The sequence below is a fragment of the Esox lucius genome, chromosome 16 (assembly GCF_011004845.1).
Source record: "Esox lucius isolate fEsoLuc1 chromosome 16, fEsoLuc1.pri, whole genome shotgun sequence".
In the NCBI taxonomy this organism is placed as follows: Eukaryota; Metazoa; Chordata; class Actinopteri; order Esociformes; family Esocidae; genus Esox; species Esox lucius.
The window spans coordinates 23,138,721-23,279,085 of NC_047584.1; the positions used below are offsets into that span (position 1 = coordinate 23,138,721).

The window sequence follows — 140,365 nt, forward strand, 5'->3', positions numbered from 1 at the left end:
CAGTGAAATGGTTTTGGTCATCACTCTGTGTCTTACTGCGGTGCATCCATCCGTCGCCCAGCTGTTGTTCTCTATGTCTTTGACACGTCGGACCAAGGGAGGAGTTACCTCACTGTTACTGGAGCGCACAGCAGTGAGATACACTCAAAGACATTCTTTCACACACTCTCTCACACCCACTGTAACGCGTGCACTTCGTCGCATCATGCCGATAACAGTGCATTCATGTATTTACTCATATTTACCGATGAACAAGTGTGCTGCCATCGAACAGAGGAGCAATGAGTTAAGTGCTGTAAGCCCTCGCAGCTGCGTAGCGCTCAAAAGCCATTCAGTATAATGCATACGTAGAGTGTCATGCATATGGAGAGGTGGTAATCAACAGAAAAAAGCAGGAAACTAGTGAAGAGGCCGTTTAAGGGCGTTTGGTCAGGCCACTGTGCTGTTCTGAGGCTCATTTCGTGGGACATGGTGTCCCTCTTTAGAACTCTTCAGTTCCTGAGGTAGCCTCAGCACTGCCCATACAAAACAAGGTTCAGCCTTGATGGAGAATTTGAGCATAGGCTATCAGGCGGCCCTTACTGGCATTTCTTTCTTTGTCTCTCATTTACCTCTCTCTCTCTCTCCCTTTACTCTTATTTTTGGCTTTAGCTTTATGTATGAAATCTCAGGAGTCACGTTGCCCCCGGGAACAGTGGGAGCCATCAACATAGTTGAACAGGAAAGGCTGGCCAACAGTGATTAGAATAGATAGTGCTAATTGGTTCAATGCAGGTGGCAGATCAATGCTGAGGGTAAAATCATCTCATTACAGTACACCCTTTTTTGTTTGTGCATGAAAGGGTTTGCTTGTGTATACTATTGTGTTTGTATATTAGAGTCTGTGTGTGTGTGTGTGTGTGTGTGTGTGTGTGTGCGTGCCGTTTGGATGACTTGAGATTTGGGTCGATGAGAGCTGTCTCCTAAGCTTTTGTGTGACGTTTTTTTTTCTTATTGTCATGGTGATTCGGTGATTGGGAAAGAATCTGATTGTTGATTGCAAGTTTTCATTAAGGAACACAAGAACTAAAATAAAATAAGAACGTATTCCTCCCTCGTCAAATCAGGTAAAAACAGAGGAAACCTGGACTCACACACACGTCACATACCCACGTCACACACACATCATGCACGCATCCATCCAAAGTAAAGCATCTGGGTTGGCTGTATTTTGTGCCTGAGTCCAGATTCCAGTGTGGGCAGGTCAATACAAGGGCTTATTAATGTATAAATCTACTCCAGCTGTCTTTGAGGTGTCCTTTCCATTGTGGTTGATATAGCATGGAATCACCACTCAGGGAACAATATAACATTGAGACAAACATATAGTAGGAACCTCCCCAAATGCAATGATCGATATATGTTGAAATCAAGAGTATCTGCAAAAGCATTTATTTTTCTATCGGAATTCTGTCATAGAGCACAGTGACTCGGCCGGAAGAAGGACGCAAACAGACACAGAATGGAGAACGTGGCTGTGTTTTACATGTTGTAGGAGGGAGTTTGGGTCTCCTTGAGTGTTCTGTCCTATTATTTATCCATGTTCCACCAGAATGGTACAGCTAAGCCACACCCTCTCTGCAATATTGTCTCAAGATTATTACAGATGAAACCATCTGGTTTTCGTTATCATTACATTTATATAGGGATACTATATATTTCTAAATCCTAAATTATAAATGGAATGCATGCATTTATGACATACTTATTTAATTTTTTTAGTACCGGCCCATTTCTTTAATAATGCTTTGCCTCTTGACAAAATAATACTTTTTTTTCATTTAAAACAATTGATAGTTTCAAATGTTTGAAACATGTAACTACAAAACATGCAGTTACCGGTGAAATAAGTTGGGGCAGGTGTTATGTTTTTGGCCATGTGTCACATTCTTCAGGTAGAAAAACGATGCAAATACAAAATATGACGACTTTAAGTTTAAGTAAACTTATTCAAAAGGCAAGGGTTGGTAGTTTATGGATGTAAATATCCTAACATTCAAGTGGACTGCATTTCTAATATCTTAAAACTCTTAGCCAATAAACAAATACAATGTGCAGTAGCCCTGGTCAAATCAACAAAGGGTGTGTCACTGTCCATATATTCACGGAGAGCACTGTAAGCCCTTTACTTATAAATAGTAATGCAGTTTAGAAACTACTGGAAACTAGCAAACTGTCTAGTCACACTGGTTATAGATAACTTGTGCCAGTACCCTTTTCTCTCCACATTTATTCTGTTTTTGATGAATTCCTTTTATTTAGGTTCAATTAGTAGTCATATTTTAAAACCGACGTGTGGAGGAGGGTGTCGCACATACTCAGATGACGACCAAAAGGACCGGTGGGACGTTGATTGGTCACTTCTGCATGGGATTATGCTTCTCCCATTGAAGTTATAGCCTATATAATTCTCTCGTTTGACTTCAGTCAGTATTCCATTCTGAAACATTACGTGGCGATCTACCAGGAATTATTACGGCAGCACCAAGCCACACAGAGGAATCGCCGCCAAAAGCGCATCAGAATCTGAACGCTCAGAATGAGTGCAACGTATCTGCGCCAACTTTTGCTCCTTCAATTAGTCTGGTGTCTTGGATGTTGGTACGCGACAGGTAGGGAAATGGTTTATATTATTACTACTTTTATATTATTTGAATTAACTTCAATATTTCTATATATGTCTTCTAAGAAAACGTCTGAACATTCAATAGAATAGTGTATGGATTTCGCTGTCACTTATCGTTTAATGTAAATCTTGGATTGATAATATTATCTACTTAAACATTGTGTATCTTTCTTTAGAGGCTTATCCCAGCAAAGAATGTGAACAAGAAAATGCTTTGTCAAAGGTATGGGTCTGATTTTTTTTTAGCGCCGATAAATGGCAATTGTAAAAGTATTTTGAAAACAATTAAGTAATAGTTATTATTCGTTATCAAATAAATTATTATTGAATATCAACTATGCATCACTTTCTCATCTGATACCAAAGTATAAAGGCAGTGTTAACATTTTAAAAGGTGTAATAGACACAAACAATATGCTTTGAATGATTACGCAATCAGAAGATATAACCATCCAATTGGATACATATTTTCATGTGAATTTTTCGAAAATCTGCATAAAGACTTACATGAAAATATTTCGATTGTTCCCACAAAACTGTCTTGTTGCTAATAAAAACTACTGTGTACTGTCTTGGCTTGATGACAGCGCACAAAAATATCTCGGATTTTTTGCCACTGGTTGTAATAATGTTGCTGTCATGGCAAAACGGCTCTCAGAAAATTGTGTACCGTCTTAAATGTGCCATACGTGCCCCGTGTAATCAAATGTATACCACACCTCATGCTTTGCCTAGTACACATTTTCAACACTTCCATACAGGACACAACAGTGTTTTAGCAGAAAGGCACCGATTTTTCTGTGTCCATTCATGCACACCTGCACCAATTTCTTACTGGGCCATGGCTTGGGTTTAGTGCCTTTTAACGTGACCTACTGGACTTTTGTTTGATCACTGATCATCTGGTTTGTGTGCTGCAGGGTTCTGGAATCCAGACTGATGTGGGTGATATGATGTGGAGAGATCAGAATGAGGTAAGGTTACTGCATGACTCAATCTTAGCCCAGATAATACAATATTACATTCTGACCTCAGTGTGCTTCTCTGTCTGTCCTTATGCCCTCAAAGGAGCAAGTTCCGAATATATTCAAAAGAGTAAGTTCTTTAAAAATATCAGATCTTTATTTCTACCTTGAAAACATGTAGATATGCATAATTACTGTCAAAATGAAGGAAACAGCAACATCAGGCACATGAGCAGACCATTTTTTCTTTCTTTCTTTTAAATCATTGTTCTGAAAACAAACCACTTTTTAGTCATTGTGAATTTCCTGGCCCTGGTCTGAATTTTAAACATAATCCTGGAATGACAATGTATATTTTATTCCTTAATTTACTCAAACGTTTCCTTCAATTGTCAGTCATCATTAAATAAAGCAATAAACTCTTTGGAGCAGAGTGTTTACTTTGTTTATTCTTCTCGTCAGTTCCTGTTTCACTACTCAAAGGCAAACTCCATAGGCTCTGTACAACATGTGGTAAGTAGAGAAAGACTGCTCAGGAGTACAAAAAGTTCAGATTAAAATTATGTTTCAGCATTATCATTGAACTAACTATTTAATACAATTTGATGGCCTTTCCTTTTCTAGTCCCATTCTGTACACCCGTTGATGCGTCTGTCACCCAAGCTGTCTCAGAGGAGGAAGAAGCAGCTGCTGCTGTTGGTAAGAATCCTGTCCCCTTTCAACTTCAATTGATTGTGCTTTTATTTAAGCCGTAGTTTAGGAAAAAAATCTAATTTTAGAGGGTTATTCCCCATCTTTCTAATGGCCAGTCAGCAATGTCCAATCAATGTATGAATTACAATTTTAGTTCAGTACAGCGGGGTGATGTCAGTAATGTATGACTTTAATCTTCTAGTTTATTAGTGCTAGAATAGAAAGGTAGGCAATTCAAAGACTGTGTCCAAAACTAATAATGATGCTCCCTTCTATACAGAGGCTCCGGGATCTCCCTGAAGGTGTGATGTAAATAAAAAAAACAGGGGAAAATGTTTGGCCAACAACAGCATCCTGAGCTGATATTTGAGAAATAAACAGAGATAAATGTAACTTAACTGCAACAGGTTTCTTCCTGATTTCCATTGGTAAAAGTAGTGTATAGGTTGTGATTTAAGACAAGGTGGTGATTGCACATACACAAATACAGACATTAAAGGTATCGCCATTGGTGAAACCGCACCTCAAAACATACACAGGAGTCAAATACTGTACACCAAAAGAGTCTTTATGTGATGGATACATAAACAAGGGCAAACACCTTATACAAAACTCAACTGTTTTTGCATGGGTGAATTATAACAATTACAAATGTATACATTTATATTGTCATATATTATGAAATGTATATGCAGAATAAAAAGTATATCTTCAACCAACTGTTGACGAGTTCAGATCTAATTTAGAAGACAGATCCCAAGTTCAGATCTAATTTAGAAGACAGATCCCAAGTTCAGATCTAATTTAGAAGAAAGATCCCAAGTTCAGATCTAATTTAGAAGACACATGAGATTGAACCGGAGAGTCTTAGTGCTCTGATTGAACCTCTCTGCTGGCTGCATTGTGTTGAACATTCGTTTTCACACCTCTCCTCTGGGACCCTCTGCCCTCCCTTGTCTTTGGACTCTTCCAGAACTTGCGCTTATGACTCAACTTGTCAAATAATCTTCAAGGCCTTGGTTCTGTGAATCAGGTTGGTTCAGGGCCACAACAAAATAGTGAAAGACCTGGGTTCCCAGGGGAGGGGTTTGAAAACCACTGGCACAGAGAGCGAGGAGGGCACTCGCCCACATCATCACAGGCCTGGCATCTCCACCACACAGTGAGAGTGGAGCAGTAGATTATTATTTGGCGGTTTGGGAGCTAGTTCTCATCTTCAGAGTCACTATCTTTCCGTGTGGTGGGGAGAGTGGATCGGATTGACGACATCAGCTTGTCTTCAATCTGCTTCTTTGGGTTTTCTTCCAGGTCGGACTTGACAGCACCAGATTCTGATAACCTCCACTCTAGCTCTGAGGATGATAAGATAAAATATATTTTAAAGTCCCGGGCAATTTATACTTTAAGTTTGTTTTATTTTTTAACTCCAAATATATTAATAAGGCCTAGTGCAGTCAACAACCTTTTTGGAGGACATTTTCATACTAGAAAAGGGGAAAATAACCTGACAATAGCTTATTGGACCAATTGATGACATAATTCCAATTACAAAGACTCCATAGGGCATTTTTTAGTTAATATGCTCCCTTTCCCATTAAAATGCTCAGTTTGACTGAGATTTAGACATACACTCAATGGCCAGTTTGTTTTTAAGCCCTGTTCATGAAGATCGATGGCGGCTACAGACAGTGAGTCTCATGGCCACGGCAGGCATCAAGGCATTCAGTTACTGCTTTGACTGAACATTAGTGGCTGTTGATGCCAGGAACTTCGATTCCAGTATCTGAGAAACCATCACCCTCCTGGGCTTTTCAAGTACTGTACCACTGTGTCTATCATCAACAGAGTATGACGCACCAAACAAAAAAGAACGTCAGCAGTGCTCCTGGAACACGTTCAGCAATGACTGCTGAAGTTTGACACCTTGAATCCATGCCCCTAAGATTTCACAATGTTATAGACCCAGCATTAGATGGATGTACCTAATAAACTGGCCACTGAATGTTAATATTAATTGGCATGAACAGCTGACTGGCGGATGGGACCATCTAAAAGGAAAGTAACTACTTTTTAGTACCTTCAACTTTGAGGTTCATGCCTCCAAAGACCAGCGGCCCGATGTACTGTGCCTTCATCTCCCCCTCGTAGTAGACGAAGATGGTGGGTAGGTTGCGATCAGGGTAGTTGGGAATGCAGGTGGTGGAGATGGACTTGAGGAACTTGGTCTGGGGGAACTTTCTGGCCAGCTCGGTTAGGTGCTGGTTTATCAGGGTACACAGGGGAACTCTGGGGGGACCGCGGATTACAGAAATAGGTTACAAGTTGTAATATTCTGATTGTATTATTACTGAATTAATGTATGTTTTGTAACAACTGAGCTCATCTAGATGAGCTGAGGAACAAGAGAACATCCATGTTTAGATTCCCTTTCAGGAAGTCAAGCTCGGTGAACCTCAGGAATGTGTTGTGTGATTGACCATTTGGGTTTGGGGCTTGTCATGATAGTGGCCTCGTATTGTAGAATGAATGCATTGTTCTAGTCGACACACCCCTCTTGAACATATTGGTGAGAACAACAATCTAATGATGAGATTGATGTATGGAATATTCATGAAGACACCTATGCTGCAATAACGGAATATATCTTTATATATACACCTTTACTCAACTAGGTAAGCTATTGACTTAATATAATATTTAATATCAGAGGTTAATACATATGAACTTTGTTCCATTTGTCTTATTTAACTGACAAAAATATATGGTGTTGCACAAGCAATGGAACATTTTTGTCCATTAAAATAACATTAAATTGATCAGAAATACAGTGTAAACATTTTTAAAGTTGCAAATGACTACTGTAGCTGGAAACGGCTGATTGATTTTCAATAGAATATCTACATGTGCGTACAGAGTCCCATTATCAGTAACCATCAGTCCTGTGTTCCAATGGCACGTTCGGTTTGCTAATCCAAGTTTATCATTTTAAAAGTCTAATTGATCATTAGAAAAATTATGTCAGCTGAAAACTGCTGTGCTGATTAAAGAAGCAATAAAACTGTCCTTCCTTAAGCTAGTTCAGTATCTGTAAAAAATTAAGAGACCACTGCACCTTTTTCTGTGAGGAACAGAAGGGTTAAAATTAAGAGACCACTGCAAACTGAACGCTTCTGTTCCACACTCAACTTTTTTGGAAAGGAAAGAAAAAGGTGCAGTTGTCTATATATTTTTTCCAGAGCTGTATATTAGAGTGTCTAGTTTGAAAAACAGATGCCTCACAGGGTCTCAACTGCCAGCTTCAATGAATAGCACCCGCAAAATACCAGCCTGAATGTCAAGAGTGAAGAGGTGACTCCGGGATGCTGGCCTTCTAGGCAGAGTTCTTCCTCTGTCCAGTGTCTGTGTTCTTTTGCTCATCTTAATCTTTTCTTATTATTGGCCAGTCTAAGATATGGCTCTCTTTGCAACTCTGAGAAGGCGACTGGGCGTTTCGTCCAACATCAGCGCCTGACCATCAATGATGTCCATGTTACACATTTTTTTTAATCTAATACTCCACACTGCTGCCAGCTACACGGTTTGGCAATTTTACCCCCAAAAAGTAAGGTTTTGTTCCATAAGGTTGACCATCTTTGCCTGGTTATCATCAGAGTTAGGGTTTAAGGCCGGGTGTCTCTGTAAAGCACTTTGTGACAACTGCTGTTGTAAAAAGGGCTTTATAAATAACTTTGATTGATTGATTGAGTTAGAAACAGCTAAATTCCACTGCTGCTGTCTTTTCTACATTGGGAGGGTAGTGAACAGCAAATAACTCACCCCTGTTTGTAGAGATGCAGGACTACCCAGATTCCCTCTCCAGCTTTGTTCACCTCCTTGATGTAGTCACACCCAGAGATTTCCACCACCTCCCCAAAGCAATTCTTTATCTGGGTGGCTTTCCATTCAGCAAGCCTCTTTTGTCTATTTTAGGCAGACAAACAGAGAGCAAAAATGTTTTTTGAAAGTTCAGGTTCATGCTACCAGAAGAACCGCGCTACTACTACAGATTACAGGTTAATTTAGAGAGATTTAGAGAAATATATGCAGACAATAAGGAAGAGCTTCATGTCAATCCTTGTTGTAGTGATGCTTTAAAGACAGTCCTGACCTATACATCTCAATGGCTGCCTCATCCTCTTCACTGAAGTCGTCCTCGTTCTCATTCAGCTCATCCAGAGTCATGCTCTCATAGGTTTTCACTGGTCACAAAACACCAAAGGCATAAAGTCAGAAAAGGTTTCATTTAAGCTATAAGACTGGCCAAGTGAGGAGGTTATTCTAAAATGCTGGTCAAGGATCAATCTTCCCAGATCACGTATATTGTTAGTTAAGAAACAAGGTAAAAGTAGATGAATGTCCAGTACCAGTTATGTTTCTATAGGTCTACTAGGTCCATTGGCAGCACAGTAAAAATTTGTCATCTAACTTTTAGCAGGTATTGCCTTGTATTGTGGCATGAATAAAGACTTGTGTTGACTATTTACTCACATTTTGTCCACTCACAAAATAATGTGCGCATGCAAACCTACAAATCCCTTTTCAGTTTTCGGTTTTGTCATTCAACCAACTGCAATGTTTAGGAGACAACACTGTACAAAATCCACTAGTATTTGTATTGACCAACAAACAGATAAATTGAATGAGTTAAATAAATGAAAAAATACATTTTGAAAATGGTGTAATGACATACAGAAATTAGGATCACTACACTTCATCTGAATGAATCCACATAATCACAGTTGAAGTTGTTGAAATGAAAATGAAGTAGGCCTATCAGAGTAAAACAAAACAAATGGACCAAATCCCATTATATGTTTTACCTCATAATATATGTTGGTTTATATAATATAGCCCAGAGTATATCAAACATGTTTGTGCCAGGGACCAGCAAGGCCTGAATATATTATACAATGTTTTTTTTTAATATTAAAAATCTCTCCATGGTTTCTGCTACACTAATGGTTTTAAAAGTGAAAACATTTTTATTTTCCATTTTAGGACATATTGGTGCCCTTTAAAAAAGTATTACTCCTACAATGTTAATAAAACACACCTAAACAACACTTTTTAAAGGAGGTAAACCAAAGTTTTATCTGAGAGACTGAGGAGCCTGTAGTGACTCAAATACAACAAAATGGTATTGGGAAGTGAAAACATCAAAGATCATCACGTAACAATTACGAGTAGAAAAGCAGACATTGCACATGCATTGCCTCCATTTGCAATTCAACACGTTGTGATGAGTCTTACGCAGGCTGCAGGCATCCCAGAGGGAGGAAAACAGAAGATGTGTTCCTGAGAGTTAGGGCTGTCAAAATGTTCCTGAACTAATATTGTATAATGTTAACATATCAGACGATCCCAGACGATTCCAGCTGCCAGTCTGCTGACCCCCCCATGGTGCTGACCTGGATTAGGTTTTATAGACTCTGGACACAGCCCAAATGCATTTATCAATTATTACAACTTGTACTCTTAAAATGGTCACCCCGGCACAGCCAGAATAGGACAGGTTACCCCTCAGAGCCTGGTTCCTCTCTAGGTTTCTTCCTTAATTTCTGGATTTTTTCCTAGCCACTGTGCTTCAACAATGTTGTTGCTTGCTCCGTGGGTTTTCACACTGGTTGTTTTGTAAAAGCACTTTGTGACAACTGCTGATGTAAAAAGGGCTTTATAAATAAATCTGACTGATGATCTAGATATTTTTATTTTATTTCTAACTGTTCAATGCTGTGCCCATTGTGTCCAGTAGAGGGCAATGTTACACGACAATGGAAAGCCCAGTAAAAAACAGTAAACACTGTTAGTTTTAACATTGTGGCACTTATTTGACAAATTATATGTAGGCCTACATGATGCCATTCTGACGTTTTATCGGTAAACCGGAGGTAGAAATGTACAGTACTAAGTCTTTTGCACAGTATTGTATTTGCTATACCTAACTGAATATTACAGGATATTTTGTCAGACTTTGGGTTTGTTTGGAAATTGAGATGCAATATATCATGTTACTTGGTACTAGAAATACGTGGGTTCTTTAGCAAACATTACACAAACTATGCATTTGTTTCTTCAGGCTAAGTTAGTTTGTAAAATCACTTTTTTTAATTGAACATTCTATTTGTTCAATTAAAACATCCAAATGGCACCTTTTAGCCCAAGAGGTCCCCTCAACACTGTTCATCTGAACAAATAAAAGCACGAAAATGTAAGCAGATCTTAACAATAGAGTTTTTTGCAATGTATTTCCATATGTATTTGACAATGTATTTACATATGTGTAAGACTATTAATTAATTGGGAAAAGCGAACTGCAGTACTCACAATACTGAGTATTTTGCAAAACATAAACTGCAATATTATCATATGGTGACCCAGGGATTTCTGAGGCCCCAGGAAATTCACAGCCTTAGTTGTCAGTGTAGGACTGCCCTCCAGGAGACTTTACTGTAAATTGTATTTGGTTAAAGGAAACATTTTACGAAATAAAATCCATTATTATTTGAATAGGGCTTACAGAGAATTACACAGTGTAGGCAACCAAGTGCCAATTATTATTCAAGACCCTCTCACTATACACTGCACCTTTTAAGGCATGAACAAGCTTTTCACCCGAATAGTGTCTCAAAGACAGCTTGTAATGTAGGCTACACATTTTTCACACTTCTATGAATGCACCCATCGTTGAACAATTCTTTAACTGGGCTACTCATTTTGAGCTGAATATTAAAAAATGAGCGGCACAGGGATTAGCACTGTGACCAGATCTCCTGTCTGAGATTTTCATATACTACTCACAGCGAGGCTCATTGCATACTTTGAGTGGGATTCTTACTGGCTCTGCCTGACAAATAACATATTTATTCTGGACTAGTTGGACTTCTTTTAGTTTGTTACATTGAAACAGGACCAATATTACGTTGATTCAATCACACTGACATCTGTGGTCTGTTATTAAGTGCAAACTAATAGGGGGAACCCAGTGAAACTGAAGGTTGTGTGACATCCGCACTGGCTGGCATTTCTTCTGCACAGCTGTCTGGGAACATGGCTTTGATGAAATTCTGAGCGGATCTGGGTGATGACACTAAACACTGCTTACCAACAGATTCCTGCTGAAGAAGGATCTGTTGCTCTAGAGCTTCCTCATCGACCTGGTCTTGGGTTTTCTCTTTGGGAGGAAGGATACCCTTTTTCCTCAGGATGTCATTCCACTCGGTATCTGCATTGGGGTCCTGAAGAACACCAGATCATATGGGAGATTTTAAAGATACTCAAACAGTGTTGTTTGTAGGCCACATTTTTATGTGTGTGTAATTTTTAACACACATGCATACTCATTCAGCTGATTCACTTATAATCTAATAGACAACACTGAATGTAGCGGTCTGTGCATGGGCTTCACACTGTATGAGTGACAGAAAAAGATCATATCTAGGCAGCCTTCAAGCAGTCATTAAACAGTTTTTCATTGATACTGGAGCCAGAGAGGCGGGGTGCAACCTGTCTCACTCCAAACAATTTACCCAGCCCCAAAACTAATATTTATTAACAACCCCTAGGGGTCCTTCTGTCCTCACCCCAGAGACAGCGTGCCTCAAAGACCAACATCACACAAAAATATTTTTATCTGGCCAAACATCAACCATGTCCTATTCTGGATCAAAAGTGTTCTTCACCATAGCAGAAAGAAATGCCAAGGTTAGAGAAGACACGATTTATAATTCTACATATGAGAGAAACTTGTATTTTCCTAAAGAACAGTTCGATCTGAACGTCAGTAATCACTGACCAATCAAATCACTCAATGAACAGACAAGGTTGTATCTATCTATAACCACACACACACACACACACACACACACACACACACACACACACACACACACACACACACACACACACACACACACACACACACACACACACACACACACACACACACACACACACACACACACACACACACACACACACACACACACACACACACACACACACACATCTGAACACTATTTTTTTAACTAAAGTTTACTGTAAATGTACACATTTCAGCAACCCTGTACAAGGCAAACATGTACTTGCATTATTCACGAACTATTGACTGATTGACTTAATGTTGTCGCTAGTAAATCGTGCGAATATTTATAACTAAAATCTGCCTCGATATAGTCGAACGGGTTAAAATGCTAACATTTAGCCAGCTTGCTAGTTCTCCCAATAAATGTTGTGTAATCTACCAGATAATCATATTGTTCCTACGTCCTTTATTCACTCTAAAAATGATTACAGAACGATTTGTTGTTGCGTAGTTAGAAAAAAATGAAAAGCAACAAACCTGCATTATTTTAACCGTTCAAAGGAGCTGATATCACACCGCTTCTTCCCAGACACGGACATAGAAGGACCTCCCCAAAACTTCTTCCGTAGTACAACAAGTTCTTCAAATTTGACAACACGTAAATACTTGTCAGTTACATCAAATAGAAAACTTTCTTTACTTTATTTAATTAAAAAAATATGAGGGTAAATCATGTTGTGTCATGTTGTTTTTTAAAATTATTATAATAAAATTATTATCACAATAAAACTGTCCCTGTCAAGAAATTCAAGGGACAATAATAATAGATGCACTAATATCCGGTTTGGGTCTCCAATATGTCTATATAAGGAGTGGGAAATCTACATTCCGTTTGTAGCAGCTGCGAAAGACAGCTGCAGCTGAGAAATTACCGTGCTGTCAATCCCATGTGGTGTGGTCCAATTGACCCTCTGTAGATTTTTGTACGTCTGGATTTGCTTCTGTATATACCGAAGCAAATCCAGACGTACAAAAATCTACAGATTACATACAATATACACAATATAATATTCTTATATTGTGTATGTTTAAAAGTTTACGTGTAGAAATGTATTAACCGCATGCACAGCATATTTCTAAACAGTACTGTAATCATAGTTAAGCCAGAACAAAAGTATGTCTTAATTTCTGTAGCCTGTCCTTTGTGTAGAGGGATAACTTAAGTCATCAATCTTGATGTATTTGTATTTACCTATTTAAAGTGACATGTTGACATGCTGCTCAATTTTTTTTTACATTTTATAATTATGATTAAATGTCATAGATCATCTTATCAGGGTCCTTTAACAGTTCTAATCTCGTCCACCGGCTAAGCACATTTTGGTGTTTGCGAGGCAGAACATGACAACTCTGACCATTCCTGACTTGTTTATTCTCAAATGATTTATTTTTAAGGCATGTTACCAACTTAGCATTATTGTTCATCAATATGATTTTTAGAAAATTGTGAAACAAAGCGTATAGGCCTACTAAAAAAAACTACACATTTGCTTTCAACAATAGTTCACACGGTCACCTCACTGGAAATTGCCTATTAGTTGTTGATGACTGATGATAATAAAGGAAACATATAGTGGATTTGGTAAAACAGATCATCATATAACATCGTCAGATGCATTTTTATGTTAACTATGTTTACAATCAACTATATTTGGGAATATACTTTTTTATAACGAATAATTTCTTGTTTTTCCAATAATACTTGAGAACCAATCACAAAGGGCCAGGGATATTCGCTTTAGCCGGAACTGTGGGAAGGAAAGGTTGGGTTAAATGCGGAAATAAGACGCTCGCTTTAGTAGCAATCGGGAGAGAGAAATATGAATAGGAGACGCCTGCGATCTGGTGCGGCGCTTGAGATGAGTCATAAAGGATTTTGTAAATCACCTATTCGCTCGGGCTTGGATCTGTTGAAGCAATGTGCCTTCTATCAATAGCAAAAAAAACGGCAATCTCTTTTTTTCTGTGTTCGTCCCATGCTATTTGCCAATCTCTTGTTTTGAAAGAATGTGGCTGAATCCAGAGGAAGTTTTGCTGAAAAACGCGCTGAAGCTTTGGGTTACCGAAAAATCGAACGATTTCTTTCTTTTGCAGCGTAGAAGAGGGCATGGGGATTCAGGGGGAAAATTCACAGGTAATAATACGCCCCCTCCCATTTTTATCTAATGTTTGTCTATTTTTAACGGCTTTAACATGTTAATACCTGGACAAATCCCTATGCATGATACAATTGCAGTACAGTAAAAAAAAACTATTGTTCTCCAAATTTTGGGTTAAACAAAATCAGTGATTAATTTGCAATTATCGGTGCCTAGTTTATCGTAATAACTTTTAAAAATATTGTATTGAGTATTTTGTTTGTTTCTTTCATGTCTTCGTTGCTTTAATTCCCAATGTTTCTGATTATAAACCGTGATAAGGTGCCCAACCTGGTCTTGTTTTGTCTTTATTGGGAAATTTCAACAGAAGGGAATGGAGGATAGTGAGAACACAACTAAAAAGAACACAATGAAAAGTTTACAGTAGGCCTATTCGTTACCATGGTTTACAATGTGGGGTGAAAGGTCAGTCATAAAGCCCTAATGGGATTAGTTCTTAATAAACCAAACCACATCATTTAAAAAATATATATATAACTATGAGAGGAAAACAAGGACTTAAAAATAAATAATAATATTACTATCAAAATTAAAAGATCAGTGAGACTTGTGCAATGTCTTTCATTGGGGCAGTAGCTAAAATAACCTCTCCTTCCCATTTTACAAAGAACACTTTCCTGTCATGGGAAGATCATGTCAGGCTTCTTTTCTCTTTTAGCACAATGACCTTTTGGCACAATGTACTTCTCCATTGTCTGCAACCATACAAACTCAGTAAACCATATAGGTAGAGAATAGATGATTTATAGTAGTTTACATTGGGACTTACAATTTAAGCCCTGTGAATTAAGCGGTTAGGTGATAAATGGTGCTTCAGCAGAGGGTTATTTGCTGGCAGTTCAGTTTGTGTTCCATCTCTTCTCTTGTGGTTGGGTGGGAGTGGGAATGCCAAACATTGGATACTGATCTCACACAGCAGACACTGAATTCAGTACAGCCTAATTATGCTTTGTTTTGCCTGCTGAGGGCTACTTACACATTTAATTGGCCAAATCATTAACAGGCTGTTCTTGCTAATTCAATTGTTTTTGTAGTTAAGGGATGTCATGTGCTGCAGTTAGACCCTTTAGACACACTGATCGCTTGTTCTCTGGCTAAATGCTACATTCCGTCAAATTGCTGTGTACAACTGAGGAACATCAGAGTTAAAATGAGCTGAGGGACAGAGGTTATGGTAGAAAAGTATGACCCTGATTAGCATTGTAGTTAAAGAGATGTGACATGTAGAGAGTGTAGGCTCTGTTATGTCACTTTAGGGTATTTTTGAGCTAATCCTTTTCTGTTAGGCAGTTGACTGGATGTTTAAGTGGTCCCTCAATGCCAGTTTTGTGGTCAATGAAGCCTCTCAAAACGTAATAGTTTGGCAATTTCAGTGTTATGGACTTATGATTGCATGCATATTCACAGCTTCGATGTCTCCGTGTGGAAAAACTACATCAAACGTTTGATGAGTACCTCCAAAGGGGAGTGTATACCCCGACAAGTGGACTATATATTAGCATGTTGGGGAAATAAAGAGCATTTGATGTTTTATGGAGGTTGCATTTAATGGACGAGCTGTTTTTGGTGAACTGACTATACAGTGCTTTTCAAAAGTAGTCAGACAATGACAGATACTCACATATTACTGTACATATTTTTTTGGTATTTAACACAAACTCAAAATTAGTAAATCATTTGGGAAATATTTGTAAGAAAAAAAATACATGTGTTGCTTGTAAATGTATTCAACCCCCAAACATTAGTATTTGAACTAACTATATTGAACAAACTTTTGAGCTACTTGATAGCACACCATAGCACTCTCAGTTCTTGATCTAATATGACAACAAAGACTCTAACTGCGTACATTCACTAAATTGAAATGACCTGCTCTGCATTTTCCTAAATGCACTGGTAAAATGAAGCCCACAAGATTTCATTTTCGGATGCTCTGGTTAACCTTTGAGTGGAATTTCCAGTTAAAAATTCGTTTGGTGTTGATGGGCATTGAAAGCTGAGGGTAGAGTTGACTATAAAATCAGACTGTAATCCAGCTTTTTGGAATCCTTTCTGATTTAACGCACCACAAATGTTTTTTCTTTTTTTTTTTTTAAACACTTTTTTGTTTAAAAAATTGTGGTCATTATTTGACAAATGGAAAGTATAATTTCTTTCCTGAACTTGTTACAGAGCCACTACTGCTGTTGAGATCCGCTGTCGAAACCATGTAAACACTTGCATGAGACCTCCGCTAAACAGCTGGTCACACAGAGGCCTCAGTTTCAAGTGAGCCCTGCAATACAGGCATCACAAGCAAGAAATATGGAAACAAATAGAAAATGACATACATGCAAACAAAATACAAAAAAATATAGATATAATACACGTTAACAAAAATATTAGCTTTATCATCATAAAGGTTGCAAATCAACCAGTTAAAAAGCCCTAATGGCACCAGCACATCCATTTGTAAAGTAGCCTGCTATTTCTTCCACCAATAAGGATCAAAGAAACCGAAGGCTACTGCCCAACTCAGTGGGAACATCAATTTAGAATAATTTTATAACATCAGTGTTATTTATGTCAATTGTGATCAATAGATAATACATATATTTTATTCAACATTTGGTCTGTTTTGAATTCATTACTGTATTTAAGTTACACTCAAGTGAGAAAATGTCAAATTTGTATTTGAAAGAGGCAAGGGATAGTGTAGTGCTGTTTATTTAAAATGTCAACTTGGGTGTGACTGTCAACCATGTTGTTAGGACTTGTTGGTGAGGGGTTTCATATCCGACATTCAATACTATTAGCCCATTGTTCTTGGGGACCAATTTACAGCAATGAACAGCAGTTGTTTGGAGATATTCACCAACTTGTATGTTTCTGTTATGTGTTCAGATAAAGTGGCCATAATGAGATTGTTATTCAGTTAGTTTTGCACAATTATGTTCAATGCCTTTTGCACTGCCTTGAGTCTGCATTGCCTGTAGTCTTCAGTGCGTGTCTTTTTCTGCTTGGCACCTCACTGTGAAATCAGTGAGTTTATATTAGATATGGTAATGAGCTTAGCCTTCTGGTGTAATGAGCAGTAGGGTCCTTTGGGTCCCAGATGCTTAAAGGCACAATTTGCCAACCATCCTGTTCAAAGGTCATTTAAAAAATGAAAACTATTGAGCGTTGTAGAATAAAACGTATAACTTACTGCCTTGTGGGTGTAGTATCGTCTCACCCTAAATATGTCTAACATATTTCAAAACACGGAGTAAGGGTTAGAGTAATGCTGCCTCTCTCACCCCCATATTTCATTGAAGTCTGTGTCGTTATCAGTTGGTCTTTCTCAGTCATTTCCAGTCTGTTTCAGTGTGTAATTGGGCTGTCTGGTTTGTTTAGGTCTTCTGGTTGGAGCTCTGGACACTGTGTTGGACTCCAATGCTCGTGTCACACCATTCCGTATCCTGCTACAGGTGCCTGGCTCTCAGGTTAGCTGGGCCATAGCTTGTGGTAAGCTCTCTGACAACACTCATTTACTTTCTCTCTCTCTCTTATTCTAATTGGCCTGTTTCTAGGTCCTAGCTTCTGCACTCTCTCTGCCTCTCTTCTTTTCTCTCTACATTTCTCAGGTGTGTGTGTGTGTGTGTTATTCAGGTGCTGCTGTTGAGGAAATGAACAGACATTGGGACTGGCTGGTCCAGAACCTACTTCACTCTCTTTCAGTGTTTGAGAACAAGGAGGATGTCGCCAGCTTTGTCAAGGGGAAAGTTAAGGTAATGTACTGTTAGCATAAGACAGATTACTATACACTGTAAACAGTACGTATTCAAGTCTAACAAGAAACACAGTATACATCTCTCTCTCACATGTTGCTCACCCTCGGTCTCTCTCGCTGTCTCTTCCCTCTTTGCTATTCCTTTTTCACTTGCTGTCAACCACCTTTCTTATTTTCTCTTCCTCTTTTCAATTTCCTTTTCCATTTATGTCTCCTTCACCAGGGTCTGATAGCAGAGGAGGTGAGGGGAAGGCAGGCAGCTCAGGAGGAGGACCCAGAGAAGTTCCGGGGGTCGCTGCTGAAGTTTGAGTTGCGTTTTGGCCTGCCTTCCTCTGAGAAACTAGTCACCACCTACTCCTGCTGCTGCTGGAAGGGCCGGGTTCCTCGGCAGGGCTGGCTCTACCTCAGCATCAACCATATGGCCTTTTACTCTTTCCTGCTGGGCAAGGAAGGTCCTTCCCTTTAAAATGTTCCCTTAATTTCCAGCAGAGAACGCCTGCCTGGCGTGAAATGGTTTTCTGTTCATTTGCAACCTCTGTTTTACAGTTATTCACATTACCTTTTAATGTCCGTTGAACTGTGACAAACTTTCAGCAGTTAACATTGTGACTCTTCTGTTCACCCTTCAAATCCCCCCAATGACTTTGAAAACCTGACTCTGACCTTTGACCAACTCTCCCTCCCTCAGTGAAGTTTGTGATCCCGTGGGCGGAGGTGACGAGGCTGGAGCGGATCTCCACGGGCCTCATGACTGACATGGTGCGTGTGACGACGCGACAGCGGCAGCGCGACTTCTCCATGTTCCTGAGCATGGACGAGGCTTTCAGGTTTATGTGTCAACTGGCTGACATTGCTCTGCGACGCCTCCTGGACAGCGGAGGCTTAGAGCTGGACAGAGAACTCCAGCAGACCTCCAACGTCACTAAGAGGTCAGAGGGGGAACAATTAATATGTTGAAGTTAAATCGGACAGTATTGTATTGGAGGGCAGGGGATTTACATTCCCATAGTTCAGCTGATCGACCTTTAAGCCGGTAGGTAATTTCAGTAATGTATTTTAGACAGAAGCTGTGCTGATGATCTCACTCTAAGCCAGAAGCTAGCTTTGTCACAACTGAACTTTGCCCATATGTTTTACAGGCATTGCATCAAAAAAGTGTATTGTGTTACAGCCTTTGGGAAAAGTGGAGTGTTCCTTTTCCTGTGTTCCTTTACACCGCCAGTGTTAATGGTATGCCTGGCCACTGAACAGTTGGGGCCCCTGGTGAGGTCCCAAGGGGAGGCAGGTGTGTAGGGACGGCTCTGCTGGTAGCTTCCTGACTCTTCCGGAAGCTAACAGCGTTGTCTTTTGAGGGCGTTGGTGCCACAGTCCCTGAACTCTATCCTGTGGTAATGCACCTGTAGTTTCTTAGCGTTGATTTCGTATTATAAAACTGTCGGACATCTGTGTCAGCTTTGGAACTCAAATGGCAAGGAGAAATCATGGTGCTATTTTTTAATACATACATGTATTATTTTCAAGTTCCTTTTTATGATTGTCCCCCATAATTTTTTTTTCATCACTCAATGTTTCTTTCACTGTTGAAAAACCTGTATTCTCACCTGTAACATTGAAATCAAATCAGCTGTCTGCACTGAGCTTGTATGCCACTTTGAATGATGAAATACCCCATCATTTGTTGTTGTTGTTGTTATTATTATTATTATTATCATTCTTTATTAAAAATTAGGAGCCAGGTGCTGCTCTTGCACTCTTTATTGCAAGCTTTATTGCTGCCTTAAATTGAAAGATGAATGTCTATTCCTAGCTATGAAACAAAACATATTGAAAAAATAGCTGTAACTTAAAACAAAAACAAATCTTCAAGACAATCACTGGGTTATAGGCTGGCTTATAAAAACAAATTGCTGCTTCCACATGTCGATGTAACAGCTGATTTATGGAAAATACCTTGTCAGTAGTTCTATTGGCGGTATAAAATGCTACTGAACATGTCATTTGTGCTTCAAGTTATCACTGTTTCGACATCTCTCTGTTCCATCTGTGTTGGTTGGTACATCTACATGAGTTGGAGTGTAATACTGTATGCTGCGGTAAAAAGGTTTCTTAAACGCTGAACCGAAGCATTCAGTTCTGGTGTAAAACAGTTATCTATTTGCCAACTCCCTCACATTCAACCCTTGCAAATGTTGCCCCCGTACCACTAATCATTCGGACTAGTGAATTAATCCAGATATCACGTCACCGTTACTGGAAGTGAAAAATTCCTACATAAATCACACTGACCAAAATAGACTGCCTGAAGATGTACTGTATTCCAGTAGATCTAGTGGAGTTTAATTTATAACTGGCTGTCAGTCTCTCTTGGAGGGTAATTCCTATTTACTACAGAACAGTTCACTGTCGTCGTCGTCGTCCCCAGCTGAGAATATCCTACTATTCCCTCCTCAGGGTTCTGGAGCAGCAGGCGCTGAGGGCGTATGTCCTGGCTCTCTTCAGGCTGCCACGAGGCGAACGTCTTCAGGAGGCGGCACTGTGTTCGATGTGGACGCCGCACGCCCGCTGCCACACGCCTGGGACACTTTACACCACAGACCGTTACCTGGGTTTCTCCAGCCGAGACGAGGGCCGCTGTAGCGTGCTCATCCCTCTCTCAGAGGTAGGTACAGTACCACACTGCTATGCCTTGTTTTTGGATTGTGGGACGTCTCTAACAAAATGTCCCCCTACTGTAGCTTAGATACGACAGATCATTTAGCCGTTATCAGTTTAGTGCTGTATGTTTTGTGGTAGAGGTAGTGTATTTTACGGACGTATTTTTAGACATGGCTTTTCAAACACTCTGTGTTGACTCTGAAACTCTGTTGGTTAAAGAGTAACGCTGGTGGAATGGGGCTATTTGAAACTTCAGTGCTTTATGTGTTACCTGGGGAACTACAGTAAAAAAGTGTGCATTTGTGTCTGTGTGTATATATAGCACTTATGCTACTAAAAGCTATTAATCCGTGTTATTACTGTCATATTTTGTGTGTTTGACTTCTAACACCAGTTTCCTGTTATGACATCAGGTGATCTCTGTAGAGAAGGCAGAGAGCACTAGTGTACTGCCCAGCCCAGTGATCATCAGTGTGAGGAGTAAGAAGGCCTTCCAGCTGATCGAGCTGCAGGACAGAGACAGCCTGGTGGACAGCCTGACGACACGCCTCAGGTCCTTGCAGTGGAGACACTCCACATTCCGCAGCAGGAAATCTCTGGTATGTTACAGTACCGCACCCTACAAGTCTGTTTCCAATCACACACACAATACTTCATTGTGATGCCTAACAGAAGATTAAAAAGTATCGGTACATCTCCAGGCCTCCTCGTCTCCTTACTACACCTTCTGCTATGACACAAAGTACTGTGATGGAGAGGAGATTGAGGAGAGACCACTACGTCACACTGTGAACCCAGATGCACTGATGGCATGCTATCAGCACTCTGAACCTGACCCAAATAACTGTACCTCAGTGAGTATAGAAACTACTGCTCTACCTGGTTATTAACTGTGTTTGGATAGTAGATGCCATCATGTGGATGGCTGCAGTCATTTTATGACTGCAATGGACAGTGTGTTTGAAAGCTTGATGTTTGGCATTGTGAATTAGGGCTGGTTTAGGGTTTAACTGCGCAGCCAGTTTGTAGTTGAAGCAACTGCTTTGAATAGGCTGACTCTCGGACCGAAAACCAGGGTATTGTAAATGTGAGACTTCTGAGGTGAGTTTGGGACAACAAATAACTACATTTGTTGATTATTTACACATCCCTGTTCTGCGCCTGGGGAATTTTAACCTGGGGAGTCTCCTTTGTAAAGATGTAGTTATTTGTTTAGAAAGTTATGTCTTAAGATAATTTTTTCATTTTATCTGTCCCCTTAAGTTCAGTGCTGTCATGTGAACTGGACTCTCATTTAAGTGAAAATATGACTCTGTTGACCTTGGGTGTTACATCAACCGTGTTACTTTGTTTTGCACTTAATAGTGTTACAGTCTTTACATTTAAATCACATGTTTTTAATCACCTGATGTATTCTTTTTATTTTTATGGAGTTGAATGTGGGAGATGTATTACAGAAGTAACAGATTTGGTGATTCAAGTTCAACTTCCCAGTAGGCAGCAAATTTGTGAAACAGCCCATGGGTGCTGAGAATGTGCTTAGTACAGTACTCTGCTAGTTGAAGGGAACAGTGCCGCTTACCAGAGGTGTGTCTGTGTGTTCATTGTGTAGACCATGGAGCAAATGAAAGAGCGCCTGTGGGAGGAACACTTCTCGGAGTATGGTCGAGGCATCCATATGTTCCGCACAGAGAAAATCCAGAAGCTGGTTGCGATGGGGATACCAGAGTCTTTAAGGGGAGAGCTATGGATGACCTTCTCTGGTAAGGCTGGTTACTATAACAACGGACCATATCTTCAGTGTTGTGGTTATGTTTATGGTAGCGATAGAGAGCCTTGTTCTTGGTTGTGCTCAAGGGCCTTTCAGTTCCTTGTCTAGTATGTGCCTAGAAATCGTGGTTTGCGCCATTTTGTCTTAGGGTCTGGGGAGTGTTTTTTAACAGGCAAGCATTTCCCTTTTGTTAAAAATAGAAGTACTCATGCAATGTTGTAGTCTATTCTCGTAATTGTTAACCATCAGTTTTATGTAATGTGGAATCCAGACCAGTAGGATTTAATGGGCATACGAATAGCTTATGACCTCATCTCCAATGAAAACAAGCGAGTAGCTTGCACACACTACACAAGAAACACACAGTGACTCCACCACTTACTGGGATAGAACAGAACAGGCTATTTTATTTGGCCCCATATCAAACCATCCTAGGTCCCTTTTTTCCCCTAGCAAGGATCTGAAGACGCTCTTTGATATCCTTGAGGAGGAGTCAACAAAATGCAAGAGCTATTTTCTTTTTCTCCGAACAAGCCTTGTTGTATTGTAACCCCTACCTTTTTTGTTTGCATATCTGAAGGAACTTGATAGGTAACATCTATTACTTATAGATCCACAAATGCAGGAGATGAAAGGCTACAGAATAATGTCCAACCAGGCCTTGATGTACAGTGGTGTGCTAAGTATACGAAAACATTCAGATTTTCTATATTTCTGCATGCTCGATGACAGAATTTCAGATCTGCAACCACTTCGTTAGATGAGTGGGGAAAAAAATATACAGGGACAACAGACAATGGCTGAAAAAAATAAATAATTTAAAACATGATCTAGTGAATGTTCACACACCTAAATTACTTTCTCATCAGAGAGGGCAGACATACATTTTATTTTGATGACACTACTGGTTATCAAGCTTTTCAATTTGAACAGCTACAATATGTAGTGAATTGAAAAGAAAAGTTTCTCAAAATATACAGCTTCTCAATTCATAGGTATGTGTTTGAGTTAAAATTAACAGTTTTGCTTTATTCTATAAACTACTGACAACATTACTCCCAAATTCAAATATTGAGTATTTATTTGTAAAAAATAACTGGTAAAATAACTAAAAAAGATGCATTGTTTTCAGACCTCACCAATTCTTCAACAACAAAATACTAATGTTTTAACTTAGGCAGAGTTCAGAAATCAATCAATAACCCAGATTTTTTTATCACAGCTTAATCACTCTCCACCAGTCTGTCACATTGCTGTTGGGTGACTTTATGCCACTCCTTGATCAAATTCCAGAGGTTTTTACTGGGGTTCAGGTCTGGAGATTAGGGCTGGCCATGACAGGGTCTTGATCTGGTGGTCCTCCATCCACACCTTGATTGACCTGGCTGTGTGGCATGGAGCACTGTCCTGCTGGAAAAAACAATTCTCAGAGTTGGGGAACATTGTCAGAGCAGAAGGAAGCAGGTGTTCTTCCAGGATAACCTTGTATTTGGCTTGATTCATGTGTCCTTCACAAAGACATCTGCCAGATTCCAGCCTTGCTGAAGCATCCCCAGATCATCAGCAATCCTCCACCAAATTTCACAGTGGGTGCGAGACACTGTGGCTTGTTGGCCTCTCCAGGTCTCCGTCTAACCATTAGATGACCAGGTGTTGGGCAAAGCTGAAAATATGACCTTACTCTATTCCTCGACAGTCAAATCCTTATGGTCTTTTGCAAACTTCAGCCTGGCTCTTCTTTGCTTCTCATTGATGAAGGGCTTTTTTCTAGCTTTGCACAACTTCATCCCTGCCCCTCTGAGCCTGTTTTGAACCGTCCTCGTCGTGCCCTCCACCCCAGCTGCTGTTTGCCACATTCTTTTTGTAGGTCACTTGATGTCATCCTATGGTTGTTGAGTGACATTTGAATGAATTGACGGTCATATTGGTCAATGGACAGTCGTTTTCGCCCTCTGCCAGTCTGTAGCTTTGTTGTCTCCAATGTCTGTTGCTTGACCTTGTTCTCATGAACCGCCGTCTTGAGATGGAAGCAACCTGACACGAACTGTATCCCTCTGCCAGTAAAGCCAGAATTGAACCCTTCTTTTCCTCACTCGAATCTTTTCTTTTCAACTCTTTTGTCATGCCGAATAGATATTTTTTTTAATTCAAATTACCTTTGAGGTACTACATGTACTGTTTTTGCAATCCAGCTGGTCTTATTGCAAGAGGATAGCGATGACCCACAGCAGTGGTTTTTATACTTTTCTTTGTTAAATTAGATTTGGTTCAGGTAATCACCTAATCAGTACCTCTTTAAGTAAAATGAGGTGTGCCTGTGTTGGAATTTAACAGACACTGGAATGGAATGGCTGCCATACATGTAGAAATGCTGATTTAAAAAAATGTAGTCGTGGTCTCTTCATTATTTCCAGAGGTGTATTTGTCCTATTGGTTCTAAGGTGTTTGTGTTCATTGTTTTGGGTAGTTTGTTCGCACTGGTTTCCTAAATAAGTGGTGTGTGAATAGTCTGTAAACATGGTGTGAAAGGTTTATAAAATCCAAAGTGCCTTTCCACTGTTGCTGTGAAACATGACCTGCCAATCCCTCTGGCGTTGTAGATGCGTCTTCGGAGTTGGCATCCCACCCAGACTACTACACAGGGCTTGTGGCTGAGTCAATGGGACAAAGCAGTCTGGCCACAGAGGAGATCGAGAGGGACCTGCACCGCTCTCTCCCCGACCACCCCGCCTTCCAGAATGTCACGGGCATCGCAGCTCTTCGCCGCGTCCTCACAGCATATGCCCACCGCAACCCCAAAATTGGCTACTGCCAGGTAAGGTGTACCCACTGTCATACCATGGACTGACACAACATTTGCACATGTGTTTACATTCTACTGTGTAACTGACTGCCTGTCTATCTTTCAAGTCCATGAATATCCTGGCGTCTGTGCTACTGCTGTACACCAAAGAGGAGGAGGCGTTCTGGCTGCTGGTAACTGTCTGTGAGAGGATGCTGCCTGATTATTTCAACCGCAGAGTAATAGGTGAGTGGGTCAAACAGTGTTGGTTTGTTCTAATTAGTACCACATAACAGTACATATAGGTGCTGGTGATAAAATTTGTTGATTTATTTCAGTAATTCCATTCAAAAGTGAAACTTGTATAATGGATACATTCATTCCACACAGACTGATCAATTTCAAGTGTTTATTTCTTTTAATTTCGATGATTATAACTGACAACTAATGAAAACCCCAAATTCAGTATCTCAGACAATTTGAATATTGTGAAAAGGTTCAATATTGAAGACACCTGGTGCCACACACTAATCAGCTAATTAACACAAAACACCTGCAAAGGCCTTTAAATGGTCTCTCGGTCTAGTTCTGTAGGCAACACAATCATGGGGAAGACTGCTGACTTGACAGCTGTCCAAAAGACTACCATTGACACCTTGCACATGGAGGGCAAGACACAAAAGGTCATAGCTAAAGAGGCTGGCTGTTCACAGATCTCGGTGTCCAAGCACAATGGGAATGGGAATGGGAAGGAAAAGATGTGGCAGAAAAAAGTATACAAGCAATAGGGATAACCGCACCCTGGAGAGGATTGTGAAACAAAACCCATTCAAAAATGTGGGGGAGATTCACAAAGAGTGGACTGCAGCTGGAGTCAGTGCTTCAAGAACCACCACGCACAGACGTATGCAAGACATGGGTTTCAGCTGTCGCATTCCTTGTGTATTGCCACTCTTGAACAAGACACAGTGTCAGAAGCGTCTTGCCTGGGCTAAAGACAAAAGGACTGGACTACTGCTGAGTTATGTTCTCTGATGAAAGTAAATGTTGCATCTCCTTTGGAAATCAAGGTCCCAGAGTCTGGAGGAAGAGAGGAGAGGCACAGAATCCACGCTGCTTGAAGTCCAGTGTAAAGTTTCCACAGTCAGTGATGGTTTGGGGTGCCATGTAATCTGCTGGTGTTGGTCCACTGTGTTTTCTGAGGTCCAAGGTCAACGCAGCCGTCTACCAGGAAGTTTTAGAGCACTTCATGCTTCCTGCTTCTGACCAACTTTATGGAGATGCAGATTTCATTTTCCAACAGGACTTGGCACCTGCACACAGTGCCAAGGTTACCAGTACCTGGTTTAAGGACCATGGTATCCCTTTTCTTAGTTGGCCAACAAACTCGCCTGACCTTAACCCTATAGAAAATCTATGGGGTATTGTGAAGAGGAAGATGCCATACGCAAGACCCAACAATGCAGAAGAGCTGAAGGCCACTATCAGAGCAAACTGGGCTCTCATAACACCTGAGACTGATCGACTCCATGCCACGCCGCATTGCTGCAGTAATTCAGGCAAAAGCAGCCCCAACTAAGTATTGAGTGCTGTTCATGCTCATACTTTTCATGTTCATACCTTTCAGTTGGCCAACATTTCTAAATATATTGTTTTTGTATTTGTCCTAAGTAATATTCTAATTTTCTGATATACTGAATTTGGGATTTTCATTAGTTGTCAGTTATAATCATCACAATTAAAATAAATTTTGAAATATATCAGTCTGTGTGTAATGAATGAATATAATATACAAGTTTCACTTTTTGAATGGAATTACTGAAATAAATCAACTTTTTGATGAGTTTATGACCAGCACCTGTAAAAAGACACAGCGGAATATAAGTAGACATTCATTTGCCTGTGGAGCTGTTCTGTTGATGTGGTTTTGTTGTGTACATTTGTTTCTGTCAGGGTTGTTTTTCATCTCTGAAAACAGAACTAACACTGGCCCAAGGCTTTTTTTAGCCAGTGCGAAGTGTGCACACAAGTTAATTTCCGGTGCTTTGTGTTTCTGTTTATTTACGGGACATTGAATTGCATTGAATTTCACTTCCTCTTCCTTTACCTTTTCTGTCTCAACAAGGTTCTGGCCTGTACTGCTTTGAAACTGCAGCTGTTTACTTATTCTCAGTAGAAATAAGAATTGGTTCATCTCCAGGCAACTTCCTAGTTCACTTATCTTGCGTAATGACATGATATCCAGTCCTCTTTATGCGATGCTAAACTGTCATCAACGCCACAGTCTAGATTTCCATGTTTGTTTGTGTTTGCAGGGGCTCAGGTGGACCAGTCTGTGTTTGAGGAGCTTATCCGGGAGCGTCTTCCAGAGCTGGCCGAGCACATCCCCGACCTCTCCCCCCTCTCAACCATCTCCCTGTCCTGGTTTCTTACCCTCTTCCTCAGCGTGCTTCCCTTTCGGAGTGCCGTCTGCGTGGTCGACTGTTTCTTCTTCCACGGCACTAAAGCCATCTTCCAGCTGGGCCTGGCTGTGCTGGAGGCCAACGCAGCAGCGCTGTGTTCCAGTGCGGACGACGGCCAAGCCCTCATGGTTCTCACTGGGTGATGCTCAACTAGAAGAAGAGCCTGCACACCTGCAGCCACTGTGTAGACTAGATTGACCAACCCATGTGGGATGCATGTTTAATCCGCCCTATTCTTCTGTGTTGGCAGTTTTCTGGACCAGGTGACGGACAACGACGATCCTTCCTCCCCGGCCTCCCAGCCGCCCTCGTCCCCGAGCGGGGAGGAGGGTAACCCGCCTGTAGAACAACACACCCTGATCACTGACCTCATCACTGACTCTTATGAGGTAAGTCAGTGCTGCGGTACCAACCCAAGGCCTGGTGGCGAGCGCAGAGGTGATATTTCGTCTCGTTGTGCTGCCAGAAATTTGGAGACCTGACTGTGAAGCAGATAGAGAGTTTGCGATGCAGACACCGCATCCAGGTTCTTCAAGCGCACGAGGACACCACTAAGGAGAATGCGGTGGGTCACGCATGCATTAAATATAGTATGACCAAAGGTTTAAACCGTACACTGTTTTCCTCTGTAAACTGCCTTGACCCTTCCCCTCTCTCTCTGCAGCTCAGGGTCGTGACCCCAGATGTCTCCCTCTCCCCTGAAAATCTATCAGACATCTACGACCTCTTCAAAGTACAGCTAAATTGATTACGCCTTATTTTATCTCCCTAAATATAATGCCATATCACAATAATAACTGACATCCCCAACATAAGGTCCAAAACGGTTTTCTCCCTCCTACAGACCGAGCACTTCATTAACCTTTATTGGGGTGAAGGGAGCACCACAGTGGCTCTCCAGACTCATGACCCAAGCAGACCGTATGTGGACCAGTACAGAGTGGACCGGGCCCAGTTTAAGAGCCTGTACGTGCTGCTCGTTCCCTGGCTGTGTGGCCTCCACACTGACACCGTGGCCCATCGGACCTTTACTCTACTGGACCAGGACAGAGACTCATTCATCACCTTCAGAGAGTTTGCTGGGTGGCTGGGTATGTGTGAGTGAAGACGTTGGAGGGAGAGTCAATATGTACAGCGAGTTTCTCTGAGTGACCATGCAAGTGTTCAACAGTAAACACTCTCCAGGCTTGCATACATACCGTTCCCTTGAAAGGCATATCAGTTATAAACATTGGAAACCTGCCCACTATGCTTTCACTGGCATCTGGAATTCAGCCCACAAAGCTTTTATGGCAATCAATATCTAACCAAGGCTTTTAGGAGGAACTGTAGTTTACAGTACAGTAGAGGCCTGAAGTAGAGGAAGACATTTGGTTTAATAAGTTATATATAAACCCGGCTCCACCTGTGGTCATTGACAGAATAGACGCTAACAATTATCTCACACATTGTGATGTATGTCCAATTACTTGCGGTTTGGGTGTTTTGATCATTGTTATTTGTGTGTCTATCAGATACACTGTACTGCAAGGAACTAAACGAGAAGATCAGACTTCTATATTGCTTGCACATACCTCCAGGTTAGTCCAATCCTTCCTATGCAGCGTTTCATACGCATGAATTTCAGCCGGACATGTAGCTTTAGCTAGAGGTTTATTAGCATTGTAATGTAACGGTCTCCTTGTAGCTCTGACTGACACTGAGGAGGATCAGTCTCCCCTAAAGAGCCCTCTGCTGTCAACCACCAGACCACTCCATTTACAACTGCCTGTTGGTAAGGATTTACAACTCTGGCCTGGTTTTACTTGAGCTTATCACTTGATGTAGCTCCTGACACAAGTTCATGTTTAAGGGGAGATGTTAACCTACCAAGAGCAGTTAAAGCAGATGCTGAAGGACCTGGCTAAAGAGAGGTCCAATGTGGAAGAACCTTTACCTTTGATGAACCAGGTACATACAATTAGGAAATGAACCAGGGATCCGTTAGAAAGGTGATTAGCTGCGATATAATTGACTTCTGTTGTATTCCACAGAGGGAATTCATCCAATTCTGTAAGACCCTTTACAGCATGTTCCATGGCAATCCAGATGAGAATGAGCTCTTCCAGGCCATCGCCACTGTGACCAGCCTGGTGCTGCAGATCGGTGAGGTCGGCCATCGCAGCCGCTGCTCGGGGTCAGAGGTCAGTAGCGACGGCGGCACCGAAGACGAGGTAGAGGAAAATCACAGGGAGGGGAGTCGAGATCACCCAGTCTTCAGTACCAAAGAAGAGGGGGGGACTGGGAAGAGTTTAGGCTTGGAGAATCAGAGCGAGTGGACTGTCAGCTATGCTCAGATTCTAGCCTCTCTCCTCACAGAACAGCAGCTGGTCAACTTCTTTGAGAAACCAATGGACCTGTCAGCAAAGGTTGCTGAGGCGAAGCTGAAACAGTACCATGAAAGGGCCGGGCTACTTATGCTCCAGCAAGGGACCAGATGATTAACTAGACCAAGAAAACATAGTTTGACCCAGTACTGGGCTTCTAATCCACAGTCGCTTATTTAGATGCCATGCACTTTTGTCACTAATAAGTTGTCCTGAGTCCTACAAGGATGTGTGGGGTCAAGAGTCTATACGTGCCTGTATGAATCATAGGTCTGTAAAACAAGTACTGTGGATGTGTAGGTCTTCTGATTTAACTGGATATGTGGCCTTATCTTTGTTTAGAGGTTAATCAAAACCAAAGGCTGTTTAGACGTACTGATCTACCAAAGCCACAGGTAAGGGAGACATGCATTATAATCAATGAAGGTTACATGACAAATCAGTCAAACATATACTGTGACAATGTTCCAATTAAATGCACTACCACTCCATGAAAAGGGATTTACATTTTCTATGTTTGCTAAATATACATTTTAATTTTGCATTGCTGTTATCTTTTTGGTGGGAACAATGTGCCCAATTTTAGGGGCATTTATTTTCACTTAGCCAAGTAGGATCTAGGTTATCTAGAAAATGAAGTAGATTGTACAAGTACCTCTGACCCACGTTATTTTACATGCCTACAGACAAGTACAGTCAACAAGGTTTTAAAAAGCTCAGTGAAATTGTATTTACTGTCAGTGGTGTGACCTGGAGTAACAGACATTGGAATATTGCCTTGGTTGTGCGCCTATGTACTGTGTTATTGTCCAGTATTAACCCTTATTCTGGGTGTTCTGAACGTTTCAGCCCATTATTCTACCAAGCATATCCTTCAGCCTTAGACATGTGACCTGTATTACAGCATCTTAAAATCAATTTGGGTAAATACCTGAAATGTCTGACATTCAAACTGTTTTTAGGAAATATTATTCCAGAATGGCACTCCAGCTGACTAAAGATGCACTTTTTTTGATTTAAATTGTATTTTTTTAGTGCAGGCCCAAGTTATGCCTCCACCATGTGTCTCAATTTCATGTCTGCTGCCAAAAAACTAGCATTTTGTAAATCATTAAAACAACCTTTGCATTATATTTGTTTTCTTCAATATATCACAGACTGATTCAAAGGAAACTGGATGTGAATCCAGAAGGCATTTAAGGATCATTTTTGCCTCATATCTGCTTCACATTACTCAATTTGATCTGTACTCTACACCTTTCATGTCATTTGAAACGTAGGCTATTGCAAGTCTCACATTTGAGACAGTACTATTTATGCACTGTAGAAATTCTTGATACCTGAGAAACTACACAATTCTAAAACCCCATTTTGACACTACAGCAACAAGTCTAATACATCAGTCTACCATATTTAATTGAGAATTCCCATTAATTTAACATTAAAAAACGTATTATAGAATAAACAAAGGCATTAAACTTTGGCCTTCGTGCTTACATCTCAGACCAAAAAGAATTCATGAGATTAGAAATCGTAGATCATTTTATATACTAACATGCATTGCAAAATCAATGCATTCATTTTCACATTAACATTATCGTAAATCAATACATTAGGCTAGCTAGGCTATATACTTTTGTAATCCCTTGAAATTGTGTAAGGCAAAGTTACCGACGCTAGCAAACCCTTTGATGAACCAAACAAATAAGCTCTAAACAGAGAATGAACTGCCTCAATCCCAGTTAATGACAAAACTGAAAGACCAAATTTCCTTTGTACATTTATTTAAACATCAGTTACTTAGTTCTCATCCACATTTACTGTCTGCAGACCTGTAAAGTGAAAATCAGAATTAGTCATAAGTCAAACAGGCAAAGAAGAACAATCATTCTTGCAACAACTGCTGGTAGCTTCTTCATTAAGGTGTACTTCCTACAATTGAGTTGTGTAGCTAGTACCACCTAGCTTTCTGTAGATGTACATGTTCAAACGAGGGGGGCCAACCTTAAATAAGGACTATTCGCCTCCAGTCCAGAAGGACCAAAACACTTCTAGTTCTCTAATAAGGGACTAAATCAGACCTGAGACACCAGGTAAAAGCTGAATATCTGAAGTGTTTCAGAGTCCTCCAGAACCAGAGTTGAGTAGCCCTGCACGCAGCAAATGGCCAAGCAAAAGCGGGGCTTACCTTTGTACGTCGTAACAGGGACATATGTGACGAGGGTGTACAGTTTGTTGGGAGAATCCTCATCTTCATTGCGTTTCCTAGACAGGCGCACACGCATACGGTATGGGACATTCCTGAAATCAAATAAACAAGTAGATATTTAGAGATGTGGGATCAGTTTTACAGCATCTCAGCGAAGTGGAAGTCAGTGCACAAAATAACATGTACATGCCTGAACGTGTATAATTAGACACTTCAATACCAGATCAATTGCCAGGCACAATAGGATATCACTGCTCTAAAGCCAGCACCTCTTCGGTCAAGTGGCTATCCACTGGACTAAGGCTGTGTCAGTCAGGTTTTTAGATTCGTTATTAGACGACCAAATTACTGGTTACAGTAGGATGTTTTACAGAGTTGTGCATTTTCTAATAGGGTGTTATACACAAAGCAGATAGAAGAGCAAGGTTGTATTTTGGCGTAGCAGAATTAGCCAAAATACATACAAGGGGGAGAAATATGAATTGACAAAAATTCTAATGTTCAAATACTATTTTAATTGAACAATGTGTATCACTAAAATCAATCAACTGTCTATAGTACAAATTTATCCCCAACATCCATGGAAAATGAATGTGAGGCCCATGAACCATAGTTTCACTGTAGCAGCCATTTTGGCCAGTGCAGTCCATGGTAGAGGAAGCACTGAATTTGACAAAGCTGCACAGACAATTTGTAATGGAGCCCAGTTGGTTCAGATTGTGGTTAGGTGTGTATCATTCCAACGCATTCCAGTCACGGTGTTAACCTGTAGTAGACATACCTTCAATAGTCACGCCTGATGCTCAGAGCTTTTGGCTGGCCACTCCACATCCATATTAAAAACACACGGCCTGATTGAAAATGGGGTTGCATACCTCACACCTTTGGTCCACACAGCCTTGTTCAGGCGAGTGTCGATGCGCACATCAGGGGTTCCCATCTCCTTCATGGCGAACTTCCGGATCTCCTTAAGAGCGCGAGGTGCCCTCCTCTTGAAGGACCTGGTGGGACGAGGAGCGAGAAGCAAATTTTATTACAAACGCATTATTATCATAGTGGCATCACATTTGTCAAAGCAAGCAGTAACTATTATCAGCAATAAAGCAAGGGAACCCATTGTGAAATAGCCCCTTACTGCAGAATGGCAGCAGTAATTCACTCTGCATTATGGGTTGTGCTCGATAAGAGAATCTGCTAATTGACAAAATAATTGAATCTGAATTTCAGTTCCATAACAAGCACCCAGCAATGGACGATGTTGTGTAAAACAAGCTGCTATAATGAAAAGTAGTCAGAACTTGCATGCAACACTGGCACTTCACCATTCCCATAAGCAACAGCATCTCAAAGCTAGTCCATTCGCAAACGCTAACTTCCTATAATTGCCTGCTGATTACAACACATTTTTAGGGTTTGTTTACATAGCTATGCATGAACACATAACAGTCAGCACAAAGCTACTGAATTACTGATAAGAATGCTATGGGCCATGTGTTTCATTAGTGATCATAGCGATCACTGATGCTTATGGACCTTCAAAGTTTTAGGGTTGTAGTTTATTTAAAGCCTGCACCGGCTGAAGTTAAGGGATGAAAACAAAACTTCACACATACCAAGTATATCAAGTGACATATATTCATTTTTTATTTAATGCACTTTGAGATTCTGAATAATGAAAGCACTCTACAAATGTAATAAATTATTATAATATTTTTTTTTTTTAAAAGACAACTGCCTGATCATTTCACATCTGCCATTCATTAACCATCTTTCATGATCTACCCCAACAAATGAATGAAGACCAGCAATCAAACTGCAGAAGACCTCTGGCAAGTAAACGTGTAAAAACCTTGTGGAGAACCACTTCAGCATCACACCACTTAGGCCATTGAAATAGAAAGTGAATGTTAAAAAACACTTAAGAAGCTGTCTGCCAACTGAGGGGGATCTGTGATTCCTTCATGTTTATGGAAAGAAACTGTAACTCCTCAACACACTCCGACCCCTTCGGAGGGACTACTGACCGGCTCAGCCCATGGTCAGACAGCTGGCTAGGAATGTTAACAGCATGGAAGCCATATCTCCTCATGGAAATATGGAAGTAAGTACTGCTTACATGCTGTCAACAAAGAACAGTTGCCCAAAGAACATGTCTCAATCACATTGTGTTGGTTAATTGGCAAATTGGAAACTCATTACAGAAAACGAGAAATGCAGTTAAGAACAATATCTTTTTTTACAGTTTGTCATTGTTGCCACCCATCTGACTATTCAGAATCATAACTCAGCCTTCTACCACATTAACGGTGTCTTTTTAATGATGTCAGCAAAATGTATGGGGTCACAGAAGTTAGTAAGAAGAGAATGCAAGGAATAAAGGGAACTATTCAGCATACCTGGGGAGAAAAGTTTGTACTTTTTTGATACTGTGATGCAACTATGCTCAACTGCATACAGTTTTTGTATTTCAAAGATTGCTGCGGTTATGAAATATTGCGGGTTTTCCAAACTGTACTGCAATAAGGATAATGGAATCAGCTGTCCTCCATGCCTTCAGCTGACAACAAAAATGGAAACCATAAGACCCCTTTAAGTGTTACAGACTACCATACCACAAAACAAGTGTACTCACACGCCATGTATGCGCTTGTGGATGTTGATCGTGTACTCCCTGGTCACAACCTCGTTGATGGCAGAACGCCCCTTCTTTTTCTCACCACCCTTCTTGTTAGGCGCCATCTAAAGACAAAATGAAGCAACTTTTAATCATAACCGGTTTGCAATTTATGTAAGACAATGACAACTACAGTATCCAGTGCTCATTAGGGACAAGACACAACAGGGCTTAGCAGCCATCTGACATATCTTTTAATAAGAGTCACAGCAAGAATGTTGGATTTAATATACTTAACACATTTACAAAACACACAACTCAGTCTTGTTGGGCCATATGTTCGACTGCTGTCTAATGACAGACAATACAGCAAACCAATGAATAATCACTTGCGTTGTATTATGACACCAGTGCCATTAGTAGTAGTAATGATTACAGATTAAATGGCTCACTAGTTAACCTAGCGTACTACGTAAATTCTGTATTGGTTTCAAACTGTGAATTACTAGCAAGGTAAAGTCGTGACAGAGAAAACATGGACCCCCACCCAGCCCCCCATGACAAATCCATGGTCTATCGTGCTTAAACTAAAACATTAATGACAGAATAAAGAACGCAGACATCTGATAACCAAACTGATGGTTATGTGGCTATAGCTTCCATTCAAAATTCAGAACAGATCTTATGGGAATATTCCACCAAGATAACATTGTCTAGGGAGGTGATTGTCTCATCTTATAATAATGTGATTCAAATGTTGGATGATATATATAACTGGTCTGGATGAAGTTGGATAAATAAAACAAATTTGGCATAACAGTACTCACTCTGCCCGAGAAATGTCGGAAAGGAAGTTGCAAGGGCTCGTGGGTAGTAAAAGCCAATGAAAAAACGGTTCATATCCAGGTCGTTAACTAGGTCTTTATCACCTACTCCTATTGCAAAGTATTTATGCAGTGATTTTTCGAAAAAATTACAACGAATACAAACATGTTTATATGTGTACATGTTGTAGACAATAATTGTTGTACCCACAAAATAAATTGATATACTACTCCCACAATGCCCGTTTTTACGGGGTCGAGTCAAAGGTCAACTCAACGCTCCAATGTTGTGAACGAAGTGGAGACTGATGTGAAGTTTGACAGATGAGACAGGCAAACTTTCTTCTTACATAACATTTGTTAGTGATTATATTGGTTTTTCGAAAAGTAAGACTGTTACGTACTTTGTTATTTGATCACGGTCAATTTTGCTTCACTGTATAACGTAGTTTTACAATGACTTTACTGACAAGCTAGCGCGAGCTAATAGTCCGTGCTAACTGGTAGCTAGCTGCCCATCGGCATTCCTACTCTGGAATTAGTGGACATGTAACTAGTTTATTTTTTGTATTATGAACGCTAGCTATCTGCAATTACAAAGTAATAATTGCAAGGAGTGATTTATACTTTGGTCACGTAGCTATAACCTAGCTATCACAACACTGGAACAATGACACTCGCTCCGAAAGAGCTTTCTAACCTCTTAGGAATCATCTCGGAGGAAGCTTGCACCAACACTTTCGAAAGTTTGTCCACCGCCTTTCATCATTATTTCGCTAAGGCCGAACATTTCCGGGTTGGCTCGGTTTTGGTGATGTTGCTGCAACAGCCGGACCTTCTGCCAAGTTCTGCCCAACGCTTGACAGCTCTCTACCTCCTTTGGGAGATGTACCGCACAGAGCCCTTGGCCGCGAACCCATTTGCCGCTGTTTTTGCTCACTTGTTGAATCCCTCACCAGTTGGGGAGGAGCAGGAGAAACAGCTCTCTGGTGGGTATTAATCAGTTTGTAATAGTAAAATGTATTGTCCAATGTTTTCATCTTCGGTGCGTGCTGTTGACACCTGTCCAACGTCTAAATGCTATTCTGATGTCTTTGTTGACAGGATTCCTTCCACCCATAACACAGCCTGAGAAGTTCTTTCTCTCCCAGCTGATGTTGGCACCTCCAAGGGAACTTTTCAAGAAGACCCCAAGACAAGTGTCCTGTATGGATGTAGGAAATATGCCTCAGTCTATAGACATAAGTGGGCTCCAGTTGGCATTGGCAGGTACAGTAGCTTGTTTATGTGGTCTAAAGAACTATTTTGTTATCTCAAGGATTTTAAGAAGAAAAATGTTTAGGAATGGTACAAAACAAATATTGGGATACCCGTTGTATATTGGGAAGGATAAAAACATTTGGCAGATTTAACTTCTTTTGGAAACGTTGGAAGCAAACATTATGTTGTCATCCAGAGTCACATTTATTTAACCAGAGTTGTAGAACACACTATCTTAGAGGAAGTTTCGAAAGAGCCAAAAATGTTGTGGTGGATTAAATATTGCAGTGCTATCTCAAGAGCTCTAATTATATATACAATGGGGCTAGATAAAGGTAGAATTCCACACATAGAAATGTGCCTGCAATGAGGTAAAACCTCTCAGATACTCTGCTTTGGTACAACAGACATTTCTTGTGATTTCACTGTTTCATTTCACTGTTTCATTTCACTCCTTGACCCTTCAGAGCGCCAGTCGGAGTTACCCACACAGAGTAAGGCCAGCTTCCCCAGTATCCTTAATGACCCGGACCCAGATTCCTCTAATTCTGGGTTTGACAGCTCAGTGGCCAATCAGATCACAGAGTCTCTGGTCACTGGACCTCGACCCCCGCTAGAGAGTAAGCAGCGCATTTCTATAATCACTTTGTTGACAATCTGTGATGTTCACCTGAAACATGCTTACAGTACACAACATATTTGTTAGGAATAATATACTAAAATATATAGGACATCCCAAGAACCCCACAAATCAAGCTACATAACCAGCTCGTGACCCTCTCTCTCGCCAGGTCACTTTCGTCCAGAATTCATCCGGCCCCCCCCTCCGCTGCACGTGTGTGAGGATGAGCTGGCCTGGCTGAACCCCACTGAGCCTGACCACAGCGTGCAGTGGGACCGCTCCATGTGTGTGAAAAACAGCACCGGCGTGGAGATCAAACGCATCATGTCCAAGGCCTTCAAGAGCCCTCTGTCTGCCCAGCAGCAGTCACAGGTGAGTAGACAGGTACACTGTCTACTCCACAAACAGTATTTTTCTATATTTCACACGTGACCTCCACTCCCGAATTCGGCCTGAATATCTAGCTGAACGTTCCGTTTTCCAATCCTACAGCTTTTGAGTGAGCTGGAGAAAGATCCTAAGCTGGTGTACCACATTGGCCTGACCCCTGCCAAGCTGCCAGACCTGGTGGAGAACAACCCTCTGGTGGCCATCGAGATGCTGCTCAAACTGATGCAGTCCAGCCAGATCACCGAGTACTTCTCGGTTCTAGTCAACATGGACATGTCCCTACACTCAATGGAAGTGGTTAACAGGTGGGTTTTGGATAGAATGACGTTTTATAAAGGTCTTCACTATCATCTTCCAAATGTAGCTGTAGTTAAGTGTTTGTTGTTCGGTTTTATTCATGTATGCTTATGTATTGTGTGCACAGGCTGACAACTGCTGTGGACCTCCCACCAGAGTTCATTCACCTCTACATCTCCAACTGTATCTCCACGTGTGAACAGATCAAAGACAAGTACATGCAGGTAAGAAAGACGTAGAAAGGGAAGGCTAATTACTTCAGCCTGCGATTTACTTTCTAACCAGTCAAAAATGCTTCTCATATGAAAGGACCCATGCCACTTCTTTCTCATAATGTTTTATCAAGTCATTTTTAACTGGTCACTACTAATGTCAGTCCACGCGCCACTGTGGCGGCCGGCGTTCCAGATGGTGAGAGGTGACTAAAACCTCTCTGTCTCTGTCTGCAGAACCGCTTGGTGCGTCTGGTGTGTGTGTTCCTGCAGTCTCTGATCCGTAACAAGATCATCAACGTGCAGGACCTGTTTATTGAGGTGCAGGCCTTCTGCATTGAGTTCAGCCGCATACGGGAGGCAGCTGGTCTCTTCCGGCTCCTCAAGACCCTGGATACAGGAGAAAACCCCCCTGAGGCAAAACCTGCCAAATAACGCTCTCATAGTACATAGAGAAGATGGCAGTAGCTTGACCTGCCAAATAATGCTCTCAAGGAAGTTAGCCCAGAGGAACTACCCACGTAATAGCGCCCCAACCAAGAACTGACATGAGGCTATATAACTACCCAGACAATCCTACCAATACCTGCCTGGAGTCCGGTTTTTAACTTGGTTACAGTTTTCCTCTTTTCTGGACCAAGATGGACATATTTAGAAAGATAATTTTGAAAGTGTTTTTTCTCTCCCTTTTTTGCTTGTCGGTTTTCTTTGATTAAATGGATATGTAATGAACCACGTGGGTTGTTTGCGTGACCTTTCTACTGAAACTGTTATAATATAATGTACATGGGTGTGGTTTCTGTTTTGAATGTCATCTCTGTATTTTTCAGGGAACTGCATCGTTTCTCACCTGAGTAGGTTTTCAGTGCTGAGCAGCGGTTTGTAAGGAAACTGGTTAGTGGTCATACAGACAGAGGTGTATGGCATGTGTATAATATATGGAGGAAAAACAAGACCCAGCATTTGTTTTGTTATTTTAATACAAAATATTCAGTTTCCTTTCTTTTATAATGTTAGTATGAATGCAAAATTGTGTTGATTTTGCAATGAAAACCACAATCAATAACATCAAGTCAAGACATTTCTTTGTAAAACATAATGCAAAGAATTGCTTAAGTCCCTTAAAATATAACCAAACAGTCTATCTTGAGTGGTGGTCTGTGTTTGCTTCACTTGAATTCTGTTTTAGTTCTCTTTTGTACTGTGAACACAAAGCTCTTCAGGTTTCTTTGCAATTATTCTGGTACCATGCTTTATCTTACTGTAACATTTCCAGTCACATAACCCCTCACATTGTTGTCTCATTAAGACAGTGTGTGCTGATTTAAGAAATTAATTGTCAAGGATGTACAGAAATTCTAAAATGTGTAGAGGTTTGCAACATAAAATGGTAGGGCTTACTGTTTATTCTGTTGTGGGTTTTAAACAATGTGATAACAGACTACAAAATCAATGCTAGTTTTAAGAGGAGTAGCCTACATTGGTTATACAATTTGCAGTTATAGAATTCCATCTGCAGTTTTTCAGCTCTTCAACCTGCTTCCAAAACTTGACAGTGTAAATGTTACCGTTTAATTAGAACTATTGCCATAAAATCTATCATCTCCCTCGATGCCAAAATATCAGGTTTTGCACAGTCAGTAGTGCATTGAATGTGTTTTGGGAAATAATGTTGTAAAGATGAGATGTGAGCACTGAAAGGACTTACACCACAAAATAGTTTCTGTAAACTGGCAAAAGAGGTGAGTGCTCATTTAAAGGCCAGGGCAGTGTGAGTACAAATACTTTTTTATTTTCACCATATAGGTCAATTTTCAGGTTTATATATGAAAATACGCTTAGATGCTGTACTTTCAGTTTCTGAATATTTGTGGTATATGATCAAAATAACAGTATACTTTTTTTATCTGCTCTTTACTGTATTAACACGCCGTTTTGAGTCCTTGACAGCTATGCATATTTATATGTGTCATTATTGAAATAGTCTGCAACTAGTAAGCTAGTAGCCTGTTTTCCCTGATTCTGAGTACATCTTCAGGAGATTTGTCTGTGGACATGTGACCCCTACTACACCCTTTTCATGCCCCGGGCCATGAGGCAGGCGAACACGGTCATCACCATCTTAGGTTTCACCTCAACCAAGTCTTCAGGCAGGGCATACACCCGGGCTCCAATCTTCCTGGCCATGGAGATGGCATACCTGAAAACAGGGACAACGCAGAGGATTTAGAGGTGACGTGAAAGTCGTTTCCTCGCGTCGACTAGTTTTCAAAAGTATATTACCAGCAGACGGTACGTACTTGGCGTTATTGAGCTTCTCCTCTTCAGTCAGGTCCTCCACCTTGATTAGGTCATAGCGAATGGAGCCTGGCTGAATGGCATCAATCAGGTCCAGGACAGGCATACTGGTGGCAATGGACCCATCCTACAGGGACATACATGCTTTGAGGTATTGCTGCTGGGCTTGATCTAGTTGTTCTTCTTAAAGTATAGCTTCTTAAAAATATATTGATTATCTATTACTTAAAAGATTTGACCATGTTCAGAAAAATATGAAACGTGAAACATCTAGTGGTACCTTGAATCCAGAGATGGTGGCTTTGCTAGCCTCTGTGAGTTTTTCGTTGACCCAGATGACGATGGTGTCGTCATTCACCTTCTGCCCATCACCAAGCTCCTCTAGAATGTTCAGGGTGTACCTGAGACAAAGACATGGCTCCTTGTAAGTATTCATGTCTTCGGGTGCTTTGGGTCTGCATACATGTTGGTTTTCCTGATCACATGACCTGACCAGAAAAACATTTGACAGTGTTCTGTTGCATTACCTCCTCATCAGCTGCCACAACAGGGCCTGTGTGAGTTTTCGATTTCCCTCATTCAGGTCTTGTCCAGCAATGCCCACCAGGGAGAACTTGGCCTCCTTCTTCCCCAGCTCCACTGCATAGTTGCAGTTCTCCAGCTGCCAAGAGAAAAACATAAAATCAGTTGACATTCAGTGGTGAATTGTGATTCCACTGTGGGAGAACTCATTTTGTTACTAGGCTCACCTTCTTCATGTTGCTGCCCAGTTTGGAGTATGGTGGTTTGTTTACTCTGTCCCAATCCACTGGCACCTTAATCTTCTCATAGAGCTGGAAGATGACCAGAGCATCATCTAGGTCCCTGTAAAGTATGGACACACACAAATTATGTGAGTGTAGTTTCTAGATGATTGGGAATGGTTGGAAATGCTGTTTGTATTGACCTGTACTTACGCGTAGAGGTGATTGACGCGAGGGTTGACCCCCAGGGAATTCATCCAGTTCCTGAATGTTCTCTCCTCCCTTGTCTCACCTGACAAGGGACAGAGGCAACATTACACACGGTTTTAGGCCGTCTTTAATGTATATGGTTTCAATGGTTATTCAATCAAAAAGAGTAAATGTAAATTAGGGCCTCGATTCAACACGCTTTTAAAGGCAATGTTTGCTGACATTAACATTCACGGTAAACATTGCAGACGTCAGATCAATTGTAAATTGCCCTAAACCGCTACAATGCCTATAACTTGCTTTCAGATTCAATCCAAATCTAGTTGTGTAGTCTAGGAGGATCCCAACACTGACCCTCAATAGAGCTCCAGTCAATATCCTGGTTTTCTGGCTTCTTCAGGGCAGGGTACTTGTTGAACAGGTTGGCAATGAATGCCAAGTTTAGCTTGGGGTTGCCACGGATCACGTCAGTTGCTGTGACGAACTGCCGACAGCCAAGACGGTCAGCCTGCTCCAGCATGCACTCTGCTCTCTTAATGTCCTCTTTCTCCTATAGAGGGAGAAAGGCAGAGATTCAACGGCAACCTATGTCTATGATCAAGCACATTGATGATATGGTCGATTTAGCAAAAGGACACACTTCTAATCAGGCTGGCTAAAACAGAATTGAAATGACTGATATTTCTGTTGTGAGATGACCGCGTACCCTTATCCCTGACATGTCGATGGCAATAGGAGGGATTCCCTCTTCATCTCCCTTGGGGGCTACTTGGTTCAGGATGTTGTAGTAAGCCTTGGAATCCTGTAAAGCAAAACCCAAAAATGAATACAATCACTGATGCACAAGAAGGTCAGAGAACAACTGAGTCGTGTGATGATTTCTTTGAAACTGACGTAGTGCATATGACCCACCTTGATGTCGGAGCTGAAGTTGTTGATCTTAGGGCAGCCGGCCTCCTCCAGCTGGTAGTTGGCCCAGCGCAGCAGCAGCTCCTCCGGGGACAGCTTCATCAGGTCCTCCAGGCTCTCACCATCCCTCAGCAGGGCTATCAGAGCTGCCCACGCACAGGCCAACACACATCATATATATACTCTCTGGCCAGGTTATTATATACATCTTACATGCAGGACCACCGCAGATTTGAAAGTTTTTTTTGTTTTTGCACCATTCTCTGTAAACCCCTAAACCAGGGATTTCTCAAATTACGTATTTTTCCTGATAGTTAACTGCCAGGACGTTAAACAATTTAAAATGTAAGTCCTCACGAAGGCGACCCGGAGAAGACCTCATCGCCTGGTTTGGGAAAACGCCGCCCTAGCAACAGCCTTTCCGAGACGCCAGAACTGGCACGTCTGGCACAGATGATAACGGCATGCGCCGAGCTTCTGACTGAAGCTATAAAACACACCGAACCATTGAACAAAACATTTAGCACGCGCACACACACACACACACACAAACACACACACTCACCCTCGTTTCTGCTGATCTCAATGTCAGCGAACAAGCCAATCTTGATGACCTGCCAAAGCAGGCCCAGGACAAGATGTTGCCGGCCTTCCTTCAGGTCCTCAGCTCCGATGTTCACCACATGGCAGCCGATGGCTGACGCGGAGTTCAAAGCCAGGTTCAGGTTCTCCTGCACAGAGCGGCAGACGTGTACGACAAAATGTATATACACACGGACGATGAAAAGAAAGCTGCTAGACTGGAGGAGTTACAATGATGTTTGCAGAAAGGTTACCTGGATGGTAAACGGTGTGAGCTTCTTCTTGTTGATGGTTCTCTCATCGATGGTGTCAGGCACAGACTGGTTGATCATCTTACTACCAGGTGGGGAGATGAGTAGAGTAGATATTATAGGGATGTATTAATAGTTATTGGCTGATATCATCAGCGTTGCATTTACTACCCGGCAAGTGAATCAGACCAGGGAGACACTACCATAGAACGATCCCATCTCCGACTGCGGTGAACAGGTCATCGGTGGTGGGGTCCATGGGGAGGACATGCTGGCAGTCGGGATCTTTCTCCAAGGCCTTGTTCACCCAGTTCACAAAGGCCACCTTCTCCTCCTCTGTCAGTAGAGAAATGTGGGTTTGGGAACGAACACAAAAAATAATGTACATTTTGAAGTATTTGTATATATTGGGATATAAATATACCCATGTCCAATCAGAGACATTCCGATGTGAGACTTCAAAAACCAGGACATCTTATACTGATGGGTTGGCCCGCACATTTTATCAGTGGAGCCGATTTTCACACCCTGTCTTTCATATGCTTCAGTTGGCTGGAACTCTTTGACTTCGAGAAGAGCTATACATTGGTTTTTGTTTTTATACAAGGCTGTCATGCATCTAACTTTCTAACTTCTACATAACTTTAGAAATGAGTTGGAAAAAGGACAATTATCAAACATATTTTAAGACTGGTTAGACATGGAGATACCACTGGGCTACACACTCAAGGACTGCCATTCAGAGTGACCTTAAGCTAAATGTTTTAGTGTCTATTGGCAATTTACATCTCAAAAAGCTAGTCCCATGCTAGTCCCAACTGTATATGCTTCATTATTACATTTGTATGTGTTTTAATTGTTGTAGTACAAGGCCCTGTGAAAAGACCTAGTTCTCAGTTGACTTCTCAGTGTAAATAAATAAAAATAGATAAAACATATTGTAGATGGTTCTCAAATCACATTTTTATAATAAATTGCTTCCTGTGTGATATTGGAGACATATTTATGTAAAGAGGTAAAAAAGTAGACACATTTTCAGCAAGTTAAACAAGTTGGGAAAATCACCTGAGTAGGAGTGCTGGGTGCCTGACTGCTCGGACCTTCCTGCTACAGCATAGATACCCTCCTTCTTGTTGATTGCTTTCTTGAAGGTCTTAGCCACTTCTGTGCTCTTTAGTCCATGGACAACCTTAATGGAATGGAACATTGTGGTAAGATGAGACCATGCGTCTCTGGTTTCGTGTCAAATTGTATCAAGCTTTTTTTTGACATCACATTGCTGTAAAAGCCAATGATTTGGACCTGTTTACATCTGAACTTACATTGACAAACTCATCAAAGGTGACTTTGCCATCATGTAGGTCTCCTGCTTTCATGAGATTCTGGATAATCTCTCTGACTTTATATCCTGGCAATGACAGGTTGGCAGCTTTGAACAGCTCATTGAGTTCGTCTGTGCTAATGTGGCCATTAGAGTCGAGATCTGGAAAGGAAAGAGTGATCAAAGGTAACACAGAACACAGCCCATTTGGATACAAAAACAGTCAGGTATCCGGGATAAGAGTAAAGGGAGTCTATAATGTCTCTACTAGTTTTCTGTTAATCTAATTGGATTGGAGGTTGTTCAGGATATTTCCTTGTCATTGTCTCACCAATTGTATCAAAGGCTTCTTTTAGTTCCTGCAGTTCATCCTGAGAGATCTGTGCTGGAGCAGCCATGTTGTGAGATCTGAAATCAGTTATGTATAACTTCATTATATAAAACTAAACAATACAATACACATTCAACAAGGAGGAACTAGGACATGTCTGCAAGTTGTCACTGTGTTTTGGAAACATCCTGCTTTCAGTGAGTTACTTCCTGCTTCTGCTTAGATACACGTCTTTATTTTACCCCTTAAACACCTGATCAAACCTAGAGTTAGAATTTCCAATAATGTTTACTACATGTCATTACAATATGGCTCAGGGCTTAGAATAAAATAATCTACTGACCACAAATGTTTAAATTTGTACAAAACTCTGAGGTTACTGTTTCTCATCTGCCTTTGGACCAAGGTACATATTCCAGGCCCAGATCTCAGTGGAGTATAAGTTGCTATAGTGATAACAGACAGGAAGAATGGCTGCCATTTCACTGTGTGGTTTCAGTGAGTCCTCTGACAGTATGAGAGAGATAAGGCGACATTAGACCAAGATGCACTTTTAGGTCTGCTGCTCTGCTCGCCTCAGAGGTGTGAAGTTTGGAAATGAACACGCTCTCTTTCCATTGTTACCAAACTCATCATGACACATCTTCACATTTATGGTTTTCTTAACTGATTGTATAGGGAAGGACCTAAATGCCGTTAAAACATATGAAGTAGCACAGTTCAAAGTGTTCAGATAAGAAAAAACAAGGAGAACTGGGTTTTGTTCCCTTTCTTCCATTATAGTAATGGACGTCAGAAGCAGAAGTGAGACTGGTGTCTACTCACCCTGTCTCGAAAAGATGAGCATTGTCAGATTTACTTAGACAATAATGTTTTAGGCAAATAGAGTTCCTTGATTTAAAATCCCTAAAACTCTAATCTGTCATCAGTGACCACGTGGCCTCTATTACTGAAATCACAAGGGGCCTATATGGAAATAAAACAGCAACATCTACAAACATCAGTCACACTAACAGATTTCATATGCAGATCTTTTTTGCTTTTAACATACAGCTCATTCATTATGTACAAAGTAATTAAAAAATTATCAGAACAATGTCATGATCTGCTTCCTCAGTTCCTGTACATTTTTTGTTAGCAAAAGCAAATGTAATTAAAGAGTGAGTTATACATTCTAAAATTCAATGTATGATTCTAGAATTATATAAATATGTTACAAATTTTATTGTTGGAAAAAACATTAGAAAATGTATCTGAGTTACCAGAAGTCAGAAGATAGCTTTCAATTGTTAGAACATTTCAGCAGTTGCAGCAAGACTAACCGCAACCCAACTTCCTGTGTAACCACAGTGAAATGGTTTTATGCTGCTCTTTGCCACAATGTCCTACTGATACCTAAACTCTACATCAGGGTAAATTACATGTGTGTAATAAATTGATGCAGCAATTGAACGATAAAGCATGTTATTAGGCTGCTACATATCAATGTCTACTACACATGATGCCCCCGGATTAAGAAAGATCCGGAAAGTATTTGCACATAAAGGATCCTTGGTAAACACTTGTGGATGGAGTTAAATAATAAGCTCAACATCATTCATCTTTACCCTCATCAGAATCAACCTCGTAGATTAATCTTTTAATTACTAAATCATATGGATGGATCCAGCAGCTGACACAGAGGGCACCACGTGATGATTTGGACTCACCTTAAGGACGTCAGTTGACTGGAAGGTCTGTCTTTAAATCTGTGTGTGGTCTGTACTCTAACTCACTCTCCTTCCTTCAGTGTGTCTACTGCTCTCACTGCTCGACAGGCTGGCAGTGCTGTCTCCCCCTCAGAAGTCAAGCGACGGATGAATCTATTCAAATAAAAGAGGAAGGAAGTGACATGGGTCCTGCGACAACTTCACTAAGAATAATGAAAGATGTTTTGTCTTTATATGGCAATCTGCGGCAGGCCAAGGGGTTATCAAGGTGGATCACTGGCAATGATATTTTACTAAATGTAATGTTTGTGTGGGTGTCTATTCAACATTTTGTGTCATATTTTATGACGGATTTATTGATATAACCACTCAAATTAAATGTATTTCAAAAATAATCTTTAAAAGTTTTCAGATGGCATTTCAGAAAAAGTATGATGTCAAAACTACAATACAGTGGGATATCTTCCCCCCTAATATTGACATTGTAGCCTGTGAACATTTCGCCGGTGCACTGATACAATGAAATATCAACAGTCCTGTTGAATGACTTCATCATGGATATTTATGCATTCATAAATACACAGAGTACAGTGGAAATGACTTAGGCCAACTTCATTTTGGTCATTATTAAATCTGTATTTGTTTTGTAAAACGCTGTATAACATCTCCTTTGTTCCTCAAAAATTGTTTCTTAGCTGCAACATGCTTTATGAGACCATTTCTTGTAAGACTTCTTCTCAAGGTTGAATACTCCACACTTTTACTGGGAGTTTTGTATTATAGTGAAATATATACAAATATATATTCATAAAAATACTAAACTCAACTGTCTACATTTGATAAGTCTCTACCCCTTTCTAATATCAATCCAAAATTAGCTCAGCAATCACCTTTTACAGTTATATGGACCCCACCACTGGAGTCAAGATGATGTCAGGATAAATTCTACAGTTTCTGTAGGTTCCATCTGCTGGGTAGTGAATTGCTAAGCAAACATTCAACCATGAGCATCAAGGAGCTTCCAAATGAATTAAATGACAAGATGTGGAAATGCACAGAGAAGTGGTTGATTTCAAAGGCCTTAATTATGGATTGGAGCATGATCGAGATGATGACTTTGCATGACCCGGAGGCATTTTGCCAAGACAAATGGGCAGCTACACCACCTGCAAGAATTCTGGGCCTCTCATAGACAACTATTACAAAAGACTGCACGCTGTCATTGAGGCTCAATGGGGCAATACACAGTATTAAGAACTAAGGGTATGCAGACTTTTGAACAGTGGTCAGTTCATTTTTTTGCCTTTGCCATGTTTTGTTTTATGATTGTGCCATTCTGTTATGACCTACAGCTGAATTTGAAACTTCTAGTCTAGAAGTTGTTGACGCCTTGAAATCTGGTTGCTAATGGCGGTTGCTATGGACTCCGTTGAACGGTAAGTAGAAGCCAATGGATTCTGAGCCATAAGTTTGCCCCCAAAATATTAATAGTTCACGTTTGATTTTATTACGTTACTGGTTTTAGATAGTTATCTTTACACAAATTTTATAAGCCGAGCTGAAATGGAGAGAACCGAATCTATTCACACGTTAAGAGCGGGCCGGGACGCCTGAGAACTTTTCTTCACGTACGGATGGTTTCATAATTCATACCTTCAGCCAGGTGGGTACTGTATGCATCTGTTCCTGTGTCCCGATTATCGGGATGGAAAACACACATATGAAACACAGATCATGAATCCCCTGCTGGGCTTTAAAAGGCTAGCCTACTGGCTAAACAATGTTTCTATGTTTCAGCAATTTATCCTGTTACCAGTCATATTTAGTTCTTTGGATTATAATTATTGTCTTACCTTGTATATATCCCTTCTGTCCAATAAAAGGTTCAGAGGAAATTGTTTGTCCAAAACTGTGTAATTACCTGAAGTGCATGAGTGAATGTTAGGAAAAGATCTGGACTACTTTCTCAAAGTAGCAATGAATTTGAATGCAAAGAGGACTGTGAACACAAAATACTTCAGGTTAGCTGAGTCCTCATATAAAGTCAAGGGCAGTCAGGATATTAACACTTTAAAGAAGACTCGTCTAGGTGGTATGCTACAACCCCCTGAGACAATCCTATTCATTTAAAAGAAACCAGGGCGTGAGTGAAACCTGGGTTTAAATATAATACCAAATCAAAAATGTATATATGTATATATATATATATATATATATATTAATGTTTCTTCACTGTGCTGCTCAGTGTTTAAAGTATTTCACTGTCTTTGTTAAATCTGGAATATGTCTTCTTAGGGTGAGAGAGGGAGCAAAGAGAGGTGAGAGGGTCTGAGGGCTGTTAGGGAAGTTAAGTTGGGTGGGAGAGGGGTGACAGAGGATCTGAGGGATGAGAGACACTGGTAGCTTATCTTGACAAAACCTGTGAAGGGGGTTCACAGCCTTTTCCTAGATACTGTATGAAGCATGTATGTGTAGCAGGCTCATCTTGCCTAACTGCAATACAATCCATACATTGTCTCTCTTTCACAATGGGGAGTGCCCATAAATATCTTATGCAAAGAAATCACCAGCCTAATGGGGCAACAGCAGAGGACGCTCAACTTGCACGACTGGTCAGTTCACTTCCCCCAGGCATGGAGCCCCTATTTATCCAGGGAATTAAGCTTATGTTGAGCAGACACAGCTTCTGGAACTGGATAGGTAGACAATAAAGAGTGGTCAATGGCTGTATCTTACCTTGCATCATCCCCCAAAATCAGAATTTCATGCCCCATTTTATGCAAGCGTAGATATTGTGTCAGTTCAACTTGAAGCAAATGTAAGAAGTATAAAAGCAGCATATCCCTTACAACAACAGTATTGATTATGTGACCCCCTTGATCTCACTAAATTCTTGGTATCATCCTTTGAGATGCGGGATGGAACTCTGACAATACTGTTATTCTCAGTTGGTATAACGTGTTGTAACAGACATAACTAAAATGTGACATTTGTACTTTGGCCTCATATTCATTTTGGAATCGTATTTTCATATGCCCTGTGTGTACAGCAAATATAGCAATTTAGACTTGTCTGTCACAATACTAAAGGAGGGCACTGTAGATGTTGTGTATTCTGTCTGTACTACAACTTGAAACATCAGAACACCAAGTAAAAGTCTGTGTAGGCCTATGTGTAAATATACATGATTGAATGGATTGCAAATGAAGGCAATGCTTAATCATCTTTGTAGATTAGAGACATTAATGCAAACTTAAATGTGTTAAACTTAGCTACTGTACCTTTTGCCAGGAAATAAAGGCGTTCACTGTGGAGTAACTATGCCATCAGAACATACAAGGCTTCTTCGGAGGCCTTTACCACCTAGAAATGCTCCCCCAGTTGTGAAAAGACTTCCACATTTACTTTCAGGTAGGTTATATTACCTACATTAAGCATGTATTATTGTGCTTTATGAATGCTAAAATTATATTCACTAGTTGCAGGAAGCTCATAGTTCTTATCCTCCATCTACATTTGATTCAACTATTTAAATGTCACAGGAAACTTGTGACCTAATTTGCATTTGTTTCTTCCAGGTCCAATCGTAGACCCACTGCCCTTTATTGAGAGAAAGGCTCTAAAGGACAGTGGCACAGAATGGAGTGAGTCAAGCTGCCGTATGCCTCCTCTTTTGGATCATGACCCTGGAGTCTCTGTGAAGGGCTTCCCATGTAAATCCCCACGCACCCTCCCCAAAATCCCCCTCCTCGATCTGCTTAAGACAGACCCAAAATATATCCCACCCCCTCCTAGCTTTTGCTTTAATGACTTCATTCAAGAGCCTAATGGAGAGGGTGAAGCACAATCGCCAGAGGGCCAGAAGAAAGTGGCCCTGTCTCGCTTCAACTACAGGAAGCTGGTGGGACTTGTCCTGACAGACCTGCACAAAGGGCAGCAGACTGAGGTGTCCAAGCAGCTGATGTCCACTGAGAAACTGCCAATGGCCAAAACCAGGATACCACAGAGGCAAATCATATATGGTACATGCTCTGATATAATATGTTGAAAGGCTATCTAGCATTGCATTAGACTATGCATACTATTGTTTATTGCACTATTGTGTAACAAGGATGGTTGACTGTGTTACTGTGGTGTACTGTTTCTTCATGCATGCTGTGTTGTGTCTGTTGTTTGTGTGTGTTTGGGTTATCTCATTAGAGCTGGTAGCATTGATCCATATGGAGGTGCGGTCCCAAATGGTGTGTCGGAGGAAAAGTCTGGGAGATGGGACCTGCAGGTTGGACCAGAGGTCTGTGGAGATCTGGGGACCGCCAGATGAAAGACAGGCTGTTCAGAAGCAGGAAAATACATACCCAGGCAAGAACATGTTAGTCCGCTCATTTAAGGAGTAATCCTGGGATCTGAAGCACACCAAACTGTAATGATCAGTGACAAATTTAATTCGTAACATATCATATGAGGTGCAAAAACCACTGCTGGTCGTTACATATCAAATGAAAAATAACAATATATTGATATTTCTTATAATAAACCCACGCTATTGAGTTGTTTGTAAAAAAAAACAACAAAAAAAACAAGCTGTCTTTGCATAAAATAAATCCACCTTTTCTTTGAGCAGGAACAGAGGTTATCTTGAACTCTGTGACAACTAAGCACTTCCAGGGCTCTCGAAGGACCCATTCCCCATTCATGCCCTCTGTAGAGGCCATCAGTCCATCTGAGCTGGCCATACTGGACTGTCTCACAGAGGGGGATCCGGCACTCAGCCTTAAGGTGCTTAAGGTGTTTTGTGTTGCTGTGGCGGTATGTTTGTAGGAGTTACAGTTAGGTTTAGGGTTTGGAGTGAAGGTTAGGTTTGGATTTGTGTCAACAAGTCTATTCTTTGCCAGTTACAGTATTTGTATTATTGTTTTATTATTTGTATTAATTTATTTGGTGTTCCTAATGTTTTGAAAGCCTTTGTTCTCAGAAAAAACTTGCAGTATTACTAAGAGACCTATTATTAAACAGAAATTTAAAAACTGCAAAACAAATCTAGCATAACAGGAAGTAGAAGGGGAATATGTGACATAGCTTCTCTTTTTCTCTGAACCATAACTGAGAAATTTACTGTGTTTTCTCAGGCCCATTTCATAGCTGTGCTTCCTGATCTAAGCCCTCTGGCCCAAAGTCTGGTCTACCTGAACCTGTCTTTCAATGACTTTACTGTCTTCCCTGTGGAGGTGAGGCTGAGACAAAACACAAGTTATTTTAGAGCAGAGGTTCAGTTGTAGGCCAATTCCTTCCAGAATGAATGGTTGGTGTGTCAGAACACTGCGCTGTACATATTGACCTCAACTAAGCCAAAGAAGAGACTGTATTTTAAAATGAGAATAATGTCACACATTGACATGGAATTTCATATACTCTCTTATTCCCTTTACAGATATAAAGGGAACCTTGGACACTCGTAATTGCTTTGGTTGTATATCAGTAAGGGCACACTATGGCTTTGTAAATGCAGACATAAAACCTAATATCTGGAGATAGTTTGGAAGCGACACTGAACCAGCATTTCCTCGGTCTGTAAAGAAAGTCTGCAGCAAGACTGACGTCCGTCACTAGGTGACCAGGACTATCAATCAGATAATCTTTAGCAGCATTCGTGCAAGAAACTGAAATGACTGTATATTAATACTATGACTTACCAATATATTTTGTAGAAATAAATCACATCATGTCAACCTACAATGAAACAACACAAAAGCATAAAAACAATACACAGCAAATCAATCCGCCACATTTCTAGTTGTCAGGTGAACAATCCCGAACATTCTATGACAGAGCAGGATTCTTTCACTGTACACACACTTCTGATATGCCACTGTTTTTGTCTGAAAAGGTCTGAAAGGTTATCAGATGATACTTTTGACCACTCACTCGAACGGTATTCCATGTGTGAAAAAGGCATTATTTTATAAGTGGAAAAATATATACACAGAAAAATATATTACATTTCAGATTATTTGATTGAACCATCTATTTTTTGGCCCATGGGACAAGTCCTGGTTTCATTCTCAACTTAAAATGTTTATAGTCTTTTTTTATTTATAGGGCTTCTGAAAAATAAATAATATGTATTGCGATCCCTTGACAGGTGTTTAAGCTGACACAGCTAGAGGTACTGAAAATGAGAGACAACCCCATAGAGGAGATTCCTTCCGGCATCCTGAGTCTTGTCAGGCTCAAAACCTTAGTGATTTCCTTCTGCAAGATTACCTCCCTTCCACCTGAGTAAGAGACACACAGTGGAGCTGCATTGCTGAGAACCTCTGTATGCTTGGGTTTAAGCTGCGTAATAAACCTGTCCCTTTACCACAGGCTCTACCAGCTGCCCTCCCTGAAGTTCCTGGATGTATCCTACAACCTCCTTTCATCTCTAACCAATGACATCGGAAAAATCAGGTGCTGTCCTGAGAACGCAGTTAGCCTGCTATGAAATGTGATAGTGTGTTATCCTATAATGTTAAATAGCAAAATATTTTTATATTGACAGGTGATGAAATCCAATATAAGGTTAAAATCAGCTGTGTCAACTAGCCACATCACGAAACCTCTGGCAATAGTCAGAATGTACACAGGAACCACGTTGGTTTTGAATTATTACGGGTCTGAATATTAAGATGTTATACTCTTATAAAGGTTAGTTACCAGAACCTCTTTGTTTGCAGGACTCTGGAGTACCTGAATGTGGAAGGGAACCAACTGTCGGCTCTGCCGTGTGGGGCACTGCTCCTCTCCCTAACCCAACTCAGGATCTCCAACAACTACATGCACCCTTACTTTTGGAAGAGCTGCAGCCAGAACTCACCCCAAACACTGCAGGACTCCGCCACCAAGGCCCTCTCTCTCACTGACCCCTGTCTGCGCTACACCAGCTTGCCCACTGAGGCACGCACGGCCCTTAGCCGGTAGCCTTTTAACACAACCTTGGGCCGGATTCATCTTGTTAGAAAAAAAAAACATTGCGGGTTTTAAGGATTTAATGAAAAATAGATTCTAGTCTGTGTATGTGTTTTCTTCTGTCCCCAGGTTGAGTGTGTGTGACTGTTGTAGAGGCCCAATGTATGGTTCTGGACTAAAGGTCATTCGTCCCTGCTACAATATCTTCGGACTACACAAGGTCCCCTTCATCTTCTATGCTTGTACCCCGGCATGCCACTGGTACTTCAAGAACCAGACAGAGGGTCTCTCCAGTCTTCTGTATGGAGAAGAGATAGACACAGCTCACTATTGATAGTGAACAACTAATTTGTCTGAATGAATGAACCAATAGTATGGTGACGGGGGATCATGAACATTTACCAATGCTGTATCTTAACTAACGTGAATGGACTAACTATGACTATATTGGTTCATTCAAATTTACAAAGGCTTAACTATTTATCTGTACGGATAGCCACAACCTCTTGACCTGGGTCTACTTACCACAAAAGTAATCCAATTCTGACTGCCCAGCAGTGGCACTGTTTAGCTTTTGCTTTGAATAGTTGTTTGCGCATGTCTTTGTGACAGGTACTGTGATCGAAAACTACTAAAATGATGGCACTTTTAATGTCTTTAAACTTTTTATTGACCTTAAATAAAAAATAAAGTGTATATAAACACAATTATCTCGTTATTGATTTGTGTTATATTACTAGCGTGAGCGGATCAGAGTTTTGCTTTAAGTCTGACGTCTCATGTAAATATACAGAATATAAACCAATCACAGACGCGCAACTCAACAGACAACTACAATACTTTCCGGTGTCAAAGTGTATGTTGTGTTGTCAAGATGGCTGGCCATGATCATCATAGTGGCCATCTGTCTATGTGCTTATGCGACGCGATCAGGTAATAATCGTTGAATTAATTATGGCGTTTTGTTTCTGACACATCTCTGTTAATGTAGACCCTATATATATATGGCTAGCTAATATTAGGGATAACCTAAACGTTAGTTTTGGTGAACTGAAACGACAAGTGTCATACTGTAGCTCACAGGTCCTAGCAGTAAATTAGCTGCCATCACCATGGTGCAACCTACAATAATTACAATATACGTATTTTTCAAACAGATTACTCTGGTCCCTGTTGCTGCCATGCCTATATCTGAGTTTGGTGCTGACGCTGCTCCTTTTTCTACTCGTAATGGGGGTACGAATGTGGTTGCAAAGGAGTCGGAAAGCCCGACTGGCTCAGGACGGCTCTCCGACTGTGGCTTTCTTCCACCCCTACTGCAATGCAGGAGGGGGAGGGGAGAGGGTGCTCTGGTGCGCCCTCAGAGCCATTCAGAATAGGTATGTTACTTTCGTCTGAGCATATAGATACATACGAGGGCGTTCATAGAGTGGTCATTAGGTTCATAAACTGTATTTTCTATTCCGTAAACTCTTGATATTACCCCTCCTGTAGATACCCAAGTGTCTCATTTGTGGTATACACTGGTGACCAAGGGGTGACAGGAGAGCAGATCCTTGAGGGCGCTCGACAACGCTTCAACATCAGGCTCCCTCGTCCAGTGACTTTCATATTCCTGAAGAGCCGTCTGCTGGTGGAAGCTAGCTCCTACCCCCACTTCACCCTGTTGGGGCAGAGCATTGGTTCGATGTTCCTTGGCTGGGAGGCCCTCACATCCTTTGTGCCAGACGTCTATGTGGACTCCATGGGCTATGCCTTCACTCTGCCGATCTTCCGCTACCTAGGGGGGTGTAGGGTGGGCAGCTATGTGCACTACCCAACTGTCAGTACTGACATGCTGTCCGTGGTGAGAGAAAGGAACCCCAGGTTAGTACTGACATGCTGTCCGTGGTGAGAGAATGGAACCCCAGGTCAGTACTGACATACTGTCTGTGGTGAGAGAAAGGAACCCCAGGTTAGTACTGACATGCTGTATGTGGTGAGAGAATGGAACCCCAGGTCAGTACTGACATGCTGTCTGTGGTGAGAGAATGGAACCCCAGGTCAGTACTGACATGCTGTCTGTGGTGAGAGAATGGAAACCCAGGTCAGTACTGACATGCTGTCTGTGGTGAGAGAATGGAACCCCAGGTTAGACCTGACATGCTGTCTGTGGTGAGAGAATAGAACCCCAGGTCAGTACTGACATGCTGTCCGTGGTGAGAGAATGGAACCCCAGGTCAGTACTGACATGCTGTCCGTGGTGAGAGAAAGGAACCCCAGGTTAGTACTGACATGCTGTCTGTGGTGAGAGAATGGAACCCCAGGTCAGTACTGACATGCTGTCTGTGGTGAGAGAATGGAACCCCAGGTCAGTACTGACATGGTCTGTAGTGAGAGAATGGAACCCCAGGTCAGTACTGACATGCTGTCTGTGGTGAGAGAAAGGAATCCCAGGTTAGTACTGACATGCTGTTTGTGGTGAGAGAAAGGAACCCCAGGTCAGTACTGACATGCTGTCTGTGGTGAGAGAATGGAACCCCAGGTCAGTACTGACATGCTGTCTGTGGTGAGAGAAAGGAACCCCAGGTCAGTACTGACATGCTGTCTGTGGTGAGAATTGTGCTATCAAACAAAGTTTGGGCTGAAGCTTTTTCAGTTATTCAATTGTCGTCTCTTTTTGCCAGGTTCAACAACTCGGCCCACATCTCAGCCAACCCTCTCCTGAGTGCGGCCAAGGTGCTGTACTACTGTTCTTTCGCTCTGATTTATGGGCTAGCTGGCTCCTGCAGCGACATCATTATGGTGAACTCTACCTGGACGCTGGGCCACATCCTGGCCCTCTGGCGTGCCCCCAGCCGTACCGGGGTGGTCTACCCGCCCTGTGACGTTCGCTCGTTCCTTGACATTTCACTGGAGAATGAAGTGGAAGGGGACAAGCTTGGAGACAAGGAGTCTCATTCTATAGTGTCTGTTGGCCAATTCCGACCAGAGAAAGACCACCAGCTTCAGATTAAGGCCTTCCGGAAGCTTCTAGACAAGAACGGGGCAGGTCCAGGAGGTTGGAAGTCTCTAAGGCTTGTGTTGATTGGTGGCTGCCGTAACCAGGAGGATGAGGATAGGGTGTCGACGCTAAAGGGGTTGTGCCAGGACCTGGGTGTGGCAGACAGGGTGGAGTTTAAACTGAACATTCCCTTTGAAGAGTTGAAGAGGGAACTGGTGGATGCTACCATTGGCCTGCACACAATGTGGAATGAGCATTTTGGAATAGGTAAAAAACAACAACTTGTTTTTCAGAAAGGAATTTCACTATTATGTGAGTTAAGTGGGACTGTTGTTCCCACTTAACTCACTCTAGGAGAGTTCTCAGTGTTTTCTTTGTCATCTACAACATTTAGTTAGTGCTGCAGTGAGGGGGGTGTATAAACAATTTACTTACAGTGGGGAGAACAAGTATTTGATACACTACTGATTTTGCAGGTTTTCCCACAAAGCATGTAGAAGTCTGTAATTTTTATCATAGGTACTCTTCAACCGTGAGTGATGGAATCTAAAATTAAAATCCAGAAAAATCATTGTATGATTTTTAAGTAATTAATTAGCATTTTATTGCATGACATAAGTATTTGATACATCAGAAAAGCAGAACTTAATATTTGGTACAGAAACCTTTGTTTGCAATTACAGAGATCATACGTTTCCTTTAGTTCTTGACCAGGTTTGCACACACTGCAGCAGGGATTTTGGCCCACTCCTCCATACAGACCTTCTCCAGATCCTTCAGGTTTCGGGGCTGTCGCTGGGCAATACAGACTTTCAGCTCCATTCAAAGATTTTCTATTGGGTTCAGGTCTGGAGACTGGCTAGGCCATTCCAGGACCTTGAGATGCTTCTTACGGAGCCACTCCTTAGTTGCCCTGGCTGTGTGGGTGGTTTTCATGCTGGAAGACCCAGCCACGACCCATCTTCAATGCGCTTACTGAGGGAAGGAGGTTGTTAACCAAAATCTCACGATACATGGCCCCATCCATCCTCCCCTCAATATGGTGCAGTCGTCCTGTCCCCTTTGCAGAAAAGCACTCCCAAAGAATGATGTTTCCACCTCCATGCTTCATGGTTGGGATGGTATTCTTGGGGTTGTACTCATCCTTCTTCTTCCTCCAAACACGGCAAGTGGAGTTTAGACCAAAAAGCTTTATTTTTGTCTCGTCAGACCACATAACCTTCTCCCATTCCTCCTCTGGATCATCCAGATGAGCAGGGGGACCTTGCGTGCGCTGCAGGATTTTAATCCATGACGGCGTAGTGTGTTACTAATGGTTTTCTTTGAGACTGTGGTCCCAGCTCTCTTCAGGTCATTGACCAGGTCCTGCCGTGTAGTTCTGGGCTGATCCCTCACCTTCCTCATGATCATTGATGCCCTATGATTTGTGAGATCTTGCATGGAGCCCCAGACCAAGGGAGATTGACTGTCATCTTGAACTTCTTCCATTTTAATTGCGCCAACAGTTGTTGCCTTCTCACCAAGCTGCTTGCCTATTGTCCTGTAGCCCATCCCAACCTTGTGCAGGTCTACAATTTTATCCCTGATGTCCTTACACGGCTCTCTGGTCTTGGCCATTGTGGAGAGGTTGGAGTCTGTTTGATTGAGTGTGTGGACAGGTGTCTTTTATACAGGTAACGAGTTCAAACAGGTTCAATTAAAACATGTAATGAGTGGAGAACAGGAGGGCTTCTTAAGAAAAACTAACAGGTCTGTGAGAGCCGGAATTCTTACTGGTTGGTTGGTGATCAAATACTTATGTCATGCAATAAAATGCTAATTAATTATTTAAAAATCATACAATGTGATTTTCTGGATTTTTGTTTTAGATTCCGTCTCTCACAGTTGAAGTGTACCTATAATAAAAATGTGACCTCTACCTGCTTTGTAAGTAGGAAAACCTGCAAAATCGTCAGTGTATCAAATACTTGTTCTCCCCACTGTAACTTGCACTCCAGCCCTATTAATCTCTTGCCCAGAGTTAAATGCTGTTTTTCCTTTTTAAGGACTGTACACCATCCAGTAAGTTTATTTTCTTTTTGTCCCCTCTATCCTCTTGTTTTCTGACTCAGGTGTGGTAGAGTGTATGGCTGCAGGGACTATTATCTTGGCTCACAATTCTGGTGGGCCCAAACTGGACATTGTGGTTCCCTATGAGGGCGGCCAGACGGGCTTCCTGGCTGACAGCGAGGACAGTTACGCTACTGCCATGGAGACCATTCTGGCCCTATCACCATCAGAACGGCTGGAGATCCGCAAGAATGCTCGGCAATCTGTGGACCGTTTCTCTGACCAGGAGTTTGAAGCCAGCTTCCTGTCGTCTATGGAACCTCTGATGGCAAGACTGAGGCAATAAGAGTGAAGACCAGTGAGGGAGTTCTATTACCGCTCTGGCTAAAACGAGTTGGTGTTGATTCAGTTTCATCTTTAAGACGGGTGCCTGTTGGTAGGAGCCATGTGCATCGCTTTCAGAGCATAAGTGACTTAAATAAATTGGTGAAAAGCTGGTAATGAGAATTCTGCTTTCATATGCAAAAGTGGTTGCTTCAAAAAAACACTCTGCTTCCTCAATAAAAACTAGTTTGAAAATTCTAACTGATATTGTATATAGGAAAGAGATGTTTCTGGATGATGCACCGTGTCCTGACAATATGACAGAGGCACAGATTAGCCGTGTGGTGTCCTGACAATATGAGAGGCACAGATTACCGTGTGGTGTCCTGACAATATGACAGAGGCACAGATTACTGTGTGGTGTCCTGACAATATGGGAGGCACAGATTACCGTGTGGTGTCCTGACAATATGACCGAGGCACAGATTACCGTTTAATTTGAAAAGAGCAGTCCTACATCATCAACTGCCCGTCCACGTGACTCGGATCTCCTGGGCTCAAGCCGGACTAGCTGAATAGAACTGTGTCAATAACTCCCCTCACTCAAACAGCACCATCAGCAGCACCCACAGACCTAATTGGTCAGGAATGTTGTAGTATTTGGAATGTTGGATTACTGATGGCCTATAAGATCTTTGCTGGCTTTATTGATAAGAATGAAGCCTTAACTACTGTCTTTAAAAAGTGACTTGGTCGACATGGTATTTATATGTTTACACTCAGAGGTCTGTAGAAGGTTTCTGTAGTGGTTTCACCCATGACAAATGACCAAATAAATGTTTTTGTGTGTTTTTTTTTTTTACCTCTGTAGGGGACCATGGCCCATAAATCTTACAGACTAATATGCACAAAATGTATATCTAATACAAATAATGCTTTAAAAGTAAATGTTTTGTTAATATCTGATAAATAAAAAAATTCAACCTTCATGTGCATTTGGATGTTGTTTGTTTCCTTTAAAATCTCCTAGCTTCAGCAGTACTGAAATTTTTTTCAAAAACAAAACAAATCCCAAACTTTCCATTGACCCTCTGTATGACATTGTTTTTAAATTCCCACACAGCTCTGCTAAGCAGGAGAGTGGAGACAGCAAAAGACACCTTCCAGGGGCCACAACAATGTTAACTTCATGGGCAGAAGTAGAATCCCATGAGGCACCACTTCATTTATTTTTATTTGATTTTAGGAAATTTCACGCAAAAGAACAGAGCTTTGCCTAATTATATGCAGTTGTTAATGATTTGAAGACATGACAAAAAATACCAAGACGATTACAATTTCATACAGGTTATTATTTAAAAGTGAAACATGAGTCGCACTGTCCCAAGTGTTTGCTGAAGTTGATCATTTTATTGATCACACTGCCACTACTGATCACACCGCGATTCTCTGGAAGTTCAATGCCTGCTTATGTTATACTACCAACCTGTGGCAAGAATAGGCAACACTTGGTCCGAACTATAATCTGCACTTAAGAAAACGTAAGACACGTCGTTACTGGACTATGCTGATGAAAATGATTAGAAGAATAGCTCAGGTCAAAACCGGCATTGTCTTTCATAGAACAGCATCCACGCTTCCACGGTCAATGTCCATGTCTTGTTCAGTCCCACTGCAACCTGTCAGTAAAACGATAATATGAACAGGTGTTTTTCTGCTCTTACTTCCTATTGTCCTTGCAGTCTTCTGTCTGGGCCTCTCTCGCCCTTCGGTCTGGGCTGGAGTCAGAGAGGTCGTCGGTGGATGTGTCCACAGTGTTTTCACCCATTGGCTCAATCACTGGGTGTATTGGCTGGCCATCTAAACGGTTCTCCGCTACGTCTGTTTCAAACTTCTCCCCTCCTTCTTTCACACTCTCTTCATCCTCCATAATGAAGAGGTTCCTCATGGAATCTGCCACCTCCTCTCTCAGCTCGTCTTCAGATTCCTCAAAGTTCCTGAGGAGGAACATTTTTAAAGGAAGCTAAAGTTATCTGTAGTAGGTGCACAACCCTGTCTGTGTGTGTAACAGCCTTGCATCTCACTCACGTGTCGTCGTCATCCGACCTGGGCTCCAGGCGTTCCTCGTCCAGATCCACATCGGATTCTTTATCCTCCTCCCCCTCTTCTCCATCCACTACCTCGTTCTTATGCTCCTCCGCTACCCCTTTCTCTGGCAAGGGTTCTAAGAGGGAGAACCAATGCAGGGGATCTGTCCTAACTGTCCTAACCTTGCATTGATTTTCATAATTACAAAGACTGCACAGGAGTATGTTTTCATGAATCAGTCCCTTTGGCGGGGTAGATAGATGTCTAACCTGGGGTTTGGGAGTCCAGAGTGGTAGTTAGCTCAATCTGGCCCAGGGCATGGAGCAAGGTATTTGGGGGACCCTCTCCCCACTGTCTCCTCACCCTTACAGCCTTCCCCTCTCCCTCCTCCCATTCTGTAGTTCCCCCTGTTGGAAAGAGGAGAGCACAGCACTGACCCATTAGAATGCCAACATTAAACCACTGGAAATGGAAAAGCAGACAGGTGTCCCCAAACTGACCCAGTTCAGGCCCGGTCATGGTGGTACACGCAGATGACACGTCCATCTCAGCCAGGGCGTTCAGTAGGGTCTGTGGTGCTGCCTGGCCCCACTCCTTCCTCACCTCTGACCTGGGTATGGCGTCAACCTGCCCCGCCCCCAATCCTGCCCCAGACCAATCCCTGTGCCTCAGCTCCTCCCCTTCATGGAAGCTCAGGGCCTGGTTCAGTGGGTCTACTTCCTACACACACACACACACATCAAGTGTGAAATGCATGAGAGTCCAACGTTACACACACTGTTGGCATGGACATTCTCAGGCAACGTGATGACATCTTTTACCTCTTGCTCATCTTCTTTTGTGTCATTCACTATTCTCTTGTCATTCTCCTCTTTCTCTTCATCCTTTTGAATACTTTCATCGTTTAACCTGATCTCAAACATAATAGCTTTCTTTTCTTTGTGCTTCTTCTGTAGTTCTCTCCTCTCCTGTATGGTGTCCTGCCTTATCTGTCTCAGGGCTTCTTCAATGCCCTAAATGTTGCAGACAGAAATGTAATTGAGCTGAAATGATTATTTCTGGTGCAAGACATCTCTGTCCTACACAATCCATTTATATGTGAGTGTTGGGGAGTAAGTCCTACCTGGGCAGGTCTCTTTTGGTCTCTTTCCTGGTCTCTTTCCTGGTCTCTTTCCTGGTCTCTTTCCTGGTCTCTTTCCTGGTCTCCACTGTGTGTTGGTGGCTCTGTGTGTTTGGGCTTCTCTACCAGGTATGTACCTGGTTTCACCTGAGGCTGAAAAGATAAGTCTGTCCTTATATCAAGCAGAGGCTTGGTTTTGGTATTAGATACTGTATGTAAAGTAATGTTAATTAGATATGTCCCTTCGGATATCTTCAGAAGGGGGCCACAATCTCCGGACCCACCATACCCCTGTCCCTAGTCTTATGCTGCATCTTAGCCCTGCTGAATCTTAGGAGGACCTGAGCCCCTTGGACCATGCCTCAGGACTACCTGGCCTGACGTCTCCTAGATGTCCCTGTCCAAAGTCCTCCTGGCTGCGTTGCAGATTTAATGGAGGGCGTCTTCTCCAGGTGACGCCTGCTGTAACAGCCCAAAGCCCACCTGGTCATCCCTGTCTTTGTCAGCCTAGTTCTGCAGCTGATTTGAATTCCTCCACCAGACTCTGCATACAACCTGTCTGTATTTACTGAGCCGGTGATCATCTAAACGTCCAAAAAAGAATGATGTGGCCTAACAAGGTGATGTACTCTTATAGTCTTCACCCGCCACTCCAGAAGACAACTAAACAGTCATCTGCCTCCTCTCTAGGTTTCTTCCTAGGTGCGGACTCTGGTTATTCCTAGACATTTCGTGTTGTTGCATGCTCTTTATGTTTTCAGTCTGGGTATCTGTTTCAGCACTTTGTGACAACTGCTGATGAAAAAAAGGGCCTTATAAAATAAAGGCAATCTGAAAACTTTGATGAAAACATGTTTTTGTCTTTACCTCAGCTTCAGCTCTCCTTCTGATATCTCTCATCTCATCATAATATTGTTGTCGGATGATCTGCAACTGCCGTAGATAATCCTACACAAACATGCATAAATGAACCTGTAATCTTGACAAATCACCAATAATTTGCCACTTCTCTGCCTCACAAACCTGCTGTCCGTCTTGCTTCCTGATCTGGGGTGTATGTTGTGGTTCAGGACGCCCTGCCCCCTGGTCCTGCTCAGCCAATCTGTACCGCCCAGCGTCTGCTGTGGAAGGCCGGAGGCCCTGAGGATCAGAAGTGGAAGATTCACGAGACAGATTTATATACTTCAAAATATCTCAGCAGCATATTTTCTTTCTTTTTTTTTACATTAAACAGCTGTTTCAGAGTCATGCGAACTGGGACCCACCAGCTGTTTCTCTGCCCTCAGCTTGTATTGATTTGCCTCCTGCCTCCTCTGGAGGTATTCATTACGAGCGGCAGCCACTCTGATGGCCAAACATACACACAAATGCACACACGTGAACAAAAACCTGCCAACTCTGGACCTCACAAGGACCAGGCTCGAAAATCACTTTATACTTCCATTATTACGGTTAGGCTTGACCCAGCACTCACAACTGATAAGGTTCTGGGCGGTACTCATTGTTATCACAGTGCTCCACAGGCATCTCCACAGCAACCGGGGGAGGATGATAAGGAGGAAGAGGAGGTGTAGAAAGAGGAGGTGGAGGGTGTCTTCTCTGGATGGCGTCCAGACGGGCATGGTAGTGACCATAAGGGTTGAGTTCGGCCTGACCGTTCCATCTGGAGTCCTGTTGACCGTACAGTTTGACCTCTTGAACCCGTGCTTGTGCTGCTATTGGCTGAAACGGCTGAGCAACAGAAGTAACGTAAAGATGGCTTTGAAAAACATTACCAGGACTTCATGTGGTATATTTCTGGGAAAGGGCTTTCATGTGAATGCGTCATTCTTCAGCTGCAGTGGTGAATGCTGTCCCTTGCCTTTGGCATCACGTAAAAACACTTAATATGACTGATGATACAGTTACTTTTCAATGTAACTTTTGTAAGTACTCCATTTACCAGTAAACACCAGTCTGATTGGTCATCACACACCTCCATCAGCCACATCAGGAAGCTCTTTTTACCAACCCAATAGATGTCTACAAAGTGAGTACGAATCAATGCGTTCTGGTCCTTGTTCATTTTCACAATGTAGATCTTCTATTTTGCTGCTCTACATTTTTTTTGTGCATGTTGTTAACCTCCTGAAAAAACATCAGCGTCTGCATCGCTCAGTCTGAGTGTCTAAGGCGTACAGCACCTGTTACAGACCGAAGAAGCATAATAATAGAACTAAAGGTATGGGGATATCAGTCCCTCTCAATGTGTTTAAACACACATCATTGCAGCATATACATTCCACACACCACCCCAAACTAGGAGCTCATTTCTATGTCTTATGACATGGTCTGGGGATGTACAAATCTATTGAATATCTCCTTTTGAATGTTGGAAAGGGATTAAAGCATGCCATCTATAGATCAATAAAAAAGGAGGGCTATTAATATCATTTACAAATATAGGGCCTTCAGTTTTGTCAGTGGTGATGCTGCTTTGACAATCAGGCTTTAAAGCTGTACTAATACCCCAGCATTCTCTCCAGTAACAAAGCTATTGGGTATGGAGGCTCTATATTAAAGACAATAATTAATTATTCCTTTTTGAGTACATCAAATCTAAAGGACTCCGTTGATCACTTTCAAATCCAAAGTGTAATTTGTTGTAAGTCAATTTAAATGAAGGAAATGTGTAAATGTGTTGTTAAAAAATGAATAACCTCACATTTGGTATACAAGTACCAGGGTACAGAGGGAGTAACTGCAATAGAGTGGTGCTTTATACAGGTGTGTTACTTTGTGCTGTTGCATGACTCTGGCAGGGGGTTTCCACTCTGGTTTTGGGGGCTGTTTCTTGACAGACGGCCCAAGCTTCATCCGAGGGGGAGGTCTCTCTGTGACCTCACCTTGGATGACTCTTTCTAGACCCGCCCCCCCAACACATGAAATAGGAGATTATCAAAAGCTATTAAACCAAAGAGTAAAAGAAGGCATCATTATGTAACAGGAGTCACATAACTGTGACGAAATCTAATCATTGCTGTTCAGCTAACACACCCAGTGTCAATGTGGTCGTGATATCATGGCATTACAGGTGCCAGAAAGCATCCAAAGACAATGTCAAGTCCCACGCCTCACCTGATGACTGTACCCTGAGATTATATGGCTGACGTCAGAGTATGTGATTATATGGCTGAAATTCGTTGAGAATCTATGAACTGGCCTCAGGGTACAGGACTATTTGACAGCTGTACCGGAGAGCACGCTACAATACAAACCACCAGGGGGTGATATTGGCAACATTTCCCCACAGTTTCTGTTAAGCCATTTTATGAAAGTCGGAAACTTTGTTGTTGGGTAATGTGTGTTGAAACAGTAAAGGGCAATCATTTGAGAAAGGGGAGGTTTTGACCACAGACAGCCACGCTGATCTTTCAGTCTCTAATATGTGTGTGTGGATGTGTGTGTACCTGAGATCTGTGCTGGTGCTGCCTGTACTCTAGCATGTGGGTCTATAGCAGCTCTCTTCTTGTGCAACACTGTATGGCTAAACTCCTCCTTAATCACCTAGAAATATCCAGAACACAGTGAGAACCGCACCGGATACACGTAGGCTAACACACTCACAGAACCTTTCACACGGCAAGCTAACAATATCAGTTCTCGACAAGAAGTCACATGTCTTCCGCAAAGTGGCATCGTGGGATTGTGCAAGCTTTGTAAAACCCTTTCCCCAAAACAATATTTCAATGTTGTTTTCTTAGGTGTAGGTGATTATTGCCGACTTTTCTGCAGGTGTCAGTGATTATTATTATATTATTATTATTATTATCACTGACTCACTACTGAAAAGCATTGGAAAGGGAAGGGCCCCCAACGCCTTCCTTGGTTCCCTCGTTACCTGTGGATCCATGTGTCTGCTGATCCGTTTCTCTAGGAAGGGCCGTTTGAGGACAGAGGTGACGGAAGGCCGGTCTCGCGGGCTGACCTTGAACAGCTGAGTGACCAGCAGGCGCAGCTCATAGGAGTAGCGGGTGGACACTGGGTTGTAGCGCCCCCTACAGATCTTCATCACCAGCTGCCTCAGATTGCTCCCCTCAAACTGCAGGTGGAGAGAAACACTTGAGATGTGTGTGTGTGTGTGTGTGTGTGTGTGTATGCGTGAATGTTTGTGTGTGAATGTGTGTGTGAACGCGTCACGTCATGTGTGGCAGTGCTTACTGGATGCCGGAGGGTGCAAAGTTCATACAGGACACAGCCCAGAGACCAAACATCCCTGAGGAAGACACAGAACCAGTACTATTTAAAAACGCAAAAAGGATATCTTGCAGGCGTGATGGTGGTGAGGGACAGAGAGATTTTGATGAATATAATCATGTAAAACCATTAGATAGGTGCAAATAGAAGGGGAAATGGTACAGAAAACCTATCATTACACAATGGCTGTTGGTGACAGTGAAAGTCAGAAAAGATCCTCTCCCATCCAAGCTAGTGTGACAACAGCCCAGTCCATCCTGGAAAGCAGAACAATGGCATGGAATCGCTGCAGTCACATGACTGATTGACCAAGAACTGACTAATGATTTACAGACCCTCCTGTCTGCTTGTCCACTGTTTACACAGCACACAGTTAGTACACTACTGTAGTATCCTATCCCTTTTCATTACAGTTAGTGCTCCAGGTATACTTCTGGGTCGTCTTAACATAAAACAGATTTATCCTGTGCACCAGCTAGAACTACCATTGCTCACAACCCCCAAAAACATAGAGTTAAAGCTTGCTGTTCACTTCCCTGATCCAGAACTGCTCTTCATTTAATGATGCACTTATTAATGACGCTAGGGACTACTGTAATAGATGTTACCAGATTAATCCATGAACCATATCTTGTCTGTGTTTTCAATACAGTACTTCAACATCCGATTTTTAGACCACTTCCTTATTTAGTGCATAACTTGTACTTTCTATTTCATTTTTCATTTGCTGACTGGTTGCCTGGTTTAAAGGGGTTATTACTGGAAACCAAACATTTCTATGATGAACATGATAAAATAATTCAAATATGACAATAATGGGCAGACCTTTTCACTTTTTAAACCATGGCGAAAACCTTATTTTTTATCCGTCAGCAGAGCATAAGGTCTCACCAAATGGATTCTCAGGATTTGTGTTTCTGGTGATGGATTTTCCACAGTTCACAAGGAACCCCACCTGGATGTGCGGGAACATGTCTAAAAACGAATTTAAAAGACGGAGCTTCCAGCAACCTTGAAGATTTTATGAATTGTTCAGTAGATTGCGCTGTACGGGCCATTAGGGTACACTGGCAGTTTGCCTTTCCCAGAGGCTGTCAGTGTGAGAGAGAAAAATATGACATGGATGATACAGTAACGGTACATACGTCTTGTTGTTGTACGGTCTGTTCTCACAGATCTCAGGAGACAGATAGTATGGCGTCCCAACACAGGTCCTGGCTAGCTCCATCGTACTAACCAATCACAATCAAACAGAAACGTAAGAATCACGAGCCAACACAGAAGTGAAAGTAATATAATAACAATAATTATGATTTATTCAACCTCTATAGTGCTTTTCATTCCACGAAAAATCTCAAAGCATTTGCAAAATCATATACAGTGATCCAGATTTTTTATTTGCATGCCAATGTTCTCTTCACACCTTATTACACTGTAACAGTAGTTGTGCTGGCTGTGGAATGTTAATAGCAGAGTACTAAACACACTGACACTATGTAATCAGCAGCTGTCCTAGAAAACATCCCAGTAGCCTCCTTCTTAGCTATAGGACTCCTCCCACTATCATATTAACTCACTTGTTTAACATTCTTGCAATGCCAAAGTCTCCCAGCTTGGCTTTCATCCCATTTTTGGTAAGAAATATATTCTAAAGGAAACCAGTGCAAAAAATAAAACAATGATCAGAGTTGATAAACTGTACTGGTGCCGATATCATTGTGGCTTGGATTACAACAACCGTTTAATACCTGTGCTTTTATATCTCTGTGCAAAATCTTTCTGTCGTGGATGTGCTTCAGTCCCAGACAGATTTGTACGAACCAATCCAGAATCTAAGAGTGAGACAAAAATGTGTAACAATGTGTATCTCAGCATGAGTGCACGTGCGCGAGTGTGTGAGTCAGTACCTGCTCTTCAGTAAACAAAAGACCTCTTTGCATACTGATCTTCTTCATCAGGTCACCTCCATCACAGTACTCCATCACTATGTAGAGGCTAGTACTTTCTGTTTCGGACAGAAGAAACACATCAATATCACAGTCCTCCATCACCATGTACAGGGTAGTACTCTCTGTTCAAACAGATTATCACACACAGGAAGACAGACAGACATTTTGACTGGATACAAACCCTGAAATGATTTAAAAAAGGTGACGATATTTGGATGCTTCATCTTTGCAAGCAGCGTGACTTCCTTATTGGATGCTTCCTTTTCCCTTGGTGACATCTATAAACAACAAAGACCATGGAGATATATCATAAAGCATTCCTGGCCAGGCTTACTTACAGTTTGTTGTGTAGGGGCTAGACATGGTTTTCGACAGATTTTTTGATTTTGTTTTGATTCAGGAAACCAGTTAAGGACTGGCACTGTTTGGAGTCATCTTGCTAGTCAGCTTGTTTTTCACTTTTGCTGATCACCTCATTGGTCCGAATGTATTTCAGCTAGACAGGGATCACTAGTATGTTTGAGCTGGTGGCCCAGTGCTTCAGTTGGAAGAAGAGATAAGGAAGGAGATTAACATCTTCAGTTTCAGTTCAGAAGCACCATGGTTAAGTCAATAGTTGGTACCTTTCTGAGACTGATCTCTTTGACCACGCATTGGCTGTCACCACCATCGTCTTTGTACCTGTCCTGGACCAAGAAGGCCTTCCCAAATGCCCCTTCTCCAATCTGACGGACAAGCACATACTGGTTCATAACACCACACCTGAGGACAGAGCAGGAGAAATAGTGGTTTTGAAAACACACAGCTACCATCATCCACATACAATTTTAAGTGTCTCGGCAAATGAGATACTGTACTAATAGTGAATATACACTTTAATGCAATTTCAGACTCTTGGGTGACTTCGACTTTAGCTATGCAATTATAAAAGATTTCATACCTACATGTGACGTATAGGCAGTACTGTAAATCCTGAGGAACAGTGATGGCTGAGACAGATTATAAAGTCGGATATCCCCAAAATGTCGCTAGCCAGTTACCATGGTGACAGATATACAGAGAACCAAATATTCTGCTATTCTGCTTTCTTTCACTGAGTTTTATTTAAATTAAAAACAATACAAAAGCACTACTTACCAAAAGGCAACGACCCTTCAAATACACATTTTTGCGAACACTGTTTGGTAACGTGTCGCTCAAAAGAGTTCTCAACTGAGAAGTATGTTAGCAGGTCTTTCCGAAACCTAGACTCACAAAAAACAAAGGTATTGTGGGACTTGTAGGCAAATAATGTTTGGTGTCATATTTCACCACAAAAGCAACAAAAAAAAAAGCGTTCCCCAGCTCAGTTGTCAGATGCTTCATCTGTCATCAACTCGGACTTACACAGACAGGAAGCTATATTAGGTGGAGTCGATACATATAAAATACATACAGACATAGTAAGATCTGTCAGGTGTCAGTCTGGGCAAAGGAGCACGTCTAGAAATTCTAAGCTAAGGGCAGCACCCAAAATTTAATTGTAATAGCGCTGCTGCCTGTATGACTATACTTTACACATTTCAGTGTCAAAGGCAAAACAATTATACTTTAATTTCCTATTTAAAGACCCACATCAGTTTTGCAACAAATGAAATTAGCTAAGTCTGAACAGTCAGTTTTAGGTTTATTGGCAGGTTTCCATCCTTCTCATTCCATTTGAACTAACATCATGAAATTCTAACTTTAATGCTATAATGGACACGTGTACGCTGTATTTCTTCATATATTTGACGCAGAGATTAAATTGGGCACACATGCTCAGGGATATGAATATAGTTAACCTAAGCGATATCTCGAGACCAATCCATTGGTAAAATATAGTGTAATTTACACTGGAACTATTTAATCATTAATACTTCCTGGTGTGAATAGTAACACCAAATATTCTAGAGCGTCATGCAACAGCTTAAAAAAACATTCCACAATTCAGTCAGGGAATTTGTTACAAGAACACTTCATACAGCCTTTGCTTTATAAATAACTGATGTCACCCAACTCAGAAGTGACTTGCTTAGGTAGGTCTAAAGACAGCTACTTCAGTCAATTCACCTGACTACATGTTCCCTTGACACTCATGTGATTGTGTGAGTTCAGGAATAGGATGACAGTCACTCTAAAACAGTCATCAATTTTTTTTTTTTAACTATCCAATCACAAACTAAATGACTGAAAGGCAGGATTAGTGATTCAAATTATCACAGCAATATTACATTTTAAAAATATTGCTCCCCCACTACTAGGTCTGTGTGAAGGTGACCAGCAAAACCCACCTGGCATCTCATGACACCCTTTTGCAAGGTCCCCCGCTCATCAAGATCTTAGACAGATTTCCACTATGCTCATATAACACGGCCTACAGTTATACTGTGAAAACTGATCCACCATGACATTTGGCTTCCAGCGACAGTGGTCGAAGCAGCACAAGCAAATGTGAACACACAAAACATAGCATACAGTCAACACGATCCAGTGACAACAAAGACAAGGCCAGCATGACTACATAGAAATGTTTTCAAAGGAAATGGGCCAACTAACAAGGATGAACACTTAAAATGGAGTTGGAAAAGACAGCAAGGTGTATAAAAAGAAAGCATCCATATTTCAAATATATGTTAATGGTACAAAACACAATGGCCACACAATGTTGGAATTACAGATTTAAGATTTATTGTGGTGTTGGTCATTTCTTACCAGAGGTTATATACAAATGAGTATGATAGCGAGTTATCCCCAAGAATGATACATTCTTAAAAAACTTTCACAGAAAACTTGAAAAATTACATATATTGTTTTACTTCTACAAGACAAAAAATACTCTGATTTGATTTTCTATAAATTGTAATTGTTTAGATTTATTCTTGAAGTTACCTTAATATATGTGTTTTTCAGATAAGAAATCATAAAAGCAGTATTAAGTTACAGCAGACAATGAAAATATAAAACCTATAAAACACCCTGGACTAGCCTTTCTTAAAACCAGGTTCAGTCACAAACAAAACTACTCATTTGTTATGCTTATGCACATTACATTTTCTGTATTCTAAAATACATGTAGACTGAATAATTTTCTACCATGCATGATCTATTTCAAGTTACCCCTTAATCCCAGTTTTTGATTATTTAAACCTTAACATTGATCTTAAATCTTCTCTAAGCTTAACATTGTTGACAATCTAGCAGTCCTGTCCTGTACTAGATCCCTCAAATAACAGAATTCCTCTCAAAATTGCCTCCCTGCATAATGAAAAGAAAGCAAACAACTGGCTTATTTTAAGCAGAGACAAAAACTGTCCCCTTTCACATTGAAATGCTCACGCACACAGAACTACCTGATGTAGAATAACATTTGAAAAAATTAAAACTAAGAAAACAAATCTTACAAATCTCCAACTGTGCTTCCTGTTAAACAAAGAGGTTTTATAAAGGTGATGTGCCACTTAGCCCACAGCCCAGAATGACTTCACTAGGGCTCACAGATCAAGGTCTCCACCACAAACTTGTTCTCAAAGTGACGGATCTTGTGGCAGTTGAGGGCTTCACGCTTCTGCATACCTGTAATGTGGAGGATGGAGAGGTTAAAATGCTTATCTATGTAAATTAATGGTGATTCTGGGTATAAAAAAAACACCTGAGTGCACGTGTGTGTGTGTGTGTGTGTATATATACTGACCCAAGATCCTGTCTCTGCGCTCCAGCTTGTATGTATCCTTCCCACGGCACAGGCTGTTGATGAAGTATCCCAGTTGCTCCACGTGCTCCAGGCGCTCAGTCACAACCATCTCTTCATGGACCAGGTAAGACTGAGGCAGGTAGGTACCAGCCTGGTGGAGGGAGAAAAAGGGCCACAGTGATGACTTAAATATCCTAGCATTATTATCATGGTTAATTAGCGTTGCCACAGTCTCTTCTCTATCAGGTTACACTGTTAAAGTTTTAAAAAGCCATTAAGAAATCAAATGCATCACTGTAATCTTCTGCACTGCAACTGCTGAACTTCAGCATAATTTACAAAACAGTTCCTGTGACCTTGATATTGACTAGCAGCTCCAGGAAGTCCTTGGGAGGCATGACGATGGAGGTGTTGAGGGGGATGACGTAGCACTTGTTCAGGAACAGGTCCAGGTAGGCAGTCAGTCTCTATGGAGAGGAACAAACAGGAAAATACCGTTGTTAGAAAACCAACCCTCAGAACTCATGAACTGAACTGATAGAAAATTCCCCATTTAAGTCAGAGGATTCACATGCCCATACAAAAACATAACAAGGATTAGCAATACACAGCAGGGTTGAAGTTGATTACATTTCCAATTCAGACGTTTGAATCTTACCCTGTTGAAGTCGTGGACAATGTCGGCAGGGTCACTGTCCTCGAATTCAGGCACAGGCACGTTGATAAGAGCCACCTCCTCATCCTGCAGTACGCGGATGCTTTCCTGGATCATCTTGAAGCTGGACGGCAGGTCTGCACGCATGTCGTCCTCCTCCTCCGGAATCATCATGTCCTCCTCACGGTACCCCACCCCACAAACAAACACCGGGTCTTGCTGATGGATAGGAACGCAGTAGACGGTCAAAATAAACCTTTGCCACATCATACCAAGAATGTTCTTTACCCACAATTAATCACGTACTTTAGTCATGTCCACTGTGCGTGCCTGTGTGTCTCTGTGTGGGTGTGTGTGTGTGTCTCTCGGTGTAATTTTCTGAAATTCCCTGTGTGTATTGTGTCATCTTAAGACAATCCATGTCGGTCTGTGAAGTATTAATATTGAGGTGACGTTGACCGGTAACTACTGGTATAGGTAGGCATGAGTAGTGTGTGTGAAGACTTGGTTCTCTGTAGTATGCATACACGTGGGGCTTAGCAAGTTGTTGTTATTCAGGCTGATGGAAATGGGAATGTCTTACGAATAATGAAAATACGAAGACGTTCATAAACATGGTGTCTATTCTCTCTAATACGGTTGGGGAGTCTCCACTTAAGTTCCATGGGCATGGGTGAGGCAATACTGAAAGTGGAGTGTGGGGGAAATACTTTTCTCTATAATATCCTTTTCTGTTCAATGTGCATTTAAAGTCTTGCCATGTCGAAGATGTCCGCATCAGCAAAACCAAAAAAACGAGAAGTGGAATGAATTGAGACATCACATCAAAAACGGAGAGAGACACAGCATTGGCCTACATTTAAACGGTATTTGACACTTGTTGTGGTAAAGATTGGATAGTACTGTAATTGCATGGGTGGGATGTACCTTGTCATTTAAATACTGTTGACTTTGAATGCGGTCACAATGACAATGGCAACCAGTCGGACAATTCTTATATTAAATGTTGCGTTAACTTTTGTTAACGCATATTTTTGGTAAACTACCCAGGGAACACGACAGTGGAGAATGTCAAGACTCTCACTTTACACTGCATGGACCATCTAGCACTGTGTCACTTTTGTTTAATTGCAGTCAGTAATTACTGTTGTGTCACTTACATTACAAATTAATTCAGTTACACCATTAAATTACCCATGAATCGACGCTGAGGTCTGAGAGGTCCTGTCTCACCTCCTGAATGTAGTATTTGTACATGCAGGCCCCTCCCACCACCACGCCGGAGAGCATGAGGGCGAGGCCCAGGCACATGCAGCAGCACCAGGCCTTGGACTGCCGGTGGCGCACGGGCAGAGCCACCTCTGGATCCTGAACACACACCAAGAGGGAAGATTAAACTGGTACCACATTTGTTTGTCAAACACATTTTTATTCTTCAGTGCCACAGACAGGTTTATGAGACATTCAATCATCGGCTACACCCTAAATTATTCCAATGTTCTCAGCCCTTCATTGGAGTGTCCTAAAGGTAATTAAATTATCGAGGGTATAATTAGACCTTCCAATGGCCACTTCCAGCAAGTCTGCAATTATGCAGCCCTTCCTTAAAGAGCAATGCACCCACCTGATTTGGGGGAGAGGATGGACTGTTCAGAATGTGAACTATTATAGCAGGAATTCACCTAGTTTCCATATGGAAAACATTTACTACACAGTGCATCTTAAATTTTGTGGAATCCTCCATGTTACAAGTGTTTCCTGAAGTTTCCTGATACCTTTCCCACTCCCTGGAAGTCACCCTCAGAGTTTTATCAGCAACATTTGACAATGGAGGACTTTCAGAGCAGGCATGTATGTGCCAATGGGGATGATTTAAGATCCACAGTTCTCGTCTCTACACTTCCTGTTTTCCCGGTTATGTCTCCGTTCCAGCCAACCTAGCAGGGATGGGCACAGCAACATTGCTGGCTTGTTGATAAAGGGTGCAGTACTCAGGTACTAGCTAACTCCCCCACAAAAAAGGGTCAGTGTTTGGGAAACGGGGAAGGAAAGATTCAGAATTCTAGTGAAAGATGTACAAAGCAGGGTGAGTCATCATGATGCAAATCCAAGAAACAACTCACTTTGGGTTGGTGGGGTTAAATTAGCGGCAGACTAAGGTTGTGTGCCTGTTCAGAATCAAAGGATTTGCTCCTTGACCAATCATAATCAAATAACAGACCAGAATACCTGGCCTGGTCTGGCAAAAACATATTGGAATTGCATTTGTGTTCCAAGGATACAATACAATTACACAACCTTAAGATTATACAATGTAATTTAATCTTACACTACTGTTCAAAAGGTTGGGGTCACAGAAATGTCCTTGTTTCCCATGAAAACAGCATTTCTGTGTCAAAAACAAGAGCTCTTAACACAAATACAGCTGAAAAACTACACAGCAACATGATGCATGCAACTAGCCGCTCCAAAGTAGTCCGCTTTATCTCAATCATTTTAATAACATCAAGGTGGCGTTTCCAGGGAGACCCAAAAGCAATAAACATGGTGTGAAAAAGAGAGATCTAGAGCGAGACATAGGGGCAAAAAAACAAGATGGCGCGATCAGAAAAAAAAATAGGCTAACATGTCTCCAACTAGATACACTGTTTGGAAAGCTCATCTAATGTACTAGATATGGCAGAAAGGAACATTTCCTGGGTCGTTCTGACTGACTCCCTTCCCATGAGATCAACTACGACAGCAATTTTACCTTGACTGACTGAAGCAGGGAGTTTCCAACAATGGGCTTGGAGTTAATTTAAGAAAATGTCACAGCTTTACCTCCCTGGCCTAAAAGAAATGCTCCACCGGGCCTCAGCTTGAACGTGTTATCAGTCCACACAAATAAGTGTGGCTTCAGTATGTCAATACATATACATAGCATTTAGCCAGAGGCGGTCGGTACCATTAGGCAAGGTAAGCAGCCGTCTATGGCCCCAGAAGGCTAAGGGCCCATGAAAAGTCTAACTGAAAAACTATTTTAAAAATAACAATACATTGTCACAAAATCACAGGTAGACACACATCTCCAGACAATAATAGACTTGAGTAACCAACTAGGAGCTGAATTTGTGTCGCCCATGCCATCTCAGTAATTGGTGCTAAATAAAGATATATTTCAGCTCTTGATTTTGACAAGAGCAGTCTACATTCTCCTAGTCCCGGAAGAGTGGATGTCAAGCCTGGCCTCCTATCTGATTGCAAGCGAGCTGATATAACACAGATAAAGTACAAATACTTGTGCAATGTTATCAAAATCGCAAAACCCTGGATTTAACAGATTTAAATTGGGAACAAATCTGATTTCAATGCAACCCAAATGCAGCTCCGGCTGTGCTAATTCACTCCGATAAGACTTTTTCACTTCATGTATTTCTCAGAAATGATTTTGTAAGTCAAGAAGCCTTGTGTGCCAAAAGCCATAAACGTGATCCAACCTGCTGACTGATAGGTTTAATAACTTCAACACCCCAAGGTCTTGGGTTTGGATAAGCTCGGTATGTAGGAGGTTTTCTATCAGTTTAATCCCATACCATGACCCACACGCTTTACCCTCCAATCTTTTCTATTACTGAATTCTGACAACAAGGCTGCTGCACTCCAATTCAATGGTTTGTTTGTTCCCTCTAACGGCCTTCTCCAATTAAACTTGACTTCCTCATTTGTTATTATCCTGCACTGTCCACTTCCCCATTTATGTGAGAGAAGGGCTATGCACATCCAAAAAACAGAGAGGCTAGGGGAACAATGTTAATTTTTTTTACTTGGGAGCTTAGATCGGAGCGTGTAGACAGAACATACTCCATGTCCAGTAGCATATGTAGCCTACCCTTCTGTACCGTGTCCATATTTACTCTTCCCTCTGCTCCTTGGATAGACATCAGCTTTTGCTTTCCTGCTCTGCCATGCCAACCTGGGTCTGCAGTCACATCAATCAAATTCCTTACAGTGCACCCTTAATTGATGAATGCTGTTCTTTGGTACAGTAAGGCAGCACAAACTGTGTAATCAGCACATAAACTGCGCTTGTTCACATCATGAACTTAAACGAGTTAGTGTTCCTTTGGTAAAGACAACAAACAAGCACTTAAATCTCCCTTATGGAGCCCAATTGAGCTCAAATGTCTGTAAGAAAAGAAAAACGTTACTGAAATATTTCATAGTAGGAAAAAGCTAAATTCAATCGTATGAAAAAAGTTGGGACTTTATCTGAGCATTGAATTATCGCACCCGATTAGCCATTAATCACACCATTATAAGGTGAAAATCATAGCCTTTCCATATACTACTTTCCCAATGCAACCTGTGGAGATAATTTTATAAACTAGGCTAAATGTGTTCTGGAACACGCGTCTCTAACCACTACGTTATTTCACAAGGGGTAGTCAATCAGTCAGTGACATTGACTCTTCTAGGCCACCTCCGCTTACGCAGTCCGGCAAAAATAGATTAAAGCGTGGAAAAAGTGTATGCTAAAATCATTAAGTTAGAGACGCGGTGTTCGCTTCCCGTAACCGTGTAAACGCATTATGCCTGAGGTTCAGGACAGAAAAAACTTCGCTGGCTACAACTTTACGTAGCTACGTAAGAGGAAGCCTAAAAATAAAACGGTTCTGATGGATATTATGATTTGTTCAGGATAGACAAACACTTCGCAGGCTACACGATTGTCTCGTTTTTTCACTTGACAAAAAAGTCAGTTATCGTTAGTGATGACCATTCGAGGCTTCATTACCGTTCTTCTAGCAGTAGGATATTATGCTAGCAGTACTAACTCAGATTTTCTTTTTCAAAATAAAAGCCATCATTGAACTTTATAAATTAATATAGTTAATCTTGTCTGTACATTATGTTTAATGTCCGTTCCAATGTTATTCTTGTCTGTTCTTTTTCACAGACTAGATTGTTAACTATATTGCCTTATACATTTCAATTATGGCTTTTATTGTGATAAAGAAAATCTTAGTGCTGCCAGCCAAATATCCTGCTGCTAAAATAACACTAATGAAGCCATGAATGGCAATCACTAGTTATCGTCATCTATATTGATAGATACTGTATCTATGTCATTCACAAGTGGCTAATAGCTGTTAAAACAGCCAGTGGCAAAATATGATTGGTTCCTCACTGGCTACAACCTTGAGTAGATTTAGGAAGCCTAAAATGAAACTTAACTATATTGCGACTATTTCTGTTGGATTTTCGAATTATGTCTCATAATTGTTCAGGATAGACAAATACTTTGCTGGCTACATGATTCTCTCGTCTTTTCACTTGACGTTATCGTCACCTATATTGACACAGTAGTTATTGTATTGTAGCGACCTTGGTAAAGCCGCTACTCGCCCTTCCAGAGGGGATATCCCAATTTGGAGCAGTGGTTGGTGTGCCTGCCTTGCGACACTACAGTATCAATGTCATTCACGAATGGCTAATAAGCTGTTAAATCGGCCAGTGGAAAAAGCCATACAGTTCATAGATGCTATTTGTGGTGGAGGTAAACTTAATAAGAAACGTTACTCAGTGTAAAACAATATAATGGTGTCTAACAAAATATTCAAACTTGGCATGATGTTAATGAGTGGTTAACGACAATGCCTTTCACGTGTGTTCGACTCTCAAGAGGGCAGCCACGATTAACGCTGAACTAGGCTTCCCTGTAGTTGATATAGGCTTCCCGCCAATGACTGATATTAGTTTTTTCATACTATGAAATATTTCAGTTACGTTTTTCTTTTCTTACAGCCAATACATTTGATCTCAATTTGGCTCCATACTCCCTTCTTTCTGAGTTTTCTCACATGGGGGCACCATATGCTAGGAATCCACACAAAAAACAACCAAAGCATTCCAAAAGAAAACAATTTCCACATCAGGAACTAGTGGTAACAGAAGTTGTCTTCACTCCAACAAACAAGCATACATTAAAATACCCAGACAAGCCACTAGCTAGCCATAATGTGTTACAAAGTGTGTGACTGCTGTGTCTGTGTACTGTCCCACTTATGTAAATCTTGTGTTTAAGAGGCACTGTAACTAGTTTGCTTCTAATTCAAATGAGCAAGTGGGTTGATGCAGCAATATTAGGCATATCCTCAAAATTACACATTTGTCCTACACTGGAGTTTTTGTTAGAATTTGAATTGAGTGACAAACCATTATACTTGTTTTTATTTATTTGAAATTGTATTATTTAATAAAAATGTGCCCATTAGCACTTTTCGAGAGAGATATCAATGCATGCCCCTGAAGACGAGCAATATAAACCGTTCCTACAAGGATTTTATTTATTTATATTTTTAAATATGCTCCTTAGATTAAGGGTTCTCAACTCAGAGTACTGCTGTTTTTTTTCAACTACATGGTAGTTAATTGCATTTTCAAATGTATTCTTTGGACTTCAACTAAATAAAATGTGTTCACTTTGAAAATAATGTTTTCTTCTTAGGAAACTCTTGGAAAAATCCCAGAATTGACTTCTCATACAGTACAGTTTTAGATAGAAAGACGACAAGGCCATCACCAGTCTGAATAGCCATGGGCAATTAATTTTTGTGGTTTCCAATGGCCCCTCCAAGAACTGCCACCTTAACGTGGTGGAGGGGTTTGAGTACCCGAGTGACCCTAGGAGCTATGTTGTCTGGGGCTATATGCCCCTGGTAGGGTCTCCCAAGGCAAACAGGTCTTAGGCGACGGGTCAGACTAAGAGCGGTTCAAAACCCCCTAAATGAAGAAAAACATTTTGAGTACCGTGACGTCGCCCGGTATGGCGCAGCCGGGGCCCCACCCTGGAGCCAGGCCCGGGGTTGGGGCTCGTATGCGAGCGCCTGGTGGCCGGGCCTTCCCCCATGGGGCCCGGCCGGGCTCAGCCCGAACGGGCGACGTGGGGCCGCCCTCCCGTGGGCTCACCACCCACAGGAGGGACCATAAGGGGCCGGTGCGAAGAGGATCGGGCGGCAGTCGAAGGCAGGGGCCTAGACAACCCGATCTCTGGACACGGAAACTGGCTCTAGGGACGTGGAATGTCACCTCGCTGGCGGGGAAGGAGCCTGAGTTGGTGCGTGAGGTTGAGAGGTTCCGATTAGAGGTAATCGGGATCACCTCTACACACGGCTTGGGCTCTGGAACCACACTCCTTGAGAGAGGATGGACTCTTCACCACTCTGGAGTTGCCCATGGTGAGAGGCGGCGGGCTGGTGTGGGTTTGCTCATAGCTCCCCAGCTCTGCCGCCATGTGTTGGAGTTTACCCCGGTGAACGAGAGGGTCGTTTCCCTGCGCCTACGGGTCGGGGATAGGTCTCTCACTGTTGTTTGTGCCTACGGGCCGAACGGCAGTGCAGAGTACCCGACCTTCTTGGAGTCTCTGGGAGGGGTTCTGGAAAGTGCTCCGACTGGGGACTCTATTGTTCTACTGGGGGACTTCAACGCCCACGTGGGCAACGACAGTGACACCTGGAGGGGCGTGATTGGGAGGAACGGCCCCCCGGATCTGAACCCGAGTGGTGTTCAATTATTGGACTTCTGTGCTAGTCACAGTTTGTCCATAACGAACACCATGTTCAAGCATAAGGGTGTCCATCAGTGCACGTGGCACCAGGACACCCTAGGCCGCAGGTCGATGATCGACTTTGTTGTCGTCTCATCTGACCTGCGGCCGTATGTCTTGGACACTCGGGTGAAGAGAGGGGCGGAGCTGTCAACTGATCACCACCTGGTGGTGAGTTGGATCCGATGGCGGGGGAGGAAGCTGGACAGACTCGGCAGGCCCAAGCGTACTGTAAGGGTCTGCTGGGAACGTCTGGCCGAGTCTCCTGTCAGAGAGATCTTTAACTCCCACCTCCGGCAGAGTTTCGACTGGATCCCGAGGGAGGTTGGAGATATTGAGTCCGAGTGGACCATGTTCTCCACCGCCATTGCCGAAGCGGCCGCCCGGAGCTGTGGCCGTAAGGTCTCCGGTGCCTGTCGAGGCGGCAATCCCCGAACCCGGTGGTGGACACCGGAAGTAAGGGATGCCGTCAAGCTGAAGAAGGAGTCCTATCAGGCCTGGTTGGCTTGTGGGACTCCTGAGGCAGCTGACGGGTACCGACAGGCCAAGCGAGCTGCAGCCCGGGTGGTTGTGGAGGCAAAAACTCGGGCCTGGGAGGAGTTCGGTGAGGCCATGGAGAAGGACTATCGGCTGGCCTCGAAGAGATTCTGGCAAACCATCCGGCGCCTCAGGAGAGGGAAACAGTGCCCTACCAACGCTGTTTACAGTAGAGGTGGACAGCTGTTGACCTCAACTGAGGATGTCGTCGGGCGGTGGAAGGAGTACTTCGAGGATCTCCTCAATCCCGCTGACACGTCTTCCATTGAGGAAGCAGAGGATGAGGGCTCAGAGGTGGACTCGTCCATCACCCGGGCTGAAGTCACTGAGGTGGTCAAGAAACTCCTCGGTGGCAAGGCACCGGGGGTGGATGAGATCCGCCCTGAGTACCTCAAGTCTCTGGATGTTGTGGGGCTGTCTTGGTTGACACGCCTGTGCAACATCGCGTGGCGGTCGGGGACAGTGCCTCTTGGATGGCAGACCGGGGTGGTGGTCCCTCTTTTTAAGAAGGGGGACCGGAGGGTGTGTTCCAACTATAGGGGGATCACACTTCTCAGCCTCCCCGGGAAAGTCTATGCCAGGGTTCTGGAGAGGAGAATACGACCGATAGTAGAACCTCGGATTCAGGAGGAACAGTGTGGTTTTCGTCCGGGCCGTGGAACACTGGACCAGCTCTATACCCTCTACGGGGTGTTGGAGGGTTCATGGGAGTTTGCCCAACCAATCCACATGTGTTTTGTGGATTTGGAGAAAGCATTCGACTGTGTCCCTCGCGGCATCTTGTGGAGGGTGCTTGGGGAATATGGGGTCCTGGGTCCTTTGCTAAGGGCTGTCAGGTCCCTGTACAACCGAAGCAGGAGCTTGGTCCGCATTGCCGGCAGTAAGTCAGACTTGTTCCCAGTGCATGTTGGACTCCGGCAGGGCTGCCCTTTGTCACCGGTTCTGTTCGTAATTTTTATGGACAGAATTTCTAGGCGCAGCCAGGGGCCGGAGGGTGTCAGGTTTGGGGACCACACAATTTCGTCTCTGCTCTTTGCAGATGATGTTGTCGTGTTGGCCCCTTCTAACCAGGACCTTCAGCATGCACTGGGACGGTTTGCAGCCGAGTGTGAAGCGGTGGGGATGAAAATCAGTACCTCCAAATCTGAGGCCATGGTCCTCAGTCGGAAAAGGGTGGCTTGCCCACTTCAGGTTGGTGGAGAGTGCCTGCCTCAAGTGGAGGAGTTTAAGTATCTAGGGGTCTTGTTCACGAGTGAGGGAAGGATGGAACGGGAGATTGACAGACGGATCGGTGCAGCTTCTGCAGTAATGCAGTCGATGTATCGGTCTGTCGTGGTGAAGAAAGAGCTGAGCCGCAAGGCGAAGCTCTCGATTTACCAGTCAATCTACGTTCCTACTCTCACCTATGGTCATGAGCTTTGGGTCATGACCGAAAGGACAAGATCCCGGATACAGGCGGCCGAAATGAGCTTTCTCCGCAGGGTGGCCGGGCGATCCCTTAGAGATAGGGTGAGAAGCTCGGTCACCCGGGAGGAGCTCAGAGTAGAGCCGCTGCTCCTCCACATCGAGAGGGGTCAGCTGAGGTGGCTTGGGCATCTTTTTCGGATGCCTCCGGAACGCCTTCCTGGGAAGGTGTTCCGGTCCCGTCCCACCGGGAAGAGACCCCGGGGAAGACCTAGGACACGCTGGAGGGACTATGTCTCCCGGCTGGCCTGGGAACGCCTCGGTGTCCCCCCGGAAGAGCTAGAGGAAGTGTCTGGGGAGAGGGAAGTCTGGGCATCCCTGCTTAGACTGCTGCCCCCGCGACCCGGCCCCGGATAAGCGGGAGAAGATGGATGGATGGATGGGTTTCCAATGGAATTAAAAGTCACCTCACAGCATGTTCGTGAGTCAAAAATCTGAACATTGTGTCCTCTGATGCACATCGCAGTGCTTATCGCACAGCTCGCTCAACCACGTCAGCTGGAACCTACCATTGGGATCTGTGTATCTGTGCAGTTGTAGCGTCAAGTGAACATGGGTAGCACAAATTCGGCCATCTAGATATTAAAAAGGACACAATTACAGTAAGTTAACTTGATTCCTCCTGGTGGCAAAGTGAACCACGCCTAAATGCCTTTGAGTTCCGCTTAAAATGCAACTTTCCCACTTCAAGAACCACTGGGCAACCCTACATAGAAGTCCACTTTTTAGGGTGTACACTCCTAAGGGGTCCTGGAGACAGACATGAATATGTTAGTCCATTCTGTGTGACATGAAAGTTGTGGTTTGGTATGCAACTTTAACATCCATAATGCTGGAATCACCCTTCAGTTTTGTTTTTGCCTAATTTCTCCCTATGGTCTTGATGGTGAACTCAGCTGCTCTCACGTTCTCTAATAAAGAAAACAATAATGGCTGCATCAGAGAGCAGACTCAACCTGGACTTGATGTCTTCATCTAGCCTCTGCCTTTGTGCGCGTTTCTGCAAGTGTGGGCAAGTTTGGCATGCAAACTATACTAGATTTAATTCATTGGTATTGACACACAGTCTTCACAGTCGAGCTATGTGGCATTTAAAATCTCATGACAAAACAGATTATGTAGTTTAACTTCAGGTTTTCTATTGTAATGCTTCCTTTTTAATTTCCCAGAAATGAGAAAAACAGAGTGCTTTTAACTTTTGCCCTGACAGAACATCCTCGGTCTAAGGTTCCGGAATGCCAGCTAACAATACCCTGGAAAGGGGTTGAGTTTCCGTAGCTCGGAGACCAGTGGAGTATTGCTGTGTCCTAGGAAGCGCTACAGTTTCAGTAACTCAATGATTATCGGTGAAATCTCCCCCTGCGATCTAAACAAGATGGTTGCCGCCTTCTCCAGACTATGTCGTTTGGTGTTTGTGTTCAGCGCTAGTAAGACGTTCTTGGGCTGACAGTGGTTAGCTTGTTATTGGGTTCATTGTATTGGGGTAATAGGGCACCAGTTACATTGTGGGGCTGAGTGCCAGGCAGTGGCTGGGTAAATAAAATGTGTACCGAAGTTGTCTCTTGCTTGCCATTTGATTAATCTCTTCCTCTCTGAGTGTTAGTGGTCGATGCTCTGCATGAGACTCTAGGCTAAGGCTTCCTGGCTGAGTCTGTATCGGAGTGATTAGGATGTAATCCTCCCAAGGGCTCCTACATGCCTTAAACAGCCTCAGAACACACAAGCTTCCAGAACACGGGCTTGCAGAACACACGGGCTAGCAGAACAAACGGGCTAGCAGAACACACGGGCTAGCAGGACATAGGCTGGGAGCAGCACTTGCACGCAGGGGCTGTGTGAGTACTGCGTCTGGTATACCCGACTCTGCTAGGCTCTGCTCTAGGCCTTCTACAACCTGCCCCGCCATCTGTCCCCATCTGACCAGCATGCAAGGTCAACTGTATGCTGACAGACTCAATAGCTGTATTTTATTAGACAAAACATGGTAGCAGAAAGAGATCTGGCTGAAAGGGCAGTGGGCCAGAGTTTTACCTATGCTACAGCAGCGCTGTATGCACCAGAAACCAGTGGTCCAACCTAGGCTATTTGAACTGGAATCTTGACCAGAAAATTCAGAATCACATCCACCAATGTTTTGCTAGGGAGTTAGGCCTATGCCTTCACTCCCAACTCGTTCAAATAAGACAAGGAGATTTGTGGCAATGATTGACCTGTTTTTCTGGTCAATATGACCTTATTTCAATGGACAACAAATTTGCTTTTCTTTCAAAAACAATGACATTTCTAAGTGACCCCATACTTTTGAACACATGTGTATATGCTAAATGTCCACTCATATTGCCTACAGTACATTTCCATGCATAATAACTGATTAACATGCTACAGTTTTATGTACCAACATGCTCCCAAAGCCAGCTCAGTAACTGATGAGGTGAACTGACAGGAAAAACACTTTGTATAAAGCTTCTGTGTTCAAACAAGCCACACTCACAGACACACCTTTGACAATAGACTGGTCAAGGTCATGATAACCCCATTAGGGGAATCTGCTGACACCAGTTTCTCTAGACCTACTAATGCGCCAATTTGACAAGAAATTAGTAATAGGCAGGTTTTCTGAAATTGTATCTCTAAGGGGTCAGTTTCACAGACACAGATTAAGCCAAGTCTAGGACTAAAAATCAAGTTCAATAGAAAACTCCATTGAGCTTGTTTTGTTTTAGTCCCAGACTAGGCCTAATTTCTGTCTGCAAAACTGGCCCTAAATATTTTGAATATGTATCTTAGCAAGCACAGGTACGCTTACAGGTTAAACCCAACAAAGGTCAGGCAAGTAGAATTACAGCATTCTACTTACTATAGCTGTCTGTGTCATTAGACTTAGGCTATATTTACCTAACATTAGTAAACCGTTAAGTGGTATCAGAGCAGCACTCAGACTCTCTTGGTCAAACCACAGACACCAATACACAAATGCAGCTGGCCTGTCCACTACTTGCTGCCAATCACTCTGCGCCTGTTAATCAGGCCGAGTGTGAACAGAGCCTTCCCTCTCACTGTCCGTCTCTGACTACATCTGATGAGCTACCGCCACTGACCTTCACATTCCCCAGGGACGGCTTTCCAGGCCAGGCTAAATGTCCAGTTAAGACTTACCCCAGTGTTTTTCCTAAAAGGGGCAAACATTTTGTGTTTCTACCTACATGGCGGGGCTCCAGGGGAGTTCCCCGTTTTGTCTGGTTTGCTTGTTTATTTGTGAAACTCATACATCCTAGATATGCACTTGTTTGACTCGTAACTAGTAGGCTACAATGCAAATAAGGCACAGAAACTGTGCCTAGTATTTTCACTTGTAATTGTTTAGCTTTTTGTATTGGAGTTCACAGAGCAGGCCGATCTCTGAGCTGTCCCATACAGTTGTTCAGTATTAATGTGTACTACTACAACCCTGTTATAGTATAGCCTTTAACAGGATTGGTCACATAGTAGCTGATGAGGTTATCATCAATCCAATAGCCATTGATAATAGCCTAGAGCACAGGTTTCCATGGATTCCATGGAGGGACTTCTGTATGCTTGTGGGTTAGTAACCCCTGCACGGTGATAAATGAAATACATTGGTATTTCAACGTGAGATTAAAGAATATTGTGGTGGGTCAACTACAATAAAGAATGTGAATGGGTGAAAGGATAGGAGAAATTAAATGCATAGTATGAGTCAGAAAGGGAAGACAGATGGGGATATTTGCAGTGAAGAGACTCGTCTGCCACTTCACATAATCTTGTGAAAGGCAACAAGCCCACACTGGCAGCATGGAATTAATAATGAGTGAGCAGACATCATGACTGAGGTCTTACAGCTCTCAGCTACTCTTCCTATCAGTTGTGAGCAAGTGAATTTTGATGGAAACAGTTACTAGCATAGCACATATTTTATATACAATATTTATTACTGTATTTTTAAGATGCTGTAGCTACAATGTCACATAGCCATTTTACCTGTAGGGACAACGTTTATCTTAAAATTAACCTACAGAGCAGACATAAAACCATAATCATTATTCAATTTTTTTCTTCACCAATTTAATTGTGTCCTACTGTGTCTTCCCTCATTGCAATTACACCCAATGAATTTGGGGGAGTTGAAGATCATGTTAGGCCTTCCTCCTAGACATGCCATTTTTGTATCATATTGTTTATTCACCATGTCACTTGGGTCAGCATGTGAGGGCATGCTTATTCACCTGAGGTCACAACCTCAATTATGACCTCTAAAGTATTTCTTATAAAGAAACACTGATAACAAACAATATTATATATATATTTAGCTGCTTGGACGTTTGTTTTCCCATTTTTTTTATGCACAGTAACAGTAAAGGCCTAATTGACTGTATGTCATAATTTGCATAATTTTCCCATAATTGTCCCAAACTGAATATAACATAGCTTTGATTGAGATTATATAAATAATATATATATAAAATTGTTTTAAGATGAACATGTGAGAATTTGAATTGGGTGACAGCCGTAGTTTTTACAACGAAGATGTTTCGCTTTATGGCATATATAACTTGTAAATTATGGTAAAGGGACAATAAATCAGAAGAACATTTTCGTTTCTACAAACTACGGATGTATTGGAGCCGGAATTGGGGATATTTTATACTGCGTAATGTCGATAGAAAAAAAGAATAACGAAGATTACAGTGTACAGCAAACATAGCAAATTAGTCACTTGGGTGTACATATGGGTTAGAAGAATCTTTAATCAACTTCGCTATTGATAAACCTTATCATAACGCAACGGTCGTAGAAAGAAGAGTGATACGTAGTATGGGTGTATTAATTCTTGACCAGCGAAACCAGGGAACAGCGGCTGCCAAGTCTACTCAGCGGATCTCAAATTCAAAACAATAGTTGACAGTCAGCCAGCCATTTGCAATGAAAGGAACATTAAGTAATAATAGCACTTATTAGCACAGCACTTGTTAGTAAGTGAAATGATAGTAAGTGGATTGTCGAACCAATTTATTAGGAGTCTCCGAACTAGCTAACAATAACATATTGCCACATTGACAAATATATTAGCTAAAAAATATTGGTACTGAAGCCATCGAAATCATGTACATGCTCTACGTATGTACAGAACTATTGGCTTGTTTGACTCTTGACTGATCAGACCCTTGGCCATCCATGTCTACTAAACTGTAACTACATATATTTGTCTTTATAAAAACGTTAACTTGATAGTCACATTCACATGCATTATGCTGTATTTATATATATATATAAAACAGTATGATTCTATTCACACAGCAGTACTCACCTTGTCCCCGGGAATGAGGGTTTCGCTGTCCTTTTTTACGTCCTTCTGTCCGAGAGACGAATTAAAAGATACCTTCACCATCGTGAAACGTGCACTTTGGGTGCTTTTAAAAGAACAGACCGGCTTAAAACGTCAACGTTCTTCTTTAAAGAACAGACCTGCTAAAAACGTCGACGTTTTTAGTAATCTCCTTGCAGGAAATAATTACTCTGTCGCAGATAAACAAAACACAGTCCGTGTTCAACAACTCCTCGACTCAGATGTTGCTCCAATTGGTTTGCTCCTCCTTTCTCTTTTGTCCCCAGTGACTTCGGCAACAGAGGGCGCTGGTGCCAGAATTGATGACGTACGCCTCGCAGCTAAAATTCGAAGGACTATGTACATTTTCACTGTAAAAAAAATCAGCCCGAGAGGAAAGTTTCACTGGAATTTACTGATAGAAGACATTGATTAGAACGAAAGCACGGGTGGCTTCTTACACGTTTGGCATGCCAAACAGGACCAGAGAGGTCCGTTTAAATGCACTACGTAATGTATATCCAACAACTGTCAACTGTCCTTGTTTGCAGATGTGGATGAGAGTTGCAATTAGACACTGAGTCTGTTACCTCTACGTTTGTATTGTAATTTGTACTGTTTAAATATTACTACTATTTTAATACCATTTAGTGTACGACTTGAAGAATTCCTATTTATTGGCTTATTAAACAGCATTGTTATAGCGGTGTCTGTTTATATTTACTAAACCATAAAAATGTAAGTTCTTATCTCATCTTTTGCTGCTGCCATTTCCAAACGACAGACCAAAAATATAAAACGTAAAATATACATTGTAACATAGGCCCTCATACTGTGGCTGAAGTGACCCATGTGACTAGGATGCGAAGAGTGTCTGCCAGACTAAGGCCTACTGTACATGCTCTCATCTCCAAACCATAAACATACTGTAATACAGACAAAATAAGTCGCATGGGCAGTATAGACTTATTAGACAGCATTGTCACTGTCATTTTATGCCCAATGTCATGGACCTTTAGAGACAGTAGACCTCTCAGTATTCCCAAACTAGTCTATTTAATTTAGGTGTCATACTTCCTTGCATCTTCAGTATAAAAACATATATGTTCTTGATATGTTCTTTGCATTCATGAATACAAGAGATGACGTTGCATTCAAACTTTGAAACCAGGATTCCTTCTCACCCATTTCTAGTCACCTTTACAAATCTACTTTTAGATCTACTATTGTCTGTTACCACTTATCTGGCCTGGCCTTATGAGTTTGCACATCACTTGTCCGGAAACTGTCTAATATATCGGTTGACTTTTTACTTTCTCACTTACTTTCTCACACATGTCGTATGGTGTTATGTTTAACACTTCTATATTTAGAGCATGGTTCTGTTTGAGTGTTCAGCATATTGAAGTTACACTTTCAGTATAACTTGGTATAAATGTCAGTTTCCCCATTTCTTACTTTCAAAACTGTGCAATTTTAAAATAACAAACAGGGGGGTGGGACCCACTTTCTCACATTCTCAAAGTGCAAATGCAATTTTCCAAGTGTTATAACCAAACATAGATATGAGCTCACTGCACACCTCACAAACAAGCCACTATGCATCCAGACTCTTGATGGGTCATTTGTGAACGAACGCCTCTTTAAACTGTACTTTTTGGCGAATACTGGGAATCAAATCACATTGGTGAAAGAAGATGTTCATGATCTTTTGCAGAACCTCCATGTTTGAACTTTTTAGCGTCCTAAATGGCACCCTGTTCTCTAACAGAGTGCCATTTGGGGCTGAAAACATGTGCACACTGTAGATAACCTCCCCTTATAAAATGGTACTGTTTCTTGCTTCAGTAAAAAACTCACTTCAATACGTATTTTTGTAATAGTTCTCTTCTACGCTAAATTCAGAAGTAAATGTGACCCGTTTGGTTAAATCAACGTAACGTAGTTATTTTTAACAATAGCCAAAACAACATCCGAACAGATACTTTTGTCAAGTGGGCATTTTCTACTCCCATCCGCTAGATGTCAGAAGCAACCGTTGAATTCCATGATTGCGGGCATAAAATATTCTGTTCAATGTCCTGTCCTGCGCAGTGGTATGGAAACAACCATGGCGGTGGCTGGCAAGTCTACGAAAGTGCGGTTATTATCGGTGCTGGACGATTTAGAGGTGTTATCCAGGTAGCAACGAATTTATTATTTGTTCGTCTAAAGAATTGTTTCCAGAACAACTGTTCGAATTATCTAGGTTGTGACCTATTTAAGAATGCCAACATTCCTTGTTCTGATTGGTTATTGCTAGCTGTCGGACTCAGATTTCCCCACCACCAAGTACACTGAATTGTATGGACGTGTTGAATAGATAGCTCATCTTAGCTATAACACAACTTTCCAGTAACTGAATAAAAGTAGTTTATTGGTTGGTCACTGCAAACCGTGATTACTTTGCCCTTTCTCTGTAATATATCTAAACTAAATCCAATAATATTACTAATGTTTCAGGGAATTGATAGAGATGCTTGCACTATCACGAAGCCAAAAACTCCCTCAAGGAAGCGAGGACACCCAGGTAACGTAATGCAAAATAAAAAGTAGCAACATTATCAGCAAAGCTGGTAATTAGAAAATAAAATTAGCAATTTTCTGAATCTTTTTCTCAATACAACTATCAGACTTCTTGAATTTATGTTAGGCTTTACAGAGTAGAGGTCAGAAGTCTGAATGCATGTGTTCTATGGGCAGGTCCTAGAGCTGTTGGTACAGAGAGACCGAGAGTTCCAGGAGCTGATGAGAGTGGCCCAGGAGCAGGGCAAGGTGCACCAGGAAATGCAGGTCCTGGAGAAGGAGGTGGAAAAAAGAGACAGCGACATCCAGCAGCTCCAGAAACAGCTTAAGGAAGCCGAACATATTCTGGTGAGTACAGTTGTGCTGAGAACTGGCAGGAAATCCTGAAGAGACTATCGAATGTTAATCTTTAATAACAGACAATTGGAAGAAAATTGGTATTTGATTCAATCTTTCTGCCCAAACCTCTTTTAGGCGACTGCGGTATACCAAGCAAAGGAGAAGTTGAAATCTATTGACAAAGCCAGAAAAGGTGAGCCTGATTTTTCACGGCATTCTCCCATGGAGGACTTTCTGACACAGAAGAACCACAAAAGGTTATGTCTGAAACTGAAATTGCAGTTTGTCTTTCAGGAAGCATCTCCTCTGAAGAGATCATCAAATATGCCCACAGGATCAGTGCCAGCAATGCAGTGTGTGCTCCGCTCAACTGGGTACCAGGTAAGTCTGAATATTTGCCTATTAAAGCTTCTTCTGTGCTGTTCTGTTTTCCAATTTCTACATCCCTTCTTTCCCTTGTGTCTTTTCTCTGTGGAGATGAAATTCCAATCAGTAGTGAAAGAGAATATTTGGACTTAAGCAACATAACAGCAGTTAAAATACTAATATAATTACTCTCCAATCATCATAATGACATATTCCTAATAACAGGTGATCCACGTAGACCTTACCCCACTGACCTGGAAATGCGTAGTGGAATGTTGGGTCACATGAGCAACCTGCCAACCAATGGCGTAAACGGACACCTCCCTGGAGATGCACTGGCTGCTGGGAGATTGCCAGGTATTCTTTTTGGTTTACTCAATGTTACTTTTTTGAACAATTGGTATTAATTGTTTTTGCCTTCTGTATGTTTAATTTGTTTATCTGCAGAAGTGGGATTAGTTACTTAGTGAAAATAATTAACATGATATGATTTTGCATTAATTTAATGTCTAAAATCTGTCTGAGCTTTGAGGCAGTTACAAAATATAGGCTGATAGTATGTTAGGCAGATACGTTGTTTTACCTTAATTTCTTGATATCCAATTCTTAATTGCTAGAGTCAAGGCAACCACTATATGAAACTACCCATTGAATGAACTATAATAACCAATTCCTGAACTGTGTCGTGAGCGCCAAACACAAACACTTTCACATGAGTCACCAGTTACCTCTATTTTCACTGAACACTGCGGTAGTTGGGTGTTTATACAGTAATGTTTATTGTACTTCAGAATTGGTTTCACCATCACAGAGTGCACTTGATTTTATAAAGATTACACAGTCAACTATTACAACCCCGTTTCAGAAAAATTGGGATGCTGTGTAAAATGTAAATAAACAAAATGAAATGATGTGCAAATCATTTAAACCCTATATTTAATGGAAAATAGTACGAAGAAAAATATATAAATTGTTGAAACTGAGATTTTATTGTTTCTTAAAAAATTCATGCCCTCTAAGAATTTGATGCCAGAAACACATTTCAAAAAAGTTGGGACAGTGGCAACCAAAGACTGGAAAAGTTGTGTAATGCTAAAAAAAACTTAACCTAGTGGAATATCACACAACTAATTAGGTCAATTGGCAACTGGTCAGTAACATGATTGGGTATTAAAAGATCATTTCAGAGAGGATGGGTCTGTCAGAAATGAGGATAGGGAGGGGTTCACCACTCTGAGAAACATTATTCTTAAACTGTTGCTATATTTGTCTTTCACAATGTAAGAGTTTGGGGATCTCATCATCTGTGGTACATAATATCATTAAAAGATTCAGAGAATCTGGAGAAATCTCTGTATGCAAGGGACAAAGCTGAAAACCAATATTGGATGGCTGTGATCTTCAGGCCTTCAGATGGCACTGCATTAAAACAGACACGATTCTGTAGTGGAAGTTCATGGGCTCAGGAACACTTCTGAAAACCATTGTCTGTGAACACAGTGCGTCGCTGCATCCACAAATACAGGTTAAAATGACCACGCAAAGAAAACATATGTAAACAAGATCCAGAACCACCGCTGTCATCTCTGGGCTCAAGCTCATTTAAGATGTATTGAGGAGGAGTGGGAAACTGTCCTGTGGTCTGAGAAAGCAAAATGATTTTTTTTGGAGGGAATCATGGACACCGCGTCCTCTGGACTAAAGAGGAGAGGGACCATCCTGCTTCATATCAAAGCATAGTTAAAAAGCCAGCATCCGTGGTGGTTTGGGGGTGCATTAGTGCACATGGCACGGATGCCATCTGTGAAGGCATCATTAATGCTGAGCAATATATACAGGTTTTGGAGCAACATATGCTGCTATTGTACTTTCATCTAACATCTGAGGTGCATGTATTTTCCAAAATGGGTAACTAAAGAACTAAAACTCAGGATGAGATAATGGGAACAGCATGCCTGATAGGGGAATATTTTCCAAAAGTAATGTAAAGAAGTAACTACTGATCTTTCTCTGTAACGTGTTCCCCCAAAACAAAATAATAGTCACCTTATCAGCTCAGTTATTCTTTCCTCACTTCCTTCTTCAGATGTGCTGACACCCCAGTACCCCTGGCAGTCTTCCGATGTCTCAGTGGGCATGCTCCCCCCTCACCATGGAAACGACTTTGGGTTGGAGCCCCCTGGCCACAACAAGGAGAACGAGGACGATGTGGAGGCCATGTCTACTGACTCATCCAGTAGCAGCAGCGACTCCGACTGATTGATGTCTCTCTCTGTCAACCTGTGTGTATAGCTGATTTTGGGGATGTGAACACCGACAATATATCACACCCGTCACCTATGACAAGCTCTGACTTTTTCATTGTCTGATGAGACATTAGTACAAAACTCTTGTCATCCCACATTTCATTTGAAAACCTATATGTTATGTTCACTTTATGCGACTTTGTGAAGATAGGAACATTACTTTTATTTTCTAAGAAAAGTTTTTTTTTGTTTTGATATTTAAATAATGTGTTGCTTATTTGAACCCAAGTGCTCCTCAACGTGTCTGCTTTTGGTTAAAACATCTCAGAAGGATTGTATTTAGAATGTATAGGTGCACTTGATTCAGCTTGCCCCTGTTCACAGTTGCTGGGCAAGCTTCTTGAAGTATACCTTATTGTTTTTGAAACATGCATATTCATGTATGCCTACATTTATTTGGAAGGGTTTCCTCAATGTGTAAATGCCTGTAAATACTGTACGTTTTCAGCCTTGTAAATAATAATACATTTGAGTAAATATGTTTGTGGTTCTCATATCTTACCATAAGAAAGACTATGGCATAGTTTTATGCATGATAGTAAAATGTCCAGATGAACATACTTAATTATAGCCTTAATCAAGTTGTGAAGACGATTTAATGTGTGCGAAGTGCGTTTTGGCTGAAGTGTTTAGTGTTGTTTGTTAGTAGGTCACTACGCATGCGTACAATATTCGCTTCACACTGGCGAACATGGCGGCGTCCCTGATTTGTGGCCGATTGTCGGTTAGCTTGAGAAATTCTGGGGCTAGATCAACACTTACTACTGCCTCCAAGGTACGTGGACGTTTAAGAAGAAAGGGATGAATACTGGCTGACGATAGTTGTGGTTATTTTCCTGCGGGACCGTCGTAGACGTCCTATATTCCTATATAAGTTACAGGGTCAAATTTGACATTCGCCCATCCAATACAACCTCGATAACTGGTCTTGCTAGCTAGCTAGCTAGCTAGTTTTGGCATTGTTAGTGTTGAGCATGCTAACTAACGTAACTTTAGCTAGCGATGGCAAGACGTTGTGTTTCCATAATGACCTACATGTTGGGTTGATTAGTCTTTGCTAAAAAAAAAGTAGTTGACCTCCAATAATACCGCTGCGCGGTGTTATCCTAGCGACGCAAGGACGGGATGAATGGAGGCTATATACAGACTCTAGTACGTCGACAAGGCTGTGTCATCTGTCCGTGTTCACTTGCATGAACAAAACTATAGATCAGATTTAATTGTGTCGTTATGAGAACAAACGTGGTCTTTTAGAATAGAAAAGGGTTGGTTGCGGACAGTATGATCCAACTGACACCCAAATAACTATTGATGTGTTCCTCTTTCATATCCATTAACTTACAGTATTGAAACAGCTGAGCTATAAAAAAAAATATGATTGCGCCATGCTCTCTTATGAGTGCGGCTGTCTTCATTCACTGGCCTTGCACAGTGCTGTCTTTACCTAACATGAGTTTCACTCATCACCTTTCCTATACATCGCTTTCTTTTTCCTCTACCCTTCTCCCTCTCCAGGTGCTGGGTGGTTCCTCCGGCCTGCTTGGGTCTCATGGGGCTCAGCAGCAGCCCCCCCACCGGCAGCAGCAGCAGAGGAACCTCTCCCTGCATGAGTACATGAGCATAGGCCTGCTCAAAGAGGCTGGCATCTGTGTGCCTGAGGGCAAGGTGGCCAGCTCGCCTGACGAAGCCTACTTGGTTGCCAAGGAGATTGGTAAACTGTGGGATTTTTGGCAAAATATTTGTAGTAGACTAAATAATAATGAAATCCCCAGTAGGTGTGTATTCTGTCAGACCACGAAGTAGTGAGTTAGGGTGTGGGTAGTCCTTTCTAAGTACATCATTAGTTGGACCGATCCAGGTGGGATGTTAGGATGAGTTGGAGATGCTGTCATTAAGGTATAGCACAGGATTAGCACAGTTCAGTACTGACAGGCTAGCATGGCTATAGTCATATAAAGCCGGACTGGAGATGCATTGACACATTATGCGTTACATTGAAGGAAAATGTCTGATTAGTGCTTACAAATTTCTTGCCTAGTAACTGAGGAATACTTTTCATCCACATAAGCTGTGTTCCTTGTTGGGAATATTGACGCTGATCTGACATAACACCCCAGTGCATCCCTGATTTTAGTTCATGTGACAGGTTGTCTGCATTACCTTGTGAATGCTCAATTCAACAAAAAGTTATTTTGGACCTTGGAGGCATTCCTTGTCACTTGGAAATGTCAGGAGAAAATGTCTTGGGACTAATCTTAGTGCTGCCTATACAACTTCTGACATCTGACAAGGTGCGACCCTGGGCTTTCTGTGACTTGGTGTTTTTAATAGCCTCTGTGGTGGAAGAGACCCTGCAGTCTAAACATAGCTTTAGGGTTGTGTGATATCCCTTTTCACTACTGCCGCTTGCTGTCTCTAGCTATAAAAAGGGCACCCCTAACTGTTTAGTGTTTACCACATCCTTCCGCTGCTTTCTAATCCTCAAAGACCAGTGTCATGGAACAAGCTAGCTCTTGGACTGTAATGTCGATTTGATAATTGCCATGCCCTGGACAAAAGCAAATTATAGTCATGAGCTTATTTGGGTCATATAGTTTGTATAAGTAAAGTTGTTCTACTCCCCTGGTGTGTGGGTGATTGCAATTTTACCATAACAATAAAATATAAAGTTTTAAAAAAAAGAAAATACATACTTAGCGATAAAAAAGATGTATAACCACCTTCATCCTGTTTAATCCATTTCATGCATTAGTGCCTTGAATCTGTTCTTTAGTGTGACATAAATAATGTGCATGTAAAGGTTTAATAAATTCTCAGTAGACAAGGTAATGATCTTTGAGGCAGTAGCCTAATCATATTTGTGTATTTTAATTAAAAAACCCAACGTCTCTGTATAACAAAGATGAACTGTCCAACCATTACATATTGGGATTTCCAGTAACTTCACAAAAGCTTGATAATAGATTGTTGTCTAAACTTACTGTTACTATACTAGATCAATAAAAAGCTGTATTTAATGTGTAATAACTTTCTGCCAGTCTTCTTTGGTAATGAGCAGGGCTGAACATTATGTGACCCATTGTCTCAGTACAGTCACTATTGTTTAGAAGAGACGGTCAGTTGTTCTCCGGACAATGGCATTTTTGTGCATTTTGCACGTCTATATGTAAATGGCTGTGGATTATTGGTGCCTGTCTGTATCCTCCTGTCTGTCTGTGTCTCTCAGGCACCAAGGATCTGGTGGTGAAGGCCCAGGTGTTGGCCGGAGGCCGCGGGAAAGGCACATTTGAGGGAGGGCTAAAGGGTGGTGTGAAGATTGTTTATTCGTGAGTGTTACAGATTAAATCTTTCCAACTACACTTGTGTTTCTGAGCAAGGCAATGTGTCAGTTCATCTGCTCTCTCCCTCCCTCCCTGTATTCCTTCCTGCAGTCCAGAGGAGGCCCGGGACATCTCCTCTCAGATGATTGGTCGTAAGCTGTACACCAAGCAGACGGGCGAGCAGGGGCGCATCTGTAACCAGGTCTTCATCTGTGAGCGCAGGTACCCTCGCAGAGAGTACTACTTTGCCATCACCATGGAGAGATCCTACCAGGTGAGTTCTTCCCCCGCCCCTCCGTGACTCTATGGTGACCACGGCTCACCTAGGATGTGGTGTCCTTACACTGTGGCTGCATGTCGGCGAACCTAACCGATGCGTGCCGTCTGCATCGGCTCTGTTGTGCATAAACCAAAGGCAGACGTTTACCTTTGCTTTGATGATCCATTTATTACTCAAAGACAGAATTATAAGTTTCTTGCGTGCTGGTGGAACATGGTTTCAATCACACCGCTAGCCAGCCTGACCATATTTGAGCTACTGCTACAACACGGCCAGAAAACAGCCTCACTCGGCATTCACACCTGTCTGCATTACCCCTCCTGTATAAATGCAGTCCCATTATAGGTTACTGCCACCTGGTTATAAACAAGTGTATTACATCCAAAAATAAACACTGGGGCAAACAAATGGATATATATGGGCTCTTACATAGGATGTTTGCTATTCTGTGTTGTTGGGCAGCTTTGTGAGAGCTGGATGTCACCACTAGATGGTGTAGTGGGACTAGACATGGCCAAACTAGTCAAACCATTCTTATGTTGACTGTATGATATTGCTGTGAAATGAATGGTCATTTCTTGGCCCCTCCCTCTGAACAGGGCCCTGTGTTGATTGGCAGCTCTCAGGGGGGCGTAAACATCGAGGATGTGGCAGCGGAGAATCCCGATGCCATCGTGAAGGAGCCAGTGGACATTATTGAAGGAATCAAGCTGGATCAAGCTGTTTCGGTAATATCTCATAAAGCCGAGGTGGACTTTTACATGGCATCTCGCACACCACATGACCTCCTCTCCCTCACCTCAGTTAAATTCAAGAGGATTTTACCATCTGATCTGGGAATACATTGTTTTGGTGCCGAATTACACATGACAGAAACTCTGTAGATGCCAGGTCCGATATTGATATACAACTAAATGAAACGCCTCGTCTCTCGCATTCTTTCTCAATGATTGGTCCTCTCTGCTCCCCTTTCACCAGATTGCCACAAAAATGGGCTTCCCTGCTGCTCTGATCGATGACGCCGCGGCTAACATTATCAAGCTGTATGATCTCTTCATGAAGTATGATGCCTCCATGCTGGAGATCAACCCCATGGTGGAGGATGCCTCTGGCCAGGGTACCAGCGCGCACACACACAGACAAACACAAACACGCACACGTACACGCACGCAGGCCGGCTTTTGCTTCCCAGTGATCTAGTTAGTCACGCTAGTGCCGAGCGCTGGGTGAGAGTTGCCGTGGTTGCCAGTCAGTGTTTAAAAGCTTAGTCGCAGGCTGCTCCCGTGGATGTATCTCACTCACTCTGTCATTCGCACTAATACACTTCCTGTGAAAATCCCTGTTCTGAATCGCTGTCCTTTTATGTCACTTAAGCCCTGTGATACTGAAGGAATTTGAGTTATTGCACAACTATCTGCCGTCATCAACACGGCCACGCACAGTGTGGCAGCTGAAAAGATTGAACTGAAGTTCTGAGCTGAATTGAGTCCCACACATACCAGGAGAGTTGACAGCAGTCATGGGTGGTGGTGGCCTCTGACTCTCGTGTTGAATGTTGCGGTCTGTCTTAATGACCCTGGTGCTGTTTGTCCTTAACGTCCTTGACATGTACACTACTGCCAGCCACGGGTGCACAGCCGTGTCACGGAACTAGATGACCCTTTGGACTTCAGTCCTGGCGTTAGAGATTGTCTCTGTAAAGTATGAAGTGACATCAGTGTGGCAGTTGAGGTACTGGGTTTGTCAAGTCATCTTGGTCTCAGCCTGTCTGTGTTCTGTGTGTTCGCCGGCCAGTGATGTGCATGGACGCCAAAATCAACTTTGACTCGAACGCGGCTTACCGTCAGAAGAAGGTGTTTGACATGCGAGACTGGACCCAGGAGGACCCCAGGGACAGACAGGCAGCTAAGGCTGACCTCAACTACATTGGTCTGGACGGGTCCATTGGCTGTCTGGGTGAGCAAACACAGCCCCGCACTACCGAACCCCAAGCCCCACCCCACCAAACCCACAGCCCCACCAAACCCTCCAGTGGTTCACAGCACCACACCACCACACCCTACATTGGTTCATAGCCCCACACTGTCACTCACCGTCCACAGATTCACAGTCCCATGCTACCACACCCTCCATCCTGTTCACAGCCCCACACTGTCACACCCTCCACAGGTTTACAGCCCCACACTGTCTCACACCCTCCACTGGTTCACAGCCCCACACTGTCTCACACCCTCCACTGGTTCACAGCCCCATGCTACCACACCCTCCATTGTTTCACAGACCCACTCTACCACACCCTCCAGTGGTTCACAGCCCCATGCTACCACACCCTCCAGTGGTTCACAGCCCCGCTCTACCACACCCTCCACTGGTTCACAGCCCCATGCTACCACACCTTCCATTGTTTCACAGACCCACTCTACCACACCCTCCACTGGTTCACAGCCCCATGCTACCACACCCTCCACTGGTTCACAGCCCCACTCTACCACACCCTCCACTAGTTCATAGCACCAAACGCCTAGCTTTGATTCGTTGTTGTAGCAGTAGAGGTGAAAGAACTGTATTTGTTTGTGTGTTGCCTAGTGAATGGTGCTGGTCTAGCCATGGCCACCATGGACATCATTAAGCTGCATGGAGGCACACCCGCCAACTTCCTGGATGTGGGAGGCGGTGCCACAGCCCACCAGGTGATGGAGGCCTTCAAACTAATCACCTCGGACAGGAAGGTAAGGACTGGAACCCTCTGTAACCTCTGGTTCCTACTGACCAATGCGCTCAGCTGTGGTGCTGTAGGCACTGACAGTCTGCAGTTAGACATGACATTCACCCTGACTTCTAACCCTTGACCCCAACTGGAATGGGACAGCTGGTTATCTGGGTCAGAAGCAGCCTCCAACTAATACTAAGAAGTGTTTGTACTTTAGATGGGTTTAGGGGGTAGGGATTAATTAAGAATTCCTGTTGTTTAGACCTTCAGAAATGCTCTGGTTATGTAAAGTCCCAGGGGGTTTGGATCCCCGGTAATGCTTTTCATAAATGTTTTAATTCAGGGCTTTTGGTACCACTTCATATCAGAGACCCTATAGTTTCTTCAGGCCATGGCCGAGGACCCCCTAACGTTTAAAGCATGTTTTATTCTCACCTCATCTGTGTATGTGTGGATTCCTGTATAACTCTTCTTCTAGCGAAAAATGCAGGGCTCATTTAAATCATAAAAAGAAGTTGAGCTTATGCTCTTTTTAAGGCTTTAATTCTCCTGTAATATTCAAAGACCTATATTGCGGTGGGCCTTTATAGAAAAGCTCAACAGTTTGCACATTTAATTTTAAGTATGCGTTACCATTTTAAGATAATGAATTTGACTGGCCTTGCAATGAAATTATATGCCGTGCAGTATACAGTATGTGCTGGTTTTCAAATTGTAATTACGTTCTAATCTTGAGTATGGCAGTATAATCTGGCCATTGCCTGAAAGTGGAATAATACGTTTATTGAATTTGAATAATGGTATGTGTTCCTGATGCAAGATTATCAATGCTTGTGTAGGGAGAGCATAAATCTCACCACACTCTTTTTAGATACTGGGTTATTGTATGCCTTTTTAAAATGGGATTGCTCTTGTTACTGGAACATTTTGCATGGAAAGAAGCGGGTTAAAGACAGTTTTAAATCGTTATATCTCGACAGAAAACATATTTGAACTAGAATTACTGAGTAGGAAACGTGCAGACAGAACAACGGAAGCACCTGACTGTATGTTAATATCAAGGACCTAATAAGCAGTAGATCATCAGACCTTGTTAAAATGTTGTCATACCAGTCCTGAACTGGGATATTGCACCATTCTTCAGCAACAAAAGCCTCTCGTTCTTTAAGGGAGGCAGTGGGTAGAAATCTACTTCGCACTCTGAGCTCCAGTACGTCCCATAAAATGTCAATGATGTTCTGACCTGCTGAGTGGGGAGCCCACGGAAGGCGTTTGAAGTCGTCATGGTGTTCATAAAACCACTCTGGTATTTGTTCATCAGTTGGTTTGGGGCCATCGTCATTATCATCGTCCTTGTATTGCGACATCATGAGGAAACAGTGTTTGCACTGGAAAGCTCATATGGCCACGCAGCACAATCATTGGGGATCAGCCTAATGTGACCTCTGCCGCTGTGTTTTAAGGTGATTATGTTACTGTGGGGTGACCGTCCTTTTCCATGCGGTGTTTCCATTATTTTGTTCATCCCCTGTATTTGATTGTCAGTAGAGGCGGTTTGAAAACAAAGAAGAAATGTATCATGCCAGACTGATGTTCTGCGGGCAGGCATGTAATGAAATTGTCATGTAGGACAAACTGAGGGCCTATGTTGTTTTTTCTGTGTACCCTGTGGCTGGCCACCAGAGAGCCCAATTAAAACCGACATGGTACATTTACAATCAGGTCTTTTGATTTTGGTGATGGTAATTCTTTCAACATTTCAGTTTTTTTCTTGTTGTTTAGCTCTATTAGTGGTTCTGTGTGGATTGGGTTTTGTTCTTGTTTTTCTTGGTCAATATGCTGTGCATGTTCTCATGGTCAGCGTCTCTGTGTTCCTCAGGTGCAGGCCATCCTGGTGAACATCTTTGGTGGCATTATGAGGTGTGATATCATTGCTCAAGGCATCATAATGGCTGTTACAGACCTGGACCTGAAGATCCCCATTGTGGTGCGGTTACAGGGTGAGCCTGAAGCCTTTGCCGGGCCGGCACCATCTCTGTCAGCAGTTACTGGTTTTGTTACTGATCTCTGTGGTCACGGGCTCCTGGATGGCTGTCTTCGCCTGGACGCACGCTGGGCTTTGTTGGGGTGGGGGTGAGGCCGGGGCTTGAAGTTCGTGGGTCAGGTTGCCTGTCAGAATAAGACTGCTCGGCTACTATACTCCATGTACCATGCATGCACACAACCAGCTCTGTGAGATCCTGTAGCTCTGTGTTATTTTAGCCACTCCCTGTGGGTTTGGTCTTACTGAACTCATGGGGACCAAATGTCCCCATGAGTATAGTAAAACCAGAAAAGTTTGGCCTCATTGGGACCTTTTGCCGGTCCTTGTGAAGCAAAAGTCAATTTTCGGCCCAGGGTTTAGGGTCAAACTTACAATTGATTTTATAGTTAGAATTGGGGTTTCTTTAAGGTCCAGGCACTGTTGGTTAAATTTAGGGCTAAGGTTAGGCATTACATCTAGGTAAAGTTTAGACATAAATGTTACTTTATTGAGGTTAGGGTTAGGTTTAGGGTTAGATTAGGGTTAAGTTTAGGGCAAGGGAGCATGCAATTTCTATTTTCTGGTACAAACTTGTGTGTGTGTGTGGGTGGACCGCATCACTCAGATAAATTAATTGTAATAGGACTACCATGATTGCCTTTGCAAACTGTTTAGTTAGTTATGTATAATGAACATTCACACATCCGACTTGTCATTTACTGACTGTAGTCTGCTATTTTGATTAAATGCTTTTGTAATCATGATGGCTGCATTTGTGCCTTGCAGGGCTCTCTGCTGAGCATGTGCTTTTATGATGAAGAATATAGGCACCCAAACCTATTTAATAGCACAATGTGTATATTTTTGGTATTCAAGCACTGGTGCACTTAAATGACAATTTTGGGCTGCACAGCGAGATTGATTGTAAAAGGATGGCACTGTTCAGCCTCCGTTGCATTTTCTCGTTAATTGCATGTTTGCAATGCTGCAGGACAAATGTCATTTACAAGAATAATCAGTTCAACGTGAAATGTAATCTGGACCACACTGATACTGTATTCCATCAATCGTGTAACAGGAATGTAATAGCACGAACATGATGCTAGTGATGAGGATAAGCTATTTAACAGACAACCTAAGGCTTATGTAAGATGGAGGCTAAGGAGGAAACCCTTCTCTGCTGTGTTGTAGGATCCAGAGTGGACGATGCCAAAGCTCTGATCGCTGCTAGCCCACTGAAGCTCCTTGCCTGTGACGATTTGGACGAAGCCGCTCGAATGGTATGAGACACACACACACACTTCTCCCTTTCTTTATCTCACCCCCTGCTGTGTGTGTGTGTGTGTGTGTGTGTGTGTGTGTGTGTGTGTGTGTCTATAGGGCTTGTGTGAACATGTATAGAAGACAAGGTGCACACGAACAGTGCCACCAGGATGATATTTCCATTCCAAAGTCAATTTGTTTTTTCACACGTTCAGTAATATCGATTTTACCGCAAAATATTTTCTTCACGCCACAGTGATGTCAAATCTCTGCCGGAAGGGCAGGAAATGTCACAGTCATGGTGAGAGCATCATCTTTGAAAACTATCTTAATAAACCTGCAAGTTGACAGAGAGACCAGCAGGACTGCAGTGTAGAGAAGGTTTGCCTATGAGGCAGATGTCCAAGGAAAACTGCAGACACCTGAAAGCCTTGGGCCAGACCACTGACCTGGAAGGTGTATTAACTGACCTAAAATGTTGTTAGCTGGTAACTAACGTGGTGCTCTGTTGAAGAAGTGCTGTTGCTTGTGACAGTAGAATTGTGCCTGTGCGAAATGTATTTTAGTTCCAGAATGCCACATTTTTGTGATTTAGTTTTTGGTGCTGGAAGTATTTATTACTTCACACTCATTCCACTCCAACATACTTGGAGTGGGTCAAGGTCTTTAAACCGCAGTAGTTGGAGTGGAGTGTGGATCAGGAAAGTGTCCCAGTGTGGGTGACAATTTATCTCACGCAAATCTGGCATCAAGTCTTTGTCATCAAAATAGAACTATAGTAGTGTAAGCAGTGACATTACTTGTTGTTTCACCAGCCACTGTGGCAGGTGGATAAAAAATCTACCAGCTACACAATTAATTTTTTACAAGCCCCCCCCCCCCCCCCCCCATTACACCATACAAAACAGAATATGCTCTGCAATGTTTCCTAAAGAATACACACTTTTTTAAGTAGCTATTAATGTGATTTATTTCTCAGTTTCCAAAACATCATGTGATCTAAGCCAAAATATCAGAGATGAGATTTTCAGCTGCTCTTTTAAGGACGTGAGGTTACCATGGTAACGGAGACAACAAGAATTGACTGCAGGATTATATATTTTTTTACCCCGCACTTGATGCCTTTAACCTGACTACAGCGTCGTAATTTTTATCTTCGCTGGCAGTTTCAAACTTCGCTTACATTGAGAACCACTATTCATTATGATAAAACTGTTCCCCAGAAACAGTCCCTTTAAGAGATTTTACGCTGGGAATACATTTTTTTATGCTCTACCCTGTTTTACCACAGTGTCATTGGCTTCAGCCATTGCAGCGTGTAGTCGATTTTTGTTGTGCTATAAATCACAAGTTGCGTGTACTCATACTTTTATTTGATGTCTCAAAAAAGTCAGTTAAACACTAGCAGTGTAGCGACACTTGTGTGCCCAGCTGCCAAAGTGGCGGGTAGGGTAAACATTGTACCCACATTTTGGCGGGTGGCCTGTTATTTTATGCCCTGGTTGACTCTGTCAGGAGATAGTCACAGTTTCAAAGAAGCTCACGATTATCCCGCCTGGTCTTAAGGACATTGCCCGAGTTTTCTGGCGGTGCTATCAGTGGTAAAACTGTATCAGGACAGAGCCCTCTTCCTCTTCTCTCTCTCACCTCCATGTTCCTCCTGTCTTTCTGTCTTACCCACACCACCTCTTAACTTTCCAGTGTGTTTTGAGTGTTCCACTTCCCAGAGAGGCAAACGCCAGTGAGCCAGCATAATGACTGCTTGGTATGGCCGTCCAGTGACTGTTACCGCCCCCCTTCGTTTAAACCTTTAGTAAGGAAAGGAATAAGAGACTTATACTCTGTGCTTGTATTTTTTAAAACAATCTTCTTCCTGCTTTTTCTTTCTGGCTCTCTCTTCATTGCTCCCCCCATAGGTTGTGAAGCTTTCTGAGATTGTGTCACTTGCTCAAGAGGCTCACGTAGACATCTCCTTCACGCTGCCACTCTAAACCACGCCCCTTGAACCTGCGACCCCATTGGAACCCAGACGACCCACCCCTGGAACTGCAAGAAGAGCCTCTCACTACTGAGAGAATACCCCAATACCACACCCTTTCCTGAACCCTTTCTATTAGCTTAGTTTCTCTCACAGATGGTGGCCAGGCTCCAAACTATATATGCCCCCCCCCCCCCCCCCCCCATCTCTACTCTGGTTCCGTTATGATTTGTTATGTGAGCCAGGGATTCTTAGTGTGGCTTGTCTATTTACGTAATGCGCACACACGCACACACACACACACACACTTATCAGGTCAGACACAGGCGTTCCTGTATATGACTCCAGTCTTATTAGCTCTGTCATGTTGTTCTCTCTGTGAGAGGAGTGAATGACTTCTAGTTACTACTTCACCATTCTGCCCACCTCCCTTTCTTAGAATACACCCCTCAACAGGCAAACGCCCGGCCTTTTTTGGGAAAGAGATGGTGGTCTTTTTATCTACTGGCACATCACTTGGGTTCTCTTTGACAGTACAGCTAATTCCCATAGGTTCCATTCTCCTGAGTTAGAGTTACTGTTGGATAGAGGGTCAAGGTTGATCATAGTCCGTATACAGGAGTGCCTCTTACTGTACTTTGGGGTCTGAGAATGGACATTAGGGGAAAGAAGATGGGACGGGGGTGTACGTGGAGTTTCTCGCTGTAATAACTGATGGGTTGCGACAATGGTTCAAAGCATGGGGAAGAAATGTGTGTAGAAAATAGTAGAGGGATTGAATGTAACTGTTTGGAGCAGGCTACTGGTTGGGTCATATAATCTCCATATCAATTTGAATGAACAGCTTAATGTTCTCTCTCAATGGACTCAGGGGAGACTTAATAGCTGGATAAAAGCATTGTGGTGCTCTCCTTGGCTCCTGAATTAGTACGAAGTGTGTGTGCATTTTAAACTACTGCCTGTCTGATTGACTGCATGTTTGTGTTTGTCTCTCCTGTATAAGAGCCTGCAACATTTCTCCTGTAGTCTGCTACAATGTGACACCCAAGCTCAGTCAGTTCGTACTTTAGACAGCCCATATGGGGGTGAGTAGTGTCATCTTAACTGAACTGCTTAAAGTCTGGAGTTAAAATCTTCTCTGTAAATCTCCAGGAGCCCTTCCCACTCTGTTACTCCCAAGCCCTCAGAACACAGACACACACATTGTGAGTTGTAAGACATTTATTATATATTGTAAATAACCAGACCACTGTTCTCTTCTGTAAGATATATATGCTTCTACTGGGGAGTAAAAAAAATAAATACAGAGAAAACACTTGCCTGTTGTCTTGTTTTAGTTTGGATGCACTTGGTGTGAAAGTTGTTTACGCCAATTAGTCAGGTTGTGTGAGTCATGACCGCAAAAAACAATGTTAATGTAAAATAATGTTGACATTAGCATTAAAGCCATAATGCCTCTTAAAATGTTGTGCCCTCCAGACTTCTTGGCAAGCTTGGTGAAGATGAGCAAAAACGGTTTTGACAATTTATTATCATGGTCTTCCACAAAATATGAGAAATGTAAGCTTATTTAGGTAACATTTTTCTTTTGAAAATCTAGATCTTTAAAAACGTAATAAGAAATCTCATGGCACAATTATTGGTACCTTTACGTTTGGTACATTATGCATCTTTCCCTTACCAAGATAATGGCAATGTTTGAGGTGGGAGAACACAGCAAGAGAAGACACCATTTGTCCATGCGGAATCTCTCCACATCCTTCAGATTAATTAAAGTATAAATCTACATTTCAATTTTCTCAACTGTATTACCTTGAAATGTTCTATTTTAGAAAATGTTTTTAAGTAACTTAGGAGTGGGTTTTATTTTAATACTGTGATGAACATAGCAATTGTTAGGCAGCAGAGGGGGGTTGGCTCTACAGTTTTTATTTAGTTACTCTAGCCTCAAGGGAGAGCTGGTTCCAGTATTGTTCTGCCACTTCTGCACAGAAGTGGCAGAACAAAGCTTTTGAGTAGGGATGCAGGGTTTGAGCAGTGCCTGCAGGTAAGGAGGGGAGGCTCCTCTTGCTGCTCTGTAGTCAAGCACTGTTACCTTGTACCGTATGTGAGTTTCAACTGGAAGCCAGGGGAGTGTCCAGAGGACCAGGGTGACATGGGAAAACTTGGGAAAGTTGAACATGAAGTGTGTCGTGGCATTCTGTATAAGTTGCAGGGGTTTGGTTTTACATGCCGGGAGCTCTAACAACAATGAGTTGCGTTCAACCAGACAGGAAGAAGACAAAGGCCTGGATTAGTACCTGTGCCGCTTCCTTTGTGAGGTAAGGTCATACATCCGGTGTGAGGTAAGGTCATACATCCGGTGTGAGGTATGGTCATACATCAGGAATGTTGTAGAGCTTGAACCTGTCACCGCCTTGGTGTGTGGGCAGAACCCCAAGCTTTTTGCCCACCGAGAGGAGAATATTGAAGCTGTCAACTGTAAAAGGCATGTCCTGGAGAAAACAGGTCTTCTGCAGAAGAGCAGCTCCGTCTTGTGAAGATTGAGCTTGAGGTGGTGGGCTGCCACCCAAGCAGAGGCATGTCACCAGCTGGGTGTCAGTATGTGGGATGGTCAAAAATAATTCACAGTCACCGCATGGCGATGATAAGAAAGACCGAGGTTGGGGTGTAGGATCCGATGGTACACAATGTCACAGACTGAAAATAGATATAGGAAAATTAGAAAGTTGAGAGAATTAACTTGGGCACTGCGAACAATTTCCGTTACATAGAGAGCTGTCCCGGTTGAGTGGCCTGTCTCGAAGCCTGACTAGTTAAGGGTCGAGGAGATCGCTCTGAGATAACAGAGTTTATTGGAGACGGCATGCTCAAGGGGTTGGAAAGGAAAGTGCTTGCACTTCATGGTTCAGTAACTTCCCAATGATCTCCAGGAGGTAACCGCGAATGGCACAGAACCAAATGGAACACCCTCCCTCCCCCCGTATCAAAAGAGCTACTTTGCCTCGATTAAGCACTTCCGTTCGTACGCCACCAGCGGCATTGGCGCTGACTTTGTACCGTGCCGTTATAAGGGATGGTACAAATATTGGAATATAAACATTAGAATATTTAAGTTTAGCTTGTTTCCTGGTGTAGCACTGTATGTAGTGTAAATGATCCGATAAAATCAATCGGTCCCACCATCATCATGATTAGGTTTGATTTTAACGATACATGGGTGTTGCTTGCCCTTCATCTTGGGGTTCACGGCCAGAGGTGTTGCTGCTGCTTCAGTCCTATTCATGTAATTCTTCAAGATTGGTAGGTCTACTGCTGCCAGCAACGCCTCTGGATATGTGTATTTATAGTACATGTAGACAGGGGCATTGGTTTTGACTTCAAGAACCAGATAGCCTTGAAGATCCTTGAAATGAAGGGCCACAGCCCACAGAACATTATACTTAAATGTGATGTCAATAATATTGCGTTGAGATGAAAGAGTTTCACTAGAGTGCCTCTGCTTCTCTGATCTGAAAGAAAAACAAATCAAACAGATGTCCACACTCCTCCCTGATTCATTCATATTTTTAAGACAGGACCTGACTTCTGTTTGCAGTGGGATCCTGCCTTAGTGTAAACATTACCTCAAGTAACATTCTGGAGTCGGTAAACTGATTTTATCGTAGGCCATAGATATACATTTTTTTGTTGGACTGGAAAAGAGATGGATAGAGCTGGGACCTATTTTAGCAGTGGATTTAACATTTTTAAAACAGTGAATTGGATGAAACTTTAAATTGATTTAGAAATGGTCACATGACTCCAACTGTGTCATCAAGAGGGATCCGTCGAGGAAGTACACTTGAGAAGAGGAAAATTCGCTACTTCAAAATTGAGTTTTATCTTCATCATTATCTTTTCAACTCCAGTCTGTACACCTCAACGGGCAGGAGCGAATGGCGGAAACCTAGTTCGACCAGATTTTGAACAGAACACATGCTGGATTAGAATGCATTCCCAACCACCACATTGTAGCTGCCTGACTTACCGCAAAGACTCTCTAGAATGCGATGAGACACATGGCAGCCCTTTCTGACATCCACCCATCCACATTGTGCAGTGCTGAGCACAGCTTGTGCTTGTGCCACCAAACACTAAATCTTTCTGAATTCCCAACATAAGAGTGTGGAGACATTGTAGGCTACAACATGAGGAAAATATCTTTAAAAAAGCTTTCCAATTTCACTGACTCACCCAGTGCTTGTCTGCCTCAGCTCAGACTCTACCAATGTCTAAAGCCTCTTTCTCTTAGTCTTATTTTGTACCTACAATTGCCTACTGCCCACATATACCTGTTAGGATGCTGATACAAATGTAATAAATGGACCGTGTTACACTTGGCTGAATTTGCTTTAGACAGTTCACTGTAGCCAGGAAAGGTGATGACCTTGATGTCAACAAGCCCTCTTCCTAGATGTGATTATGGTTTCAAACTATCTTTGGGCACAGCCATAGCTCCAAGGTGAAGTTGCTTGTGTCTCTACTGGTCCTTCCAATTGGAGCAGAACAGAAAGATGTGGTACCTGAGATCAGGAGGTCTGTTAACTTTGACATAGAACTATGGTTGCCATGACAGCGTAGAATCCTACCATGCTTTCATGTATGTGTGACAACTCGCAGTTTTCCTGGTATGCACCTAGAGCAGAAGACTCTTTTAGGGACTCAAAAGGGGATGCATAGTAAGGAAAAACCAACCATGTGGAGGCAGAACTATCGATTTACAAGCCTTGTGTATTTCTCAGTTCCCGTATCGGAGGCTGTGTGGCTTTCCTTACAGTTAGGTAATGAATACGTAGCCTACTTACCAGAAACAAATGAAAACAGTTGAAAAACAATGTACCCATGCTGTCTAGCCTCCAGCTCCACTGGTTCAATGTGGCTTGGGGTCCATACACTCATTAGGTACACAGCTACGTATGTATGCGGACATACGGACATATCCATAGCAACGTCCGGTGTTTCCCAACTACGGATACCCCCAACAGATTCAAGTTGTCAACTACACTGCTCAAATAAATTAAGCGAACACAACCAAGTCAATTCAACTTCAGGGATTTCAATCTGTCCTGTTAGGACGCATAAGCGATTGTGAATCAATGTCACCTGTTTTGGTGCAAATGAAAATGAAAACAGATGCACTGGTGAGGCAACAGCAAGACAACCCCCAAAAAGGAAATGGTTTTGCAGATGGTGGCCACAGGCAATTGCTCTCTCAGGTATTCCAGCTCAGGCAGTCCAGCTCCTTCAGGATGGCACATCCATATGTGCTGTCACAAGAGGAGAGATCTTATGCTGGTGCAGTGGGCCCTGGGTTCCTCCTGGTGCAGGACAATGCCTGGCCTCGTGTGGCCAGATTGTGTCGGCAGATCCTGGATGACGAAGGAATTGGTGCCATTGACTGCCCCTCATGTTCCCAAGACCTGAATCTAATTGAGAACGTCTTGGATGTTATGTATCAGTGCATCCGACGCCACCAAGATTTTGGTTTCCATTGACCGTTATGTAATTTTCTTCTCATCGAATTGCACAATGTACAGTAAAGATTTTGATCTTTAATATATTTCCTTCATTGGAGACCCTCTCTGTGTGATTCAAGTGTTCCCTTCATTTTTTTGAGCAGTGTAATTACCAGACCCTCATTAGTTTGAACTGGGTGTGCTTGTTCAGAGCTACAACAATCATTTTTTCCTGTTGGGGACCACTGACATGCCATAGTCTACAGTTATTATTATTCACCAACATCCATCATAAATGTTATTATAATGAAGACTTGCTTAAGCTACATTCATTCATTTGCACAGGATTCCACAGCACATTAAAAAGCACAAATTATGATTTACACAATGTCAAACACCCATTAAACCACAGACATTTACAACCCAAAGGTGCAACACTGCAAAACTTCCAGTAAAGCATTGCCCAGCGGGCTCAATAGACCTGACTGGGGTTTGACAATTCACTGGCAGATCTGAAAAAGTAGTGCTTGGTTGTTAACTTTCTCAACCTAAAGGCAACTCATCATTCAACACTTCTTTTGCTGACATTACCCCCCTAACAAAACTTTACACAACATTGAACTTGCTGTGTTTAGTGCCTTGTACCAAGAGCAGACCTGAAACATTTTGAAGGGGACAAATGTATCACAGACACTTTTATTCGACTGTCAGAACACCATCACTACGTTGATTGTGGAGTGCATTATCCCTGCTAGCCTGCCCGTGCTTTCAACTAAAACCAATAAACCCTTTCTCCTGATACATTTAGTCCTAAGCTTGTTGTCCGTACATAAGGGTGGAGAAGCGGGATTACATCTGTCTTTTGAAATGACATCCCAGATTAGGATAAACTCCCGCCCGTTACGCTGTAATGGCTGTGTTGTGTCTGGGGAATTCCCCCCTTCTCCTGGTGTCAGGCGTAATCCTGATCGTTCATGCTCACCCGCCTTGTGTCCTGTTCCTTGGCGGACTCAGAGCAGGATCACAGGGTGTCGCCCTGGTCATCAGGCTGAGCTCAACGTGAGATGGCATTTAGATGTTCCCCAGAGGGCCTTTATGCCACGCTGCCCAGAGTGTTAAAAGCCCCCACGTGGGCTACTCATACGGATGAGTCAAGGTCAACCACATCCATCATACGTGGACAGTGTGCTAACTGTCGAGTTTAGTGACTGAGAGACACTCTCCTCATCCTCCATCTTGTAGTGTCAACCCCCCCCCCTCCACACACATACAATCTCTTTCAATTTGTCCCACTCCCATTCTCTGTCCCTCTCTGTGTCTCCCTCCCCCTCTCTAGTGCTATATGACGGGGGGGGGGGGGGGGGGGATATACGGGAGCAGCGGCGAAATGGCACCTTCTGTTAATTTATTCATGTAGGATTATGGTCATTAATCTGACCTTTTCTGTCACGAACGGGTGGCATAGTGGTCTGAAGCACTAGTTTGTAGTGCCAAGCTATCCACTACATTAGGATCAAACCAGACATGTGAATGGGGTCGCCACTGTATGTTAGCCAAGCATTGCCCGATATAGGGGTTGGCATTGTCAGCAGGGATTTCCTTGTGTCTTTGTGCTCCAGCTAGCCCCCAGGCTGGACGGAACACCTGCAAGAGCTAACTGAGACTGTCAGTGGAGTGAATGGGTCACTCACGCTGATCTGACTGAATAGCTGGTTGGAAGTCTGGTGTGGAAAATGCTTAATGGCTTGGCCTGAATACCCAGGAGGAAGACGTCACAACCTTGAACTCTTCAGAGTTGTTATGAGGAGACAGCATCGGAGGTACAACTGGGTCTCAAGACATTGGGAAGGGGGCATAAAAGGGGGGGGGGGGGTCAGGAAAAAACATGAAAGGGTGTGTGGGCTATCTAAAAAGAGAAGGTTGTGTTCTAACAGAGTCCTACTGGAGAAATAACCCCAAAATGTTTCAATCAAAGATGAATGGTCATGTACACCGGTTAGCAGATATTAGAGCAAATTCTACAACTCTGGACTTCAATGATTGAGTAGAATGTCTAAGCCTACAACATAATAGTTCAATAAAATCAAATCAAGAAGAACAAAGACAAAGCAATGTGAGAAAAAACACGATATACAGTTACATAGTCTATGAGGTAGAAACCTGACGACCATCTCCGTCCGCGTCATCTTGTGCTCCACTCTAAAACTCTGCCGGGGATGAGTGATGGGAACCGGTGGGAACAGCGGCAAAAATGATTCCTGCTGTTACCTTATTCCTGTGTGATAAAGGATTTGACCCCGCCTGTCAGAAATGGATGGGTGGGCGGGCAGATAGAATGTTTGTGACACATCTAAGTAGACAAGGTGTGTTTTAACGTGACACGTTTCCCTGAGAGAAAAAAAAGAAGTTGGCGTCAACAAAGGAGCCCGCTCAATAAACCACTACTGATTGAATAGTGGAGGACCAAGATCTAAAGACAAAACCCACTTGCAGTAGCAATATTAGAATTCTTCATGCTGTCACGGTTGTGGGATGAAGAGGACACAGGCGCAGAGTAGAGGTAGGTAAGGTAATCCATTTAATACAAAATAAAGAATGCAGGACTCCAACAAAACAAAAAGCAGCAACCAGTGACGTGGGTATTCCTTACACAGGATAAACAAAACCAAAATGAACCACGCCTTGGGGCCTACAAACTAAACTTAAATAGGGTCCCCAATTGGAGGCAATGACTAACACCTGCCTCCAATTGGGGAAACCAAAAAAAGGAGTAGAGGTGGCTAAAGGCCACCTCCTGTCCTGTCCTGGCTATGCCCCGAGCCCAGCGCAGAGATGGCTAGGGGCACAGCCAGGACGTGACAGTACCCCCCCCCAAAGGCGCGGGCTCCCGACCGCAAGACCGGGACGACCACACCCGGACCGGCGGAGGCTCAGCGCCCGGAGCCGCCGGCACAGGCCGGGGAGGCGGAGCCGCAGGGACAGGCCAGGGAGGCAGAGGGTCAGGAGACGGGAGAGCCGGCGGAGGGACAGGAACCGGCAGGAGAGCCGGCGGCGGGTCGACAGCCGGCGGAGAAGCAGGAGCCGGGGGAACCGGCGGAGGGTCGACAGCCGGCGGAGGAGCAGGAGCCGGGGGAGCCGGTGGAGGAATAGGAGACGGGGAAACCGGCGGAGGGTCAGGAGCCGGCGGAAGAGCCGGCGGAGGAGCAGGAGACGGGGGAGCCGGCGGGGGAATAGGAGCCGGCGGAGGAGCAGGAGCCGGGGGAGGCGGCGGAGGGTCCGGAGCCGGCGGGAGAGCCGGCGGAGGAGTAGGAGACGGGGGAGCCGGCGGGGGAATAGGAGCCGGCGGAGGAGCAGGAGCCGGGGGAGGCGGCGGAGGGTCCAGAGCCGGCGGAAGAGCTGGCGGAGGAGTAGGAGCCGGCGGAGGAGCAGGAGACGGGGGAGCCGGCGGGGGAATAGGAGCCGGTGGAGGAGCAGGAGCCGGGGGAGCCGGCGGGGGAATAGGAGCCGGCGGAGGAGCAGGAGATGGGGAAACCGGCGGAGGGTCAGGAGCCGGCGGAAGAGCCGGCGGAGGAGTAGGAGCCGGCGGAGGAGCAGGAGACGGGGGAGCCGGCGGGGGAATAGGAGCCGGTGGAGGAGCAGGAGCCGGGGGAGCCGGCGGAGGGTCCGGAGCCGGCGGAAGAGCCGGCGGAGGAGTAGGAGCCGGGGGAGCCGGCGGAGGAATAGGAGACGGGGGAGCCGGCGGAGGGTCAGGAGCCTGCGGAAGAGCCGGCGGAGGAGTAGGAGACGGGGAAACCGGTGGAGGGTCAGGAGCCGGCGGAAGAGCCGGCGGAGGAGTAGGAGCCGGCGGAGGAGCAGGAGCCGGTGGAGGAGCAGGAGCCGGGGGAGCCGGCGGAGGGTCCGGAGCCGGCGGAAGGGCCGGCGGTGGGTCCGGAGCCGGCGGAAGAGTCGGCGGAAGAGCCGGCGGAGGGTCCGGAGCCGGCGGAAGAGCCGGCGGAGGAGTAGGAGCCGGGGGAGCTGGCGGAGGAATAGGAGCAGGCAGAGGAATAGGAGACGGGGGAGCCGGCGGGGGAATAGGAGCCGGTGGAGGAGCAGGAGCCGGGGAAGCCGGCGGAGGGTCCGGAGCCGGCGGGAGAGCCGGCGGAGGAGTAGGAGCCGGGGGAGCCGGCGGAGGAATAGGAGCCGGCAGAGGAATAGGAGACGGGGGAGCCGGCGGAGGAATAGGAGCCGGCGGCAGGTCGGCAGCCGGCGGAGGAGCAGGAGCCGGGGGAGCCGGCGGAGGGTCCGGAGCCGGCGGGAGAGCCGGCGGAGGAGTAGGAGCCGGGGGAGCCGGCGGAGGCATAGGAGACAGGGGAGCCGGCGGAGGAATAGGAGCCGGCAGCAGGTCGGCAGCCGGCGGAGGAGCAGGAGCCGGGGGAGCCGGTGGAGGGTTGACGGCCGGCGGGGGAGCAGGAGCCGGCGGAGGAGCAGGAGACGGGGGAGCCGGCGGGGGAATAGGAGCCGGTGGAGGAGCAGGAGCCGGGGGAGCCGGCGGAGGGTCAGAACCCTGTGGGAGAGCCGGCGAAGGAGCCGGAGACAGGGAAGCCGGCGGAGGGTCAGGGAGAGCCGGCGGAGGGTCAGGGAGAGCCGGGACAGGCGAGGGCGCCGCTGAGGCTGGGACAGGCGAGGGCGCCGCTGAGGCCGGGACAGGCGAGGGCGCCGCTGAGGCCGGGACAGGCGAGGGCGCCGTAGGACGATGCGGGGGCTCCTGGGCAGGTGAAGGCGCTGCGGGACAAGGCGGCCAGTCCACCGCGGGCTCGGGCGGCGGCCAGTCATCCGCGGCCTCGTGCGGCGGCGGCCAGTCATCCGCGGCCTCGGGCGGCCAGTCAACCGCTGGCTCGGGCGGCGGCGGCCAGTCATCCACGGCCCCGGGCGGCGGCGACCAGTCATCCGCTGGCTCGGGCGGCGGCGGCCAGTCATCCGCGGGCCCGGGCGGCGGCGGCGGCCAGTCATCCGCGGGCCCGGGCGGCGGCGGCCAGTCATCCGCGGGCCCGGGCGGCGGCGGCCAGTCATCCGCGGGCCCGGGCGGCGGCGGCCAGTCATCCGCGGGCCCGGGCGGCGGCCAGTCCACGGCGGGTCCTGGCGGCGGCGAAAACAGGGCAGCGGGAGGAGCTGGCGGCTGAGGCCACTGGGCAGCGGGTGGAGCTGGCGGCTGAGGCCACTGGGCAGCGGGTGGAGCTGGCGGCTGAGGCCACTGGGCAGCGGGAGGAGCTGGCGGCTGAGGCCACTGGGCAGCGGGAGGAGCTGGCGGCTGAGGCCACTGGGCAGCGGGTGGAGCTGGCGGCTGAGGCCACTGGGCAGCGGGTGGAGCTGGCGGCTGAGGCCACTGGGCAGCGGGTGGAGCTGGCGGCTGAGGCCACTGGGCAGCGGGAGGAGCTGGCGGCTGAGGCCACTGGGCAGCGGGAGGAGCTGGCGGCTGAGGCCACTGGGCAGCGGGTGGAGCTGGCGGCTGAGGCCACTGGGCAGCGGGTGGAGCTGGCGGCTGAGGCCACTGGGCAGCGGGTGGAGCTGGCGGCTGAGGCCACTGGGCAGCGGGAGGAGCTGGCGGCTGAGGCCACTGGGCAGCGGGAGGAGCTGGCGGCTGAGGCCACTGGGCAGCGGGTGGAGCTGGCGGCTGAGGCCACTGGGCAGCGGGTGGAGCTGGCGGCTGAGGCCACTGGGCAGCGGGTGGAGCTGGCGGCGGAGGCCACTGGGCAGCGGGAGGAGCTGGCGGCGGAGGCCACTGGGCAGCGGGAGGAGCTGGCGGCTGCGGCCACTGGGCAGCGGGAGGAGCTGGCGGCTGCGGCCACTGGGCAGCGGGTGGAGCTGGCGGCTGAGGCCACTGGGCAGCGGGAGGAGCTGGCGGCTGCGGCCACTGGGCAGCGGGAGGAGCTGGCGGCTGCGGCCACTGGGCAGCGGGGGGCGCTGGCAGCGCTGACTGCGTCTCCCAGGCAGCGGGGAACGCTGGCTGCGGCTCCCAAGCAGCGGGGGGCGCTGGCTGCGGCTCCCAAGCAGCGGGGGACGCTGGCTGCGGCTCCCAAGCAGCGGGGAGCGCTGGCTGCGGCTCCCAGGCAGCGGGGGACGCTGGCTGCGGCTCCCGGGCAGCAGGGGGCGCTGGCGGCGCTGGCTGCGGCTCCCAGGTAGCGGGGGGCGCTGGCTGCGGCTCCCGGGCAGCAGGGGGCGCTGGCGGCGCTGGCTGCGGCTCCCAGGCAGCGGGGGACGCTGGCTGCGGCTCCCAAGCAGCGGGGGGCGCTGGCTGCGGCTCCCAAGCAGCAGGGGTTGCTGGCGGCGCTGGCTGCGGCTCCCAGGGAGCGGGGAGCACTGGCTGCGGCTCCCGGGCAGCAGGGGGCGCTGGCTGCGGCTCCCAGGCAGCGGGGGGCGCTGGCTGCGGCTCCCAGGCAGCGGGGGGCGCTGGCGGCGCTGGCTGCGGCTCCCAGGGAGCGGGGAGCGCTGGCTGCGGCTCCCGGGCAGCGGGGGGCGCTGGCGGCGCTGGCTGCGGCTCCCAGGGAGCGGGGAGCGCTGGCTGCGGCTCCCGGGCAGCGGGGGGCGCAGGCTGCGGCTTCCGGGCAGCGGGGGGCGCAGGCTGCGGCTTCCGGGCAGCGGGGGGCGCAGGCTGCGGCTCCCGGGCAGTGTGGGGCGCTGGCGGCGCCGGCTGCGGCTCCCGGGCAGCAGGGGGCGCTGGCTGCGAGAACCGGTACGGCGGGTCCCGATAGCCCCACCAGTCCTCACATCTCCCAACATCAGGGAAAGCCCTCATAGGCCCCCCCGGCGTTGTTGCCCGACGCCTAGGAGCTGGCACCGGGCAGGGCTGGGGCACCTGGACTACCCCACACGTGAGCACGGGTGGCACGGCCGCGTCCTTCCATTCCGCCTGCCCCCACAGCACCCCGCCAAGAAATTCTTGGGGCGGACACACGGAGGTTTGCTTACGTCGCCTCCGTCGACGTCTCCTCCGGGGTGGATGCTGTGGAGGCCCGGTGTGCCGCAGAGGACAGTAGGGGTTCTCCTCCTCCTCGGTGTCGCTGTCCGGCCAACCGAGGAGTTCCCCTACCGTCCATTTCTGCTGTGTCTCTTGGTGGTGGTTCATTCTGTCACGGTTGTGGGATGAAGAGGACACAGGCGCAGAGTAGAGGTAGGTAAGGTAATCCATTTAATACAAAATAAAGAATGCAGGACTCCAACAAAACAAAAAGCAGCAACCAGTGACGTGGGTATTCCTTACACAGGATAAACAAAACCAAAATGAACCACGCCTTGGGGCCTACAAACTAAACTTAAATAGGGTCCCCAATTGGAGGCAATGACTAACACCTGCCTCCAATTGGGGAAACCAAAAAAAGGAGTAGAGGTGGCTAAAGGCCACCACCTGTCCTGTCCTGGCTATGCCCCGAGCCCAGCGCAGAGATGGCTAGGGGCACAGCCAGGACGTGACACATGCATCATGTTCAGAATATCTGTAAGTGGCTTTGTTATTACTTAATCTGAGAGAACTATCCTTTTAATAGAGCAATGATAGGCTAAATGTAGGAATATTTTGTGTAGAGTGAAAAGGGCTGCTGTTTCGTTTTCTTTTAACCTTGCTGGTGAATTCTGAATTGTTAACCACACGCTAAGGTACTGCGCCGTACATAGAATTTCGCGCAGCTCTCTTTTTGATAATACTGCTTCTTCCCAATTCAGCATATTTCTGGAGCGAACGCAGGACTTTGCAACACACGTTGACCACTTATTCAGAAGAATCTTAAACACTGTAGGAGGTGCACAAGCATGTTCATCTTTGCATGCGGAAAATCTCCAAGCTGTGTGATCCAACTGCCATCTCTCAGCCGCTTCATGAGCAGGATATCATTCATGACAGTGATGTGATGGCACTAGCTGTCACTCCAGTGGTTGTGTCATCCACAGAAACTAACAGTGAAGTGCAGCTGAGAAAATGATTTAAATGTCTGAACACTGACATGACTTGTCTTGGGTCTGCGTCTGTCACTACAGGTGAGGCTGACATGCCCACTAAGAAGTCGGAAAGAAATACACTGATCCATCTCAAGGTCCCACAAGGGAAAAAAGGTAAACCTGGTATCTTCAGGTATAATCAATGAGTTTATGGACGCCAGACCAGACTCAAATGGTGAATAAAGTCGGATGTCATTCAATAAGTGACCAATCAGAAAAAGTCAATAGGAAAGGAAAGCAGGGAAGAGAAAGGCCTGATGTCTTTCACCAAGTGCAACAATAAATGTGAAGAAATGAAATGCACAGCCTACTAACTAGGGAGGTCTACCCAGGTTGAAACCAACACATCTGTGGTGAGAGGACAGATGGCTGTCTTCGATGGAACCATATGGTTCGGCACATTCAATCTAATATTTTCAGTAAACGGTTCTGAACACATTCTGTGATATCCAGGATAGAGTGGCTTCAGAGCCATCAATGGTCAGAGCACTAACAAGTCTGAGTCCACATTCAGTGGATTCTGTGGGTATTGTGCACATGATTAAAGAAAAGCTAGGCATGATTACCTTAACTCATATGAAAAGTATGTCGAAAAACTATTAACACAAGTCCTTGGATTTATGTGGGAAATGGTCTTTAAAAAACGGAAGGAAAGCATCACTTATTTCCTACATGCCGATGTGATAAAGTGTCAATGGAAGTGTATCCCTGTTTGAGCAGTAGGAATTTACAAACTTTAAGTTTAGCCATTGATGACAAACTGCATGATTACTTGCATGACGACCTGTATAATAGTTTGATAAGATGAACCCCAACAATACGTTCCTATGTGGAGTCTAGAAAGAATTTTCCTGTTTTTTCTTTGCCTCACGTTTTTTCCATTCCCCAAATTTGTCATATCCAACTGTATTTCACAATTGCAACCCATCACAAACGTTGAGCGCCGTAGATGGCTGAGCCGTGCCACTGATTTGTGGCGACATCTACTACCAGGTTGCTGAAGGTCCCTGGGATCCACGGTCAGGGGAGACCACAAATGACCAAGACGATGTGAGCTCTGGCTGAAGGAGAAAGACCTCATCTGGGCCCTAAAGTAAGTAGAGGTGGAGATTCAGTCAGTATACAGGGGTTTCTTGGACACCATATTTAATTGTGCTATAAAGATGGAGCTATAACCAGATTACTTACACCTGTCAAATTCTCTCAGATCTCCACAGACAGAGTGTTAAAAGGCTTAGGGGTCCATTAGGACCACTAGCCAGGAGCGTTTCACAAAATAATTGTTTTAATTTAAAGAATTTGATCAGTTACTGTTATAATTGTGAACTGACCTGTGAATTGGTTGATGTCTGTCACCTGTGGCCTCCTGTCAAAGTGATTTTGTTAGTTTAAATGGAGCATAGGGTCTACTTCTTGGCTGACTGCTATTATGTCACGCAAAGTTTTATTTAAGAAAAATAAATTGGTATGAAACAATACATGATTCATCCAGCAATTGAAACTAACTGTCTGCATTAACCTTATAATCATTGTACCATTTTCAAATATTACAGAGCCAAAGAATTTATGAAAACTGTCACTGTCCAAATAAATTTGAAGTTTACTGCACTGGACATGTTATAATTATGAAACTGAAAAATGCCTCATGCTTTACTATAAACGGTTGTGTTGATCGTAGAAATGTCATGCAAAATGTTTATACAGATATCACCCTTGGACAAAAAATGTAATGTCCCAAATAGAATAATTATTTAATTGTGGATAGGCCTGACTGCATTATGTCATCATTATGTATCTCTGAAAGCCTATGGCAATCATGTTTAGCCAAATCGGTGATTGTGGTGTTAAAGTCAAAGATTGTTTGCAAATGTATCCAACTCAGGAGTGCCAATCTTACCACTGATCAAAGTGTAAACAAATCTCACAACCAGTCACCCCACCAAACCCCATCAGGTTGGCCTGCTTTCAGACGGATTCAAACCAGTGTTGCTGGACCTGACATTTCTCAGTTGGAAGTGGACCAAGGTCTCTTGACCTGAATGGACTTCTCGCTGCCCTGTTCTGTCCTGTCAGCCACAGGAGTTCCCCCTCAATCCATTTGCTTTACATGCTGAATCAACATCCTTCATTAGCTGTCTCACCCCGGGCTACCATGTATGTTGTTGGGTATTCTGCTCTGAGGTGTGTTCTTTTGCTCCTTCTTTTTCTGTATTACTTCTCCCTCCCTGTGTTTTCCATCTCAGTTTCTCTTATGATGCCCCTTGTTCTTTTGTCTCTCTCTTTCTGTTATGAAGGACAAAAAGAAAAACAGCTGTTTCACACTGCATGACCACTGAAGTGGGATAACAGGTTGTTATAATCTGTGTAGAAGTACCATGCTCCTCTTATAAAAATTGATGTTTTGATACTTTAATGCACTGTTCAAAGTGTAGCACAGAACAGAAATGTGTTGGTTACACAATATAATCATTTTTTCTTGAGCTAAAACATGCCTGTAACGGGGACCATTCTTTTGTTTTTGTCATCAAGTGCATTTAAATCAAGTGGTTTCATTCTTCTGTTCTCTATAAACAATTCTAGTCTCCTGTGAAAGAAACTGTTCTTTTTCCTTTTCTCTATCTCATTGTCTTCAAACAGGAGGACGAAAAGAGAGCCATTCTCTTGAGTAAGTCTATGAGATGATGACTCACTCTGGAGAGACTTCTTTTCTCCACAGTGAAATAGCAGGAAACCGAGCTTCTTGCTTTCTGAATGGGGTTTATAAATAGAGATGTGAAATTTGCCAGAAGATAGAGGTGCACAGAGGCACGTATTCCACCAGTGGTGGCCCACCCATGGTTCCTGCTTTGAGTTAACACGGTAATAAAAATCTAATAGGAATCAGCCAGTCACTTTTCCCCATTGAGCCTTTGATTCCACACCAAAACAGTATACATGTCAAGAACATCCTGGGGGATGTCACTTTGGAATGTTCTGACACCCACCCATGATGTCTGGCGAGACGCTTCCATTTTGATGCGTTTGTTTTTCTTGCTGTAATTTGAGTGAGGCATCCTGTTACCTCAGTGCCCCTAGGTAGAGGATCACTTCCAACTGAATCCCATCACAGCGACGTTTCTCTGTGAACTTATTTTGGTTTTCATCCACAGGAGAGTTTTCTGTGCATTGTGTGTAGACTGATTTCTCTCTAATTCCCTCTGTCAAAATAAAATTAAAGGGGGATCATGTGAAATATTTGCATTGTAATATATCTGTGGCAATAGTGAAATGATAGTGTTTCAAAACATTTACTCAGGAGAAATACTGAAGGGCATCCTAAAACGCAAATAACCAACATACTTCTGTTGTCAAATGAAAAACCGACATGCTCGTTCTCTTCGATCCACGTCACTGAGGCACATGATAATCTTGGAAGGAGTAATGCCAGACAGGGGCACATGAAATGATGTCTTGGTTTGGAAAATTCGGTTCACCAGAGGCGTCGCTAGGGTCACAATATATTCAGGGCACAGCCCCTCCAGGGTTTCGATGTACATGCTAGCGGCCTATACATCTACATTGTCATAATGCGTGGTCGGAATCATAGTTTAATAGTTCATGGGCTATTTTTTTATTATTTTATTTTTTGGTCAATTTGAGATTCGGGGCTATAGCCAATTTTCTTCTGTACAAATATAAAATAACGTCATTTCTATAGCTTTCATAAGCTTGATGACCAAAATTGAAGGTTAATCAGGGTAGGTTTGAATGTGGTGTTGCTGTAATTCAGCTAACTTCCTTTAGGTGGGAGCAAGATAACCAGGTGAAGCCTGTGATCCTTCAGAACCTTGCAGAAAACCAGCTGGCCTGGTGAAGCCTGTGACTCTGCAAAACCTTGCAAATAACCAGCTGGCCTGGTGAAGTATGTAATCCTTCAGAACCTTGCAGATAACCAGCTGGCCTGGTGAACAGGGAGATTTTGTGAAAGAGATTGCTTTTATTAAAAGGACTGGGTAATCATTCTTCTAAAGCTTTTTAAATTAAGTAATTTGAACAAAGGTCATTCATTCTTTGCGTGAAATTATCTATTTGAAGAGAAATCATGAAACAAGAATGTGAGTACTGTTTTAAGACAAAAAACTATTATGCACATAAGACAGTTTTTTGCTGTTGTTGTGTTCTCATATAATTACTGTCATAATACATGTTACCGACTTTTTCACCCATCCAATGTTTATGCAGCAGCATCACCGCTGTTACACTGCTGTCTCCCGTCAGCTCGGCAACAGGTAAGCAGGGGTCCTTTCTACTTAAAATGCCTCCATTTTAACATTTCAACCTAAATATAGCATGTGTCCTGCAGCTCTCTCCGTCTGAATCTGCTACGTCATAGATCAAACCTGGCTTCTAATTATAGACCACAGGCTGGTTCAGACGACCAGAATGGAGATAGGATTAGAAAAGTAGGATGGAAGCCACCAGAAGGTGTTTTAAATCATATCAGTATTTGTAGATGGCACAAGAAAAGGAGATAATGTTGTATGTTTTGGAAGATATTATGTGAAGGTGGTTGATGTGAAAGGTTATGTTTAGATCACAAAACACATTGTGTATCACTATCACCAAGCCTTGAACTATCCGAAACCCATGATTACTGAAGATGGCTCCAAGTATCTCCCTGGCAGGAATAATTCCTTCCAAAATGTTTGTGTTTATCGGAGACATGATTTGTAGTACCCAAGGTTTAATGCTCATGAATGCACATCCTCAACTATTGATGTCGTCCTGAATAGAATCTCATCACAATAGCATTGTTTGGTGAGAGATGAAAGCAGCTCTTTTGATAACGCAAGAAGCAAACCTCATTTAGACATTCTCTTAGAGTATCATTGCTGTATTTATGTTTTTCATTCTTTATTTTCTGCTTCCATTTCTATGTTGAATTAAACACTGTAACAGCCTTTTTCCTTATAATCTCCTAGTTGACAAAAGATATAATGAAATAATCATGTAACTGTTTTTTTTCTCAGTTTGATTTTCTGTTTAATTATTTTTTGTTTCAAAAAGGCCTCTGATGGACCCAGGATCTACATATTAAAAGTTCAACTTCAGAAACTGTGGACCAAAATGGCCAAGCGAAGGGTCTTGATTGGTAAATAGTCTCTTAAAATGTTCTCCCCCTTTCTGTAAATGGTAACTTCAGGAGGGGTTAGCTCAAACAGAGTTGGTTGTCACAGTGCTGTTTAATGTTAATAGTTATCGCTAATGAGGTAACGTACTTGAGGGGATTTAGTCGAAAAACAAATGGTTAACAGGTAGGTCAAAGTAACCTAGAATTAGAATGGCGTGCAAAATGCTTCATAAATGTTGACTCTGTACTGTTATTCCCTGTATACAGCCAATAATTTACGTCATTCCTATCATTCTGTCATGGTCGAGGAGGCAGGACACAGGCCCAGAGTTGAAGGGAAACATCCTTTTAATGTTCTTCTTTACAAAAACGTAACAACAAAACAAAGGAGTGACACAACAGAAACAGCACACAAGGCATAAGCAATGATGCACACAGTGATGTGGACAAACTCTACTAATATAGGGTCCCCAATTACACCCATGTACAGCTGCCTCTAACTGAAGAAAACTAAAAGCAACTGCATAGAGATGCCTAGAGGCATCCATTCTGCCAGGTCTGACTGGCACCCAGACCAGCGCAGAGATGGCTAGAGGCAGGTCCTGACACATTCTGTATTTATTCCATAATATTTGTTGTTTTTATTCATGTCACTGTGTATCGAGGGCAGTACAGTGACATTCATTAGAGAACAATACAGGGCAGTACAGTGATATTAAATAGAGTACAGTCCAGGCCAGTACAGTGATATTCATTAGAGAACAGTACAGGGCAGTACAGTGACATTCATTAGAGTACAGTACAGGGCAATACAGTGACATTCATTAGAGTACAATACAGGGCAGTACAGTGACATTCATTAGAGTACAGTACAAGGCAGTACAGCGACATTCATTAGAGTACAGTACAAAGCAGTACAGTGACATTCTTTAGAGAACAGTGTCATGAAACACCTACTGAGACGCAACAAGATTTCAGAATGCACGCTACAACTCTTCACTGATACCATTCAATTAATGTGAAGGATGACTTGAAGGATGACCTACTGCCGAAACTAGAATGACTTACACCATGACAACTGTACTGTGAAAACCAACCCGGCTATGGAAGTGATTGTTTCAAGTGGACAGAATTTGTTTCATGGCTTATAACTCCAAGTCAAAATAAGAAATTAGGAGGAAAAGGTTCCCCAACAAACCAAGGCCTTGGGATCAAAACATTTTTGTAAGATGTACTGGTGCTGAGAAATACGTTAGTTAGGAGGAAGTGTGTGGCCAGGTCTCCCCTCTGTGAAATCCTCCGTAAACATTCGGGAACACTGGTTTTCTACCCTTCAGGCTTGACTTTATGCATCTTTCATACAAATAGGTGAATCTGCTTTACAGCTCAACGTAAAAGGTCAATAAGAAAGGATCATTTCATATTCCATTCCCCCTCCTTTCACCACGTTCTATCTTGCAGGGATTAATAGGTGCCCAAATGCCACACATTCCCTGCGTATTCTCAAACGGCCAATTTCCTCCATGCTATTGAATTATGGAGCTCCTCAGGCACAATCCATCCATGCTAGTTGAAAACTCTAGAGCTCTTGTTAAGTGAGATTACGTTCAGTTTCTCTGCTCATCCTCTTCTGCGCTGACCTTTCTCACAGCTTTCCACGCAGAAAGGCAATCACACTAAACAGCAAAACTACAGATGACTCATAAACTCAGCAAAATTATAAACGCAACACTTTTGTTTTTGCCCCCTTTGATCATGAGCTGAACTCAAAGATCTAAGACTTTCTCTATGTACGCAAAAGGCCTATTTCTCTCAAATGTTGTTCACAAATCTGTCTAAATCTGTGTTAATGAGCACATCTCCTTTGCCGAAATAATCCATCCACCTCACAGGTGTGGCATATCAAGATGCTGATTAGACAGCATGATTATTGCACAGATGTTCCTTGGCCACAATAAAAAGCCACTCTAAAATGTGCAGTTTCACTGTATTGGGGAGGACCGGGGGTGTCCGAAAACCAGTCAGTATCTGGTGTGACTACCATTTGTCTCACACAGTGCAACACATCTCCATCCAGAGTGTGCAGAGTCAGAGCCGCCCAAAACCGAGAGGGTGGAATGTAAGATGCGATGGTTCACAAGAACACAATGGATACAGAGAGAAAGATAGCTTGGGCATTTTAAAGAGCTTCTGTAACACAAGGGGGGGCTTTTTAGGTTAACTGGCCTGTTTTAAGCCTGCCTGGTTAGGGTGGATGAGATAGTTCTGAAAAAGTTAGGAAGTTGGTAAGAGATAGCGTTCTCAAATGTCTTCCAAAATAAACACAGGAGGGATACCGACCTGTAGTTTTTGACATTAGGCTGTTTACATACTATTTATCTTAGATAGTAATTTCCATGAACATGTTAAATACAAAACTGTATTTTGTTCCTTCAAATGTTAATCTTTGAAAATAGTGCAAATGCAATATGTCAGCAGGCAGTTCTTCATAGCATTGTAAGCTCTTTCTGCAAAGGTTGTTTTCATTAAGATTAAAAATGTATTTCTCTGTGAGTTGTTGTATAAATGATGCACGGAAAGCGAGAGAAGATCTTCTGTAAATTAGGTCTTTGGAGTTTGGCAGTTTGAATAGGCATGCGGAAAAGTGAGTGACTGCTTCCTGCTACACAAAGGTACTAATGTACACTCTACCTCAGCTGAAGATGGGTTTCTGGGACTATTCCCTGCCCCGAATCCTTGACAAATAGGCTACTTAGGAGTAGCTGTCAATGGCCTACAGGTTTCCACACTATCCTTAAAACATTATTGATGGGAAGCTTAGTTGCAAGGGCTGGCCCTCAGGCCAATAAACGCTATCTATTGATCAGTTTTGAAAAGAGAGACTGGGGCACTGCCAGACTCCAAGTGGATATTCCTACAGATACACTAGTCCATTATTGCCAGTGGTTCTCAACAGGTTGTCTTGACACCCAAATTGAATCTGGTTGTCATGACTCAAGACTTGCATTGCCATTTTCTTTGTGCCAGAATGCAATCACTTCAAAATGCGTGATGTTATATTTATAATGGATGTTATGATTAAATTATTAGAGACATCATTTGAGAGATAAACATCTGCCAAATTCTTGTAGTTTCTTGTATAATTACATTCTGGAAAAATGTATGTTCATAATCATTACCACACACCAAACTGGGCTTACTTGTTTGAATTCAGACTGTAGTGGTTTTTAATGGCAGAAAACATGGCCCATGTTGGATGAGTGTGGAGTAGGCCTCCAGTGCACATAATGCTGAGGAGTGAATGCAGCGCCCACCGTCTCCTGTTTGTCCCCATGGTCCATCCACCCAAATGAAAACTGAATGCTTGAACACATCTTAAAAACAACATTACACTCAAGAATCTGCCGATCCATTCCACTGGGTTTGCGATCCACTCCACTGGATTGCGATCCACCAGTAGAGAACCACTACAGTATGTTAAATGGCTACACGTTACAGTGTATAAAGCCATAGTACGTAGTGATTTGCCTCTGGACAGTGTTTCACTGCATGACACAACTTACATAGGCCTGCATACACCCAAAGAAGCATATTTAATACTACTTTCTGGCACTGAACTTCATCACATTTTATGTTTACCATGACATATTCATTATTAAGTAACAGTAAGTGAGTCAGGGGACTGGATAGAACATTGTCACGAACACCCACACAGCCACAATACGACTCCTCACGGCCATGTGTGGCCAATGTTTTGGACATGCTCCATGGGAACCATCAATGCTACTGAGAGCCCCCTCCAAGTGCTGATCTAATCTATAACAGCTGGGCTTTCTGCTCTAGTGCTAAGGCAGCAAATAGCTTTTGAGTATGGAAGCCCCAGGTTTCATAACTATCCTCAGTTTAAGGGATTTCTTTGGGGTGTGGTCTGATCCATTACCTGGAAATCAGCAAAATGTAATCTTGTTTGTGTGCCAGCTGCAGGTTTTGTTAAAATGTTGCTTATTCCTAGGTATGTACATATTAATTACAAAAGTAACTACTTGGTGTTACAAAGGTTTTAACATTGTTTCACTTTGTCATAGGTTGCTTATTCCTAGGTATGTACATATTAATTACAAATGTAACTACATGGTATAACAAAGGTTTTAGCATTTAGCTTCACATTCTCAGAAGTTGCTTATTGCAAGAATATGAATGTTCTTACATAACATTTCTTTGAAGAAAACATTGGAGCCAGGCAATAAGCATGGGAAATTAGCCTGTAGCGTGAATTAGTTAAAGATGCATTCTGCAAACTTTCATGATTACCAAACAATTTTTACCAAACATCTTCATACAGTGCAACAGAGCCAGCTGCAAAAGTGTAATTCCAATATGTTTTATTTATATTTGTAACAAGACATCATGTAATTACGAAAACAAAAATCATGTGTAATTACACTCTTGGAATAACATCTTACAGAATATTTGTAATTATCTCTTGTTTTGGTATAGTGTAATAACTGATAAATCATTATTCTATTCTAATTAAAATGTAATACCTGTGGAATTACAATGTTGTTGATACATTTGTTAATATGCATTTACATTGCAGTTACATCGTAATAAGGGTCAACTTAAGGGAAAATGTTACCCAATTTTTTCTTATTTCTAAGTAAGTTACCATCTACCAATGTCCCTGGGACCTGTAAACAAAGTCTGGGGAAAAATATAAGAACGTGCCAAGCACATCCCTTTTGGGATTTCTGGGATTAACTGGAAACTAGACCAAACCTCCAAGCAACATTAACTCAATTTCCTTAGAAAATCCTCTAAATATCTTTGGCTACATCCCGATCAGAAACTAGACTAGACATCAAGGGAATCAGTTTTGATTAGTTTAGCTGACAATCTCATGTCTTCATTACTTGAAGTTGTATTCTGTATGTATTGTTCTTCTATGTGAACTTATCTCTATTACCCTATTTAGACTAAAACAGTTGAGGTGACGGCAATTTAATTTAAATAAAATCAACATAATACCTGGTTGTCACCACTCACTCCACTCCAGTACACATCTCAGATTTCAGTAGCTTTTGGGAGTATCTGTCAGAGGTGTCCCTTACTTTGTAATGTGCCACGCGACAATCAACATTTTCAGCCATCTCAGATGCAAATCTGGCATTCAAATAAAACTAAAGTGGTGAAAAAACATTCAAACTTTTGTCTCAAGAGCCATTAGGATTTCAAAATTCAACAGCAGGCAACTATTTATTTTCTTTTATCATTTTCTTTTTGATAGATTTAAAATATTTGTTTGTTAAAAGAAAATTACGTTTTCTTTCCACCTCCCATCTCTCTACTTCTCACACTGTGGGTGTTTCCACCTTCCACAAGCACCAAGTTGCACCAGATCCATCTATGACGCATGATAAACAGCAATCTGTGGTTCCCTCTTTCTCTCCCTGAGCATGTCTGTCTGTCTGTCTGTCTGTTGGCCTGTCTGTCTGTCTGTGTCGTGAAGGTGTTGGACGCTAGCTCCCTGTGTAAGCAATATGTGCACATTTTCACTAAATGTCTTCTCCATTAGAGGCCTATGTACCAACATCCCCAGGACCTGCTCCAGGAACAAGGTGTGAGGCTGCCCTGACCTTTTGCAAATCATTCCTACGCTGTTTATCAAGGGGTACAAAGTGGCCTAGTTCTTTTTTGGCAGTTGTGCGCTAAACACAGAGTTCTGGCCTTTTTCCATGCAATATGTGATTATTCATGTACCTTTAAAACTGAGGAGGCATTTTGCTAAACTATAACTAATTTTTATCAATGAGTGAATGCTCCTGCTAACATTTAATTCTCAGCCTGATTTATCAACATTGAGAGAACATAGTTTATGACGATTGTTTAAGTTGTCCCTGCAATAAACTGTCCATCCTGTTTTTCTACAGATAAATACACTGACATAACCTGTTTAATACAGCCAATATTCATAATTAGTTAACACTTCAATAGCTACCACATCTTAATGTTGCAAGTGCAGAATCCACTTTTCACTCGTCTGCTGCTTTATGGTTTGTTGGGAAAATGTCATTATGACAGAGGATTGAATGTGTTGCTCCTAGCAACGCATTAGTCATCACTGACCCTATGATTAATAAAGCGATGGCTTTATTAACGTAGCCAGGTTCACAAGTCACTGAGTAAACCCAGCACACAGAAGAGTAACGTCATCAAACACACATTTTAGAGATAATGTACCGTACACATTTTCTCTGAAAAATATTATTGATTCTTTTTAGGCTTTCTGTATGTGTGCACTCCAAGTAGCTTTCAGAGCAGCTCTTGGCTAAAACTACAATAAACATACAGTACCTTTCACACTGACTGACTGGAAAAAAAGGGTATCATATATTTCTGACACAAGTACAGTATAATCCATTAGCTACATTGATATTTCTCTCTGGTTTTAATCATCAGTGAAAATATTTGCATGAATAGATCTATTCCATTCCATCCTAACGGGTGGCGAGGTCTGTGACGTGATGACAAAAGTTTTGATGGTACGATTTGTTGACAGGTGGAGTCTCACAGGTCGTCATGGCATCTCTGTTTGATCGATGTGTTTACCGCCAAGGGACTTGGAGATAACATGGCCCGAGGACCTGTCTGCTCGTGCTCACACTGATCCGTCTCGTGGAATAGGGGGAAATAAGCGTCTTTTTTTCCAGGATGAAGGTGGAATATTTCGATCACAATAATGTCACTGTGAAAGTGAACGTGAATGAATGATTTATGGAAACCACAGATGAACTAGGGTATTTTCAGATCACGTCACGTTGTGAAATGTTGATATTCAGCTGAATGTATACTCTCCGTGGGTGATTTGAGTTCTGCACTGCAGAACCTCTGTATTCCAGCCGTAGGTCAAAGGATACTATCCAATGACTGTTGTGTGACTCAGTTCAGGAAACTGAGGCTAAAGACACCAGGCCATGCAAAGAGAAACAGGATAATAGGCTTCCTGTTTTGAAAAATGTCTGAAGAAACATATATACACTCACCTAAAGGATTATTAGGAACACCTGTTCAATTTCTCATTAATGCAATTATCTAATCAACCAATCACATGGCAGTTGCTTCAATGCATTAAGGGGTGTTGTCCTGGTCAAGACAATCTCCTGAACTTCAAACTGAATGTCAGAATGGTAAAGAAAAGTGATTTAAGCAATTTTGAGCGTGGCATGGATGTTGGTGCCAGACGGGCCGGTCTGAATATTTCACAATCTGCTCAGTCACGCACAACCATTTCTAGGGTTTACAAAGAATGGTGTGAAAAGGGAAAAACATCCAGTATGCGTCAGTCCTGTGGGCAAAAATGCCTTATTGATGCTAGAAGTCAGAGGAGAATGGGCTGACTGATTCAAGCTGATAGAAGAGCAACTTTGACTGAAATAACCACTCGTTGCAACCGAGGTATGCAGCAAAGCATTTGTGAAGCCACAACACGCACAATCTTGAGGCGGATGGGCTACAACAGCAGAAGACCCCACCGGGTACCACTCATCTCCACTACAAATAGGAAAAAGAGGCAACAATTTGCACGAGCTCACCAAAATTGGACAGTTGAAGACTGGAAGAATGTTGCCTGGTCTGATGAGTCTCGATTTCTGTTGAGACATTCAGGTGGTAGAGTCAGAATTTGGCGTAAACAGAATGAGAACATGGATCCATCATGCCTTGTTACCACTGTGCAGGCTGGTGGTGGTAGTGTAATGGTGTGGGGGATGTTTTCTTGGCACACCTTAGGCCCCTTAGGGCCAATTGGGCATGGTTTAAATGCCACGGCCTACCTGAGCATTGTTTCTGACCATGTCCATCCCTTTATGACCACCATGTACCCATCCTCTGATGGCTAATTCCAGCAGGATAATGTTACTAAGGCTAAAATCATTTCAAATTGATTTCTTGAACATGACAATGAGTTCACTGTACTGAAATGGCCCCCACAGTCACCAGATCTCAACCCAATAGAGCATCTTTGGGATGTGGTGGAACGGGAGCTTCGTGCCCTGAATGTGCATCCCACAAATCTCCATCAACTGCAAGATGCTATCCTTTCAATATGGGCCAACATTTCTAAAGAATGCTTTCAGCACCTTGTTGAATCAATGCCACATAGAATTAAGGCAGTTCTGAAAGCGAAAGGGGGTCAAACACAGTATTAGTATGGTGTTCCTAATAATCCTTTAGGTGAGTGTAGATACAATCCCTTTGAACATAGCACATCATTATTTAAAAGTCAAGGTACACATTCAATAGATCAATGTAATTTCTGCTGCCAACAGCTAGGTACCATTATTTGCCCCAAATGTAGACTATTTTGACCACTGGGGACAGGTTGGGATCCATACCATATAGCTAGGGAATTCAATATGTTGGGTCAACCTACATGGTCCGGAACCTGCTGGCTCTTTATTCTACCTGGTAAAACAGAACAACAATGAATAACAGCTGTGAAACTGGCTTTGAAGTCCAGAGTTTAGTTGTTAGTCGGTCTGCACCTATGGGTAATGCCACCTTTGACCAACTGAGAGAAAAGTATGGCCATTGTAGAAACTACTTTTGGATGTCAAGAAGTTATGAAACTATGAAAGAAAACATTTGCCATCATTTGAGAACGCTAGAATTTTTCATTAATCAGTGGTCAGGATATGACCAATTATTCCCGATCTGTCAACAAGCCATCCACTATCAAACCATTTGAGTGGTATACATTTAGTTTTTCCACACGTAATGCATTCAACGGGAAAAGATGGGTATCACATGGTTTGGCTGAAACAGGGCAGTGAGAGAATTTGGCTGGAAAATACAACAACCATGGCTATTAACTAAATAACTGATATATTTCATATTTATATTTTTTCATAGTGCAGACCAAACGAACTGTCATGTACTGTGGTTTGGTAAGAATACTTATACTGTTACGCCTCTAATTCACACGGTGGATGGTTTTCTCAGTACATTGAATTAAATGTAAAGAGTTGAGGGTCACATCGTAGATGGTTTGCTGAGTACAATATATTCAATGAGGAAAGATGAGGTTGCATCGTTATTACTTTTCTATTTTACAATTCATCAGGATCTGATGCCAATGCCTAGCATTCCTTTAGCATACTTTTAACAACTGCTAATATTAACCTCATAGCAAATAAATGATAATCACTTCTCATAAAGCTGCCCGTTTAGCAGCCTAAAATCAGATTGATGCTGAGTCTCTCAATGTTAATCAGAAATGCCTTAAAACATTTATTATTTTTACCAGAACCATGTTGTTTGCAGTAGCATTGCAGTGTGACCTTTTCACAGGGGAAAAGTCTGGAATCCTTTGTGGTGATGTCCAATTTAGATTTCCTACCTTGGGGTTTGAGGATATTAAAAATTGAAAATGTTCTTGAGACAATAGGTTGTGTAGGCATAAGCTGGCATACTTTGCAATAATGATAGGCCTCAGTAGGCTACATCTGTCTGCAGCCTTCTCTGTAATTAACTCTGATTGAGAAATGTGCTTCTCCCTTGGAAAGATATCAGTACACTTCTGCTTATAGGTTAATGCCCTTGACACCTCTACACATCAATATCCTGTCTGTGGAGATACAGTGGTGTACAGGGGAGGTGTGAGAAACGTGGGAGAGTGGGAGAGGTGAGATGGGAAGGGAAAATGGAGGAAGAGAGACAAAGGACAAGGGGAGGGGGGGGGTAAACAGGAGTGTGAGGGAAGGGGAAAGAGATAAGTGGGTGAGTTAGGAAAGGGGCAAGAGATAAAAGGAAGTGGGTTACGGAGGATGACAGACATATAGGAAAGAAAGAAAGAGAGAGAGAGAGAGAAGAGAGAGGGAGGCAGAGAGTGGAGGGCGAGAAAGTGGAAGGAGTGAGAGGTAGAAAACACGGAGGACAGGAGAGGAGGTAAAGTGACAAAGGGAGGCAAAAAAAAGAGAAGTGAGGGAGTGTTGCTAAGATTAGAAAAGATATCTGTCTGTGTCTGCTCTAAGTGTACGTTCTCTGATGCTAATCTCATCTAAGTATTAGATATACAGGACTGGTTTCACAGACACAAATTAAGCCTAGTCTAGAAAACTCCATTGAGCTTGTTTTTTTAGTCTTAGACTAGGCATAATCTGTGTCTATGAAACCGACCCACAATGTATTAATTTTGGGATTTTGTTTGTTTTCTCTAAGCATCAGTAATGTCTACACTACCTTCTTTTGTTAAATTGGCAATCATTCTGACTCATCACAATTTCAAAATTCTGCAGACTTCAGATTCCAATTGTAATTTATACTGTACATACTTTGTAGCCAGTATTAATCTTGTTAACCAGATTTCCTTTCTTTTGATCCAAAACGTATTTTCTTAGATACCATTTTCATTGTGAACCATTTTTTTAAATAAAATTGTCTCACTGCTTGATCCACAAAATTAGAGTAGTTATTTCCTTATTTTTTTCTCCACTGCGAGAGCCGACCACTTTCTTCCTTAGCAACAGAACATGGGATACAGATGTTTTTCAGATGTGGGCCTGGGACCCTCTGATATTGTAGGAATTCATCCATGATCCAGATTAATAGAATAACGATGTGTTAATGCAAAACACCTACGTACTTCAGCTTTAAGGAATGCATCAATTTACTGTTGTTATAACAGCTTTGTTCACACATGTTCATGGTCACATCTAGCCAGTACCACATTGCGTGCGTGAGAGAACAATAGCCAGATGTAGACGTAAGTTGCCACCGACATTTCATTACATTTACAATTCCTCTCTACACTAAATTGGGTGAAGGCAGCTGATGGATGTCCTCCCTGGAGCGATGCCTTCATAATACTCCATATTGTGCAATAAACCATTTGAAGCTAAATCTAAACATTCAGCCAATATTTTAACTGGATACACAGATGAGTACTCTCACAGTACTATCACTATCATAGTACATGGTAGATAGTACTCCCTCTCCCAGTACGAAGAACTCCCTCTCCCAGTACTATCATAATCATAGTAGATATTACTCCCTCTCCCAGTACATAGAACTCCCTCTCCCAGTACACAGTACTATCACAATCATAGTACATAGTACTCCCTCTCCCATTACACAGTACTATCACTCTCATAGTACATAGTAGATAGTACCCACTCTCCCAGTACTCAGAACTCCCTCTCCCAGTACACAGTACTATCACAAACACAGTACATTGTACTCCCTCTCCCAGTACACAGAACTCCCTCTCCCAGTACACAGTACTCCCTCTCCCAGTACACAGTACTCCCTCTCCCAGTACTATCACAAACACAGTACATAGTACTCCCTCTCCCAGTACACAGAACGCCCTCTCCCAGTACACAGAACTCCTTCTCCCAGTACACATTACTATCACTATCATAGTTCATTGTACCCCTTCTCCCAGTACACAGAACGCCCTCTCCCAGTACACAGAACTCCTTCTCCCAGTACACATTACTATCACTATCATAGTTGATTGTACCCCTTCTCTCAGTACACAGTACACCTTCTTCCAGTACACAGAACTCCCTCTCCCAGTACACAGAACTTCCTCTCCCAGTACACAGTACTATCACTATCATAGTTGATAGTACTCCTTCTCTCAGTACACAGTACACCTTCTCCCAGTACACAGAACCTCCTCTCTCAGTACACAGAACCTCCTCTCCCAGTACACAGTACACCCTCTCCCAGTACATGGAATGCCCACGCCCACATAACCTAAACTGTGTATGCTTCCTTTGTTCTGTCTCTCCCCATTACACAGTGTAAACAGCTCATGGTAAATGTAAAATGGGTGAATTCAATAATTCATTTTCAACCAAGTTTTGGAACTGACCAGTAAACAATAACACACTGCCAATCCTATCAACTTTTCTCTGTGTGGAGAAATTACAATTGGCAGCCTTTACGCCTGCAACTTTCTTTTGGGTTATACTAGTGAAATGTCCTTGCTGTTCAGAGTTTCCTATTGTGACTATTGTAAAGGTTCTCCAAAGGTAGGGGAGCAGGACATAGGCACAGAGGTACACACTGTAAATAAATGGTTCACGCTCTGACGCAATGACTGTAATATAAGACAATGACTCACCACAAACACTAGGACAGGAGAAACTTAAATAGGGACATGATCAGGGATAAACGAGGTACAGATGAAGACTAAACTAGACACAGGTGAATCCAATAAAAAAACATAGAAACAGAACCACTACAGCATAAAGACACTGAACATAGAAATGAAACAGCTGCCACCGCACAGGCCTTGACTGGCTGTTACAACTATATTGAATTTCAAGTTTCCAATAATACAGTGGTCATTCTACATGTTGTTGTGCTTGATTTATTTTACAGAGTCAAAAACCTTCCTCTATGTCAAAGGAATAAATGGATGGTTGGGGGCATAAAGACTAATGGTTCTGGCAGGGAGTCTTCCGTTTATGTATATTTCATACAATTTTGTCCATTTCTGTTATGTCTTCTAAGTTAAAAAGGTAGCACATATCCTTTTTGTAAACATGTTCATTTGATTCTGTGTTCCAACATTTATTTATTTAAATGTTAAATGTGTTGTCATTGTGATAAGGAGACGTTACGGAACAACCAATTCATTGTCAGGGCAAAACAACAAGTATTTTTTATAGAAGATGAATAGATGTGGTCTGTGTAGCTCAGTTGTTAGAGGATAGCTCTTACAAGGTCAGGGTTTTGGTCGAAATTCCCACAGTCCAAACATGTCTGTAAATGAATGCATTCACTGGATAAGTGCCTGCTAAATGATGAGTTAGATGTCCCGCTAGAGGACGTCGGTCCCTCATGCCACCCTCATGGAGTCTGTTTCTGACAGTTTGGTCAGAAACATGCACAACAGTAGCCCCGCTGGAGGTCATTTTGTAGGGCTCTGGCAGTGCTTCTCCTGTTCCTCCTCACACCAAGGAGCAGATACCGGTTGTGCTGCTGAGTTGATTCCCTTCTACAGCCCTGTCCAGCTCTCCTCTTGTAATGGCCCGTCTCCTGGTATCTCCTCCATGCTCTTGGAACTGTACTGGGAGACACAGCAAACCTTGCGACGGCAGGTATGGATCTGCCATCCTGGACAACCTGGACTACCTTTGCAAACTGAATGGGCTGCAGGTACCGCTTCATTCTACCAGGTGTGACAAGGACACTAGTAAAACCAAAAATGAGAGAAGAACCAGTCAGGAAGGATAAAGAGAGAGCAATTGTCTGTGGCCACCACCTGCAAAACCATTCCCCTTTTTGGGGTTGTCTTGCTGTTGCCTCTCCAGTGCACCTGTTGTCACTTTCATGTTGTCGCACTGATTCACAATCGCTTATGCTTCCTAACTGGACAGATTGATATCCCTGATGTTTAATTGACTTGGTGTCATTCTGCGATGATTAGGGGTTCCCTTAATTTTTTTGATCAGTGTATAATGAAGCTTTGAATGTCAGGGTAGATTAAAGAATATTCTCTACATCAGTGTAGATCAGAGGTCTCAAACTGGTTCCACGAAGGTCCGTGTGTCTGCAGGTTTTTGGGTTTTCCTTTAAATTGGTTCCCAGTTCAGACCTAAACAACCAGGTGGGGGTAGAAACTAACCAATTAGTGACCTAATTAGTCAATTAAGTACAAGGTGAGAGCGAAAACCTGCAGGCTACCGACCCTCCGTCGGCTGTACCGACTACCGCCCCCCCGCCGGTTCTCCCGGCTACCGCCCCCCCGCCGGCTCTCCCGGCTACCGCCCCCCGCCGGCTCTCCCGGCTCCCGATCCTCCACCGGCTCTCCCGGCTCCCGGTCCTCCGCAAGCTCCGCCTCCCCGGCCTGTCCTGACGGCTCCGCCGCCCTGGTTGGTCTCGGCTGTTCCGCCCCCTCGGCGGGTTTGTGCCAGTGGGGGTTCTGCGCTGCCCCGCCCCCCCCTCCCTTGGGCTGGGGTTCGTGTGGCCGGGCCTTTGGGGGGGGATACTGTCACGTTAAAGTGAGCCGCAGCGCCACCGTTCCGTGCACCTTTAGTTTCCCATCACTTACGAACACATCCCGGACTTGTTTTGTCACGTCTTAATCATGCACACCAGGTCCCTATCTACTAATTTGTAAGTGTTTAAATGTTTCCCCTCTGCTCCCCATAGTGTGGATCATTGTTGTTGTCATGTTTGCTGTTGAATGGGTTGCTGGTTATTGTAAGTACCTTATACCTGTGTACTTTCATTTTTGCTGCTGAAGTCAGCCCTTGCTTTTGTGTTTTTTTGTGCTCTGTGTTTGTTTATTCCTTGTATATAAAAGATTCAACACCGACTTGCCTGCACCTGGTTCCTTGCTCCTGCAACACTGCTCATTAATTACACTATGATACGTCCTCATCATTCAGGTTGTGTACTAGTACTCTGAAAGAACAAGATTATATTTTAATGGAGGATTTAGAGCCGAGTAATTCAACTCTTACCCTATGAGGTCCAAAGCGACCAGAGGTTTTTGCTCTAGCTGATAAATAATTGGACCCACCTGGTGTCACAAGTTTAAATCAGATATCTGATTAAAGGTAAAACTAAAAAACAGTGGAACTGAATATGTGGTCCAAAGTTGATTTAAGATGTTTCTCGACTTGTGTTGAAGCATGCCAGCAGCACAGAGAAACTGAGGTTAGACAACTCCTGCCAGGGCCACAACCATACGTTTGGTTTCACTTCTATAAACTGTTGAGTTATTAAAACCCCTTCCCTCAAAATCCTTAAAGACATACGAAGTCCAACATGTTCTTTTATTAAACAGCATTTTTTGAAAGGAGCAATCTAGTCAGCATTTTTTGAAAGGAGCATCACCGCACTGAAATTGCCAAGCTCCTCTAAAAACAGAGTTTTTTATTAAGTGATGTCCTAGCTTCAAGGGAAACCTTTCTCCACCATTGGAGTGCAAATGTGTACTGCGTATGATTTCTGAAATGGGACTGTGTATGCTTTCTGAAATGGGACTGTGTATGCTTTCTGAAATGGGTCTGAAATTAAACTGTGTATGCTTCCTAAATGGGACTATGTTTGATTTCTGCCTGCTTGTCTGGGGATTTCTGTTGTTATATTCTTTGCCCAAGAAAATGCACTATGATGTTAACATCTGGATTTTCCGTAGCTATATCCCTGGCTACCTGGCAGGTAGCCTAGTGGTTAGAGCATCTGACCAGCAACCCAAAGGTTGTCATATCAAGCTGCCATGCTAAAACATCTATTGTTCTTCCTTATTGGAAGTTACCTTGAGTTTGTGCCTAGGTTTTTCTGTGAATGAGATTGTATTCTCAGTCACAAACCCATCCCCCAAACACACACACAAACACGCATCTGAATGCTCATTAATAATTGTGGACTTGTTGATCTTTGGAAAAGCTACAAATGCACTGCAGTGAAGAATCAGTGTCAAATGCCAGGATGTGCAGCCTTCATATAGCCTTTAACAGGAATTTGTATTTTCATCTCATCTTCTCACTCACAGCGTATTTTCATTTCATATTCTCTTTCAACCTGATCTACCATCTGGGCCTATTAATCTTCTTGAATTAATGAATTCGTGTTGATTTGGTCTCTGGGCACCTGGACTAAATCTAAAAAAAACCTGGTTGGTTGAAAGATCCCCGTCCCAAAGTTAAAAACGCAGGTTGTGGCTTGCAGCGTTTCATCAGCTTGTACTGCAGACAGGGGGAACTCTGCAATACTCACGGTTCTCCAAATCCACATGATCAGATACCCGCACACATGGACAGCGTGGTACTAGCCCAGACAGAATGTGTCAGAAGGTTGCCACTGTGTTCGCTTGATCATAGCCAATGATTCTGAATGTGAAGCAGCGAAAGACCCAGCTGTGTCTGTGCAGTTTGTTTTATTACCAGTTTATGAACTGGTCTCGTTTGTACAATATAAAAATGAATTGTTCAAACTATATCACACTTCACAGTGCTGGAAGATGAGCTATCAGCAGCGTAATTGACATTAAATCTACAGAATAATGACTGGGTTTCGTTTTAGGCTAAATGGTGTCACTAATGACTACCATCACCATTGATCTAATAGGGTAAAACACCACTCACATTTTGATGCGTTTGGTAATTAACTTTTACAACACAAATTACTAAGTGGGATGCAAGAGCTCTGACTCAGTTTCAGTGAAAAGGTGTGCTTAAGAGACGATAAATCATGAGAGCCCTCAATCAATGTTTAATGCAGAGTTCTTGCTTTTGAATAATCAATCAATCAAATGTATTTATAAAGCCCTTTTTACATCAGCAGTTGTCACAAAGTGCTTTTACAAAACACCCGGCCTTAAACCCCAAGGAGCAAACAACAGTTGTGTTGAATTTCAGTGACTAGGAAAAACTCCCTAAGAAGGCAGAAATTTAGGAAGAAACCTTGAGAGGACCCAGGCTCAGAGGGGTGACCAGTCCTCTTCTGGCTGTGCAGCGTTAACATATTAAGAGTACAAATTGTAATAATTAATAAATGCATGTGGGAATAGGGTCAGTCCAGGACATCCTGTCCTCCCAAGTTTAAAACGGCAGGAGACAGGGAACATTTTGAAAATGCATTCCTTAGATCTACAAGGATTTATAGTGGAGAAGGAGAACTGACCCTATTCCCCCACCACAATAATATAGCAGGGGAAGACCTTGGGGCTGAGA

General features: G+C 43.1%; 12 protein-coding genes and 1 non-coding gene across 22 annotated transcripts; 7 read left to right on the forward strand and 6 right to left on the reverse strand.

Moving 5' to 3' along the window:
* The first annotated feature begins 2,327 nt into the window (after positions 1-2,327).
* nms (neuromedin S) lies at positions 2,328-5,042 on the forward strand. The gene is made up of 7 exons (XM_010880070.4): positions 2,328-2,651; positions 2,842-2,888; positions 3,586-3,639; positions 3,734-3,760; positions 4,093-4,143; positions 4,255-4,329; positions 4,604-5,042. Exons 1-7 carry the CDS (start codon positions 2,579-2,581, stop codon positions 4,634-4,636), a joined length of 360 nt encoding a protein of 119 aa, XP_010878372.1. The 5' UTR covers positions 2,328-2,578; the 3' UTR covers positions 4,637-5,042.
* Positions 4,873-12,805, reverse strand: pdcl3 (phosducin-like 3). Its single transcript, XM_010880069.4, has 6 exons — positions 12,701-12,805; positions 11,465-11,597; positions 8,471-8,561; positions 8,140-8,283; positions 6,401-6,609; positions 4,873-5,675 (listed from the first exon to the last, which is right to left on the reverse strand). Exons 1-6 carry the CDS (start codon positions 12,704-12,706, stop codon positions 5,527-5,529), a joined length of 732 nt encoding a protein of 243 aa, XP_010878371.1. The 5' UTR covers positions 12,707-12,805; the 3' UTR covers positions 4,873-5,526.
* Positions 12,806-13,999: 1,194 nt separating this feature from the next.
* Positions 14,000-31,300, forward strand: LOC105016327 (TBC1 domain family member 8). 2 transcript variants are annotated; one of them, XM_010880068.5, is made up of 21 exons: positions 14,000-14,357; positions 17,758-17,868; positions 18,013-18,131; positions 18,357-18,585; positions 18,822-19,062; positions 20,585-20,792; positions 21,202-21,387; positions 21,490-21,642; positions 22,401-22,551; positions 25,160-25,374; positions 25,470-25,587; positions 27,657-27,942; positions 28,054-28,192; positions 28,270-28,368; positions 28,468-28,536; positions 28,648-28,894; positions 29,318-29,383; positions 29,491-29,577; positions 29,656-29,753; positions 29,837-29,986; positions 30,162-31,300. In XM_010880068.5, the coding sequence occupies exons 1-21, from the start codon at positions 14,231-14,233 to the stop codon at positions 30,228-30,230; spliced, it is 3,168 nt and encodes a 1,055-aa protein (XP_010878370.2). In that variant the 5' UTR covers positions 14,000-14,230; the 3' UTR covers positions 30,231-31,300. The 2 variants fall into 2 exon arrangements, with proteins under 2 accessions (XP_010878370.2, XP_010878369.2); XM_010880067.5 differs by having other exon boundaries at positions 14,001-14,357; positions 29,837-31,300.
* A 636-nt stretch (positions 31,301-31,936) lies between these two features.
* rpl31 (ribosomal protein L31) lies at positions 31,937-35,908 on the reverse strand. The gene is made up of 5 exons (XM_010880065.4): positions 35,820-35,908; positions 35,011-35,117; positions 33,254-33,379; positions 32,358-32,470; positions 31,937-32,001 (listed from the first exon to the last, which is right to left on the reverse strand). Exons 2-5 carry the CDS (start codon positions 35,115-35,117, stop codon positions 31,970-31,972), a joined length of 378 nt encoding a protein of 125 aa, XP_010878367.1. The 5' UTR covers positions 35,820-35,908; the 3' UTR covers positions 31,937-31,969.
* On the reverse strand, positions 32,925-33,061 carry LOC114828835. The gene has a single exon (XR_003777218.2). It is a non-coding gene; the product is annotated as a small nucleolar RNA SNORA5 (small nucleolar RNA).
* A 167-nt stretch (positions 35,909-36,075) lies between the features above and the next one.
* cnot11 (CCR4-NOT transcription complex, subunit 11) lies at positions 36,076-40,445 on the forward strand. 2 transcript variants are annotated; one of them, XM_010880063.5, is made up of 7 exons: positions 36,076-36,805; positions 36,921-37,085; positions 37,544-37,696; positions 37,868-38,082; positions 38,191-38,393; positions 38,513-38,609; positions 38,835-40,445. In XM_010880063.5, exons 1-7 carry the CDS (start codon positions 36,487-36,489, stop codon positions 39,030-39,032), a joined length of 1,350 nt encoding a protein of 449 aa, XP_010878365.1. In that variant the 5' UTR covers positions 36,076-36,486; the 3' UTR covers positions 39,033-40,445. The 2 variants fall into 2 exon arrangements, with proteins under 2 accessions (XP_010878365.1, XP_010878366.1); XM_010880064.5 differs by having other exon boundaries at positions 36,077-36,805; positions 37,868-38,070.
* On the reverse strand, positions 39,564-47,098 carry lcp1 (lymphocyte cytosolic protein 1 (L-plastin)). Its single transcript, XM_010880062.5, has 16 exons — positions 46,952-47,098; positions 45,243-45,319; positions 44,913-45,073; positions 44,656-44,779; positions 43,794-43,926; positions 43,594-43,675; positions 43,323-43,488; positions 42,761-42,903; positions 42,555-42,650; positions 42,203-42,398; positions 41,852-41,930; positions 41,645-41,759; positions 41,423-41,556; positions 41,176-41,296; positions 40,898-41,022; positions 39,564-40,797 (listed from the first exon to the last, which is right to left on the reverse strand). Exons 2-16 carry the CDS (start codon positions 45,307-45,309, stop codon positions 40,665-40,667), a joined length of 1,875 nt encoding a protein of 624 aa, XP_010878364.1. The 5' UTR covers positions 45,310-45,319; positions 46,952-47,098; the 3' UTR covers positions 39,564-40,664.
* Positions 47,099-48,258: 1,160 nt separating this feature from the next.
* Positions 48,259-54,423, forward strand: LOC105016322. 3 transcript variants are annotated; one of them, XM_020054748.3, is made up of 11 exons: positions 48,372-48,387; positions 48,505-48,614; positions 50,243-50,362; positions 50,530-50,973; positions 51,152-51,310; positions 51,573-51,727; positions 52,078-52,176; positions 53,091-53,227; positions 53,315-53,398; positions 53,665-53,904; positions 54,026-54,423. In XM_020054748.3, the coding sequence occupies exons 3-11, from the start codon at positions 50,272-50,274 to the stop codon at positions 54,228-54,230; spliced, it is 1,614 nt and encodes a 537-aa protein (XP_019910307.1). In that variant the 5' UTR covers positions 48,372-48,387; positions 48,505-48,614; positions 50,243-50,271; the 3' UTR covers positions 54,231-54,423. The 3 variants fall into 3 exon arrangements, with proteins under 3 accessions (XP_010878363.2, XP_019910308.1, XP_019910307.1); XM_010880061.4 differs by having other exon boundaries at positions 48,259-48,614; XM_020054749.3 differs by having other exon boundaries at positions 48,259-48,614; positions 50,252-50,362.
* Positions 54,424-54,721: 298 nt separating this feature from the next.
* On the forward strand, positions 54,722-60,241 carry LOC105016321 (GDP-Man:Man(3)GlcNAc(2)-PP-Dol alpha-1,2-mannosyltransferase). The gene is made up of 5 exons (XM_010880060.3): positions 54,722-54,829; positions 55,054-55,275; positions 55,391-55,762; positions 56,563-57,146; positions 58,991-60,241. Exons 1-5 carry the CDS (start codon positions 54,771-54,773, stop codon positions 59,272-59,274), a joined length of 1,521 nt encoding a protein of 506 aa, XP_010878362.2. The 5' UTR covers positions 54,722-54,770; the 3' UTR covers positions 59,275-60,241.
* Positions 60,242-60,583: 342 nt separating this feature from the next.
* On the reverse strand, positions 60,584-69,910 carry LOC105016320 (serine/threonine-protein kinase Nek5). 5 transcript variants are annotated; one of them, XM_010880057.5, is made up of 21 exons: positions 69,783-69,910; positions 69,269-69,407; positions 68,827-68,923; positions 68,604-68,701; positions 68,445-68,528; positions 68,274-68,344; positions 67,842-67,928; positions 66,661-66,715; positions 66,341-66,541; positions 65,910-66,006; positions 65,236-65,360; positions 63,935-64,191; positions 63,726-63,804; positions 63,484-63,600; positions 63,328-63,408; positions 62,464-62,613; positions 62,162-62,353; positions 61,841-62,060; positions 61,610-61,747; positions 61,341-61,476; positions 60,584-61,249 (listed from the first exon to the last, which is right to left on the reverse strand). In XM_010880057.5, exons 2-21 carry the CDS (start codon positions 69,395-69,397, stop codon positions 60,973-60,975), a joined length of 2,691 nt encoding a protein of 896 aa, XP_010878359.3. In that variant the 5' UTR covers positions 69,398-69,407; positions 69,783-69,910; the 3' UTR covers positions 60,584-60,972. The 5 variants fall into 5 exon arrangements, with proteins under 5 accessions (XP_010878359.3, XP_019910305.3, XP_019910304.3 ...); XM_020054746.3 differs by having other exon boundaries at positions 69,269-69,370; positions 69,783-69,909; XM_020054745.3 differs by lacking the exon at positions 69,783-69,910 and adding an exon at positions 69,590-69,731 and having other exon boundaries at positions 63,935-64,131.
* A 1,421-nt stretch (positions 69,911-71,331) lies between these two features.
* On the reverse strand, positions 71,332-88,218 carry itm2bb (integral membrane protein 2Bb). 2 transcript variants are annotated; one of them, XM_010880055.4, is made up of 6 exons: positions 87,928-88,218; positions 74,246-74,380; positions 73,016-73,231; positions 72,714-72,824; positions 72,358-72,508; positions 71,332-72,239 (listed from the first exon to the last, which is right to left on the reverse strand). In XM_010880055.4, the coding sequence occupies exons 1-6, from the start codon at positions 88,006-88,008 to the stop codon at positions 72,151-72,153; spliced, it is 783 nt and encodes a 260-aa protein (XP_010878357.1). In that variant the 5' UTR covers positions 88,009-88,218; the 3' UTR covers positions 71,332-72,150. The 2 variants fall into 2 exon arrangements, with proteins under 2 accessions (XP_010878357.1, XP_010878356.1); XM_010880054.4 differs by having other exon boundaries at positions 74,207-74,380.
* Positions 88,219-90,035: 1,817 nt separating this feature from the next.
* med4 (mediator complex subunit 4) lies at positions 90,036-93,992 on the forward strand. The gene is given in 7 exon segments (NM_001304247.1): positions 90,036-90,126; positions 90,448-90,514; positions 90,688-90,858; positions 90,985-91,042; positions 91,144-91,230; positions 91,441-91,572; positions 93,302-93,992. Coding segments are annotated over 7 exon segments (771 nt in total). The 5' UTR covers positions 90,036-90,043; the 3' UTR covers positions 93,475-93,992.
* Positions 93,993-94,172: 180 nt separating this feature from the next.
* On the forward strand, positions 94,173-106,413 carry sucla2 (succinate-CoA ligase ADP-forming subunit beta). Its single transcript, XM_010880052.5, has 11 exons — positions 94,173-94,296; positions 95,037-95,232; positions 96,748-96,847; positions 96,953-97,115; positions 97,721-97,849; positions 98,100-98,238; positions 98,916-99,077; positions 99,708-99,850; positions 101,711-101,831; positions 103,046-103,134; positions 105,034-106,413. Exons 1-11 carry the CDS (start codon positions 94,213-94,215, stop codon positions 105,106-105,108), a joined length of 1,401 nt encoding a protein of 466 aa, XP_010878354.1. The 5' UTR covers positions 94,173-94,212; the 3' UTR covers positions 105,109-106,413.
* Positions 106,414-140,365: the final 33,952 nt, after the last annotated feature.

Bases quoted from the DNA above. Each gene is read 5' to 3' on its own strand.
- nms (XM_010880070.4), top strand. From the start codon at position 2,579: ATGAGTGCAACGTATCTGCGCCAACTTTTGCTCCTTCAATTAGTCTGG. The intron at 2,889-3,585 runs GTATGGGTCTGA...TGTGTGCTGCAG, and splicing joins AAGAAAATGCTTTGTCAAAG to GGTTCTGGAATCCAGACTGA. The intron at 3,761-4,092 runs GTAAGTTCTTTA...TCTTCTCGTCAG, and splicing joins TTCCGAATATATTCAAAAGA to TTCCTGTTTCACTACTCAAA.
- pdcl3 (XM_010880069.4), bottom strand. The intron at 8,562-11,464 runs GTAAGCAGTGTT...TTTTGTGACCAG, and splicing joins TCTTCAGCAGGAATCTGTTG to TGAAAACCTATGAGAGCATG. The intron at 6,610-8,139 runs GTGAGTTATTTG...CGGTCCCCCCAG, and splicing joins CTGCATCTCTACAAACAGGG to AGTTCCCCTGTGTACCCTGA.
- LOC105016327 (XM_010880067.5), top strand. From the start codon at position 14,231: ATGTGGCTGAATCCAGAGGAAGTTTTGCTGAAAAACGCGCTGAAGCTT. The intron at 27,943-28,053 runs GTGATGCTCAAC...CTGTGTTGGCAG, and splicing joins GCCCTCATGGTTCTCACTGG to TTTTCTGGACCAGGTGACGG. The intron at 28,895-29,317 runs GTATGTGTGAGT...TGTGTCTATCAG, and splicing joins AGAGTTTGCTGGGTGGCTGG to ATACACTGTACTGCAAGGAA.
- rpl31 (XM_010880065.4), bottom strand. From the start codon at position 35,117: ATGGCGCCTAACAAGAAGGGTGGTGAGAAAAAGAAGGGGCGTTCTGCC. The intron at 32,471-33,253 runs GTATGCAACCCC...ATTTGATTTCAG, and splicing joins GTGTGGACCAAAGGTGTGAG to GAATGTCCCATACCGTATGC. The intron at 32,002-32,357 runs GTAAGCCCCGCT...TTCACTTTACAG, and splicing joins CCCTGTTACGACGTACAAAG to GTCTGCAGACAGTAAATGTG.
- cnot11 (XM_010880063.5), top strand. From the start codon at position 36,487: ATGACACTCGCTCCGAAAGAGCTTTCTAACCTCTTAGGAATCATCTCG. The intron at 37,086-37,543 runs GTACAGTAGCTT...TTGACCCTTCAG, and splicing joins GCTCCAGTTGGCATTGGCAG to AGCGCCAGTCGGAGTTACCC. The intron at 38,083-38,190 runs GTACACTGTCTA...CCAATCCTACAG, and splicing joins AGTCACAGGTGAGTAGACAG to CTTTTGAGTGAGCTGGAGAA.
- lcp1 (XM_010880062.5), bottom strand. From the start codon at position 45,309: ATGGCTGCTCCAGCACAGATCTCTCAGGATGAACTGCAGGAACTAAAA. The intron at 42,651-42,760 runs GTGGGTCATATG...TTTGCTTTACAG, and splicing joins ACTTCAGCTCCGACATCAAG to GATTCCAAGGCTTACTACAA. The intron at 40,798-40,897 runs GTACGTACCGTC...CCCTGTTTTCAG, and splicing joins GAGAAGCTCAATAACGCCAA to GTATGCCATCTCCATGGCCA.
- LOC105016322 (XM_010880061.4), top strand. From the start codon at position 50,272: ATGCCATCAGAACATACAAGGCTTCTTCGGAGGCCTTTACCACCTAGA. The intron at 53,228-53,314 runs GTAAGAGACACA...CCTTTACCACAG, and splicing joins ATTACCTCCCTTCCACCTGA to GCTCTACCAGCTGCCCTCCC. The intron at 53,905-54,025 runs GTAGCCTTTTAA...TTCTGTCCCCAG, and splicing joins GCACGCACGGCCCTTAGCCG to GTTGAGTGTGTGTGACTGTT.
- LOC105016321 (XM_010880060.3), top strand. From the start codon at position 54,771: ATGGCTGGCCATGATCATCATAGTGGCCATCTGTCTATGTGCTTATGC. The intron at 54,830-55,053 runs GTAATAATCGTT...TTTTTCAAACAG, and splicing joins TGCTTATGCGACGCGATCAG to ATTACTCTGGTCCCTGTTGC. The intron at 57,147-58,990 runs GTAAAAAACAAC...TTTCTGACTCAG, and splicing joins GAATGAGCATTTTGGAATAG to GTGTGGTAGAGTGTATGGCT.
- LOC105016320 (XM_020054744.3), bottom strand. The intron at 64,192-65,235 runs GTAACACACCTG...TCTGTTGCTCAG, and splicing joins GAGTCATGCAACAGCACAAA to CCGTTTCAGCCAATAGCAGC. The intron at 63,601-63,725 runs GTGGGTCCCAGT...TCTGATCCTCAG, and splicing joins TGAGGGCAGAGAAACAGCTG to GGCCTCCGGCCTTCCACAGC.
- itm2bb (XM_010880054.4), bottom strand. From the start codon at position 88,008: ATGGTGAAGGTATCTTTTAATTCGTCTCTCGGACAGAAGGACGTAAAA. The intron at 74,381-87,927 runs GTGAGTACTGCT...GTGTGTGTTCAG, and splicing joins CCCTCATTCCCGGGGACAAG to GATCCAGAGGTGGCTCTGCC. The intron at 72,825-73,015 runs GTAAGATTCAAA...TCCTCTCCATAG, and splicing joins TTGTCCACGACTTCAACAGG to AGACTGACTGCCTACCTGGA.
- sucla2 (XM_010880052.5), top strand. From the start codon at position 94,213: ATGGCGGCGTCCCTGATTTGTGGCCGATTGTCGGTTAGCTTGAGAAAT. The intron at 99,078-99,707 runs GTGAGCAAACAC...TGTGTTGCCTAG, and splicing joins CGGGTCCATTGGCTGTCTGG to TGAATGGTGCTGGTCTAGCC. The intron at 99,851-101,710 runs GTAAGGACTGGA...TGTGTTCCTCAG, and splicing joins TAATCACCTCGGACAGGAAG to GTGCAGGCCATCCTGGTGAA.